Source organism: Lissotriton helveticus, chromosome 3_1 (genome assembly GCF_964261635.1).
Source record: "Lissotriton helveticus chromosome 3_1, aLisHel1.1, whole genome shotgun sequence".
In the NCBI taxonomy this organism is placed as follows: domain Eukaryota; kingdom Metazoa; phylum Chordata; class Amphibia; order Caudata; family Salamandridae; genus Lissotriton; species Lissotriton helveticus.
The window spans coordinates 1,808,241,065-1,808,385,243 of NC_136061.1; the positions used below are offsets into that span (position 1 = coordinate 1,808,241,065).

General features: G+C 45.0%; 1 long non-coding RNA gene across 1 annotated transcript; it reads left to right on the forward strand.

Moving 5' to 3' along the window:
* The first annotated feature begins 9,619 nt into the window (after positions 1 to 9,619).
* On the forward strand, positions 9,620 to 79,676 carry LOC144823837 (uncharacterized). The gene is made up of 4 exons (XR_013608840.1): positions 9,620 to 10,452; positions 36,226 to 36,367; positions 76,254 to 76,346; positions 77,289 to 79,676. It is a non-coding gene; the product is annotated as an uncharacterized LOC144823837 (long non-coding RNA).
* Positions 79,677 to 144,179: the final 64,503 nt, after the last annotated feature.

The window sequence follows — 144,179 nt, forward strand, 5'->3', positions numbered from 1 at the left end:
ACAAATGCATAGTGCAACTACACCTGAAGAACAAAATCAGGCAGGATTTTACTCCTGTTGCTTTCATGGTTCTAAGAAGACTGTTTTTCATCCCATCCTTGTTTCACATGTCTTGAATGCCTTCCTCTACAAATTCAGTAGGTCCTTGCACAGTTTGGTGGCTCTTGAGCTGGGAGACTGGATATTGTCCCACAACTTGCAGGACTCTAATTTTCACATATCAGTGTTGCGGTCAGTGCATTTAGTGATGAGATTCACCCACTACCAGTTTGCAGTCCTTCTGTTCAGATTGACATCAGCACCTCGATTCTCCTCCTGTATTCCCATAACTTGATGACTGATTATCGAGGCTGACTTGCCACAGCTGATGTTGGAATACCTGGATTACACATTATCCCTGCTGTTCAACTTGATTATTCTCTGGACCTCCTGTTCATATGGATAGAATTGGATACAATATATCTCATGGCTTTCCTACTACCCCAGAGGATTCTGGATGTTCAGAATGAGAGTAGGGTTATTTCAGGAAGGGGCTGTTCTTCAAGCTCTCCTGGTTCTGCACCGCCTTCCATCGAGAATCCTCCTCACTCACTCTCCATCACATGCGGGCCCTTAAAGGTTGTCTTTGTTTCCAGTAGGCTCAACACGCGGTTGTGCTGGCAGACGCCATCCTGAGTTCATCTGAGACTACATTGAAACTTTGATGGTGGCCAGAAATGGGAAACCTCGCTTGTGGGATATCTGGAAGAATGCATCCACTGTCTAATGGGTAGCTCATATAGAAGCCCTGGAGATCAGAGAATTTAGGTAACCAGTGGAGAGGCAGTGTCCACCTGCTCTTAAGGTGATCTGCCTGGTGCTGTAGCTAATTTTGCCCTCTTATCTGCTGTCTAACAAAGCAGTTGCAACATGCAGGGCAGAATGGGATTACTTCCGGTGTCATGAAGTGTTGAAATTGCTGGATTTGGTTTAGGCTCACACTATCTGGTTGGTCAACAACCATTTGACAGGTTCCTCCAATGTGATGGCAGACTTCAGTGGGAGCCAATTAGCAGACCATGAGTGGGAGAGAGGAGTTGGCCTAACGGCTAGGGCGGTCGACCTCGGACCTGGGGATCTGGGTTCGAGTCTCGGTAACGACGCCAAAACCTCCTGTGATTCTGGGCAAATCACTTAATCTCCCCGTGCCTAAAATGAATGTGTGTCCGTCCTCATGTAACGTAACTGGTGCTATGTAAAGCGCTCTGATACCTGATTCGGTTCGGGTCTAGTTCGCGCTATATAAAACTCTGCAAAAAAATAAAAAAATCTAGAGGGGATGCAGGGCATTTTTGCCCTATGTGGAACACGTCCAGTGGACATTCTCAGCACTTGCGAGAACAAGCATTGCTGCCTGTTCTTTCCCCTCCATTTTGTTGCTGGTTGACTTATTTCATCTGAGGTGGGAATTTCCCTTGCATTATGCATTTCATCACACCCCTCTTATTCCTAAAGTGTTAAGGAAGTTGCAGCAGGAGCTTGCACGGATGATTTTGGATGCACCAGACTAGCCAAGGAGGGTTTGATTCACAGATCTGATTCACTTGTCCTTATGGCATCCTGTCCTTGTCAGTGTAAGCCTATCCTTGCAGTCGGGGGTAGGGGTGCATCTTCAGCATCACAATCCTCGGAGCCTTCAACGTCTTACGTGGAGATTGGGTGTAGCAATTTCTTGATTTACCTGAAGAGGTTGTGGGTGACCTCTCTCCACCAAAATTGTTTACTCTGGATGTCGGTCCAATTTTGTGTTTGTTCACTCCAGAATAGGTTGATCTTCTTAAACCCCCTCATAGTGCCACCGTGGATCCTTAAATTGGTGCTTACCTTTTCAGTGGAGTTTCCGTTGATGCACCTACAAAACTGCTCCGTTGTGGCTGTTGATAAACCAAGCATGTTTTTCTGATTACTGATAGCAAACTTCAGGATTTATGTGTCTGTCTTCCACTTACTACTTTCTTTCCAAACAGAACGGTTTTGAGAACATAAGCCTCATTGCTTTCCAAAGTGGTGTCCCCTTAAAGGTAGATTGGCTATCCCCCTACCTTCATTTTACCCGCCTCTTCATCCCACCAAAGGGGAGGAAAGGCTCCACAGGTTAGATCGTGCAAGGGCAATGCGCCTCTCTGTGGGCAGCATCCAGGGATACTGGATTCATGATTAACTGTTCAATGACTGTTGTTGCTTAGGAGGACGGGGTCAACCCGAAGAGAACTGCATGTATTTTATATTAAGGTCTGCTAAGCTGGCTGAACGCTCTGATTCATTGTCTGGACCAAATGACCACATATGCCAAGTTGTTGTCTCAAGATCGTGCCCCAGAGATATATGGGACCCATTAGAGACCTACCTATTAACTCAAATACGAGACACCACAAATGAGGATGAGATCACAGTCACAACAAACTACACTGCCCAGTTAATATACTTACCAGTAACATCTGCCCTATTTTTTGTGCACAATAATGCATGTCCATCTTGCGAACTCCAAAGCTGCGGGAGGAAGATGGCCAACGATCACACACACTTATGTTCTTTTACGGCTGTAAAGTGATACGAGATGGGGCATATGTACGTGCATGCTGTACTGATTATATATGATACTTCACTACAATCACGTCTATAGCTGTGAAATAGGTATTGGCAAGATGCACCGGATTAGTCTACCAACCAGATACTGCACAGTTGGTTATATTCGACGCGTTTTGTTCAATTGCTACATGTGTGGCATCTTATCAGAAAACTTCAATGAAGAAATTTCACACAAAAAAAGAATTAAGGTTTGTAACACCCTTGCCAATAGGTTGCGGCCAGAGGGCATCAGTACCCATTCCACCACTGCGAAGTCAGCTTCTGTATTGTCTGGGCATGTTCCTATCTTTGACATCTTTTAGGGTGTACGTGAGCTTCAGTCCACCCCTTCACTAAGCATTACTGCTTAGATTCTGAAATCTGTTTGGATGGCCACTTTGGCAGACTTGTTCTGGATGACTCCTTGTTTTGATCATATTTTCTGCCCCATCACCATGGAGGTACTACTCTGGTATGGATTCAAAAGGTTAAGATTCTGCTGGTAGAAGTATCCATCAGCATAACAAGTTACTTATCTTAGTTAATGTTCTTTCCAGAGGATTCCTAATAACCCCGAAGAATCTTTACCAATCTCACCCGCCTCTCTATTCTGAGGGATAGTTTTAGGTCCGTAAATACGGCATACATTAGTTTTGGAGTACTGTATGATTGTCACTCTACTTACCTCTATCACATGGTGTGAACTCTGGTAATGTCATGTATCCAGTGTGGAGACAGAGTTGAGCACCACCTGTTGGTGAGTCGTTTCAACTTCTCAAGATCCAGTCTGACACCTGGTTAGGAATCTGCAGGTAGATCGAGTATCAACCAGAAAGATTGTGACTGAAGGTATGTTACATGTTTATCTGTGACAGGAAGTTTCTAGATTTAAACATTTTATTATAAATGTAATCTGAAAATGTAAATTGTAAAAAAGTATCATAGATGTAGTTTTCTACTGGGTTAACTTGGGTGAGTGCATGACAAATAGCCACTAACCTATTACTTAGTAGTGGCATATTGGACACAGAGGTGCCAGTATATATAGTTTTTATTTTTTAAACTACAAAGCAAAAACTATTTTGAAATCTCAGTTTGAGAAAGTGAAAAACCTTAATGTATTAGTTAATATGCAAGTTTTAAAACTTCTAGTATATTAAAATGTTAGTTTTTTTTTTACTAGATAGCATGTTACTGTTTGATTTATCAAATTCTATTTACAGCAGTTATCAAACTTGATTGTCCCTCAGTCATGTAGGTGGGAGACAGTTAGTTGGAAGTATTTATTGGGACTAAAGCTCATTCTATGAAAGTCACACTGTTATTCTAACTATGTGTGTAAATATATATATATATATATATATATATATATATATATATATATATATTTATATATATATGCAGTTGCGAGAGTGTCAGATGCTGTTTATTACCATTGTTGTGTGGGCAGGGGTCATGACTCACAAGAGGCGAACCCTCGTTGGAGACATGATGCCCCTTCCCTTCACATGATGTACAGCAGCAGGAACAGTTCTTTGCTAACTGGTGCATTTTCAGCCCTACTAAGATGCTCTATGGGTTCCTCCAATCTCGTACATTCCTCATAGGAAACTTCATCATGTGTTTATTGAGGTGGCAGACTGCTTTCTCTCCAAACTATTGTGGAAGCATACAACTCGCACCTCAACCAGGTATCTCACTCTGTCAGCTCTATACACCGAGTCCATGAGCTTGGGAGACATTCTTATGAAAAAACAAGTCAACCTTGCAGAAAGTCCTTTGCTTGCAGCACTACAAAATGCTAGTCACAAAATACCATGTAGCAGTTTTCATTGAAAATTAATACAATTCTGCTTAAAGAATCTCCTAGGGAAGAACTCCCTCGAGCTGTTCAAAATGATATGCCTAGATTTGTCGCCTGTGTATTCCTGTCATGTCTAACTGCACATTGTGGCCTCCACCCCAGATAGTCCAAGGCAGATGTAAATGTAAATGTGGGTGTACTTGTAAAGCGCACTGCGACTCCATGGAGTATCCTGGCGCTGAAGACCGCTGGGGAACTCGTCCTGGTTTTCCCTGTGAGATGGTCCCTTTCTGGGTATCTCCAAGGTGAAACCAAGCATCCCCGGCGTCTGTGGGGGGCCGTTGTAGAGAGGAGGCAAGCTTAATGCCCAGAGTTGCCGAGTGTGTTCCCTGGTTAGAGTATGCACCGAGGCGAGAATTATCTAGTCCGTTTTGACCCTGGTCCACGACCCTGCCGCGTCGGGAATTGAACCCTGGTCCCGGGCCATTCACTGCTTACAGGTCTGCCGCCTCTAACCAGTGAGCCACACCACTCCCCCATGAGTCAACTGATTATCTGAACCATGACTTCATAAGCTACTCAAGCCACACTTCTAAGCCTTCATGAAAAGCCTTTGTCACCATCTTTTCAAGAAAGCCACCATCTTCTTGTTATATACCTGCCCTTCTTCACTTGAAAATCAATAAAAAGTTAATATCAAAAAAATAAAGCCACCCTCAATCTAATAAGTGACTACTACCCACCTCTTACTATCCTCCTAATAACTTGAAATTCCTAGAGCAAACTGTAGGCACCAAACTACAAATACACTTCGACACTTTCAAATCTAGCTTCTTCCTTAAAGAACCTGGAATGCCTCCGGTAAAGCATGCTGTAGAGTTGCATGCTTTGTGGTAATCTTTGACCTACATTCTCCATTTGACAGTGAACGTACTGCACCACCTATAAGAGGTATCCAGCACTTTAACACATATTTTACATGTCTCTTGCGTAGGTGGGCCACCACCTTATTGGCAATTGCTTATAACAAAATCTTCGATCCATTTTGCTAACTTCCATAGTTAGAATTAGGATCCCTAAGCATATATGTTCCGTGTTCGTAACCTCCATCTGCATTTTCTAAAGTCACTGGCAACAACAATCTCTTATCTAATAAAGATCTTGTATACCTGCAATTCACCTACCAATCTAATTAATACCAAGGTCTGGAAAACTGCTTGTACTTTTCCAAAACTCCGAATGTCACACAGTTCCTCAAACTCCATTATAGAGTTTAACTCAAAAATAATCCCCTAAAACTAACCTAATAAAAACCACATCCCATCCTCAATTACAGAACAAGCCACCACACAATCTCAAAATCCAAATCATACAAAGCACTTTTAACTAAGTCATTGCATTTAACACCGAGGAGTAGTCTGATGTAAAACGCTCCCAATACACTCCCATCTCCTGGTTGTGTTTATCCCTGTGGATGGTAGTCCTGTATTAATAAGAACCACCTAAAATGCTCTGCTTCGCTATGCAAGCTTCCCCCTTCAGGGGCTTTCCTAAATACTAAAACTGGTCTCCAAGATCAAAACCTGAGATTAGATCACACTTATGGCGAGAGCGCTGCACTAGCTTCGTGCGTATGCTCAAGTTACTTTTTGGACCCTTTAACTCATCCAGTAATGTATCCAACCAGTCAAGACACATATGCATAGTTACAATAAAATGACTGCTGCTCAGTAGCTTCCTCTCTTTAGCCTTCAAATATCAAGCCCAACATCCTATGACAATCTAATTCAAAATGAGAGATATGGATGGCAAACCCGGTCAACAGCTGTTCAAGGCAAACCCTGTGCCTTTTAGGAAAAAAGATTGTAAAGAACACTGCATGCCAAAACTCTATGGTATGCTTAGTCTCCAAGCATATAGAAAGAGGAGGGGTACTCTACCACAGGGTATCTAGGCCACATCATTGGGTAGGACTGGCATCTGAAGGGTCAAGTATCCTACTAAGTGACTAATCACTGGGGCAAATTACATGACATTCAAGTCTGACTAAAGTTCACACCTGATGCATTGAATATGTTAGGAGGCCAGATTAAAGTAACCAGAAAGCTCCTTCTCTCAATTCTTAACAATATTTTATATTCAGTTTTTAAGCAGTGCACAAGTAATAAGATATCCAGATGCTTCAGTGACAGAGTAAGCACCAGAAACCCATTCATAATACCAGATTGCTTTATGAAAGATACTACATGTACATCTAGAGAAGGAATAGTTTACACAATTTGGCCGCTGTGATATAAATAAGGTATTGATAATGTATCTTTAAACAAGGAAAAATTAAAGGGTAGGAAATTGCCCATTTAAACAAGAACAAGCTTCTTACTAACTGATGGTAACCACCATTTACTGGGACTGCCTCCTTTGTTGTTAAGAAGTACCACATTTGTATCCCAAGGCAAGTACAGTCGTCCCCCACAACCCTCCATGTGCAACTATTTATCCATCCTTGTTTCACACCATGTTCGGTTGACTTGCTGATGCTTCAAGTTTGCATGGGTTGTCAGTTTGCTTAGTTTTCCCACACCTCCTCCCCCCCTTTTCATTCTTTTCTGTTTTTCTTTGCTATGACAGCTTATGAGAATACAGTAAGAATTCAAAAAGTGTATCCAATAGACAGTTCTCAACAGCCATTTCTCACAATGCTCGTCACATCATATGTCAGACAACCATCCCTTTGTGCTGAAATGGCACTTTGGTTCTTAGATTTAGACATTGGGTATGAGGCTCCAGGCTTATTGAATTGTTGGGAAAAAGCAATAAGGTTAGTGTGATGCATAATGGATGGTGTGGCATTGTAACCCCCCACACCTCTTTAACATTTAGGTAGCCTTACCCGGTGCTTTTGATCAGCTATCCCAAGGTGAAATCATTTTGCATGCAAGCTGTAGGCGAAAAGAAAGAAAGAGAAACAATATACAACATTAACTAGAAAAGCAAAATACAGTAGGATCAAAATGACAAAGTGGCAGTAACAAATGCTTTGTGACAATAATGGGAGCTAGTTTCTTCAAAAGCTATAATATGCAAGTTTTCTAGCAGGTATCACTGAAAATCATAATTCATTATCTGTGCAATGCCATAAATGTATTGTTCAGTGTAATTAGTCAAAAAGGAAGATATGACAAAAAGAATGTGTATTTATGTGCGGCATACACATTCATTAAACCAAGTGCAACTGAGTGCTAAGTGTATTGTGAACACACTGCTTAATAATTTGTGTAGGGTGATCACAATAAAACAGAGTAAAGAACCAAAGAACGTATTTATTCTGCAATACTGGAGAAATCAAAGTCCAAGATTAAAAAGGAAGGTTTCTACATATAGTGGCCAATTAATGAAAGTCTGTGTTAGCCAAATAGTGATCTACATCCTTTCAACCCATACCCCATTAAAGGGTCATCGTCAGGACAAAGGTGGACTTAACGTAAGCACTCTAAATCAAAGGTGCTTAAAGTGTACTTCACGAGTACTTCTTGGTCTGTAGGAGAACAAATTAACCAAGTAAAGGTCCTTTGTAAAATTTCATCTGTATCTTCCTAAACTAGATAAACATTGGTATCTCTAGTAAAAGGACACTTAATTAATCTAGCCATGGATAAGAAAGTGAGGTGTGTAGGTAATACCCTTCATCCGCCATGTGGGTTCCGCGAAGGGATATGTATCAAGCTTAATGCGTCCATAGAAACAAGCAGCTCGAGGAATAGACCCAGCAGCTACTCATAGAAGGTTTCTGACTGAATGGCTTGCTCTACTGTGCACATCCTTGGAAAAGTTTGCACTTCCTGTTTCTGGAACCCTTCACTTTGGCTTGCTCTATTCCTCAAGTGTATATAAATCTCAACTTCAGACCTGGCATGGTCGTCAAGCTTCTTTTATTACCAGTACTGGGCAGGACCTTCCCTTATATAAGAGAGCTCCATTAGAAGCGCAAAATCCCTTAATTTTTACCCAGTCCTGTCCTCCTCCTCCTCCTCCTCCTCCTCCTTATAATGTTAGGAGTGCAGGGCCCCAGGCATGTTTATTCAGCCATCTCTTGGGTTTGTGTAATCTGCCCCCAAAGAATATGCCTGTTTCACAGGAATGACACAAGTACACCACTCCTTCAATCCTAAACAGTGCTGAGAACTATCTGCTTAGTCTGGCCTCTGCTTCATGTGGTGTATAAACAATTCATAAAGGTCTTTCTACCTCTGCAGCAGAGTGCTGTCATATAGTACAAATATACTTATGTAATCCTACCCACCCAAGTATGTTAAGGAAAGACCTTATTACATAAAGTGCACAATACAAGTGATAACTGAAAACATGGTCTCTGCCACAGTTTTGGCCAGACTGGTGTCTTAAATACTTGAAAAGCAGGGACAGTGTTATTTTGCCACCTTAGACCGTGCTAAAAGGATACTTGTTACAAAAATGAAAACAATTGCTTTTGCCTGGAAATGTAGCAGTGTTTGTTACATTATCTAGAGTAAACAGCACAACAAACGCTGTACACATCACCTTACAGTATTTCAGTGCAACTACATAACAGAAAAAACAAAACACATTACCACCATATAATTCTCATGGATAAGATTCTCTGCCATTTGATTTTCAGTATTGTGTATTTAAGTTCTACTTTAATGGGACATATCCCAACTTATCCCTACCCCATCCACTTATTTAGCATCAAGTCGGCCCTAAAAGGGACCTTTACCAGGTAGTCTCCTTTATTTGCTGTAGGTTTCACAGCTCTATACTCACAGGAGGATAAGTGCACCACACTGAATATTTGGGGCCATCTGCTTTTTAGGTTATGTGGCTACACAGCCTTGCTGTAACAACTAAGCAATATTATTCAAGGGGACAGCCACACCCAGGTAGTTATTAATAGAGGTCCCTGTGTGAAGCAAGCAAATCTTGATTTTCCTGCAAAAACTATCTTTTCACACAGTGCTCAACATTTTGTTAATATAATTATTCAAACAAACGAAAGAAGTTTATTTTAGTGTGTTCCATGGGTATGCACACAGTGCATGCATTAGAGCACCAGTCTCGCATTTATCTTCCCTTCATGCACTATAAAATAATGTGTATGATCTGCCCCACAATGCATTCTCAAGTAATTAAGTTGTTAATGGCATACTTTTTCCATCAAATAGGTGGGTTTTAATAAATGATCAGCTCTTCAGGGTCCAATACCCTCTAGATTGTGATATATTTGCTTGGCATATAGTGGTAGAGTTGGTCATGGGTCACCACCAGGAGGTTCTTTAATTTCACTTCTCTGAGAAAGTGTGATTTATCCCACTTATAGATTCACTGTACTTACAAAAGATGCAGATTTTTCACTATTTATATGTCGGCTGCTTTTTGTGAGTAGAACCTCTGCCCTTTTAAAAATACTACTCCACAACTCTATGTAATCTAGCTGAACTGGTGCTTTGTCAGCGGAAGTTATTCCTTTCCTTATAGTTCCCATAAAGTCTTAAGATTCAGTATCCTACTTTAAAAAGTAGTTTAAAAATCTGATCATTATGAGGAGGCGAAATTAAGGGGATTTTCTTTCCAGTCTCTAAAAGTATGCATATTGAAGAGAAGTACCAAGCCGCAAAGTGTAACTGGCACAAGCTGCCCTCACATGTTACATTATTGCTTAAGAGTAATCTTAGGGAGAAGGATTTGTATTGGATGTATTGCTTTGCAACTAATTCAGATTCTAGCTGAAGCCACAACGTGTAAGGACCGAAAGAGGGTTCAAAGTAGAGTAGTCCAGTTCATTTTCATGGTCTAAGCAGCGTGTGAAGCCTATTTTGAACAACCCTTTTGCATGTTTATTTCTCCAAGCTAATGGTTGTGTTCCCTTATTTATTTATCTGCTTATTACCCACTCACAGGTCACATCTACCGTGTCCGGGGGTGTGGCTAGAAGACCAGAACCATACGTCTCTGCAGCGTCCTACTCTTTGCATCTTCTACGTACTGATGCGGGTTGTCCAGAAAAGGTAAGTAAAAATGACTTATGCTCACATTACAAAGAGACTACATTGAGCACCATTCTCCTCTCTTAGGGTTTCCAAGATTTTCTCCCTTGCTCCTTTGTCCACAAGCTTCTCATCCATACTTTACAGACTTCAATTGTTGAGAAAATGAACACTGGTTTCATTCATATCCTTATCCTGTGGTTTCAAAAAAATTTGGTTAAAGGCAGATTTTAGTTTCACTAAAGATTCAGATAAACTATGTTGCTCCTTGACCCTCAACTTAAATTGTATATTTTCTGCGTTTAGCATAATGCTAACATGCTCTTGGGACGACAACTTCAGAGTGCCTTTAAGTTATATCAGGGATGTTAAATTAGGATCTGACGGAGTAAGCATGAGTTTTGTTGAACTGTCTTCAATTGTTGCCAGAATAGTAACAAGGCAGGGATATTCTGTTGACCTGAAGGGCAAGTGATCCATAACTGGGCTCGTTTGACTGTGACTGATGTTTTAAATGATGTTGCAAAAATAAATTTGGGCCTTGCTGAACTCAAAGCACCTATAAGCAGATTTTACCCGCAGATGTAATTGTGGGGCCTACAGGAATTCTGTGGTGGACCTTCACAATTTGGAAATAGTGCAGATTTTTAGCAGCAGTCCTAATGAGACTGCACCTGTGTGAGCCAAGAATATTGTAGGATCACGTAAAGTAATTTGTGGTTTCGTTTCTCAGATGTTTAAAAGGAAGACCACCTTTCATTCATTGACGCTTCATTGCTGCTGTTGGCTTCACTGTGAAGCGTATTTTATCTTTTCCATTACAATGTCAGACCATTCACACGTAGCTGTCTCAATTGCACTGCCAGCTGCTTTTACAAACCCTCAGTCTCATACACTTTGGCATTGTGCCCAATTCTATTGGTCTCATTCAAAAAGATTCAAATATTTCCACTGTCAAAGAATCTCAATTTGTGCATCATGTTGCCCTCCAGCATTCTCTATACTCCAAACCAGTAGTCTTGCCAAATGCTTACTGACCTTACTGTATGTGAGTAGAACGAAAGTATTCTTGATTCCACAAGTGTTCATTGGTTTTTTCCAGGTTGTATTTGCCTTCTTATGTGGGGAGAGGTCCAGTTCAGTCATATTACTGGGAAATCTATCAGATTCCCCGATCTATAAAATTCCTATTTGTGAGATGCATCATTTGCCACTTCGGAGGGTACGTTTGCTGCTAGTTTGACCCAAGTACATATCAATCAACTTTACAACTCTGCCCTAACATTGTTCTCTTTTCTTCAAAGACCTTGTTGACTTTGGTACTGAACACAACCCTGGTTTGTTTCTTTCCATGCTGACATAAGAGAACGCAGATGGTAGCTTGTTTATAAAGGCCTCCGCAGGGCTGAATACAAATAAGCGGCACGGACCTGAGATAACTGTACTAGGCATACGCAAGTACTCAGTGATACAAATGAATGAACAATGCAAAGACTACAGAGGTTGCAGTTGTTGTCAGTGACTGAGTGGGGACCCAGGTGTTTAGTAAAAGGAAATGGTCAAAATTACATTTTATAGAAGCATTTTCTTAAAACTTGTTACCCTTTACAATATTTCGAACTTTTGGTTGAATTGTTTTGTTTGACAACATTTAATTCTAAATTTAGCTAATCTTTCCCAAATTGTATTTTTTGCCAAAGATGAATTATTACTAACATGAAAGGAAGCAAGAGGCAACTATTCATTAATCATCCTCCCTATCTTCGATATTTCGCACATAAAGATTGGAGGAGAAAATCACAGCATTGGGCCCTTGATGAATGCGTGGACACAGGGCAATACTTTTGCTCCTGTCCCAGATTAGGAGTTGCTAACAAGGCAAATTAAGAAAAGCTCCATCAATTGTTTGGACCAAGAGTAAGGTATTTTCATGGTGTATGACTAACACACTTTTTCACAGAATAGATGACTGACTGACTAAGACAGTAGTTAGGTAGAGGGATCTTAAGGCCTAACAAAGGCCCTTGACCCTGAGTGGTGTATCGAGGGGAGCCAAAACAAGTTTACAGAAATTGGACTTCTGGTAGGGTGAAAAAGCCCAAAGACCACCACCGGTCTTGTGAAATCAGAAATAAATGACCAGAATTGATTGATAATCCCCATGACAATTTTACCTCAAAACTATTGAAAATCTGATGCCGTTTCAAAACTGAGAGCAAAAAAGACTTTGCCAAGCTCCACCCCTGTTGATAGAACAGAGAAACACGCCTGGTGATTAAGCATGCCACAAATAGTGGGTGAGAGCATTTATTTCCTTAATGAAGGGATTTCCTTAGAGGTTAGTTGGGATTTTCTTAATCAATGTTTCTGTAATGTTCTTTTCACTATACATTATTATATTTCACTTTCGATTTATTACAACTATTTTAGTTTTAATATAGATTAAACTCGTTTTTTTCCTCTGGAACGAACCAATTGGTTTTCAACCACTTGTTTGTATTCAGTTTAATTTTCTACCTGTAATTTGTGAAACAGTGCATATGTTTCTGTACCACAATAAAACCTTGTTTAAAAAAAGCAAGAATTCGATTTAGCAGATCAGTTTTGCCCCAACTAAGTCTTGCCTACTTTACCTTGATGCTGCAAGATTAAAACTTCATTGCAGCTTCTACGTAACCTAAATGACAATGAGCACACACTTGAACTCTGGATTTCTGTATCCAACCACATTGTCACTCCTTAAATGTAATTTAAGCAAACAAAGAAAACAAAATAAACCTTGGTATTTAACCGGTGCAATCAGCAGAGAAGAAGAAAAATAACATCTATATTTTTATTCGATAGAAAAGTATGACTTTGTATCCTTTGAAAGACCTTGCTAGCAGCAGATTCTATCTTCCTAATGTTTTAAGTCTCAAAAAGCAGCAGTTTTCTCAAGTTCTGAAGGCTTGTCCTAATTTCAGGGGGCCAGCTATCATATACAAAATCACTGACATAAGTCTGACCTCCTGGTGCTGGGAGCCCTTCCAGTGAGGGAGGCTTGGACAATAGGTTTCCTGTCACAGGGAGGTGCTAGCACCACCCCAGACTGGATATAGTGGATTGGGGCTGGGAGGGCTGAATGAAACGAGACACTGCCTGGGGCACGCAAGGTGTCCCATGCGTAGGCCAGTTCAAACCGGTGCTGGGACACTCCAGCCCGAGCTCTGGCGTGAAACTGGACAAAGGGTCCATAGCAATAACATTGATTATCTCATGTGCTGCTGCACCAGATTAAAGCAGAACTCTGACCCTGCTGCCAAAACTAGACAGCCTTACAAGCGCTCAATTCAAATAAAACTACTGGAGCCCAACTTCTCAGCAAATCATGTGATTGATCATAATGTTGAAATACAAAATTCAATCATCCTAATGTTGAAGCATATTGAGAATATTCTCTTTGATACACCTATATCAAATATATTTATTTTTATAATTGACATCAAAATCGTCAGGATATTTAGCATATTTGTTTGCTCTGTTTAAATAATCTAAGTTTCAAAGTCTTTCCTAATTTCATGTTCTCTTTGTATCTGTTTTACCCACTAGTCTGATTTGATTCATTTTTTTAAACTTTCTCTGGTATAAGGCTAGGCAGAGTGTACAGGCACAGTAACTTCACGTCCGTCATATGCCCCAGACCTTAGTTAATTTGATTTCTTTCCTCTGATCTGGAAATATGTTGACCTGACCTGCAGCTTTAAAAAAAAATATATATATATATATATATATATATGCAAATTGACTCTAGTTTTCTCCTCTAATTGAACAATTGTGTTTGGCCTAAATTTTGTTTTTCTTGCTGGTTACATGAAACTGCCAAAACAAAATCTAACGGAAGTAAATATGTTGACGAAGCTATAAAAAAAGACCAATCTGTACCTCTATCAGTAGAATGCACTGTGGGTCCCTTTTTGTCGGATAAAATCTTTCAGTGCATTTGAATGATCACAAGCTCTCAACTTCCTCCAAAAAAATGGTAAACGTGTACACCATGGTTGCTCACAAAAATCTAGAAAATGCATTTGAAAATAGGTTTCTACTTAGCAATTGTACAGAACGTTACTCAGACTGTAAAAGCAGAGCTAATTAAACATGAAACCATGGTCATCGTGTTTGCTGATCTTTACTCTGGAAAATGTAACATATAGGAAGAACTCCATGAATTAGGGAAAATCTCGGCTGTGATTTGGAATGCTGTACAGATAACTAGAAGAACATTTCTTTAGGAAACCCCAAACACTGAGGTAGGCTCTAGGACACCAAATATCTTTCTCAGTCTATTGTTTGTCATATTATGCATTTACTACTTGCAGAATATGATGTATGAAAATGAAGTACATTTTGGAAGAGAAGATAGTCTATTGCAAATGGTACATCTCTGCTCTATTCTTTCACCACTCTCAACTCTTCTAAACCATATTTAAAAATTGGTGCATTTTACTTTATGGGAATGCCAAACCTTTAAATCCATTCCTGTATAAAACAAATTAAAATATCTTTCTGTATGTATACATGCAATATAACTGAATTCAGTAATTAATAAGGTTAAACACCTTATGAAAGCTATGCTTATGATTGAGGAAGAATCCCTTTGATGGTCACACATTTTGCACAAATGCAAACCTAATTCACACAATCGAGCAGACATTTTTGTTCTACTATTAAACGATAAACCTGATGTGGTCTTCCTCACAGAGACCTGGCTCCACGAGTGTTCAGGTCCAGATATTGCTGCGGCATTACCTGTAAATTACGCTATAGTGGGGAAAGATCGCAATTTGAAAATGGGTGGTGGGATAGCTGTTATCTTTAAGAAAGATTTTAAATGCGACTTTGAACATCTCCCTTTTCCAAATTGTGAGGCTGCTTTTTTCAAGTTGACTCTGTCCCCTTAATTTACTTTCTCAGGTATACTCATTTACCGCCCCCCTACCCTCCTCCTCATCATCTTGGACCACAACCTTTGCTGAACTCTTAGCAAAGGTCGTGGTTTTCATAGCCCCTTTAGCTATGAAAACAGCCAATTTCTCCCTTCTAGGAGACCTAAATCTCCATTTAGAAAATACAGCATGTAAAAACCGCTTAAATCTTATTTCAGATTTGGCTTCCTTGAATATTCACTTACTAAATTCTGGACCTACTCATGTAGCAGGGCATTTCCTGGACCCCAATTTCTCCAACCTAACAGAGATCTCTTGCTCTCCAGCCCTTCCGACAAGCTGGTCCGCTCATTATCTTATTAAATTCAACTTAACACTCCCAGCATACCTCATCTATTTCCAGAACGCCAGTTTAACCAATTCGAAATAGGAAAAAGTTAGATATCATTGCCCTCAATACTTTTTTGGACTCCCGCAGACCTTGTTCCTCACAACAAGTAAACCAGCTATCATCTTCAGTGCAAAACTGGCTTTTAGACACCTTAAGCACTTGTTTACCCCTTACAAACAAAAAAACTGATAACCATCGACCACCAGCTCCATGGTTCATTGAGTCACTGAAAATTGAAAAAGCAAACTGTAAAGATTTGGAGAGAAAGTGGAGAAAGAATTACTTCCATATCTAAATCTGTTTACAAAAATGCATTAAAAAAACTATCATAAACTCTGCAAATTAGCTCGAGCAGACTTTTCCACTGCCATTGTAAATGCTGTTAACTGCTCCAAGACTCTTTTTAATACAGTCAAGGAACTCGCGGGTTCTAAAACTCAAGCGCAGTCTTCTGCACTAACTAAACCAAGATGTGAGGGCTTGGCCTCTTTTTTTGTTTAAAAAGTAGAAAGATATGCCAAGACATTGTGCTGGATCATGCAAGAAATTCCTCTGCTGCTCCTTCACCTCAACTTTCTCTTGGTATTATTGGCTCACTCCTAAATCATGCAGCGCAACTGGATCTCCCTGGCCATTCTCTTGCGACTTGGCCTCTACTTACTACGGAAAGCTTAACTAAATTTTTAAACCATATTAAATCCGGATCTCCTAATGATCCATTACCTGCTTCAGTATTAAAGCAGCTGAGCTCATCTTTACTATCTGTGATAATGGGTCTCCTTAATGCGTAACTGCAGGATGCAGTCATTCCATCAACATGGAAACATGTTATGATCCATCCCCTTCTCGAAAAGGCAAATGCTGACCCTGATGTGTCTAGTAATTACCGTCCTATATCTCTACTTCCGGTGTTTTCAAAGATTTTGGAAAGACACATCCACTCACACCTAACTCAGTTTGTGACAACACACAGACTTCTTCATCCTTCTCAGTCAGGTTTCAGAGCAGGTTTTTCCACCGAAACCACCTTACTTGGGGTCAAGGAAAGTATACGTCACATCTGGACAATGGGGACACCGTTGCGCTCATTTTATTAGATCTGAGCGCCACATTTCTTAAGGTGTCTCATGCTGTGCAAATAAATACACTTAAGTCGCAGGGTATCGGCGGGCCCTACCTAAACTGGCTTATTGCTTTCCTTGCAAATCGCACGTTCCAAGTATTCTCGCAAACAGCCTGCTCTGAAGTCCACTCTTTTGCCCATGGGGTGCCACAGGGATCCATCCTCAGCCCCTTGTTGTTCAATCTTTATGTAAGACCACTGGCTGAGGTTGCTGAGAAATCAGGTTTATCCCTTTTCTCTTATGCCGATGATTCTCAAATCATCTTCTCCCTTTCCTTGCACAATACAAATGCCCCTTCTATTCTCAAAATTGGCTTAAACAAAATAGCATTGTGGATGCAGCAACATTTTCTAAAGCAAAATGGAGAGAAAACTGAGATACGAAAAAAAAAGATCTCTGGAACCCCCAACACTGGCCATGTGAAATGGACGATGTTCCGTCCCCACCCCCCCCAAGTTCGAAATCTACGCATCACGATTGGTGATTCACTCAGGATGCACCCCCAATCAGTCAGTCGCAGCGACTTGCTTCACCATTCTCAAATGGTCAAGGAAAATCTGTTGGATGCTACCGGAATCTACCAGAAAAACCGTAGTCAATGCCCTAATTACATCTAGGCTTGACTATGGAAACGTACTTTATCTGGGCTCAAACAAATCTGTAGTCCATAGATTACAGATGGTACAAAACGCTGCTGTCAGACTTCTGTGTGGAGTCCCTAAGACCACCTCCATCTCGACATATTGATGCAAGCTGCATTGGCTTAAAGTTGAAAACCGAATAAAGTTCAAGGCACTAAGTTATATGCACAAAATTAAATCCTGTTGTGCCCCTCGTTATCTTCAGTCCTTACTTTCCTTCCCGAAATCGCCACTTTCCACCCTAGGAAGGTTTGTCATCCCTAAATTCAAATTAGCCTGGATGGGCGTTGGGTCTTTCGCTTACCTTGGTCCCTCGTCTTGGAACTCTTCACCCACAGCACTCCGTAACGAGATAAACTATACTCCGTTTCGCAAGTCTTTAAAAACATGGCTATTCGACAGATAAACTGCCTTTTCCGTTTTCCTCCAAGTCCTAACTTGTCTTTTGGCCGGGAAACCCTTTTTGGGTAGCTGTTGCGCATTATAAATTTAAAAAATACCTAACTAGCAGGTATTTAGAGATTCTAAATTGGATTGTTACATCCTTTGCAGACATGTGCTTACACGATAACTGGTAAAGTGCACTTGATGGGTTCTAAAATAGTTGTTTAAAGGCTCTGTGTGTCAATCCTACGTTTCTGTAAATGCCTTTTATTTTGTATGGGCCTGTATTTTATTTTTGTTTTTTTGTAGTCCTGATTGGTTTTCTAGAGTTGGAAGATTTTTTTAACATTCCCTAACAATCTGATAGAAAGCCATCAACTTACAAGCTTGAATTCTTTGGCCACATGGTGGAATCAGTAAAATAAAGGGGATGTACCCATCTGTTGTCCATTGTCTTACAGATACGTCCGTTATTCTGGTGCCAGTGCTTACTCATCAGCTGTACCTTCCATCCAGTGACCCTCCTGTATCACTGTGCACACACTTATTTGTCTGCTCAAGGAACCCATTAATGTTAATTTTCATTCTGGTTTTCAGTATGGGTGTGGCAATGTTCTCACTATTTCTTGTATACACTTCTGTTATTGTGGACACACCAGTGTTAGTCTCAACACATGGTTATGTATAAACAATTGATACAGGTTTACGTGATTTGCACTGCCCAATTCTCTAGTCTTTGGTCTGGGCAACTGTTCAATATTTGAAGAAGTCATAGATATAACGGTTTTCTTAGTCAATTGTAGTTGGATCATGAATAGGAACCGGAGTGCAGAAAAGAAGAATGCAAGCTAAATGATCTATTTATAACACATTTGAACTAAGGGCTGTTATCACAGAATTGTTTAGAGCATTTCAGATAAGACCAACCAGAATAGTATTACAAAGATTTTTCCAATGTATTGCAAAGATTAATGTGATTATAAAAAAAAAAGCCACACAATTACAAAATCATCTCATAGAGCCATCTAGGCGCAGATTCTTTACCTTTGAATTTACCCTGGCGCCAGACTAGATCCAGAAGATTTTTCATGAGCAGTACCCCTGAGCGGCTCAGTGTGGAGTCCACGCTGGTAGTGACATCCGTGTCACCTATATAGGAGCCACCTCGGTGTGCTGACTACCGTTCTTTCCTTTCCGCACCAGCCAGTGCTGCTCCGCGAGAAGAGCTAACGCTGTCAGTTTTTGCCAGGATTTTTTTTTTTTAACATTTTGGTATTCTTTTTTGAGGTTTCCTCCTGGTGTCGAGGATGTCACTGAGGAAGACTGGTTTTAAAGTCTGTGGCATCTGTCACTGTGGCATATCTGTGACTGAGGCACTCCTCGTGTTAGTGGTTTTTGGAGCGCAACTATGACTCCCAAGTCATAGCCTGACTGCCGGGTCATGACACTGAAGACTTTGAGGGAGCTGTCCCTGAAGCTGCTAGCGACTCTGCTTGTGACTCCACGGAAGTCTCGTCCTGCTTGAGAGGAAGGTATCTGGACCGTTCCAGGAGTCCGAAGTCCTCTTCATCCCACTCCAAATCATCGGGCAAGAGGCACAAGAAATACAAAATATCGAAGCATGCTTCATCTTCTCCTCATCCGTCGGCCAACATGATGAAAAAATATTGGTGTTCGAGGCCTGGTTCTTTGAACTGGGCCACGCAAGCTACCCAGCCTTTGCATGGACGGTGGTATTACTTATGGTCCCGTAAGTCTGAGAACCAATGGTCTGGTCTAACCACCACTCCCCCAAAAGCTGCAGCCTGCAAACCTTTCTAATCAAGTCCTTTTAGATCATGGGTATCCAGTTGGTGGCAGGATCCACCATCAGTGGCAGTCCTTAACATTGGACAGGCGGGTTCTGCAGGTTGTCTGAAGGGGCTACTCCCTCCTCTTTGAAACGACCCCTCCCTCCATGCCTCTATCTTACGACTGGCTGATGAAGGATCTGTTCCTGCTCTGGAAAGAAGTCATGTTTCTCTTGGCCACAGGAGCCATTGAGAGGGTTCTGGTGCCATAGGTAGGCTGTGGTTGCTATTCCCGCTACTTTCTGGTCCTGGAATCGGACAAGGGCCTTCCTCCTAGCCTAGATCTCAGATCCCTCAACTACTTCCTCAAAAAGGAGAAGTTCAACATGCTCACATTGGCTCAGGATTTATCTGCCTTGGACCCAGGATACTTGAATAGCGTTGGACTTGCAGGACTATTTTCACAATACCTCCCTGCTTGCCCATTGGCATTGCCTGTGGTTTACGGTAGGCCACAAGCATATTCAGTTTGCTGTGTTCCCTTTTGACCTTGCCAGCGCCTCTCCGATGTTCACCAAGGTAATGTCGGTGGTTGCAGTTCATCTGCGCAGACTATGGGTGCCAGTCTTCCCCAATGTCGACAACTGGCTGCTGAAAGGCAGGCTCGACCCAGGCTGTCGTATCCCACCTTCAGGCTACAGCAGACCCTTTGCATTCGCTGGGGTTCACTTATCAACATGCCAAAGTCACACCTGTCTCCCGCTCAGACGCTCCCTTTCATTAAAGCTGTTCTTGAGACAGTGCAGTTTTCGGCTTTTCCTCCCGAGCAGTGAGTACAGGATTTTCAGGCTATGATACCGATGTTACAGCCTCTATCCTGGGTTTCAGTGAGACTGACTCCGAAGCTGCTGGCTTTCATGGCTTCCTGCATCTTGCTAGTGACGCATGCCAGAAGGCGTATGTGGGCTCTGTAGTGGTGTCTCCACCTGGAGGCGCAAGATCTTTTTCAATAGTGGGGAGAGCCTTGGTTAGATCTGTTCGCCTCCATCGAGAACACTCAATGTCAGCAGTTTTGTGCTCTGGGATTTCTAAGGCGAGACTCGCTCTGGGACACTTTTCGTCTCAAGTGGCGCTCAGGCCTCCTGTATGCATTTCCGCCCATCCCCCTCATGCCCAGAGTTCTGAAGGATATTAGGAACGACTGGGCCCAAGTAATCCTTGTGGTTCCAGACTGGGCACAGAGTCTGGTATTCTGCGGTTCTGCATATAAGCATCGATCATCCGATCAGGCTGCCTATTCTGGAGGATCTTTTGTCGCAGCAGCAGGGGAGGTTCCTTAACCTGTCCCCTCTTTGCCTTCTTGCGTGGATATTGAGCGGCAGGAGTTGATTGCTATTGACCTTCCTCCCGAAGTTTGCAATGTTATTCTGGCAACCAGGCGTCGCTCCACCAAGAAGGTGTACGCCTGCCGATAGAAAAAGTTTGTATCATATCGTACAGAAAAGACCATTGACCATCTTTCTGCCTTCCATTGTGATATTTTACTTTTTATTTTCACCCTTGCCCAACCGGGATCTTTCTACTCTGGGCACCCTGAAATGGTATCTTTCTGCCTTGTCTTGTACATATGTTCCCACCTTCCCCTTTCATTATGCCTCATTGGGACCTTAATTTGGTTCTCACATTTCTGATGTGTGCACCCTTCCAGACTTTATACAGTTGCCCACTCAGGCTGCTCACCATCAGAACAGCCTGTCTTGTGGCCATTACATTGGCCAGGAGGGTAAGTGAACTGCAGGGTTTATAATCAAAGCCTTCCTTCCTATCAGTTATTCCTGACAAACTGGTGCTTTGCACTAGGGAACCTTTATTGCCAGAAGTGGCAACACAATTTCATGTGGGCCAATCTGTCACCTTGCCCACTTTCTACGCTCCTCCACATCCCTCTAAAGATGAGCGACTCTAACATCTGAACGCAAAAAGAGCATTGTCTTTCTACCTTGACTGCACAAGAGTTACTGGTGGACTACCAACTCTTTGTGGGGTATGTTGGTGCAAAGAAAGGTCCGGCGGTTCAGAAACTGGCCATCTTTTCATGGGTTGTTCTCTGCATCAAGGTCTGCTACACTCTGGCAAAGAAGCAGCCTCCTCAAGACCTAGGAGCTCATTCCTCCTAAGCTGAGGCTCCCTTAGCCAGTGGGGTTCTGGTCCTTGGCATGTCAGGCAGCAACGTGGGCATCCCTGCACATATTTACGATGTGTTACTGCCTGGGCAGCCGGGTCTGCAGGGACGTGCACTTCGCCCATTCAGTCCTGCAGAAATTCTTAGTCTAAATTTGTTCGCAGACCCATCTCCAGGGATGGTATTGCTTGGGTATCCAGTCCAAGATAACAAATCTGCGGCTCGATGTCTCTATCAAATGAACAAGTTTCTTACCTTCTGTAACGTCTTATTAAGTAGAGGCAAAAGCTGCAGATTACTTACTGACCCGCCCATCCACCCCGCCCTGCGGAGAGATTTCTAGTGTCAGGACTAGGGCTGATCCCTTGCAGGGCACTAGTTTGGACACACCAGTGTCAGTGCACGTTACTGGCTCTGTGCTTGTGGCGTGGAAAGTTGCAAAAAGTAACAAACGTCAGCGCGCCAAGGTGGTTCCTATATAGGTGACGCGGATGTCACTTTCAGCATGGATAATGCCACGTACAGCCGGCTGATACCACCTACCGGCTTGCAAGGGTGCTGCTCACAAATAATCTCACAGATCCAGTACGACGCCTGGGGCAATTCAAAGGTATGAAATCTGGGGCTAGATATTGTCTCTGCCAGATAAGACGTTACTGGAGGGTAGTAACCTCATTATTCACTATGCCAATCTAAAAGATACAACCCAAGTAAAGTGGCAATATTTATGGTGCAAAGATACATAATACGCAGGAAAAGATTCATTTTATTTCCTTGTAAAATATGCATGAACAGCAAACGCAGACAAAACGTGTTCCCTCATGCTAGACCTCCTCAGGGCTGTAAGGACATGGAAAAAAAACAGTACTGATAGAAGGTCATCACTATACCAAAGAAATAAGGTATATAAAAAGAAAAATTACCAAGAAAATATAAAGGCAACTACCGCCTAAACCTTGATCTGCAGGGAAAAAAAGAAAGTGCATCATGCATAAAGAAAGTTCTATGGAAACAGCTAACCACAGTGAGGTTAATCAACTGCACTAATCCCATTAAAAAGTCAAAACATGCAGTGTATATACAAAGTTTAAATATAGGGTAAGCTAACCCATGCACCAAAAGATCTAAGATGTGAGTTAAAAAAATAGTAGGCTATCCAGTAAAAACAAGAATAAAGTCATCAAACTCATAATGAATCACCTTAACAAACCTCCAATAGCCATCTCTTCAAAAGGAAGGAAACCAAGCGACTAAGATAGTGTGAACACTAAAGTGTAATGAGATTTTATGATATTTACATGAGTCAGGACACCTTAACGAAAAGGCACAAAACAAACTCAAAAGACAAACCTTAACTCAAATATACATGTCAATCAAAACATAAACTTACAAAAAACCACTAAGTAATAGTTCTGAGTTCACTATAAGGCCGCCAAACAAAGTATAGTCCGTTTCAGTTCGACACTTTATTTGGAAGGTTTTCCATCCATAAAAGTAACATACATAGCACTTAACATTTCATACAATTAAAAACATAGTTAAGTATTTTCAAAGGGGAGATTACAGATAGCAACAAATTATTAAAAGATAAAGTGCCAAGTGTCTTCACAGCATGTCTTAAAAAGATCCTCCATATTAGCATGTTTCATTGTCAAACAATTGAGTAACAAATAAAAACATAACTCTACACTATATATCAGAAGAGGAAATTGCAGCAAATTGCTCAAATAATAAAGTGCCATGTGCCCTCACAGCGTGTCTTAAAAATGAAAATACATTTAAACATGTTTCACTGTCGGATGAAAAACTAGCCCTGAATGCCTATTGTCATGGTATTACCTTTTAAAAAGTGAAATCAAAAATATCCTTGTATAAAATTCATAATATTTACAAGACAATAAAAAGTGTGACATGGTTTGACCTGTCTTATTGTCACACGGGCAGGGAATAGCAGCAAGGTTTGTTTGGTACCCAAGTGGAAAACACAGTAAATATGTGTGTCAGCTCGAAACTTAAATAATGGAGCGTTACCATCTCCCGCAAGGCTGCCCTAAATACACGGAGGTGCCACCGAATTACACAAAAACAGATAAGCAGTAATCCTAAGTTTCCCTTCTCCATTTTTAAAGCATCTTTCCCGTGCTAGTTCATAAATGGCTGTGGCTACTTCCCTTTTATTGAAGCAGGAGATTAATCTGTCTCTATAAAAAACCTAGGCATGCCGATTTTTCCTAATTCAGATTTCATATATGCCAACCACGGAATTCGGAGACCATTATCACAGGAAAGGCAGTCAGTTATTATACCTCTTGTAAATGTTACTTTCTCATTACTCCAGATAACCGGTAAAGTAAGGGCTTCACTCTAATAAAATCAGTTTATGTATGGTAGGTCTAACTCTTTGTGACAAATATCAGAAGACATTGGTACTCCAAGAGTCTCCTACAGAATCTATTTTCTTCAGTTTGTAAAGTTTCACAGTTTGTAACCCCCCAGATTTCAGAACCGTAGGTGGCAATGGAGACACATTGAGATTTATGAATTTGCAACATGGCTTTCAGTTCCCCCCCCACCACGAGGTTGGGGGGAGAGAAAACAATGCGCCGATTGATTTTGAGAACTGCATTCTGCAATGTGCAGTAGTTGGTGACCAGGCTTCAGAGGCACTTGGTGAGTATTTCAGTTGCGACAGGTAACCGTGTTTTGTCTTATATTGGAATGTATGAAGAGTACAAGTTTTCATAACCGATGTATCTTTGGAGTTTAGTATGTGCACAGCATGTAGTTTCAATTGTTTGGATGTCTGAGATACTTCTGGGTAATCCGAGCAGTAAGAGTGTATCAAGTGAGTAATGGTGGATTTGGGAACTTTCAGGCTTAAGGAAGTGGAGTAATGCATCGTAATGATACCAGTTGTAGGTAAAATGTACTTGCGCTTTTAGGCAATAGAGATAGAAATCCGGTATTCTAAAACCACTGCGTCGATAGGGTAAAGTTAGGGTATTCCAGACAATCCTAGGGTGTTTACCCGCCCATATTAGTCGAATGAGTATACTTCGAAGGTTATTAAAAGATGTGCTAGTTAGCGCAATTGCGATGTTTAAAAATAAAAATTAAAAATGGGAAGGACTACCATCTTTATTATCGTGATTCTACCGGCCACGTATAAAGGGAGCTCTATCCATTTTTCAATTAATGCAGTTAATTTATCTACAGCAGGGACGGCGTTCAACATTATCACCTCAGAACTTTGACGATGTAGGTAGACACTGAGATATTTGGGGGGATCGATACACCATTGGAGAGGGAAGTCTAAAGGAGTCTAGACTGTGGCGTCTGTTAGTGGGAAAATCTCAGACTTAGTCCAGTTAATCGTAAGATCAGATAGCGCCTCAAAGTGGATCAGCTCTCTAAGCACAGAGTAAAGGTTGGATTCCGGATTTCTGAGAAACAGCATAATGTCATCTGCATATAGTGATGGTAACAGTGGGCTGCTTTGGAATTTAAGTCCTCCTGCTAAGTGGCTTTCTTGTAATTGTCGGGCAAGTGGTTCAAAGCTATTATAAATAGTAAAGGGAATAGCGGGCATCCCTGCAGCGTACCACGGGACCGTAGGAACTGGTCTGTAATGGTGCCATTTACCTTTAAAGACGCTATAGGATCCGCGTATAATAGTCTGACTAGGTCACAGAGGCCCTTAGGACGATCAAGCTTGCTCAACATTATTAGTAAAAAGGGCCACTCCAGTTAATTGAACGCTCTCATCGTCCAGTAGGACTGCAACTGCGGGTAGTTCAGAGTTGATTTGATTAAGGACTGCGAATATTGTTTGCACGATTACGGACATGGAGCGTTTGGAAACAAAGCCCGATTGTAGTGGGGAGATGATTGTGTTTATTAGGAGAGACCGGCTAGTAGCTAGTACCTTGGCTAAAATTTTGTTGTTGTGATTTAATAATAACAACCAATAGGATGTTTAATGTTCTGGCAGTTTGTCTGATTTTAATAGGAGGGCTATGACTGCTTCTTGCATTGTTTGAGGGAGAATGCCGTTTGACAGGGCCTCTGCTTATACCTCGAGGAGATATGGGGTTAGTTCAGTTTTATATGCTTTATAAAAGGCTCCAGTGAAACAGTCTAGTCCGGGGGCGCGTTTGCCGTTAAGATCTTTATTGCTTGGGGAATCTCATCGCATGTGATAGGTGCAGCCAAGAATTGTTGCTGCCCCGTTTTTAGCCAAACCATGGTAATCTCCGCAAGGTAGTTCGCAATGGTTTCTCAGGTAGCGGTACATTTTGGTGTGTATAATTGTGTGTAGTACTGTGTGAATGTGCGAATTATGTCATCCTCTGCTCTGACTGTGGTTTCGTCTTCTAAGTGGAGGGACAAAATCATTGACACCTGATAAGGAGGGCGTTAAGTATTGGCAAGGGTGCGGCCAGGTCTCTCTCTCTGGCCATAGGCCCGTGCTCGAGCGTGCTTGCTTAAATACTTAGTTGTGCGGTGAAGCAGGTATTTAAATTCCTGCATTAATGAAGCCCTTCTATTTAGAAGTGTAGGGTGATCTCCTGCAAGCATTTCAGTTTTGAGCAGTTTTAGCGCTTGTTCTGCCTGCGTTAGTACTCCACTTACTGATTGCAGCACTCCAGAGCGCTTTGCAATGCATACCCCTCGGATGTAGGCTTTAAATGCGTCCCATCGTGTAGAATAGTGTTGCACTGTACCCTCATTGTGTTGAAAGAATTCAGTGATTGTGTCTCGCACCTCACAACGGAGACCTTGTCCAGCAACACATTTGAAGGGAATCACCAGAGCGCGCGTGGCAATAAACATTCTAACAATTATAAAGTAAATAACACAGGGAGGGGGGGCGTGGCCAAGCGGTCCGACATGGCGGACGGGCCTTAATGGAGCTCCCCGCAGCCGGCCACTACTCCTTCATGAATCCTGCCACAACGCCATGATAAAATTGCTCTGGCCTTCCGTAGGTAGCCCCATCGCTGGTTTGCGCTGATTGATGCCCCGAGGCGACCGCAGTTGGACTTGTGCCCCGAAGATGGTGTGGGCGTTCCATGTGTCCGACGGGGGAGGCCTGCTGCCTGGAGGCTGTGAGTGACCTGGGGCATCGTTGCTGGTATGTTGACTCTCTCGTGGAGGCGTGCGGCCTCCCCCCGGTTTCCACCCCGGGGTGCCTGCATAGAGACTTGGTGAAACTGGCTGTATACGTACGCTGTTCCGGCTCTCACGCTGCACTGGCTACAGATTGGGTGGTGCACCTTTTGGACCTGCGTAACATGGCTAAAGATAAACCTTCCGGCGCCGCTTCTAAGCAATCTACCATGGACAAGTATGCCAGTTCAGGTGCCTAGTCCGCCCCCAAGAGCATGGCGAACGCAAGCCCCGATAACGCTGCTTTGTTGGCGGCTATCACGCAGTCCAGGGATACCCTTGAGGCCAAAATAGGCGCAGTTGGATCGGACGTTATGCTCCTCCGCCAAGACCTGTGTAACGCTGTCCAGAGAATAACCGAAACCGAGTCACAAATGTCTACAGCAGAAGAGGCAGTTAATACTCTTCAAAAGAAGGTGTCCACCCTGGAGTCCCTGGTGCATGGCCTGGCTGCGAGGTTTGAAGATGTGGTGGGTCAACCGCGTAGGAACAATCTTCCCTTTGTGGGGTTTCCCTAGGGCTGTGAGAACAATAACGTAGTGGAATTCCTGACCAAGTGGCTTATAGACTGGTCCCTGTCTCCATGCTTCATCATTGAACAGACACATCGCGCACTGCAGCAGAAACTGCCTCCGGGGCGCGCTCCTGAGCAATAATTGACTGCTTGCTTAATTACATGGACCGAGATGTGATCGTCCAGCGTGCAAGGCTGAAGGGGGTCCTTATATATGCCTCCCAGCCCATTATGATCTTCCCAGACTATACCAAAATTGTCCAACAGCGCAGACCGTCCTTTGCAGAGGCCAAAGCCCGGCTGCGCGGGCAGAAGATTCAGTACTCATTATTTCCAGCCTGCTTGCGTGTCTCCTACAAACCATGGACACATTTCTTCGAGTCACCCGAGGAGGTGTTCAGGTGGACGGATGAATCGGTTAGACTGCGGCCCCATGTTCCCTCCGGAGTGAACTCCAACGCCTCGTCCGGGGGTCTGGCCGGGACCTTCCCAGGACCGGTGGCAAGCAGCACCACCAGCCGAGATCTAGGAAGAGGTCTTGGAATCGCAGCGGTTCTCGCAGGGTGATGACGGAAGATCAGCAACCTCCTGATTTGTTTTATATTAGTGGCCGATACTTCGGGCTGCACGAACCCGTACATTTTGGTGGAACTGTAAACACTTTAATGTACACCACGTTTATTGGGGATCTATTGATTGCCAGCGGATCGTTACCCCCATTGGGGACGGAACGCCTGCCATACCGCAATAGATGCTTCATCACTATTGAGGTAATGGGGGTGACCGTTTTTTTGGGGGGTGGGGGTATGTTGTTTTCCAATGTCACTGTTTTTCTAGACCTGTACAGAGTCCAATACTATCATGCTACCCACAGGTTGGTCAATTTACATACTAGATTCCCGATATGACAGACACCGGCGATTAACTATTGTTAGCTGGAATGTTCGTGTCCTGCTAGATGAGATCAAGAGATGGTCACATTGCGGCAGGCCAAGCGCTAGAACACTGACATACTCATGATACAAGCCCACCTACTGGGCAATAAGACACCTTGTCTTGCGTGCTTTGGTTTTGTCCAGACCTACCACTCTGGATTCACTGGAGGATCCAGGGGTGTAGCGATCTTAATTCACAGTAGGGTGCCGTTTATGCATGATCGGACTTGTTCCGATTTTTAGGGTAGGTATACAGTGGTGACAGGCACAATATATGGTGAACATCTCACTCTGGTCTGTGAATATGCCCCTCCACCCCGGTCACAGAATCTGATGGAACAATTGACCTGGGCCCCGGGCGTATCCCACCCTGTGGCGCCTCTCGTCATGGCCACTGCAGGACGATCAATTTCATTGCCAGATGTATATCGCCATTACTGAATACTTCTTCCACAACATAGGCACCCGGGACTCTCTGGGTGACCATGAAGCTAACACTAAGTGGGGAGGACATTGCCTTTTGTACTGTACGTCAGAGGCAGTGTCTGGAAAAGTTCATCCAGACAGAGGCCCAAATCATTGATTTGGAACGTCGGTTTCCATAACACAACAAATTCATGCCAGCGATTTGCTGGACGAAGCTAAGACATATTGGCTTGCTACGCACAGCCCGATTTATCAGTGGGGAGACAAATCTAGTGCCCGTCTACATCACTTATGCCAACAGACGCTCCGACCCATGATTCTCCACGAAATCCTGTGGCCTGACTGGTGAGGAGCTCGTAAACCCCACTCAGATTGCTACTAGCTACTAGGTATTATTCAGATATTGTCCATGGGCACCATCCACAATTTTTTTTATTAAATATCCTTTTCTTAGGGGTCCTCCTCAGTGGAATTCTCAGATGTCTGTATGTGACCATGGACAATATCTGAATAATACCTCTTATCTGGGCCCATAAAACTCAGTTTCTGTCTGTTGTTTTTTTTTAGATTTTCTCTGTAGAATGTGAGAGGGTGTGCATATGAGTAGACTGTATGGTAAGATTGATATGAGTGAGTGTATAAAGCTTTTTTACCTGGCTTTTTTTTATTCATTGTTTTTGTGGGGGTTGTATATGAACACATGTATATATTCTGTCATGTATACATTTTCTTATTAGTTATTTTCTTTAATATGGAAATGATGAATTGTTAATCACTGTTTTGTATGGTAAAAATTAAAAAATATAAAAATGTTTTTTTGAAAAAATTCATATACCAAAAGAAACAAATGATAAATAAAATGCAACTCAAATGATAATCATTGTTTCTTGTATACAGTGATATGGTTATGCGTTGTCCCTGAAGAAAAACGTTTTTTGAGTTATACCAATCTGTGAAATAATAAGATAGGTCAGTTGAGAGGTTTTTTCATAGTTTATGCCTGGTTGTGCCACCAGACAACATCCGTCGTGCGCACAATGCTATCGCCTCTGTTAACCGACTAAATGCGCAGGCTGCGCACCTTCTTGCCAATTCGACAAGGCCTTTGACTCCCTTAGCTGGACCCATCTCTTTGCTCTCCTACAACGTCTTAATATGGGCCCGACTTCTTCAATATATCCGCCTCTTATACACTGACATCACTGTTTCAGTGCTGATGCGGCCTCGTGGCCGTTTTGTATCGGTAGGGGCACAAGGTAGGGATGCCCCCATCCCCTTAACTTTTTGCACTTGCCATGGAACCACTCGCGGCATGGATATGAATGGAGGCCCGGGTACAAGGTTTCGAGTGGTCGCGGGAAGTCTCTGATCGCATATGTATTTTTTTTTCAAGCCCCAATTGACCCGGCCCGCGCCTGCTCCGCATTATGCAAATCTTCGGTGAGAACTCTGGCCTTTACGCGAACACCCACAAATAGTTTCTTTGGCTTTTGCGCGGAAGTGCAGGCTCGGTACTTGGACAAGCGCTGTTACGGTGGTCCCGGATGGTTTTAAATATCTCGGGGTGTTTTTGTCCGACTCCCAACCTACCTCCTGGAATAAAAACTTGGCCCTTTATTGGCTTCTAGGCCATATCCCTAAGTACCCCCAGCTAATTGACCCGCATTGCTTGCCGACCGTGATGCGCATTATATTTAAGACTCTCTTCTTTGCTTACAGCGAGCTGTCATTATCAAAGGCACCTAGTTATTCTCTACTGCCCTTCTAAAATCCCTTCACTCTGCCAATCTCAGTCTGATTTAGGGACCTCTTGTACACAGTGCCCGACATGGCGGAAATTCCTTTGGTCACCTGACACAAACTATGGAACTCCCTTCCCCTGCAACTTTCTCTCAGCCCTACTGAGGAACTATTTTGTATGCAACTCAAGACTTGGCTGTACTAACTGGCCGTGATTGTTCTGGTTGCTGATATATTTAATTTCCCTGTAGCAATGGGAAATCTTATTTGGGTAGCCAATGCTTAGTACAAATCACTAAAATAGAAATTGAGTAAATGCACCTTTCCCATTGTTTGTGCAATAGGTAATATTCCCTTCACCCATTTTAGATAATTAAAATTGTAGTTAAAATCTGTAAATGAGTAATTCTCTTTAGCAGAGAAAGATATTAATGGTCCACAAAAATCTGTACAAGTGCAATCTCAATCGAGTTTCATCAATTCTAATGCACAGCCTTCGCACCCAAAGGCTGACTGTATTGTGGTGACCAGGTTAGTCAGAGAACTCGATAAGCGTGAGGCACTCCTTGAGTCATAAACATCTAAAGAGATTAGGTAAAATGGGCACAATGAAAGCTATGTATTATTATGTGTCCTTTATATGGTTGTATGACGTTACAACGCATGCCATTACCCCACATGCCGTTACAATGCATACCTTTACCCCAACTTGCTGTTGTGGGTGCGCTGGAAGTTGGAATAGTATAATTTACTATTCCAACTCCAGTGTGTGCAACAGTAGGGAAGATGTTGGCGTTAAATCCAACACCTTCTACCCCCTGCAAGCCTTTCCCGTTGTAACGAAATGTGGGGTAATGGCATGTGTTGTAACGGTTATTTCCCCCTTTATACTCTCGTTGATTGTAGCGGTTATTTCTGAAAAGTTTAATTTTATCCCAGATTACTGTGAAAAGATTTACTTGAAAACCCGTTTCAGTGAAGAAACAAAAGAAATACACATCAGATTATACATGTAATTGAAATTAGGAAACCATGAAGGAGATCGACAGAATCAAGATGAGGGACAGTTAGGCTTGGTTTTAGAGTTACAGTTAGGATACAAGTTATAGTCATGCCTAGGGTTAGGGTCAGGGACAGGATTTAGATAACAGTACAGGCTAATATAAGAATGTGGGTTAGTCAAGGTAATGCAAGGAAAAACACCAAGGATACAGCTAAATTCAGGCAAATGTGAGGGTATTGATTAGGATCGAGTTCAGATTAGGTTGGGGACAGAATAAGGACTATGTACAAGGCCTGAGAAAATTAAGGTTTGTATTATGGTCAGTTGTATGATGCATGTTGAGGTTGGGTTATTTTTCAAAACATTTCTAAATAAAATGTTTGGAAAATATATGAATAAAATGTTGTAAATAGGGACCATTCCATTGAAATTATTTTTGCAATGATAGATATTTTCAACAAGTCTTTATGCAGTTGTCCATTTCAGTGCGAAGTACAGACACAATTTACTTTTTCTTTAAAATTGTTTTCAGCTAAAGGTCTTTTTTTCATGATTAAATACCATACTGAATAGGTTGTATAAGAAATGTGCCATCCAGTCTGTATGTTCCCCAAGTTCCTGAGAGGTTCCCTGGAGAGATCATTCCCAACATTGATACCAATGCTGACAGGACAAAGCGCATAAGACTTTTTCTACACTTTTATTTAGAGTAAAAATGTGTGAAAGCACTTAGTTGTAGTTTGTTTCCTGTGCTACTAGCTATCATTAACTCATTGTTATGTTAGTTTCTTATAAAGAGCTAGGAGGGGCATGAAAGAAGGTATCGGAGGAGGGAATGAAGGATTTGAGTTTGTGTGTCTCGATTTCTCACTTTTACATAGTGAAGACAACATCTATAGCTTTCAGCAAAGCATTTCACCATTAGGAAAATGAGTTGGACAGCTACATGGGCTGATTCCTATGCATTCCATAGAAAGTACTTGGTGGTTACTTCACTTGGGAGTGAGGTTAATTGGTCCCATATAAACAGGTTTGTTTCATGCCTGTCTCTCCCTTTAAATTCTTCTCTTGTACTTTGTGTGTGGTGGACTACCTTCATATGCTACCTGTACTTGGAGATGGCTGCTTCTGGGATTTGGGCGAAAAGGAGAATGGGAAGAAGGGTGAAGTTGGGTCGTACTTTGAGTTTTTGGCAAAATTGACAAAAATATGTCTGTGAGCAAGTCCCACATAGGTGGAAAATGAGATCAAGCTAGATATATAGACAAATTACTTTTGTTGTGACTTGGCTACATGCTAGTTTTAAAGTTCTCTCCTGTTTCCAAAACTACTTATTTGTAGTCTCTTGGAGAGTGTAATTTTGATAATTGCAGCTCCAACTAAGTGGAGAACGCATAATTCAGGATAGTTATTCACTGGAAGTGGTTGCCATGGCACTATTTAAGAAGTAGAACTTTTGTGTAGACCACCATAATTGCAAACTTGTGAACCGTGACTTTTTCCTTTTATTACCCGTCTATCCGGGGATTGTGGATAAGGCTGTCCTAATCCTACGTAATGCTGTCAACTCACTTTGGAGAGAATATTTCCATCACTGGCTGGTATTATTATCTGTGATTCTCTCTTATTAGTTAGTAAATAAAGCAGCAGCATAGCAATATGTAGAAAACTAACATTTGTTTGTTAGGTACACTACTAGTTATTTGCTAGCACCTGCAATTCAGCTTCATAAATTGTACTGCTAAATCCAGATTTTCATGGATACCCTGTATTTTAAAGTTTCAGATGGAACTAGTAGAAGTGAGCACAATTTCTTATGTTTCTTATTTATTTTGGAAGATCTGCTTCGGGAACCTTAAATCCTCAAAATATGTTTACAATTGAGTTGCTAGAAGCTAATTTGCATAATACATAACAGATTATTATAACTGAAAGCAGGCAGTGAATGCGATTGTTTACCTTCAAATATAAATCTTTTAAGTCCTCCAAAATCATTATCACAGTGAAGGGAAAGAGAACTGGATAAGGAGTTAACAGTATCTGTACAATATTATCTTACAATGACCGAATCCCTCACCTCAGAGAATATCAAAATATTGTAAATTTGATACGGGAGGGGGAAGGAAAGACTGCCAAGGAGAAGTGATGTTTAGGAACTGGGACAGGCCAGGAGTAACCTAGGAGAGAAAGGAGGAAAGAACTGTAGTAGTCTGAGGTTAAACACTTGGGAGCTCGAAAATGGTAATTTAGACGAAATTACTGAAGGACAGGAAAGATAGGTAGAAGAATAATAACACTATGTTTTTGTAAGGGTGATCAAAACAAAGGCAGTAAAGGAAAAGATATGCACCCTACAAGTAACAAAATATTAAGTGGAAGAAAGCAAAATAGTAGATGGAAACTTACTTTGGTAGGAGGCAGCTGTGTTATGTTTGTTTAATAGAATAGATATTTTAAGATGCATCAATGATTTAAAGGATGTTTCCTAGTTGGAGGGCATGAGGTGAGATCTCAGACATTTCTGTTGAAAATGAGGGAAAAACAGAGTAATCAACGGAGGAAAAGGAGATGCCCATGTATAAATTTCAAGTCAAAACTCGATTTGTTTATAGGTTCTGACCTGGATTTACAAGTGTGACTGAAGACGAGAGAGATTCTGATCTCCTCAAATGTAGCAGGGCAGGAGCGACACACAGGGTTTTACAGGTTTTAGAGTTTTTAAGAGCTAAACGTTTTTAGAGTAAACCATGGGAGTGGCAGGCATGAAGCTTTTGTCTTTCCTTGCAGAGGTCTGTGGAAAATGTGCAAACTTAACAAAGTTGCAAAGTTCTATGCTTTTCCCACACCGGTCACTATAAAGTCACTTTTTTATCAAAGCTATTTGGAGGCTGGCCCTATATGCAGTATGACTGGTCAGCCAGAGCGCCTCTCACAACTGCAGAGAGAGCCTGCCCTGTACTTGCAAATTGACTCAAACGAAAGAAGGACATTTTTGCTGACAAGTTTACATTTAAAAACTGTACTTTTTTTGTCGCTTTTCCTATCCGAGGCACGTGGTTTGCCTCACTCCCTGTTTGTCCGTGTGACAATTGTTCACCTCAAAGCACTCTGCACTTTATTCTCTTTTGTAGACTTTACACGCCCCAGAGGAAACAGTTTATTCGTCCTTTATTACTTGCTGCAGGGATTATGAATTACAAATTGGCAATGGAGTTTTTACTCTCCCTAGGAACAGTTGAGCTCATATATTTTTTAAATTACCTTTTTAACGCTGTTAAGATTCGTAGTAGATACTGATCATTTTAAATCTGTAAATTGTGTATATGTGGATGTGCTGTTTTCAAATGAAATTGTGTTTGTACAACTTTTTATGGCTCTTTTAAAGTCGAAATAAAGTATTTCTGACTGACTGGCTTTTCCCACATTGGTGACATTTGCATCAGTGTTTAACAGAGAAGCTAAACTTGCAGAGAAATAGTCTGTTACATTTGTGATGGGTAAAGGTTTCAGGCATTACAACAATGTGTGATTGCCTTATTGATTTGTGCTTAGGCAAAAGCATGTAAGTGGACAGTGTAATTAATATTTTATGCAAATACATTAACAAGCTGCTGAAATTAAATTGTAGTGAATTGAATTGATGCTTTTTAGTATCTAGAATGAGATTTTAACATGCATATTAAATGGTGCTTTTTGTAAACATCAATGTATTTGATTTCATACATATAAACAGAATTTTGATTCATTTGAGTGATGCACATCGTGTTAAGGTGGAATTACCTGAGGAATTTGTAGCACTAGCAAAATGTACATTTTTATTAGTTTTCTAGAAACGACCTTTCTATGAGCTTCACTCACATTCATTGAGATTGTTTCAATAGGTGTCAAATATCTCGTAATAATAGTTGGGATAAAGAGAACAGGCAAATGTCACCAATTCATAAAAATAAAACAATTAACAACATTTGTTAAACTTTAAATATTTCACCTGAAAGATCAAATTAAACTACAACAAAAAAGTAGATTAATAATGCTTTCCAATCTGTAAATCTCCGCTCTATGATCTTAGGTTGTATCTAAAAACGTAAGTGGTAAATTGCAATTTCTGGTGTCTAGTTACTCAGGCCTGTGCAACATCTAGCAACTTAAGGTTTTGCTTTTATCGTGCATAACTTTACCGTATCAACCAACTGATACTTATACTTTTCTCTTAGCAAAATAGGAGCTAGTACAAAGGTCTTGTTTTAAAGTCAAAAGTGCACGTTTTATAGAGTGTGACATATTACACTAGAAGTTTTTATTGGTGCTTAACAGTGAAAAAGGAGCATTTGTTCAAAATTATTAAACCGCATCGCTTATTGAAAAGCCACAGTTTACGTACGTGGTATTTTTCTTTTTAGAAAGTTTCGATATGGCGGAAAGTTTGTGAGTTCTTTATTTGATTGCACATACAAACAAATCATAAAAATGCCAAGCCTTCCAGACCCATAAAGTAATTCAACAATACAACATACAATATATCAAAACACGAATTGACTCAGAGACAGTAAAAAGATGGGTTTTTAATTTGTAGGTCTTATTCGGAGGTACACTAAACACCGGGAGGAAAACAGGATTTCGACTTGAAGAATTTACTGGCATCTGGAAGTTCGAGCCTCTCCAGAATACTGATGTCTGGAAGTTTGAGCCTCTCCAGAATTCCAGGTGACCATGAGGTAAGGATGTTGCTTTAGATGGCTAGTTTTGTGTTCCAAAGAGCCAACGTGAAGGGGCTGATCTTCAGAAGCAAATAATGGACGGTGGCAAGAATCTGGCAATGTCACCATTTTTGTGGACGTCCATCCAGAAAAATCTGAGGACTCTGGAACACCTCCCCCAAAGTTACATTTCCCCACCCACCCACGATGAACCCGGTGCCTAAGTGGAGATTCTAGGGTCCTCAGTAAGGATGCACTTTTTAATCTTTCAGGCATGTGAAACCAAACAAGAATTTTTTTTGACGAAGTTTATTAAATGGGCTTCCATATTTAACCATTTCTCACGAAAAAAGCCAGGGGAGCATCTGGCAAATATATCAACTATAAATTCAGCACGTGTAGAAAGCAGGCTGAATTGGAAAACTGGAAAAATACAGCCTTTTAGGGGTACAGTTTTAAGAAATGTTTGGCCACCTAATCCTTCAAAGGCTTTCAAGTAACCACTGGGTCAACTAGGATGCAAATGGGAGGCATGCATGACCTCAGACACCTAGTATTTCGGAAAAATCACGTGGGTAGAGCAGACCTGATTTCACACACCCTTTGACATTCCTTAAGACACCAGACGCAGTGTACTAGACCACCTTTACCTCATGGAATACTGGCCAATATGCTCTTCTCCCAAACAATTAGCATTTTAACACACAGTGATGTAGAACAAGTTCCCACTGTTGAGTCATAAATCTGAAGCATACTAACCTTTAAGAGATTAGTATTACACATTGTGTAAATTGCAGTATCACATTTTGTAAATCGCTGGGGTTGCAAAGCAGTCCAACGGGGCTGTGGCAGAAACAATAAGGCAGCGACATCTATATATCTAAATGAATATCATCACTAGCACTGAAAAGCTTGTTCAGCCTTCTAAAAAGATCAATGTAAAACACTGGACTAATGATATAGCAATAACCAATCGATGGAGCAACAGAATTGTGAGGTACGTAGTTTGAAGACAGTGGAATAAGTATCCTCCAGCTAATTGACGCTGCTTTGAATTTGATTTGTTTTTCTTTTTTTAATTTTACAAACATATAACATCAGCGCATAGTCGTTACAAGGTTGCAGCCCACAATGGCTATGTTAATGGTTGTACAGTTACACAATATATAAGCTTGGCTGGCACCCTATTCACTGTCGTAAGAGGATAGTAGTGTAAGAAAAGGGGAAAGGATAGGAATTAAGGTAGGGAGAAAAGGAGATAGCATACAGAAATTTACTTTCTTCACGTCAGAGTCTTGAAACCTGTGGGGATGTGGTGTAGAGCCCCTTGTTAGATTTGTTAGTATTTATTCATGGCGGGCCATATGGATTTAGGAGCTCATCCAAGGCCGCCCACACCCCCCTGTTGGGATGTCTCAATGGTGCGTTTCTCAGGGCGGTGTTGTCAGCTCCTCGAAGGTACGTCACCCAGTTAAGCCAACCCTTGAAAGTTGCCTTGGAGGTGTCTTTCCAATTGGTGAGTACTATTTTGACTGCCGCTGTTAGTAGGAGATCCAGCAGGTCGCTGTCTTGCTGTGAGTCTAGCTCGGTTGTCATGAATGCAGTGGCGAGAGTAGCAAAGTCCGCTATTAGTGTGCATCCTAATGTTTTATTTATGAAGGTGAATATTTTTTCCTAATATTTTTTTAACTTTGGGGCAGTGATAGATAAGGTGTGCTAGGTCCCCCTTATCCTTGTCGCAATTCCAGCACTGGTAATTTTCGCTCAGGCCCAGAGTCGCCAGGCGTGCTGGGGTCCAGTATGTTTTGTGTAGGGGCCAGAATTTAGTCTGCGCTAAAGCCAGTGAGATTTTGTTTTGCCTGGGGGAGGCCCAGAGGAGGTGGCGTTCCTTCTTGCTGAGTGTGGTGCCGAGTTTTTTCTCCCAGTAAGTAATAGTTTTGTCTTTAAGTTTGGAGGAGCTGGGTCGTAGTAATTTGTATAGGTGTGATACCTGGTGTCCTATTCTGTTGACATTCGTCATGTATTGGATGATTGAGGGCTTGTGCTTTGATAGTTGCGCTTTGGACAGGGCTGTTTTGAATTTAAGGACGTTGTACAGTTCTATGTCTGGCAGATTGTGCTTTGTTTTTAGCATGCTGAAGGAGGAGGGGCTCCCACCCTCTTCCAGCTGCGCTGGGTATGAGATACCTAGTCTTTTCCATGTGTCTATAGAGAGCGGTTTTCCCCTATATATTTTTTTGTGTTTGCCCATAGTGATTCCCACATTGAGTTCTTCACGCTGTGTTCCATATTTTGACCACTTTAAGCAGGGCATTCCTAGTGTTTTTGAGTATTGGGTTTGCTTCTAGTGCCTGTTTGTTGGCAGTAAGGAGCGCTATTGGCTCCAGGTTGCCTAGTATGGCTTTCTCAATATTGAGCCAGACCGGCATATACTCCTGGCTAGGCAGGGCCCCGTAGGCCCCCTGTTTCGCTAGAAAAGCAGTTTGGAATGTTCTAAAGTCTGCCACATTTACTCCCCCCAGTTTTTTGTTTAGTCTTAGTTTTTTAAGGCTTATTCTTGCCTTTTTCCCCCGCCAAAGGAATTTATTTATCATTTTGTCCATTTTACGGTGGAACTCGACCGTGAGTACGAGCGGTAGCTTACCCGACAGGTAGTTGACCATTGGGGTGATCATCATCTTTATTGTCTCTACTCTCCCCCACCATGTCAGGAATTTAGGTGACCTGGCCTCCAACAGAGTCTTTGTCTTTTCTAGTAGTAGTTTTTCGTTTTTGTCGAGTGTTGCTTTGAGGTCTTTGCTGAAATGTATGCCCAGATATTTGATGAACCCAGTTTGCCAGGCAAGGCCTGAATTCCCCAATATCTCTCTAGTGGTGTGGATGTTTAGTGGCTTACTCTCCAACTTATCTTTGTTCAGCTTGTAGCCAGAGTGGGTTGAGTACTTCCCTATGGTGTCCATGAGGGCCGTGATGTAGCAGTTGGGTCTCTCTGTGACTATGAGGATGTCATCCACGTACGCGGCTAGTTTAACTGTGGCCTCTTCGATGGTCATCCCCCTCATGTCCTTATTGGACCCGATGTCCCTGATCAACGGTTCTAGGGCCAGCAGAAACAGCGAGGGGGACAGGGGGACATCCCTGTCTTGTCCCCCGTTGTAGGGTGAAGGGTTCTGAGACCACCCCATTGACTACTATTCGAGCTTTGGGGTTTTCGTACAGAGCCATTACTTTCCGTGTATAAAATTCTCCCATGTTGTATGACCGCATACATTGCTCGAGGAAGTGCCAGGATACCCTATCAAACGCATTCTCGGCGTCTAGTGTGATCATCACTGCTGGTTTCTCCGTCTTGGTGGCCCATTCCAGTACGTGGCACAGGAGTCTGGTGTTATCATGTGACATGCTCGTCTTTAGGAATCCCACCTGAGAGTTGCTTATCAAACGTGGGAGAACAGTGTTTAGCCTTGAGGCTAGTATTTTGGTGTAAACCTTGCAGTCTACATTGATTAGTGAGATGGGCCTGTAGTTTTGGGGCAACTGTGTCCTTGCCTTCCTTCGAGATAACTATTATTTTAGCCTCTGTCATGGTATGTGAGACAGCTCCTGTTCCATCGCAGTGGTTGAACACTTTTTTCATGGTAGGGTGCAGGTGTGTAAGGAACGTTTTATAGAAGGTGGCCGTGTAACCGTCTGGCCTCGGCCCCTTATTGTCTTTGAGAGACTTCACCGCCATCTCAATTTCTGTTGAGCTAATTTCTCGTCCAAGTGTCTGCGCTTCTTCGTTCGTTATCTTTGGGAGATTTAGTCTGTCTAGGTAGGCTGTGCAGCCTGCCTGGTCTAGTGATTGATCATTTTTGTATAGTTCGACATAGAACTCTCTAAATGTTCTTAGTATCTCCTTGTGTGTGTGTTGTTGCATGAGTCAGTGATTGATGAGATGGTGTGCTGTCTTTGTTTGTGTTTAAGATAGGAGGCTACGATTTTCCCTGCATTGTTAGTCTCGCCGAGGTTAATTGCCCTATATTTGTTCACCCACAGTCCGGCCCTCTGGCTTAGGATTTTGTTGTATTCATATTTTTATTGTTTGTAAGCTCTGTTAGGGCGGTACTGTTCCTTGTGTCCGAGATGTGGGTTGCCTCTAACCTTTGGATGTCCTCTTCTAACTGGGTCACCTGGAGATTACCTTTTCTGTTCATTTGGCCTTTATTCCTAATATTGTGCCCCTGACTGTTGCCTTGAGAGCTTCCCACATGATCTTGTGGTCAGTGTCTATTGTGTCAATGTCTAATTTATTCTTTAATGGCTTTTTCTTTTTCTATTTTGTTTTTGTTTGCCTAGTCTGTCAAGACGTCACTATTGAACCTCCACCTGCGTGGAAGGTCCTCGTTGTGTAGCCCACTAATCTGAAGACTGATGCACGAATGGTCTGAGATGGTTCTGGTTGCGATGTCTGTGTGATCTATTAAGTGAGTGTGTGTGCCTGTGATAAGTATGTAGTCTATCCTGCTGTATGAGTTGTGTGGATTGGAGTAGAAGGTGTAATCTCTAGTGTGCTGTAGCCGCCAAGGATCCTTGAGATTGAATATAGTACATATGTTCTTTAGAGTGTTGTGTGCGTTTGGTAGGAGTGAGTGGCACTGTGATTGTCTGTCAAGTGTGTGGTCTAGCGCTATATTGAAGTCTCCTGCCATGACTGTACGGTCGTTCTGGGGAATTGATTCCAGTCTTTTTGAGATACCCTCCCAGAATTCTGTCAGTGTTGGGACCGTAAATGTTCACTACATGTATGGTTTCCTCTCCCCTGTCAGTTGTGTTATTAGTATCCTCCCTGCTTCATCGGTATGTTGATCCTCTACTGTTATCTTTGAGTTTTTGTTTAACAGAGTGATCACCCCTCGTATTTTCCCCACTGCCGGTGAGCAGGCCATCTAGCCGATCCACCTCGCTCCGAGTCGTTTTGCATCTTCCAGGGACAGTCTGGTCTCCTGCAGCAGGAAAACGTCTGCTTTGGTCTTTGCTAGGTAGTCTAGAATTTCTTTTCTCTTGACTGGGTGATTCAGGCCTTTGACATTTAGGGAGACTATCTTTAGGTTAGATGCCAGGGAGTTTGTGTTATTTTGTGCCATTGGTTGATCGCCGTTGCTTGCCGTTCACCCTTACTCCCCCTCGTGGTATGTTCTTACCCCTCTTTTCTGTTTGATTTTTTCGGCTAATTGGTGAGTAGCGACTATGCCCCCCCCCCTCCCCTGACCCCCCCTGTTTGTCCCTCTGTTCTCTCCAACAGGTCCTGGTCTCATGTCCCTTCCTGTATGCGGGAATGTAGCTAAAGAGATTAAGATAGGATGGAGGACAGTGGATAGAATTAAGGTGTGTATAGAAGACCGACATAACAGACCTTCTCCCCCATCCGCCCGTCCCCCTGTACTAAAACATTGTATTCCGGACGTGCGATGGCAAGATCCCCAATCAGTCTTCCCTGGGAGCCCATTACCCCTGTATTCTGATGTTACTACTTCTGCTGTTAAACTGTTACACCTCCTCCCCTTCCTTCTTCGCTATACAATGAAACTACATAGCTTATATGCTTATATGCCTTTTGTCTTGTCCTTCCTTTCACAAATTCTGTCCCCGTTTGCCCTTCCCCCCCCCGTGCCCTCCCACCAGATGGCCAGATCTATGACAGTCAAAACAAAAGGATATACTGTTGTCATAACTCCTCTGCAAGGTTCCTTTTCTTTTTCTTCTTCCCCTCGTATGGTGGTCTGCTCGCCTTGTCGTGTTTTACTCACAGCCTCCTGAGGTAGATAGGGTTTGGTTGTCTTCATTACACAAAATTCAATGGTTGGCAGTGAGTCCGATTGAGGTAGATATTGGTCCTGAGGTAGCCACATGTGCTCTGAGGTAGATACAGTTACTGTGTTTGTGCATTTTGTATTTTGATTCTTTGTTTTCCTCGCTCACTCTCCTATTGGCTCAAGTGATGCTCTTCTCTTGGTCGATCCTGCCTGCGAGGTTTCCATTTCCTGATCTAACTGACCTCTTAGGGATCTGAACTACTCTGAGGGGTCTTCGAAGACATGCGTTCTTCCTTTATCATTAAATCTAAATCTTGTGGGGCCCACGGATGAGAACATGATGTTCTCCTTCCTTAGGTTGTCTCTCAGAGCCAGGAATCCTTTTCTTATGTCGACTGTGGGCTTTGAGTAATCCTGTGTGAGGATTATCCTGTGACTGTTCCATTTCATGCTTTGGCTTTTTCTTGCTACCCCAAATATGGCTTCTGTATGGTGTGATCAGAGTGGCTTGCAAATTATTTGTCGCGGGCCGGCCCTGTTTGTAGTTTTGAAGGTCGGCACTCTGTACGCTTTGTCTAGCTCAAAAGGGTTGTCGAATTTGATGTTCGTGACTTTGGGGGTCAGTTCTTCTATAAGGGCCATGCAAGAACCTGTTTTGTCGTCCTCTCCTTACGGAACACCTAGAATTCTTTTGTTTCCCTTTCTGTTACGGTCATCTAGTTCCGCCGTCTGCCTTTGGAGTATCGCCGTTGTCTTGGTTAGTGCCATGAGCGCTTTGTCTGTTGATCTCAGTCTTCTATGTCGCTAACCCTCTGCTCCACCACCGACTGTTGTTTGCCATGTGGATGTCCGCTCTGACGGCGGCTAGTTCTAGTTGTATTGCATCTGTAGTTTTTGTTGATTTGGCTAGATCATGCACCTCGGCCAGTTTTTTCAGGATCATGTCCAGTGTGCTATTGATATCTGGCTTGTGTTTGATGGGTGAGTCAGTTAGTGTCACCTCTGTTCTTCTTTGACTGTTGCGTAATATTGCCATCGTTCCCCGCCATGGTTAGTAGGCCTCTATTCGCTTGATGAAGCTCAAATCTTCTGTCTCCTTTCCGCTCTATGGGCTGGTAGGTCTGCACTTGTGAAAGGTCGCTTTGCGCTTTTTTGGGTTTCAGTGATGCTTGTTGTGTGGCTTTGTCTTGCTGCTTTGCGGGCCCCTCCCCTCGTCCCGAACTCTTGGGTCGGTGCTGGTGTGCTGATGTCCTTCTCTTTTTAGGTCTCGCCTGTCAATGCGCTTGCGCATTGAGCTTGCGAGAATATAGGGGCTTAACCAGAGCTATACCATCGGGCGATTTGATGCTGTGCCCGTGAAAAGCAAGCTCAATGCGCAAGCGCATTGACCTAAAAAGCGCGTGCACTTCAAAGCCACCAGCCTCCCTCCCACAGGCATCCCCCAGCGTGCGCTGTGCCTCAGGCATTTCTCCTCCCCTAATTTATTCACTGCCCACGACTTTCACTTTCACTCTCGCCTCACGCTTATCACACTCCCCCTTCTCTCTAGCTTCTCACTTCTCAATCACACCCCATATGGTCGTTCCCTCCCACTCACTCACTCGCACATCAAAGTCTGCTTTTAACCAGCGTGTGGTCCGTAATTGTGCAATGCGTCTATTATGCACTCTGTGCTAAACTTGGTCTTCCCAGGGCAAGGCTTCTTCTTCCAATAGTTGAATTAATTCACATTTAAAAAAAAAATCCTTGCACTGGGCTCTCACGAGAGGGCTGCAATTAGATGCATACTGTAGTGAATATTTCTTACTTTGGCGTAGGAAAACTGTGGCGCTTTGGTCAGCCTATGTCTTGAACTGTTCAGGATCACTTGCCTTAGTGGTGATAAGTGCCACATTCACCAAAATTCACAAGGAAGGAATTAAAATGTTGGCAAAGTTAGAATACTCGTTCCAAAAGGAACGGAATGTCTTGGGTATTTAAACGAATACATAATTGAGAGGTTATAACAAAACGATGTGGGATGGAAAGCAAATGGAATACTGTAGATGTCACCTGGATAGCGAAACGTTTGTAGCAACAGTGTTTCTCAAACACTAACGGTACATCACGTGACACTTGTCGAACGGCCGCGTGCACTCTGGGATGCAATGCAGATCTACTCTGCACCTGGCAACTCAAGCAATCCACGAAGCTCGTGAGCCTCACTAGACATCTGCAAGGCTAAGCAAGCTCTGACTCACATGGCAGTGGGATCGCTTACAATATTTCTGAATTATTCAAACTGAAGATATAGTTGCCTTTCATATGTTGATTCACTTAACTCTAGCGCTAAAAGACAGTTTTCGGGATTAGATAGATCTCCAGCAAAATGACCTTGCCAACCCCTCTTGTCCTCAGAGCCCTGGGCCTGCGAGCAGCCGCCCTGACACGGAAGCACCTTTCCCAGCCCTGCACCCATGCAGCCCTCCCCCACCGTTGTTTTTGCATTTGTCTCCCCCACCGCGGCGGCATCCGTGCCAGCCACGCCCCTGCAGAAAAGCACTTGGCACGTAATTAGCACACACATCCTAATGGTGCTGCCTATCTCTGGGCTTTTGTCTGGCCTTTCCTGGGGCTGTCAGGGTGTGAGACGCCAGGGACTTAAAGGAAATGTCTGGAGCTGGGCGGCATTGACGAGCAAACTCTGGATGTCACTGCAGTTTCAAAGTTCCTCTTAATTCAAGACGCGGCTCACAGGTTTGCTAAGCTGTAGGATTTCGAACTGGTAGTGCATTTTGTTAGTGATGCATGCAGTGGCGTGTGATAGTGCATAGGCCCTACTTCAAGAAAGGTGAATGAGTTTAGTGCACCCCTGCTGGTAAACGAGAAAAGAGCCCATTGGGCACTGAGGCCACTGCAGATTTCTTACCACCTTTCAGGCACAAACACGTATTTATAAATTTGTGCGCCTCTATCTGTCTCTTTCTTGCTCCATTCCACAGCCTCTGAATTATTCACCACTTTCCTTCTTGCTCTCGCAGCCCACTCTCACTTTATCTCTCTTCTCTCACTGCCCCCCTTTTCTGTCACTTCTTCACTCAGCCTTAGAAGTTGGCCTAACGGCTAGGGCGCTCGACCTCGGACCTGGGGATCTGGGTTTGAGTCTCGGTAACGACGCCAAAACCTCCTGTGATTCTGGGCAAATCACTTAATCTCCCCGTGCCTAAAATGAAAGTGTGTCCTCATGTAACGTAACTGGGAAATATGTAAAGCGCTCTGATACCTGATTCGGTTCGGGTCTAGTTCGCGCTATATAAAACTCTGCCAAAAAAACAAAAACAAAAAAAAACAAATTCCATAGTTTTCACTTTTACCCTGTCTCCCTCTCACATTTTCTTTCTTTCTCTCATTTACTCTCCTCTCTCCCTCTCTCTCTCCCTCTCTCTCTCTCTCTCTCTCTCTCTCTCTCTCTCTCTCTCTCCTATCTCTCTTTCTCTCTCATGTTCTCCATCTCATTCTCCCAAGCTTTCTCTCCCCCTCCGTCTCTCCAGCTTTCTCTCTCGCTCTCTTCTCTCCCACTCTCTCAGGGGCATCGCCACATCACTCAGGGGGCACCACCACATCACTCAGGGGCACCAACAGCACCACCACATCACTCGGGGGCACCACCACATCACTCGGGGGCACCACCACATCACTCGGGGGCACCACCACATCACTCGGGGGCACCACCACATCACTCGGGGGCACCACCACATCACTCGGGGGCACCACCACATCACTCGGGGGCACCACCACATCACTCAGGGGCACCACTTGGGGGCACCACCACATCACTCAGGGACACCACCACATCACTCAGGGGCACCACCACATCACTCAGGGGCACCACCACATCACTCAGGGACACCACCACATCACTCAGGGACACCGCCACATCACTCAGGGACACCACCACATCACTCAGGGACACCACCACATCACTCTGGGACACCCATACTCTGGGACACCCATATCACTCTGGGGCACCACCACATCACTCTGGGAAACCACCACACCACTCTGGGACACCACCACATCACTCTGGGACACCACCACATCACTCTGGGACACCACCACATCACTCTGGGACACCACCACATCACTCTGGGACACCACCACATCACTCTGGGACACCACCACATCACTCTGGGACACCACCACATCACTCTGGGACACCACCACATCACTCTGGGACACCACCACATCACTCTGGGACACCACCACATCACTCTGGGACACCACCACATCACTCTAATACACCACCACATCACTCTAATACACCACCACATCACTCTAATACACCACCACATCATCACTCGGGGGACCACCACATCACTCAGGGGCACCACTCAGGGGCACCACCACATCACTCAGGGGCACCACTCAGGGGCACCACCACATCACTCAGGGACACCACCACATCACTCAGGGACACCACCACATCACTCAGGGACACCACCACATCACTCAGGGACACCACCACATCACTCAGGGACACCACCACATCACTCAGGGACACCACCACATCACTCAGGGGCACCACCACATCACTCAGGGGCACCACCACATCACCACCACATCACCCCCACATCATTCAGGGACACCACCACATCATTCAGGGACACCACCACATCATTCAGGGACACCACCACATCATTCAGGGACACCACCACATCATTCAGGGACACCACCACATCATTCAGGGACACCACCACATCATTCAGGGACACCACCACATCACTCTGGGACACCACCACATCACTCTGGGACACCACCACATCACTCTGGGACACCACCACATCACTCTGGGACACCACCACATCACTCTGGGACACCACCACATCACTCTGGGACACCACCACATCACTCTGGGACACCACCACATCACTCTGGGACACCACCACATCACTCTGGGACACCACCACATCACTGTGGGACACCACCACATCACTGTGGGACACCACCACATCACTCGGGGACACCACCACATCACTCGGGGACACCACCACATCACTCGGGGACACCACCACATCACTCGGGGACACCACCACATCACTCGGGGACACCACCACATCACTCGGGGACACCACCACATCACTCGGGGACACCACCACATCACTCGGGGACACCATCACATCACTCGGGGCACCATCACATCACTCTAATACACCATCACATCACTCTAATACACCACCACATCACTCTAATACACCACCACATCACTCTAATACACCACCACATCACTCTTAATACACCACCACATCACTCAGCCCAACCACATCATCACTCTTAATACACCACCACATCACTCTAATACACCACCACATCACTCTAATACACCACCACATCACTCTAATACACCACCACATCACTCAGCCCAACCACATCATCACTCAGCCCAACCACATCATCACTCAGCACCACAACAGCATCACTCAGCACCACAACAGCAGTGTCCTTGCTTGCTACCAACAAGCATTGCCATAGCCAATAGGACTCGCATTAGGAAAGAGTAAGCTATTGGCTTTGTGAATAACAATGCTATTAATTTTTATATTTTCAAAGCTAACACATAGTTAAAAAAAAGTTGTCATTTACAATACCAATAGCTCACACTTTCCTAATGCGAGACCTATTGCATTGCAAATGCTTGTTCCTGTTGTCTTCGTGACACTCTTGTTGACGCCACCCCTCCTGATAATGGTACCTGACTGCTGTCCTTTTGTTGGTGTATTTTGGCCTGTGTAGAGGTGCCTTGTGGCATCTGCTTTGGTCGACCGCTGCCTTGGGTACCGCTTGTTGCTCTTGTCGTACGCCGTCACACGTGGCGGGCGGTTGGATTGGACTCAGTTCGCTCGTGTTTTGTAGTGGCTGTCTTCAGATGTGGCGCCCGCTGTGTTCCCCCCTACTTCTATGGGATTGGAAAGCTGTTGTTTGGCTTGCCCTGTGTCCTGATTACAGCTGAGCTGCCTCTCCTGTGCTCTTTCTAGAATTAGCGCTTTACTTTAGACTTGAGGGGTGAGTGAACAAGAGTGTTGGTATTCTCCTGGGCTCATGCTGGCTTTCCGTGTGCTCCCTTGTCTGGTCTGTGCTTCTTCCGCGTATCAGTTTCGCAGGTTTGTGTTTGGTTTGTGCTGTTTTGTGCTCAGATTATGGTGATTTGCTGTTTTCCCCCCCCTGCTAATGGGCCTTGTGCTGACCCCCCTGCAGCCGCTTGTCTTGAACACTGGCCCTCTGCAGTTGGTCCCCCTGCCACTCGTTCGAGTGTCCCTCGAGTACTGCTTGCCCTCTGTTTTTGTTAGCTTCCTTTTGGTTCCTTTCTATTGTGAACATCCGTGTTTCGCTATATTCAAATCTGCCCCTCCCAGCGCTGGGATGGTTTGTTGTCACCTTTCCTTTCGCTTTTCTTTGTCTTTTGTTTTTGCAGGGATCGCGCTCTTGACGTTCCTTTTACCCGCGTTTTTTTTTTTTTTTTTGCAAAATGGTAGCCACCTTTTGTTGGTTTCGTTTCCTTAACCTCTTCGGCTCTGGTGTGATGTTAGGGATTGCTTGGCTACTTTCCCGCTGAGCATACCATGTCCCTTTTTATTAGGTCTCGCCCTGGAATTAGCATCCAAAGGATGCTTCCAGGGTTGGAGACGTATAGTTAGCTGTCTCGAGGGAAGGACGGACGAGAAGGTGCACGAGTTTGTCCAGGCTGGATTGGTGTGCGCGAACGCGCACGTTCCGTCCTGCGCCGCCCTCCCAGCCTACCGCGCATGCATGCATGCACACAGACACAGACACAGACACAGACACAGACACAGACACACTCACACTCAGGCACCCAGACCGGCAACCCCCTCCTCCTCCTCCCCCACAGTCAGACACGCATACACACAGACTCCAAGACACACGCACGCTCACACACATACACAGGCCGCCGCGCGCGCGCGCCCACACATGCCCCCCTCCCGCCCTCGCAGGCCAGCCACAAAGCGAAGCCCCACTCACCGGCAGCAGGACTCTTCCTCCCTTCTTCGGCACCGGGGCGCAGGGTAGGCTCCTGCCTGCTCCGGTGCTGCAACCAATCGCGGCTCTTCCGGCTCTTCCGTGGGAGGCGGGGTAGGCTCCCGCCCTCCTACTTCCTGTTTCCTGTTGTCGCGCCGGCCTGCCTGACTTCCTGCTCGCAGGCCGGCAAAGTGACGGCGGTGATTTGCTTTATTTACATTTTCTTCCTAGCGGACATCTCAAATGTGCCTTCTTAAGTGATGGAGTTCTTACACCTTCTAAGAAGAGAAGCAGACGTTTCCTTATTGCTGTACCCCATGGCCCGCGAGGCCAGCACAGGCATGTGTTCTTTGGCCATTCAGCCCATGTCTGTAGGTTGGTCAAAAAACAAGTTTAAAAAAAGAAAATCTGAAGAAAAAAAAAAAAGCTGGCAGGCCTGGGCATTTAAGCACGACGGAGGGAGATGCCTGGAAAGATGCAGTGCGTGCAGCTCTCAGTGTGCATCACTCCTTCATGGGAAGGTAAGAAGGGAGTTCGGTTTCCTTGCCCATTCAGTCCCAACTCGTTCTGCCCTGACTGTCAAGTGGTGCCAGTATTTTACTTTCGGAAGTTTTAGACCCGGAAGTAAATAGCCATTATCCCACTGACCAGTATGGATAATACTGCATCAAAAGTATGCCGACCTTGCAGAGAAGTGCCCCTGTTGTCTCACTCTAAGTATAGCCAATCCCATAAGAGACGTAGGTACCATTTCAGTGTATTGCAGCAGCCTACCTGCGATACGTGGATCTTGTTTATTGAAAGCATAGCAGCCATGATGAAAAGGCCTCTTCACCTCTGTCAGTGTTTAAACACGTGATCTGAATACTCGCGAAATGTATTACTAGAATTGCAAATTGTGATTGGTCGGATTACACGCTCTCCAGCAGGTGCATTGCCCCATCCAGTACCTTAACCAGGACTGGCAGCCAGGACCTTCTGGTTAGCTTCGTAAAGACATTTTAACCCACAAAGGTACTTACCAGGTTTGTAACCCGAGACCTGCAGGAAAGAGACTCATGTGCAATAGCTGCATTATCCCACGCGGCTGCATTTCACCGCAGACTCGTGCCTATGACAGGCCAGTAGGGCTAAAGCCGTGACATCCATCACTTCCAGGAGGGCGTTCGATCCATGCAGCTCATTTCCAAGACCCCTCCAGGGATTATTTGCTTCGCATAGAGCTCAGCCCTGTGCAAAATACCCATTCTGGACGAGGTGCCTAGGATTCACGTCTTCATTTTGTTCCACTAGAAAAAGTTTATGAAGAATTTACGAACAAAATAAAGGTGTGTGATTATAGCTCCTGCTACAGTTGGCACCGCCCTCGTACTACTTGAGAATGTTACCTTTCGTAGCATGGTGAGGCATGTCTTTGCTTTTCATCCTGTTCTTTTGAATAGGCGCCTGGCTGTGGCATGCAGGAGCGCTCGTGCATATGTAAGCTAGATAAACGACCCTCATTGTCCCGAGTAATCGCATTAATGATTCATCACACGTTTATATTTGTAGGTTTTTTAAAGGCTAAAGCGCCTCGTGTGCTTTTCGATAAATGTTACCCATGTCTTTATCTCCGAGTTGTTGAAAAACTCGAAAAGGGGGGTGCGTGACTTATATAACCTGATTTTGGCTTCGGATTGTGATGTAGGCTTGGAAGTCTGTGCATGCCAGCTCTCCAGCTGCCTTGCCCTTTGCTAAGCCACCAGGATTTGAAGAGGCACTCCTTTTACCAGACTGTCCTCTTTTTAAAGCTGGATCCAGAAGGTTACTAATGCTTATGCATGAGCTACAGGCAGATCACTGCTGACAAAGCTCCAATCACACGCGCCCCTATGAAATGTGCAAACCTATAGCGGAATGTAGTTCCAAAGATGCACAGCCATTTTTGGGTCTCGCTGGCAATGCATCCGTAAGGATGCATTTGTCCAGCTGGAGACCAATAGCGATCAGTCTGGGGGGAAGGAGGACAAGAGGGTGTTACGAGCTTGAAAGCCGGATTTGGGTGCGCGCACGCCCAGCCCGGCGCTGTGCACGTCCCCTCAACACACACATACACACATGCACACGCAGGCAGGAAGGCACACACACAAACCCCGCCTACTTCCCCCCACTCACCGGCACCCTCCCCCCCCCCCTCGCGAATTCATTCCACACTGCAACAAACACCACAGATAATTTCGAAAACCAAACTTGATGAACTTCGGGGGGGGGGGGCGGGCGGGCGGTGCTGAGGTACCGGCTCGCGTGCCGTCACCACTCTCTTCCGCGCGGGCCGCACCCGGCACACGCGGTGCCCCCAGGCACTCAGGATGCGCCAACGACCATATTTACAAATACCCAGCTCTGGCCCATCAATTACGAAACCCAAGACAAAAGGAAGCGACCACGCAGCGAAGATTCACGGCTCATACAGAGCTCCGCCCCCGCCGCAGCAGCCGCCGCCGCCGCCGCATACATACAAGCGCCCAGCCCCACTTACCGCCATTCTAAACTCTTGTGCTTTATTCCCCTCATTTTACCGTGTGCTGCTCTCAGTCGCAAAGTTGTCCATCATTTATTTCGACCGCCCTTTCTCCGCTGCTCGTCACGAACACCTCCCACTTCCGGTCCTGCTCTCCCTCCCCCGCCTTTCCTTGCACTGGACGCTGATCTTCTTCCTTCTTTGTCTTATTGTGCGGGTCGCGTGCGGCTGGGAAGCCGTGACAGCACCCGGGCTACGGCAGCGAAGCACAGGGGGCGAGCGTCGCAGTTCACGGATTGTGGTTTGTGGAGACAGCCAGTTGTCGTTGTTTGCACTGCTTGTATACATACTGATTACACACGCGTGTCTTTGAATGGTATCCGTGTGAAGTAGTCGGTCTGGTTCAACTCTTGTTCTTTTAAGGCAATGAACGGCAAAATAGCATGTGTTACAGTGCAGTAGAGCCAACTGAGGAAGTGACTAGCAAACCATGTTCTTCTGGTCCGACCCAACATCTGACTGATCCGCATATTGAAAATCGGTGTAGCAAGGCAAGAGAAAAGATGCTTTAAATAATTGCAGAGGTGTTTGTGCTGATTTGGTTATTTACCTTGACGTTAAACCCTTCTGCTTCCCCTCTTTAAATGGTCGTTTGACCAGATCGGAGCAAATCCATTTGTTCAGCATCTTTTGGCGCTTCATTTACATTTAATGTCCTTTCGGCGCGCAGTTGCAGGTGTGGAAGAACTCACCTTCCCAGACCTGCAGTCTAGCTTCACAGGCGGGTTAGTTCTTGCCTTTCAGTTCCCCTACTCTGCACGCCTTTATCAAGTCTCTTTTGTGCTGCTTCTTTCTAATGTTTTCGACATCCCCTTTCTGCTATGAACTTTCAGCGCTTCTCGTTTGCTGGTGTCACTCATTTTACCCCACCGTAGAGTTGCTTCTTCCCTTTACATGTAAAGTAGGGCTCTTCACCTGGTATCATTAGCTGCCACTTTAACAGATTTTTACACGGAAATGGATTTTAAGTGAACTTTTCGTTTTTTAAATGTATTTTTTGGTTTCAGAACGCATGAATAAATGTGTTTTGGAAATCTTTATAGTGCACGCTGTGTACCTGTTTTAAAAGTGCGCTGGGTAGCTGGGGTTATAGTAACGCGAGTGATGCTCACACTCAGGTGCAGTTTCCAGTAAAACGGCGGACCCGCAGCAACTCTGAAGATCGCACTGTAGCAGCCCACAGGTGAAGTCCCACATCGCCACTGTGGTTAGGACATCCCTGATCTCTATTTTGTTTTCTAGAAAGATGCCTCCCCTGTTAATAGCAGGCAAATATTGCTAATTATTTTACCCAGTTGCTATCACAATAGACATTAACAGCAGGAAACCACATCCAGCGTTATAAAAACAAAACGTAACTACTGCAAAAAAAAATAGCCAATGCCATTTACAATACTAAAAGCTCAAACTTTTCCTAATGCGAGACCTATTGCATTGCAAATGCTTGTTTGTACATCTTCAGCTGGATCCCTGTGCTTCTCATTGCCTTCGGGTCTCGTCCCACACTGTGCTATGCTCCCCCCCTCGCTTTGTTCTCCTGCGTTTTGCGGCATCTTATGTTCTCTTAAGATGGTGGGTCCCCTGGTACGTGCTTTCGGTTTCATTAGCGCCGTCGTGGAGTCGGGGTCTGCTTCTCTCTTCTACCCGTTCACTGGGCGGGGTGGACTGCCGGTGGGGGTTGTGGTGGTTGTCTGCTACACTGACTTCGTAGCAGCCTCTATCAGGTGGTCCGGTGCTCCGACTTTCATGCCTGTCCCCCACAGGGTCTCCTCAGTTTCCGGTTGCCATCTGCACTTCCCGGTGGATCTCTTGGGGGATTTAACGGGGTTTGGTTGGACTTCCCTCGCTGTACGATCTCCGCGCTCGGCCCCTCTGCTATGCTGATCTCGCTGGATGCTTTTACCAGGAGACTGGGGGCTCTGATGTTCTTGTTTGTGTAACTTTGTTCTCCTACGAAGGCGGTCCCCTGATGTTGGCTTTTGGTTTCGTTAGCACCCTCGTGGGGGTAGGGGCTGCTTCTTCTCCTCTCCCCCGTTTACTGGGGGGCTGCCGGTGGGGGTCGCAGTGGTAGCCTGCTTCACTGGCCTCGTAGCAACTTTTATCAGGATGTCCAGTGTTCCGGCATTCTTGTTGCCACTGCAGGATCCCTTCAGTTCCTGGTTGCCATCTTGGGCTCTCAGCTCTTGGATCTCGGAGTTTTTTTACAGGTTTAGGATGGATTTCCTTGCTGTACAACCCCCGCACCTGGCCCCTCAGCTCCCTGAGCTCTTCCGACGTAGTTGGAGGTGGTTTCTTCTTCTCTTAGCGTGCCATAGGTTCGATAATTTCTTGCTTGCTCCCAGGGTTTAACGGGGCGTCGGATTCAGGCAACTATCCCCATTGCCTTCCAAGCCACGCCCCCATTTGATTTGTTTTTGAACCTATGATCCGTGTCCTCTTCAGAAAGCAGGAGGAGTCAACAGGAGCATTGACAAGTCCTTATAATGGGTATAGCCAGTGTATCATCAAAGGAAACCAGGATGTGTGGAGTTGGTTTGTGTAACGATGTTTGCGAAATGTGCCACACGGAGTCAGAGTGCCACAGAAACCTCCTTCTTTCACATTCAGTTTGATATCTGTAAGAGCATACAGGGACAAGTGTTAAAGCACTGCAAGGTGCAGTTCCAAATGTATAACACATATAATAACATTCACGGTTGACAATCATCTCAAAATGGCTAGATCATATCTACTGCTGGGTGAAAGGTTGTTAACTTAGTTCGGATGGAACCAGAACAGATTTTCATGGTGCAAGGACAATACTAAACAAAAAAAATCACATTTGCCCCACCATCGACCTTTCACAGACGTATTCTAAAAATAAGAAAAAAATGTTCTGGTAAAGAGCATCAATTTCAAGCACTTCATGATCTGGTGAATTATCTTGCTTCTTCAACCCAGGTGGAGCTCACAAGAGGACTTGGGATGACTGATCTTCTCTGCAGCAGTGCTCTATACACTGGGTTCCCTAGACTGTGTGACCTCTGTTTCTGTGCCCGACTACTAGCACTCCCACTGTACCTCCCATCTCCCATCTCCCGACTATCCGACGCTCATCTTTCGGTTTTCGCGGAACAAGCAAGAACGCCAAGCCGCATCTACGGCCGCCGCCACCAAAGCAAAAACGGACTCTCATTTAGCCCGGAAAAGCTCTAAGCGGCAAACACAGAAGGCACGAACTGTTGTGCGGTAGGGTTTAGAGGGGGCGCTTGCGCCCGCACCCCCGCGGGGGGCCCATAGACCCACTGACCCAGCATCCAGCGCACTGACCCAGCGGACTGACCCAGAGTATAGCACGTGAAGCGCTAAGAAGATCTTCAGGGCTGAATAAAACCGTGGCAGCCAGAAAAGGACCGCATGGAGAGGAGTCCATCAAGTGTACATAATGGAAAGGCGGTTGGCGGCAGAAGAATAAGCATTTATGCCCAGGAGAGGAGAACACAGCCACTGAAGTTTGTAGTGGTGCCTGGAATTTGAGTGGTGAGGTGAGGAATGAGTGCGGGCTTATAGAAACAGAGGTAAGTGAAAGGGGCAATTCTTAACCCGATTGTTTTTCTTTAATTAAACAATCAAGTGAAGTTAATCGGGGGCGAGGGAAGTTGCACACCCATTAAGCGGCAGAAGTCTCCCAGGGAAAAGAAAACTCCCTTGCATCCCTTACGCAGCGAAGAAGAATTCAAAGTAAAGGCAATGGCCTTAGGGAAAACCAAACCTTGTAAGGTCCTGAAAAAGTCTAAAAAAAATCGGGAAATAAATCCGGAACGGTAGATGTAATTGACGTATCGAAAAGCCTGGACGACGCAAACAAAGATATGGCAACACCAACCGGTAGTAGAGTAATGGCTAATGGAGCAATTTCACCCCCGAACTCAACTCCACAGCCAGCGCCTGCATCTTCTAAGTCAGCTGGCGCAAAAGGGGGGTCGGCGGTATCAAAATTCATTAAGGACTTCATCAGCAAACATTTTAAAGGGAAAGAGACAGCAAGTAAGGACACAAGTGTATTAGAGACTCCGCAAACCATCGAAGACTCAGCAGCTTCTAGTACGGAAGCTTTGAACCAGTCTGACTTCAATATCGCTGAGATACCATTGGAACCCCGACTGTCTTCCTCGCCAAGGATGTGTCAGTCGCTATTCACCCAGGACATAGGAGAAGATGCGGTGAATGAAGACAAAATAGACAGTAGCAACCCCTTGGGTGAAGGGAACTCTGCTGAGAGGGAATCCAGTTTTAATGGACACCAAAGAGTAGTGAACTCAAATGTTGTCGGACTCGATGTATCAGGAGTGCCTCTATGCAGTTTGGGGGTGACTGAATCCACCAGCCTATCCATGCTTGAGGTTATGCTAATGCTCCAGAAAACCCTGCAGGGCATTTTAGAGGTTTCAGTCCTAAATAATGACATTATAAAAAGACAAGGTGACCAATTTAAGGATATAATTGGAGAGTTGGTACAGATTAAAAACTTGATGCCCGCATTAGTGAGACCAGTAGAAGCCCAGGAAGAGAATTTAGCGGATAGGGGGGGGAAGTAGCGAGAAGGGCGAGTAGTCATTCAGAGGATGTACCCACAGAATACATATCCTACTGCCCAATGATAAAAAAAAGGTATGGGGGAAGGAGGTATAGAATGCAAAAAACAACAAAGCGAAGGAAGGGGAAAAAGGTCCCAGTTAAGTGCCACCCCACGAAGCAACGGGAGTATGGGTTGGGGGCCACCCCAGCTCATAAGACAACGGATAAGGAGCTAAGGCAAGGAATTAAAAAACTAAACTTTGCAGAAATAGGAGCTAGTAGCTATATACCCGACGATCAAAACAGGAGGATAACAAGGAATAGATTGGGAAAAGGTGAAAAGGCTATCAGGAGCACTCAACCTGGGGAAAAGGAGAGCATAGCAGTAGAATGGGGGTTGGACACGTCTCCAGGTGTGGGGCCTACTAACCCAAACCAGGTGAAGGGGGTTAGAGCCGGAGGCAGAGAAGATGCACATAAGGGGAGAGATGCCAGATAGAACATCACAACATCGGCAGCCAGAACTGCTTACAGATAATTGGGTATTCGTAGAGCCATTAGGACAGGAAAAGAGGGGGAAAATAACTAGGAAATTAAACCCCTTAAATCGCTCCCAGCTCCTATCGTCTTTTGCAATGTGTCCCAGCCTAAGATATGTTAGTACTGCTGATCTAAAAGAAGTTGGGTTTATGGAGAATAGCAAGGGGGAGGAAATAACTAAGGTCCTACTCCACTCAGCCTTAATAAAAGACGCAATAGAAAAGGCAGAGTCCGAGATGCTTTGGGAAGGAATTAGAATAGTAAAAAGGGAGGAGGTGTTACTGAACAAAACAGGGAACTCTTTCCTTAGGAACCATGCAGCCCTGGGTGAAAGACAAATAAAAATGATTAGCCTGGGAAGAGGAAAGAAAGACGCCCTCGAAATTACCAAATGATCAGAGGTGGGAAGTTGAAGATGCCCTTGCTGGGAATAGATATAGAGAACTGGCATACATGAACGGTGAGGAAGATGGTTATATGAGCAACATTGATTAGGAAGAAGGGCCGTCGCACAGCCTATCCATTCTGTCCTGGAATGTAAACGGATACAATAGAATAATGTCACAGGAAGATTTCAAAAACATCTTGAAGGAAAATGATATTGTATGCTTTCAGGAATCTTGGCTGTGCGACGAAACCCCTGTAACAGAAGGCTTCACTCACCACGTAAAACCTGCAAAAAAGAACCAATCAGGCAGACATTCTGGCGGCCAGATGACGCTGGCCTCAACAAGGATAGCCAAAGACATGGAACGCCTCGAACTTAAGTGTAATTGGGCTTTGGGTAGTAGAGTGCGAACCCTAAATATTATGTCGGGGGTCGAAAACCTATGTATTATAAATGTGTATATACAGAAAGGGAAAACACACGAGTATAAGATTGACCTGGAACGTTTAAAATCAGACCTGGAATACCTATGTGATTGTTATCCAAGAGATGTGCTCATGATACTGGGGGACTTTAATCACAGATTAAATCCCAATAAAACGGACCCCTGGCTGAGGGATCTGCTAGGAGTATATAAAATAGAGCCTGCACAATTTCCCCGTTGTGACATCTCAACTCAAGATGATGAACTTGGGCAACTGTTGGGGGCCATGTGTCTGGTCTGCGTGAATGGAAGAAAGGAAGCAGACCGGCCCGCGAACCGTACTTTTAAAGTAGGGCAACAAATGTGCCCAATAGATTACGCATTCATACAGGCCTGGAATTTTTATCTAATTAAAGAATTTGAAATTCTCAGGGTGGAGGGTAGTGATCATTACCCACTGCAGGTAGAACTCCAGGTAAATAGCGCCCCACATAGACAAAAAGTGCTACCAGTAGAGGTGGAATACCTCAGGCGACTCACTACGAGAATTACCGATGAATACATAAAAAAACTGAGTGCACGCCAGTTAACCGTGAATTTAGATAACCTAGCACCAGAGGAGGGCATAACCTGGTATGAGGATACAATAAGGGATCTGGTGGAATGCCTCAGGATAAAATTAAAGCACGGTAAACATAAATCAGTAAATAATGTGAAACCATACCCCAGTAATACCAACCATTGGTTTGATGACGAATGCCGGAAAGTAAAGGTCGGTATCAGAAAACAGGAGAGACGCCTAAGAGGTAATTATAGTGATGAAGCGGTAATAGAACTTAGGAAATTAAAAATAAAATATAAGGCCACTATTAGAGATAAAAAAAGGATTTATAAGGATAAATGTTGGGGGAATTTACTTGAGACAATTGAAGAAAAAAATGTGAGAGGCTTTTGGAAGTTAATACAGGAATGCACGGGGAAAGTCTTAGGAACTCTACACTGCTCGGTGCCAGAGGACAAGTGGGTGACCTATCTGGAAGAAATCTACGGTAAATGGCCAAACAGGGAGGGAAGAACAGCCAATGTCTGGCCTGGAATAAGGGAAGAAACAAAAGTACACTTCTCCCCAGATGCCATTAGAGGTATAATAAACAAATTAAACCCAACACGGGCTGCAGGCCCTGATAATTTACCAGCTATTATAATAAAAACGAACATAGAATGGTGGGCGGAGTTTTTTCTAATATGTTCCAAGGAATTTTAAACACAGGCAATTTCCCAGATAATTGGAAAGGGGCTATTGTTAGGCCAATACATAAAAAAGGTGATGTAAACTCCCCAAAAAACTACCGCCTAATAAACCTTTTGGATATAGGCGAAAAGGTTTTCTCTAAAGCAATTTTGGGTTTACTAAAGGAATGGGTGGATGACAAACAGATAGTACCACCAGAACAGGGGGGGTTCAAAGAAGGCCACTCAACGGTTGACCACTGCTTTGCTCTTTGGTCCATTGCACGAAAGTCATCGATCAGGGGGGTAAATTATTCTGCTGTTTCGTGGACTTCCGTGCAGCTTTCGATCTGGTGGACAGGGAGCAACTGTGGTCAACATTGGTAGGGTATGAAATACAGGGTGACCTGCTGGCCCTAATCCAAGCACTGCATACAGAAAATTGGGCACAGATAATTCTGGATAAGGAGTGAGGATTGACGAAGAGAATCCCAATCGGGAACGGTTTAAGGCAGGGGTGTGTACTCGCCCCCCTACTATTCTCTCTGTTCTTAGCAGACCTACCCCAAAAATTAAGAGGTCAGAGGGGCGAACCCAAAACTGGGAGGAAACCAGATATCGTGCCTCCTCTATGCTGATGATCTGGTAATCAAGGAGCAGACGGAGATAGGCCTCCAAAGAAAATTAAATCGATTCAAAGAATACTGTACAAGCAAAAAACTAGTAGTAAACATGGAGAAAACAAATTGTTTGCTTCGGTAGGAGGAAAACAAAGTTTTCTTGGTACCTGGGCACTGTATTGCTTGAGAGGGTAGCTGATTATAGATATTTGGGAATGTGGTTTTCTGGTACCCTAAAATGGTATACTCATTTACAAGCATTAAAAATGAGGGGACTGTGAAAGGCTTAAAAAGATTCAATAATACCTATGGAGAAATGTCGGATAGACCGGTCCTAAAAGCCTACCAAGCAATGGTGCCCCCTCAATTCTTGTATGGAGCCGAAGTCATTTACTTAAGTGGTAAGACCTCCTGGGATAGAGAGGAGGGAAATATATTAAAAAGCGTATTCATGCTGCCTAAATCATCTATGGTACAGGCGGCAAGACTTGAGCTGGGAATTACCTCGTGGGCAATAACTGCCTGTATGGCCCTTGTACGATTCTGGCAGCGATTGGGAGCAGAGGAGCTTTTCAAATTCTCTCAGTGGGCCAAAGAGGAAATTGCCACGAGCGAGTTACCCTGGGCAAAAGAGACCAGAGCATCAATAAGTAATGCATATAGGGTGCTCGAACTGAAGGTTTGCCCTCTGCTAGACCACATAATAATAGGTAAGAAAGAAATAAGGCTCCAAGGGACTGATATGTCCCGTACTTATGATCGGGAGTACCTATTACAAAAAAGCTCGGTAGCAGACATGACATCGGCCTGGGAGCTTGACCAACATTTTCCCAATGTGGACCGGCTACCAAGTCATAGCTTAAGGAGGGAAGTCCTAAAAATGAGAATTGGAATAAACCCATGTTACGCTAATAATGGAGCTTGAAATCAAATGATAGGATGTAATGGTGATTGCACTTGCACTTTAGGTACTACCTGCAATATTATACATATTTTACTAGATTGTATGTGGGTATTAGATATACGAAAGGAGTTTTTATGTCCGATTTTTAAATTTTATAATATTACGAACAGGATGCAAGCCGCTAATCTGTTGGTGGAAATGGGGAATTTAGATATAGCCTGTGCCCTGGGGAAATATATGAATAAAGTTAAGGTGTTCCTTAAATGCACAGAGTAAGAATTAATAATGCAAGTCCTCGACATTAAATAAGGGTGAAACAATTAGTGTTTACAGTAGTAAGTGCTGCATGATTAAGGAGGTGTTGTATAAGCATCAATTAAGTGATTTTATTAATTTAACTGTTATAATACTCCGATTTTAAAAATGATAGTCAATTATATGTATATCGAGAAGTAGTATGTTTTTTGATACCGCCGTGTTATGTATCTGTTTTAAATGTTTCTCTTTTTAGTAGGATAAGAGGTAAATTGTACTTTTATGGTTGTAACAAACCAAATAAAGTTTGTTTTGACTGACTGACTGGGTTCCCCGAGAAATCATGAATAAACTGCAGAAGATTCAGAACCTGGTGATCAGATTGTGTTTGACACCTGTTGGAAAGCACGCCATTAGAGTCAGGTGGAGTCCAGGAACAAAGTCAAGGTAGTACAAGGCTTACTTCAGCAAAGGACCAGGATACTTGCAAAAACTTCCCAACGTATATTTAATGTCTCATCCACTGTACCGACTGTGTCAGCCTGCCTGTCTGCCACCTTCTGGGGCGTGTTCGTAGGCCAGTAAGTTCCACAGTTTGGAGTTTTGGAAAACCACAATAGTTCGTTTTGAGCTTTACATGTTCCCTCATGGGACATTGGTGTGTGCTCTTCCCAGCTTCAGCAAGCATTTAATCCTACATAAATGAATCTCTCTAGGTAAATCTAAAGTGCCCGAATGTCCAAAGTACAGCTAATTTTTCCTGCTCACTGACAGAGTGGCGTTTTTAGGTGTTTCACTTCATTCGGAAGAAGCATATAAGATTACGTCCATCATGCATCAGACTCGTACCTTTCCTATAACATTGGCAGTTACATTTGTTGACACTATGGTGTGTCTCTTTACTTTAAACATTTATAGCGTGTACATTCTTAATCTCATCCTTCATGTTTTCAAATTCATCTCAACATACTCTAACCCATGTGGATTTCTTTAGTTTTTTTATTTTAAACGATTATAGCATCTTATTAGTTTTTATTCTAGGTAAAAAAAACCTCTTCGAATTCTGAATAGAATTTCAACATTCCCACGTCAAGCGTAAGTTGAGCTTGCCCACCTGGTACTATAACTTTTGAACAATAGCTACCTATTTGTCCCTTAGTTTCACACAATAATTATTTGAACATGTTTTATTGGTGTTTTATTTCTGTAAAATAGAGAAGTTTCATTTGTGTACATTAAAAATGTTCATCTCAGTTTGTAGATTGCTTGTATATTAGCAAAATGCTATGTGTTTGCAGCCAGTAAAGGAACTAATAACCAAAAGAAGAATAGAGTCCAGTGTCTCATTATGTATGTATGAAGATGGTATTTCTATAGTCTAAATCTATCCAAAAAGGCAGAGGAGCACTGTACAGGGTCTAAGCTAAGGCAAGCGTACAATTAACAAGTGGTATGAGAGGTAGCTGGTTATTGCATTGTGATGTAGTGTTCTTTAAGAGGAACTATTTCGTAAATTGGAGCAGCGTTGGGGAGATCCTTATCGGTAATGTGATGTATTTGCAGGTCCTGAGAGCATAGATAGAAAAGTCCTGCCGCCTTTCTTCTTGTCTGTCTCCTCTGTCTCTATGATACAGTGTAGGCATATTCAATTTTAATTTAGTCTGCTGGTATCTGCAGTCATGTTTGAAAATAGAATGCCAGCTATTCCGTCACTTCATCCCTCTTGTGGAGGCTTAGCAGGACTGAGGCATAGCTGTCCTTGGTAGTAATTCAGTGAATCATACTTTTCCAATTAGTTTGACTGGGGAGGGCCTATCAGATATGTCTAATTTACATCAACCAGTGGCTATGTTATGTATGCCAATGCAGGGCGGTTTGTCCTCTTTTTTTTTTTTTCTTCAAATCTTTCCCTGTGTAATAGTTGGTCTTCCTCTCACACTAGTTTCTGCTAATTGAACATCTGATAGCTAAGTCCCTTATCAATTAAAATGCTCAGAGACGCATCTGGCTTCCTTACATGTGTCACCAACGAGCTATTTCTACACGCCCTAAACATCTGTCGACCCTTGGGTTCCAGGCGAAGACCTCAGTTAATCTCAGTTTAGGAAACCACTTTTATCAGCTGCTGGTGAAATCCCACTTAGATGCTTCACCAACTCCTTTACACATGACATTTCTGGGGTACATGGAAGGCTGTAATAGTGAAATCTCTGCTAAAGTAACTTTTTCTTAGCCCCCAAAAGAAGACACAAAGTTTATCTTCAGTCTGCTCTCTGCAAAGCTCAAAGGCCCCTACAGCCGTGATTAGAACACCTTAGCGGAAGTCCTCAATGATTTATTTAAGAGGTGCTTCAATGCTTTATTTATTCATGATTCGAAACTCCAATAAGAGCCACATGAAGAGACAAAGGTCCGATATATAAAGGGACAAAGTAGTGGTGCTAACGAACACCCTTGTTTCAAACGGTTTTATGTGGGGATAACTGTAGATTGTCCCCGATCCCCGCCTAACAGTATCTGGCATCAGGTGGAGGAATGGAGGCTTATTATTATTTAATTTTTTTTAAACTTTATTTTTCAAGTTTTATATTATTACAGTTACAAAAAAAAAAAACAATTGGCATCAAAAACAATACACGTACACAGATCGACTGACTCATTATGGCACTTATGCTGGATATAGACATTACCCGGAGACACGCAAACCCATGAGGCATAGGAAAGCATCATATAGACAAGAGGCAACATCGTGAGTAAACAACCAGGCCCTGCACTATACATTGTACAATCTACAACCTAGGAGTCTCCCCTAGCCTCCTCACCCGACTCTGATCCTTGCGGCGAACATAACTTGCCGCTCGTCCCCTCTGAATCACTGTGGGAAGATTGACCCCTCCCTCCCAATCCCGCGATACACATAGCACACCAGGCAAGTAGGTCTTCTTGTAATTTCTCATCTCTCCTACTGCGCTGCATATGCGTTTCTTCGGCTAGGGACCATTCTCTCACATCCTTGAGCCATGTGTGTATTTCTGGGGCTCTTTGTCCCATCCAAGTGATAGCCGCCCTGCGCCTAGCCAGCTCTAACATCAATTGCAATAATCTGTAGGACTAGGACAGCTTACGTTTCTTCTGCCTAGTAACCAGCGCCAACAAGCAGTGCTAAGGTGTCAAAAGGATGCGGAGGCCCGTAACGGCATAAATGGAATCTACAACACTCGCCCAAAAGCACTTAATTAACGGGCAGTCCCAGGCCAAGTGCAGGAAACCCGCCCTCTCTGCGCTGCATCTGGGGCAACTATCCCCCCTGTCTGCGGAATAACGCTTCAATATGACTGGCGTATGGTAGGTGCGGTGTAGGAAATTAAAATGTATCAATTTAACCCCTTGCATGCGTCGGACGGCCGGCAGCCGTCCGACATCACAGTGGGTGTGTGCGGAGGACGGCCGGGGGGCCGTTCGAACCACGCCATAAATCACCCGCACCGTCAAGGGGTTAAAGCATGCGTTACATGAGACCTTCTGTGTTAGAAATCCTCTGCGCTTACGCTGCCCTTGGTCCAGCGGCGTGCCCAAATCTGCTTCCCAAGCCACCCAGGCCGGAAGCACCGTCGGTGCAGAGTCCCTACGCATGGCTGCATATAGCAGGGAAATGAGCCTGCGTCCTCTGCCGCAAGATAGAAGAACATTTAAGGTGTGGGTCATTGGGGTTGCCTCCGGGTACTGAGCCCAAATTGACTGCACTACAGCGCACAGACCCTGATAATGTAGATACTGCCCACTCCCAAGGCCGAAGGTCTCTTCCGCTTGTTCATAAGTTAGAAAAGTCTCGGTGGGGTATAGGTCAGCCAGGGATTCACAGCCCCCTTCGCGCCAGGCACGGAAGGACATATGTTGTTCCAGTGTCACCATAGGAGCTAGGATCCAGAGCGCGAAGTCCCTGTGAAAGGGCGCTGTTCGCAAAACACTCTCTATAAATCGGTGCCAAACGCTCGCCGTGTGCCATACTACGTAGGGCAACGTCTCATTCGTTCCCCTGCCTCGCATCAAAGCCACCCGTAACTCCTGTACCGTTGCGGTACCTGCCAATAGTTGCGTCTCCCAAACGTCTGCATCCGCAAACCATCTGCAGCCGGTTGCAGCTGCGCAGCATAATAATATAAGTCAAAGCGCGGGGCCTCTAGGCCTCCCTCCTCATAGGAGCGCACCACTGTTTGGAGAGTTACTCTACTGCGACAGCCCGCCCAAAGTAGTGACATAAGTAACGTGTTCAGGGTCCGGAAGACCCTAGGGGGAGAGGACACAGCGTATTCTGGAGGACGTAAAGTGTCCTAGACAGCATTACCATCTTAGTGATGGCCAGCCGACCCATGAGAGATAGCGGCAGGTTATTCCAGAAGGAAACTGCAGGGACTTTATCTCCCGATCGATATTGCGGGCTAATAGTTGTATATCCGTGGAAGCCACTTGAATACCTAAATAACGAAAGCTCTCCCTTTCCCATCGCAGCCAGAGCTCAGGCAAGTTCTCCTGGGGCACCAACGTAAAACCCGACAACGGAAAGATGAGGGACTTGTTTCTGTTGAGCCTTAAACCCGACGCCTCGCCAAACCTATCTAGATGGTATAGCAATAATGGGAGAGCCTCCCTCGGGGCTCTCAAATAAAACAAGGCATCATCTGCGTATGAGATATTACAAGTATCCGCCCGACTTGTCTCCCTCCCTATGAAGACGCTGCCTATATTGGCCTAAGGTATATTTATCGAGCCGGTCAAGAATATCATGCAGCCGCACTCGGGCAGTCTGCTCCTCCTCCCTCTGCATATCATATGGGGACGCCGCAACCTAGACGTTTAAAAGGTTATGCTCTGCCATCTGGAGCTCCTGTAGAAGCTGCTTTCGGACCCCATAAGTAAGTCCCATGCAGGCTCCCCTCACTACCGCCTTTAGGGCCTTCCATTTAGTGGCCAGCGAAAGGTCCCCCTCTTCCCAGTTAAGGTCTATAAAATCCCAGAGAGCCGTCTCTACATGTGCCCTCCCTACCTGGTCATGGAGGATATCCACCGGAAGCCTCCACGTCTGAGGACTGGCAACTGGGACACCCCAGCTCACCATGCATGCCACCGGGGAGTGATCGGATAAAAAGCGAGCTTGGTGGGTAACCTCTATGGGCAGCAACCTTAAGCTCAGCATTTGCTACCAGGATCCTATCAAGGCGGCTATATGTGTTATGAGTAGGGGAAAAACAGGTATAGACTTTCTGCGTCGGGTTTGTCTCACGCCAAATATCCACTGCCCCTATGTTTTCCATAACCTCCCTAAGCTGCGCAGTCATACGGGGTTTTGTACCATCTCGGGGTGGGGACCTATGTAGGACCGGGTCAAGAACACAATTAAAATCCCCGACCCACAGGACTGGGGCCCCCAAATCATGACTCAGGACATCTTGGAGGGCCTTGAAGAAACCCGGGTCGTCCACGTTGGGCGCATATGTATTCAAAATGATAATGTTCCTACCATCTAATTTTGCCCTGAGGAGCAGGTATCTGCCCTGTATGTCTGCTTCTACATATTGGATTGCGAACGGGACCCCTGGCGCCACCCAAACTAACACCCCTCTAGCATACGTAGAAAAGGAGAAGTGGAACACCTGACCCAGCCACTTTTTTCCCAGCTTCTGCGCTCCCTCATCTGTAAGATGGGTCTCTTGGAGGCATGCAATTGAGACCCCGTGCTTACGGAGAAAAGAAAGAGCTCTGTACCTTTTAGTGCATGTGCCCAGTCCCCTCACGTTCCAGCTCATAACCTTGTATCCCATGGCTGTTGGTGTAGCACATATCCCCACAGTACGTTACCTCCGGTGTCCCTCCAATCCAGTGCCCGAAATGTAATACATGCGATGCCTAAAACATTCCCTTTCAACAACCCCTTCCAGAACCTCTCCCCACCCACGAGCAATATACTTGCAACAACACAACTTGCCAACTTGCCGATATGCCCTTCCCATGCTGGTGACAGGACGTGCACAGCCACCGCATCCGCCCAACAGGGCTAAACCTCCCCAAAAATAAAGGGGCAACACTCCCACACCCCCACCCAGCTACCCGCAAGGCTGCCTTCACAGCTTTAATACAGGTCTAGGGCCATTACAGTTGAGGATCCCATACTTTGTCCAACCCTTTGCTTCCTACATGAGCGGCCCGGTTCCTTCAAGCACTATACTGAGTGCGGTCCCCCTTTTGGGAGCGGCCCCAGCTCGGCCAGCCACCAGGCCCAGAGTCCAACAAACCACACAGGACCACTTCCACTCCTCAGCACAGGGCTTCCGATATCGGGCCCTGAGCCCCTGCCGTCTCTGGAATCGTAGCACTGGTAGGTGAAATAATATCCGTGGTGGGCTGCAGCGTATCTGGAACAAGTACTTCTCCCAACAGGCGAGTCTTTGATGTCGTTGGCAAGAGTTCAGACTCTGTCAATTCCAGGCGGTGGGCTCCATCCTCTCCCACTGTGACTCGCCGTCCCTCCTCTCTCTCATCCATGTGGGACCTACGTCGTCGCCTGTTGGTGCGCCTCCCCGCGGTCGTGTCCCCCACGTGCTGCGGTTTCCTCCCCGCTCTCCTGGAGGAAGGGCATCCCCCCTAATCTCAAGCCACTCCCAGACTTCCTCCGGCGCTTCGAAGAAGTGCGCCTTTCCCTGGGAGATAACCTTAAGTTTAGCCGGGTAGAGCAGCATATACTGTAGGTGCAACTCCCGGAGCTTTTGTTTAACTGCCAGGAAGGACTTCCGCTGTTCCTGGACCAATTGGGTGTAGTCCGGAAAGATGGAGACCCTTGCATTTTCAAACGTTAGATCCGCAGACTCCCTCGCCGCTCTAATGATGCAGTCTCTATCGGGATAGTTGAGGATCTTGGCAATGAGGGCCCGTGGTGGAGCTCCGGGGCTCGGTGGCGGAACCAACTCTCTATGGGCTCGTTCAATCACAAATACGTCCGACAGACCTGCAGGACACAATGCAGTACGGATCCAGTGCTCCAGGAAGTGTTCTGGGCCGCCTGCCTCCGCCCGTTCTGGAATACCCAATACCCTTATGTTACTGCGGCGTGCTCTCCCTTCCGCATCCTCTTCTCTCCGTCCCAGCGCCTCTGTCGTGGCAGGAAGTTGCAAGACTGTTTTTTTGAGGACGCCACCTCCCCTTGCAATTGGGCGATATTCCCCTCCGCATCCGTAACCTTGTCGGCCACTTTGCGCAGGTCAGTCCTTAATAAATTCACGTCGATGGATACCGTCTCAATTTGACGCTCCAGGGCAGAATGGGACCCCTGAATCGCCTTTAACAGCTCCGCCCGGGAGGGCTCTTCGGTAGTTGGATCCCCCTCATCCTGTCCCGACTGGCGCGTGATCCTCTGCGAGGGGAGCCGCTGTATAGTATATTGCGTTATGGTGTTGGGCTGCGAAGCCCAGGGCGTTCTATATTTACGCATTGCGGACATCAGAAAAGAGTCCCCTCAGGGCTCCCCTGATAGCAAAGGAAGTCCCACGAGCCCCACGCTACAACCCGTGCGGATGAAGGTGATGCACGAGCTATTCGCCAACGTCTGACTCACACACTGTCCGCATCAACTCACCACCATGGTTCTCTCACGCTACTTGGGCCCCTCACGGAGTGTCCACGGTGGCGGGGCTCAACACCAACACCGCGTCTGGGGCCAGACCCAACATACCACGGCAGATCACACAGGTGAGTGGGGGCCGCACCTACTGCTCAGGACGTTCTTACCAGGGCCTGCAGCTAAGACAAAGGCCACCGTCACTCCCCAGCAGCTCAGACCATAGGGCGCTCAGTCGAAGGTGTCCCTATAGTTCGGTCCACAAGGGCTGGCGCACACACCTCCTCCAAAGCCCTTCAGGAGTCACACCCCGCAGCCCAGCCTCAGTCTCCCATGCCCCGAATCAGTAGCCTCAGTCGCGGTGTCGCCAAGCCGGGCAGTCCCACTCCACATGCGCGTCGTTCAACAAGAGGGCCCAGCGGACCCCCCGGCGATCCACAGATGTCTGCAGGAGCTCCTTCACCGTCCCTGCAGCCCTCCCGGTAGGCCGGCTCTCAGGATCTCCCCAGCCGCACCAACACCAGCAGCCGCCTCATTCCAGGGCACCTGGGGCGCCAATCTACGACGGACCGCAGTCTCACCCACAGGATTGCAGGTCCTCAGAGTCCCGATGCCATGGGGTGCCCCCTCCGTCCAACCACCACTCCACCAATCCAGGACAGGAGGGTCAGAGGGCACCCCTATCGTCCATCTACTGGGCTCACCTGCCTCGGAACTCGGTCCCGACGTCAGGCTCCCCGCAGCCCGCCGAGGCGGCAGACGTCAACAGGCGTCTCTCAGGTTGGATTACCTCTCCAGGGGGAAGGCCCGCGGGGCTCCAGCCACGCTCCCCGGGCCCTCCACTCCCCGGTGCAGCCCGGCACCGATGGTATCTCCGGGTCCCGCCGCAGAGATCAGGCGGCCTCAGGCGACTCACTCCACCTTGGGGCCCCAGCTGGCAGCGGGCCCCGGTCCGTCGGCGTCACTCCTCTCGCCGCGGGAGTCCCCGATGACAGTGGGCCCCCCGGTGTCAGGTTACCCCCGTCTCGCGGGGGCACAGGCTGCAGACCCCGACGTCAAGCTATATCGACTCTGCCGCTGCTCAGTCCGGGCCGATCCCTCCGCCGAAAGCGGGCGTGCACAGGCGATTCTCTCCACGTCGGGGCCCCAGCCAGCAGCGGGCCCCGGTCGGTCGCCGTCTCACTTATCGCCGCGGGAGGCCCCGATGGGCAGTGACCCCCCCCCCCCCGACTTCCGGTCGCCTCCGTCTCGCGGATGTAAGCCGTAGACCCCGACCTCATTTTGCGTCAGCCCCGCCTCCGGACAGTCCGGGCAGATCCTTCTGCAGCAACCAGGAGGCCACAGGCTACTCTCTCCACATCGGGGCCCCAGCTGGCAGCGGGCCCAGGTCCATCACTGTCGCTCCTCTTGCTGTGGGAGGCCCCGATGGCAGTGGGCCCTCCGGCGTCAGGTCGCCACTATCTCTCGGAGGTAGGCCGCAGACCGCGGCCTCGATTTAAGTCTGCCCCGCCTCTGGACCGTCAGGGCCGTTTCCTCCGCTCCTCTGCCTGCCAGCAGCCCAAAGTGGGTCAGGATATGCCCCACAGCAGACTGGGCTCGTGGACCCCTTTATTCCCTGGCCATGAGCCCTGGAAAGTACATTTACTACAGGATTTGTGTGGCGACCAGCCGGGAGCCGACGAGGCTCAAGTCCTGTCGGCCATGTTGCTTGGCCACGCCCCCATGGAGGCTTATTAATAAACATAATAAAATGATGTGCATTCCAAGATTAGACCGTTTTTTCCACAAAGTTGGCCAATTAAGTTTATCAAAGGCTGTGGAAAAGTTGATGAATGCAGCGTAGACTGGGAATTTCTGAATGGTCACATATATTTCTCTGTGATAACTTGCAGAGCCGCAATATGGTCCAGGGTGCAATGATTTTCCATACAATCAGATTGCTCTAGTGAGATAATCGTGTTAGCCTCGACCAAAGAGTTTAGGTGCTCCAAAGGGCCACTGTTCAGTGGTGAATGGCAAATAATGTTGTGAGATAGAACACCGCAAAACCAGAAATCTTAATTACATCGGTCATTGGGTAAGTCAAATGGAATAAGTCACTCTGACCAGATGTAATGGCTTTCACCGCGACTCAAACACATTAGACATCCTAGGGGTCCTTCTCGATAACACACTTTTGCTTGAGCCACAATCTATCAGTGTTGTTCTTACTTGCGTTTTCAAATATGCACTCTTAATAAGATCCTCCCAGTAATTGACTTCACTTTTCATATTACACAATTGATGCCCTTATTCAATCAAGGCTAGACTATACCAACTCTGTTTACCTGTCCATATAAAAACTACTTTAGCTTGTCATGGTACAACTATCTGACTGGGGATGGGACAACATGAAATGCACATATCACTAAGGTGCTTAGGTCACCACACTGGCTACTGATTAGTGGTCATATCTTTCAAGGCTCTGATGATCGTATATAAAGCCATATAACAGAACCTCCAGACCTTTCTGCTAACAAATTCTCATTTGACCGACCTTATTGCTCTTTGAGATCTTTCATCCTCTCACTACTTTCGATTCTGAGAATTTAAATGGCCACTTCTGGGGACCAGTAATTTTTTATTGTAGCAGCAAAACTATGAAATCAACCACAAATACATCTTCGAGAAGAAACAGACTTCCTTCACCTCAGGCCTTCACTGAAAACCTGGCTTTTTTAGGTTTAGTCTGCACAGCGCTAGCAAAATCTATTGTAATTTATAAAAATCTTAAAAGGGGCTTACATCCTGCCCTCACTTTTCATTGGATGGTGTGCTTCACACTTTCATTTCCTCCATTTCGGTTGGCTGTAGCATACTATTTCCTTTTGTTCTTCTAATCAGTTTCCCATGGCCGAAGTACTGTTTTCATCAACTTTGTGGGACTTTTGTTTTTTTAAAGCTTTTGCCTGACTGGTTTGGCATTTTACAAGCATACACAGCTTTAAGTATTCAGCTGAGAAAATCTGCTGGAAATTAGAGCATCGGTGCTTGCAGAGCTCTGGGTGATTTGACCTCCCAAGGGGTTCCCCATCTAGCCCCTGGATCGCCATGCCATGAATACATTTCCATCCATCTCCAGCCCCCGTTGCCTAGGCAGCTAATTCTTTTGAACCCACTTCTGCCATATCAATGGCACAGGTCATCACTTTACTAAGCACTCTTTCGCAGGGATGCAAATGCCGTCACATCTGCTGCAAAAACCAGCTTCTAAAGGTGGCAGCATCTCTGCCCGTACTAGAGGTGATTGCTGGCAGAACGATATGGGAGTAGGTGCTCCGGCTGAGAGGTGCGATATACATGTGTTTTTGTTTCAGGAACGAGCTATTCTGGCATCTCTTTTGCTTCCCCTGTTTATGAAATATGGATGGTACCAGTTTTGCGTTTGGAGACTAACTGGCAGAGCCGAGCATCTCCACAGACACACCTTGTGCATGCATCTTAACACTTCACTGGATAATCAGTCAACATGTCAGCAACACCTGTTTTGTAAAAAGCTTCCAGTGAGAGTAATGGCTCCCACCAAGGCTATGAAAATGCTTTGAATTCAGCAGATTTCTTTTGCAGGCATCCCATGGGCACCTTTTAAATTGGCTAAGTTTCAGAAATTTGAGCCAGAGACCCCTGGGGTCTTCTTTTCATTATGCCTAAAAATATAGGGTTATATTGTTGAGTCTTGATTAATATCTGAATTCTGAGGAACTGGAAATTACACAGGACACTGCTGGGGCCTGGATCCACACCAGGAAGAGGAGTAAAACTCTGTTGGAAGATTTTCGTTCCCTTCATTTGAGAGTGAAAGAGAAGAATTTTCCAAAGGCCAAAACTGAGAAGTCACTTTCACATCCAGATACGTTCACACACCTTAGATATCGGCTCTAGTTTAACACCTTTATCATATGATCTAAACTAAATACATTTAACATTTTTGTGCTTTGACATTCAACCTTGAGTGCTTCATTCAAGCGGACACCATGTTCCATTTGGGTGGACTTCTCAACTATTATGTTATCCTAAAAGTGATTTACATCCAACATCTTCTAAAAAAATATGCAGAAGTCCTATTATCCTGGAATTCTTCTTTGGGTACAATTGTATAACTTGCTCCAGAATCTGCTACCTCTTTAACATCCTTGCTGTTTATATTTACAATTGTTTAGGGTTTTTGATTTCAGTCTAATGTTTTTCACTTACCATGTTAAGAACATATTCAGTACTGTCCTCCTCACTTAACTTACTCCCTATTGCACTTCTAGTACTTCTCTTTGCATCACTCTTGTATACTCTTGCATAATGCCCTATCCTCTTACACTTTATGCCAATAACTTTGTGAGCAAGGCATTCTTTTGTATCTGCGCTGTGATTGTAACTGTCACCACTCATGCACGTTTTATTTTCTTAGCTATTATGTTTTTTCCATACCGTTTTCGCCGTTTACTTTGTCTTCTTCCTTTGACACTTTCACCTAATTCACATTTTTGTAGACTTGACCTTTATTTTCCGCTACACTAATATAATCTTGTTTTTTCATTTACATACTTCACACACTTAGATGCTAATTGAGGTGCTATGTCTTTACCTCTGCCTGTTATGCAATGCTTCCAGTAACTTTGGGATTGATGCTCATCATAACTTTTCGTGGATTGATTTGTCAACTTCTGGATGCAACCTGCACACAGTATTCTGTTGTCAAGAATAACAGAACTATGGGGATGTTTTCTTTTAGTCAATGTGTTTAACATTTCTGAATATTACATAGACCCATCGGGTGCCTTTCTGAAGGGCTGCTAAATGGAGATAAAGAAAAGAGTCATAAAAATTCTCCAGGCAGGAGAAATAAGTTTACAAATATTAGAAGAACACTGCATTCACAAGCCCCAGATTGAAGTAGATGAGGACCAAAGCCAATGGAGCAGGATTCCAGGAAATGTAGCAGAAGGAATTCCCTTCTAAGTACCAGAGTAATAAGAGCTTAAAAAACAGAACCAGTACCAAAGTGACTAGGAGTTAAACAACTGCTTTGACTTTTGCTGGAGCATTTTTTGTGGAGCACGATACTGATGGTTCCAGCTCCTTTTGAAGAGAAAAATATAAAGTTCGAGGATAATAAAAAGTGATATGCAGGAAGTTAATCAACCAGAATTGAGTGGAAAATTAACAGATGGATATAGGCAGAATTAGTCCATGTTGGATTGGGAAATACATTGTCATTTCCTGTTTCTTGGACAGAGCAGTCCCCAAAAGAGGCTTCCAAGGTAAGGGTGTTTAGTGTATAAAAAAGATTTGTCCCTGCACATTCTTTTAACAGAGTGTGGTGAGCAATAGATGCACATACACTTTAAGACACTGCCCATTTGCCAGTGCACAGAAAGAAAGATAGGCACCTGGCTCTCCAGCATCTGTGCAGCCTGTGGACTTGCAGGTTAAAATTAAACCACATGTACATGTTCCAACTTCAGAGCAACAAGACCAAGAGGCAGACATGCCCAAGGCCCCGCGGATTTCGCAGCATGACACTTGTTTGATATGTGCACCATGAAGTGGTCCCTAAAACATTCCTTATGTTGGCCTGTAAATTTGCTTTCACCCATAATCCTTCAGGCAAGCCATTAAGTTATCAAACACCCTGCTAACATAATAGGAGTTTTTGTTTTAGGTTTAAATCGTTTTAGAAGAAATGGAAAAGGTTCCATAACAATCAATGCAGTGGCTCAGGGGCAGAACTCCTAATGTACTTAGCTGCAGAAATAAAATATATCACGAAAAAAAAAATTGTGTGTTCTATGTATCGGTGTTCCCTACCTGAAAACTCTGTCCACCCTAGCTATTATTCAGGGCGTAAAAAGAGGGTAAGAAAGAGTAGGTAACATTCAAAATGTCAATGCTGGTGAAATATTGACCTCATTAAAACTAGGAATCTGCACATCACATCTTGCCCATTTAGGCCATGTAATGGATGAAAAATTCAGGCAGCACCACTGGATGTTTCTTCCTCTGTAGTTCTCAGGATAATCATGTAACAGACAGCTTATTCAGGAGGGATTCTGCCTTTCCTCATCAACCGGTATATTCTATAGCAGCCTGTGGATGAAGAAACTGGAAACTTGCCTTCCCATCCTTGACCAGGTTGATAACCGCAACGTTGGCTGAATGCCCAGAGTCGGGTGTCAAGGCTGAGATCTGAAAAGATGTGAAAGTTGTGGAGTCTTTCACTGTCTTATTACACTTCTTTAGCCATAGCTTGAGGGATTCTTTGTTTTGAAGAAGCTAGTTCTGCCTGAAAGTGCATCGGCCCCATTCTTTCTAGCTGAATTTCCGTTGGGAAATGTATATCCTACAGGGCCAAATGCGGATTAGTTGTCACCATCAAGGACTACATGGCAGAAAAACTCCATCTCCTTTTTGGTCCAGTCTTCCTCCTGGAAAGAGTACATGCCCAAGGTACAGATTTTCATTTCTCTAGGTTCAACTTTTTGTCACTAATTTAGTGATTTTAGAACACCTATCGCACTGACCGTATTTCTGGTTTATGTGTTTTTGTGCTGCATTGTACTTTCAACAGTTGCCATTCGAAGGTTAAGGCCTTTACCCCTCTTCAGGTTTTGTAATTCAATTTTTTAGGTCCACTCTCCGTTCTCCAGAGGCTGAAATTTTGTTTTAAATGTGGCGTGTGTCCACCTTGAAGCGTCTTCTAAATCAACAAAGTCCACAAAGAGGGATGCTGTTATTGTCCCAACTTTATCAGGTAGTTCGGGGGTTTTCTCCTGACTCTCTTTAGAAGCCAGAGCTCTTGAGTTGAAGAAACGTTTTTGGCTTCACACCTTGCCTCTTTTCTTTCCCTAGGGTTATCCTACACGGGTTCATATATGGGAGCCGATCTCTGTAGCTGTCCCTCTTGGGTGGTGGTTTCATGCAGTGAGGGGCAGGGGTCGAGAGCTGACCATGTGCCTCCCTTGATCCACCTTTCACTCTCCTCTCCCCCACACCTTTGTGTCACACTGCCTCCACCTACCATATATGCCAGGCTCCAGTTGTACCAAGGAGGATCCCTTATGCCCCACAAACCTCATCCTAGTCTCAGTATCCCGCCACTACCAGGGTGCTGATACTGTTCCGCTGTCCTCCATTGCCACAATGTTCCTCATTGTGAGCGTCTGTGTACTCAGATTTTTCACTGGGTCCGGCTTTGGAGACTAAGGTTGTGCCAGAGCTAATCAAAAACATAGCCAACTTGAAGCTCAGCGAGGCTCATCCTTAATAGTGGTTTACAAAATGTAATTGGGTTTTTCTTCATTTCTACAGAGCTTCATTGTCTTAGCTTACCTAACGTTGTAATTCTGTTAGTGTGAAATATTCATAAACCCTTTTTGCCCAAACTGCTTATATATTAGCCTCAGTGAGTGAAAATTTAATGGATAGTTAAATGCATCCGTCCATTCTTCCCACAGTGTTTCTACTTCCCCCGAGCATGGTAAGAAATTAGGGGGTGGAGTCATTTTTGGCACAGTGAGTTTCCAGTTGTTCAAGCCATGCATTACAGCCATGTAAGCAATCTTTTGATCTCCAAAGTAGAATGTCCTGCATGGATGCTACCTACATATTACTTGTCACCTGGAATTGTCATTTTGCACCACACCATATGCATGAATCTCATTTGTTGTAGTACTTCGTTGTCTGTATTCTCAATGGTATAACAAATTGTTCTTTGTAACATAGAATGGCTGTTAGCTGTGTCAGTTGAAGAGAGCTTAAAAATGTTGTACATAGCAGTAACTTTTATTTAACTGGCTAACTTAGTGCATTGTGTTATAGTGCAAGCATTTTCGAGGCCGACCACATCTCTTCACATCCAAAGAAAGGAACTTGTGTGTTCTGGAAAGCTGTTGCTGTCTACAGTTGTTTTTCTCAGTTTGTCAATCAAAGAAGACATATCCATGTGACATATTCTGATTATGAACTGATTTTTTTGTAGGGTGACCAAGAATTAGAATTTTATGTTTAAGCAAGTGTACAGAGAAGGAAGAACCAGCCACCAGAAGGACAACATGGTAGTCCATCTTCCAGTGTAAGTGAAGATATTTCACATCATGATGCTGCTTACAGGTTACAGTTTACATTTGTCTTGATGCTTGAGTCGACCATTGTTGTTGCAGTGAGTTTCTTTCTTGTGAGTGGTACTTGAAAGAATAAGCTGGCTGCGGATTGGTCACATGAATACCAGGCTTCAGACTAGCCGATCTTCAACCCATTGGCCTGAATATTCTAATGATATTGATTAATGAACTGTCAGTACTCAACTGTCCTTCACCTGAAACGATGGAGAGACCAAATCCTGGTTCTGTAGAGCCCTTAAAAATTTCTTAAACTACAATTGTGATCAGTGAACATCTACATGAAGTTCGGAAAACCTCTAATATTCAAAGCGTTTAGTAAGCCTACTGGTAATTGGAAGATGAAACATGATAGCTAAGTGAACCTAGAACCTGCACACCGTGGCCAAACTATTAACTGCCCTCGGCAGATAGCCTGCCTCTATCTTTCCCTTCACTAACTTCTTCTGCCTGGCCTTCTCCACCTTGCCTCAGGATCAGAACTAGCGTTCTGCTACCTCAACAGTCAACACACCGGGCTGCTCCATCTTACCCAGCAAACTTACCTCTTCATGTAGGGCTGGACTCTACCCACACCAGCCTGTGCCCCGATCCTATGGGTGCACTTACCCAGTGTATGGGTATCTGGTTTACATGTAAAAAAAGCGCTCTGAAGGTAACACTTGAGTGTTTTGTAAAACATCTGAGTAATAAGCATATCTAATTGTTAGATTGCAAACCTATGTACTTGAGCTGAATGGAAATCTGCAAACTGCACTGTCTTTTCAATTAAGAAGGTTGTAATAATAACCATGCAATTGGCCCTTGCATTGCCCGTGCGATCAATTACTTACTCAGTTATGTTATTTATTTCATGTGATACTGATTAGTATTGTATATATGCTTCTTTCTTTTAGATTACAGCACCTGATACCATACCATTTTTACACCTGGCCGACATAGTATGATCTGGTATAGAACACTGAGAAAAAGATACCTTCAAGCGGCGTTTATTACATTGTGAAGAATTCTCAGACAAGCGTTGACTAGTCTGGTTTCCAAACTTTTCCAAAACATGTACAGTGTAAAAATGTTGTACTCTCTATGCCAAATACATCTGCTATTAAATCTACCTTTGAATTTACAGCGAAGTTCATGTTTAGTACTGTTAATAAAAACTTGTTTACTCCAGATACAGAAAACATTGTTTAAGTTCTTCAACAGTGTATGTGCAGAACAAACTGTAAACACCCTCATCACTTTAAGAAGGATGCATGTAGGTCAGCAAATTTGCAGCTGTGAAAGATACACCTTAAAATTATTGGGCATATTTTTTCCATGCCTGCATCTGTATTTCTGTACTACGCATCAACTTACAACTTTTGACCTCCGAAACAGACCTGTAACTGTTTAGTGTTAGCAGTGCATTGTGTGACTGTGCTACAACAATGGCAGTGGTTGGAAACTCAGTTTTCTCATGTTAAAAGATGTTTGACATTTATTTCAAACAATGGCCGGCTTTTTTTCTTCAGGAAGACCTGCATCTGTAAAGGGTTGTTTCATGGGGACGTCAGAGACTGGAGCTTTAAAACGGCTATTTTAGCACAGGACCACTAACCAAGGACCACACTTACATGATCCTTTTTAGTTAGTAGCATCATTGTAACAAGCCTCATACCGACTCTTCTTGACCCGGATATGGTTTTCTCAGACACCTAACCAGAGCTTACTTCTCTGCCTCTCTTGATCTGATGCAGCATAGGTTTGTGTATTGCAACCGTGTACAGCGGGATCCATGAGAGCTACCAGTTCTATGACTACTAGACACTATTGAATTGGATAATTCAAAGGGTTTAGGGAGGTATTTCTTCCAAAATATTTAAAACTAATGAATATGCATCTCTTGTGCTAATTAATAAACAGCGTGTAGGCTCCCCTCATGGCACCGCAAGAGGGAGTCCATGTGAGCTGATTCTGCCATTATTGACTCCACCAACTAGAGGTGAATAAAGGCGTAGTGAGAGCTACAACTCTCCAAAAGAGATTCTACATTAACTTTGTACAACGTGTGTTCATCAGGGTCGAAGCCATGCCAGATTTTTAGGATAATCACAGACTATGTAAATGAGGTCACTAAGAATTTATTGCTGATACATTTATATCATAAACTCTGGCTCGTCTCCATCCCTTAGAACATTAGTTAAGGAGAAGTGGACATGAAAGCGGACAATGTGCAAGACTCCACTTGACAGATGCAATTATTGACATTTATTAACTTGTTCTTGAGCAGTGGCACTGGTTTAGGAATCTGAAATCCAGGACAATTCTGGTGATTATGGAAGATTTTTACTGAAGGTTATTTCAGTTTGTGCAATTAGGGAGAGTGGTGAGAGCATATGGGAGAACTACCTGTTCACCAGAAAGGGCACTATGCAACACCAAATCGCTGAGAATCTCAGGCAAAATACGGAACAGAATATGTTACGCCCCAAAAACAAGTTACCACCTGCGCAGAACTTACCAGCCTTTCAATGGTATTGCTTAAAACAAATCGGAGATGCTTTGGAGGGGTACATTAGTTGCATAAACTTTAAGAATGACTTGATTCATATGATATGGGAATGGTGACACGCATCTTTTGGGAAGGACTGTAGTCATGACCACAAAGTTGAGCAGTAGATGTGCTCTGAGGACAATTTGGAGATCTTTTTCTTTTATAGTAGTTGCCTGGGACGACTGGTAAAAATGCATATTCCCTGCCTGCCTAAGAGTAAAATAACAATGGTCTGGAAAACCGTAAATGGCCCCTTGGATGTTTGGCATTGGAAATGGGCTAGTAGCAGAAAAGCCTGACTATTGATATGAGAATCGCCAGAAAAGTGCTATAGGACTTTGAAAACGCTCTGCTGTAGCCACCAGATGATTCGCTGATTAGTAGAGTGCACTATCACCCGGGAGGGTATCCTGGTGCTGAGCATGTTTACGTCTTAGCCACACCTAGTGGTACTACTCGAAAAGCTAGGTCTTCAGCTTCTTGCGAAATTCAATAAGTGAGAAAGAGGTTCTTGAGAAGAGATGCTGTCGTATGTTGCTATGCTACAAAGTAAATATGTGGAGGTGTGCTTGGGAGGAAAGGTGAGAATGAGAACCAGAAATATACAGCATAAGGAGACAATGTTAATATTGCTATGCAAGGCATGGTATTGAGAAATTGCAATGATAATGTTTGTACCAGTGTCTGAAATTGGAATTTGGCCAAATTGTCTTTCATTCTGTACTGTTCATGAAAAACAATAAAAATATTAAAACAGTTGACCAGTGATATCTTTTTTAGTACACATGTAGCAAAAATAATTTAAAAAGAACCAAGAAATTGTTGAGTTTTCTGTAGTATGCATTGGCAAGTTCCTTTTCAATGTTTGCATTGTGTGTCAATACAACCAATTTAGCAAGTGGTGTTGCGTTGATTTTTGGAAAATGGTTTTGTTACCGAAGTGGCAGGCTTTGAGGAATATCCCATTATACCAATGACAAAAAAAAGCTAACTTTCTCTTGTGGCCATTCTACCAGCAAGCAATCCATCATATCCATCTTATTCAAAGAACAAGTGAGTGACATTGGAGGAAACTATTTGCTGTGCAAAACTATGGAATAATAGGTGGTGTTTGTCAGAGTTGCATGCTATACGGCAATGGGTATCCATACCAACCAAGAAAATATGCAAGCAATTTGGTACTGCCCCCTTGTCTCAGTCCTCAACAAAATCTCAACTTGTTAAAACTGTTGTATTCAACTTACTGGTGGTATATCTACAAAACCAAGCCCAACTCCAGTATGCAAAGGAAATTTATGGAAAGTCATACCTTGAACTACCAAATTGCATTACAATGCCTTGCTAATGGTAGATTATATGCTATACAAATTAGTAACAATAAAAGTGAATCAATAAAAATGTGAATTTGACAAAACTCTGCAAGCCAGTCTAGTTAGTTCTGGTGGATCTCAGTAGTTTTAATGATCCCGAAACTAGCGGAGGGTTGACTGCCCCCTCTTTTAGAGAACTTCTACTTCTTTTCATACTCAAGCCTTGCAGGGATGCTTTATATTTCATTTTGTATTCTACTTTTAATGCATTACTCAGTTTTTAGTTTTATTGTGTAAGAATGTGGATTCTGTGTTTCTCCTGAGACTTTTGAGCCAAGGTTTGGGGCTCCTCCGCCTTGCTGTTTTGCATTGCTTATTGTTGATTTTTAATTGATCATAACCTTTTTTATACATGTGTCTGCATGAGAATATTTGAACTATTACGGCAATGATTTTTTTATTAATAGCGACAAATAAAATCTTTCCTCTTACAGGCCATTAGCGATTGATTCTCAATCCTGGCTATAAGATACAAAGCAAAATCATGACTGACAGTATATTAGTGTTATTTTCTCACCTCATACACCCCGACCAAAGTGCCTTTGTGACTGGGAGGTGCACTTCACTTAACATCTGCAGGTTCTTAAGAATCATGGAGCCTGATCCCAGGTCCCTGCCCAGTGCTGCATGAATAGTATTGGACCTGAAAAAAGCATACAGCTCCCTGAACAGGAACAACCAGTTTGTGCTGTTGGTAAAGTTCGGATTCGGCAGACTCATAACTAAGCTGCTCTATACTGACCTTAAAGCAAGAGTTAGGGTTGGTCAGCGCAATAATTTAGTACTCAATCAAAGCAGAACTTCCCATCAAGAGAGATTCAAGAAACTCAGAGTCTCAAAGCAGCGAGGAAAAGGGAGAGTGAATGAGGAATGAATAAGTCTGGGTCTGCTCTAGGAACACGCACTATTATAGACAAACAAAATATTGTTGCAATTTTCATGTTGCTTATTCTCACCTCGGTTGACCAATCAGCTTCTGATACACTCATGAGAACAGGATCACTCTTCGTCTTCTCACCAAGAATACAGTAGTCCACAGACAGCCATTTCAAGTGAAACAGTTATTATCAAATACAATGTTAACTCGCTTAAACTTTCACATCATTCAATCCCTTTAGAAATGCAGCATCTTCAAATGTGAACTTCTTCATTACCTCACCAAATGACAAATCCCTAATACTTAGTTAACAGGGATCTTTGTCTAAAGTAGAAAAGTTGCAATTAGATAAACATTTATGCAACTATTATTCATTATGAAAAACGTCTATGAGAAGTTCAAGAAATAAACATTTTATGCACATTAAGCATTTTTTTTATGTCAGCTTGTCAGACCATATTGCTCCAGCTGTCTGAGGCCTAGTACATGTAAATATGGTTGCCTACTATAATTTTTGCATGTAAACACATTTTTATTTTCATTAAAGCTTACACATTAATTCTGCACATTTATTATAAAATATAGTATTTTCTTGATATTATTAAACACAACTTCACTGTTATTCAATACATACACGCAAAGGCTGGTCGGTGTCTGCAGACTCATTAGCTGGCTTGCCAAGGTGCTTGCCGAACACATGCAGATCTCCGATCTTCAGAACAAAGGGGAAATGGACCTTGGGGAAGCCTTTCATGATGAGGAATAGATCAGAATATTGGCGGACCCGTCCCTGGAATACTAAATTCAAACTTGTACGGTTTAATGTTCTCCATAAAGCATACTTTATCCAAGAAAAAAATAAATGATTATCTCCCTGGAGCAAAGGCTTGCTGCCCTCTTTGTAGGACTCCATGGGCAGATCTGTTGCATCTGTTTGAGAACAGCCCATCCTTGGTTCCGTTTTTTTTTTTTTTTATTTGTTTTTATTAACCATGAATGGTACAGTTATATCAACAGTTACACGTAGAGCACTGTGCACTCATTCAATACAGTACAAATCTGTTGCCTTCATTATCGTAGTATAGATCATGTTATTGCTTCGCGAGTTCATATCATTACATACATTAGTGTCTAGTACAAATTAACTTATTTCTGTTTTGTGGGTTACCGTTGGTAATGCACATATCCCCCCCCTTGTAGGTGTTCCAACCTCCCCATAATCGTACCCACTTTTTAGAACAACCTCGGCACACATACACTGTTTTTTCCACCACCATTGCCATGTTCATATCTTTACACCATTCCGTGATCGTGGGGGTGTCGACTGCACCCCAATGTTTAGCAATGTTTCTTTTTGCCAACATTATTCCCAGTGTCGCCCAAGTCTGTGCTATGGAATTAAGGTCCGTTGCTTCCCAAATATTCAAAAGGCAGCGTTTGGGCTCCGGAGGAACTGGGCTCCCACTTACTCTTGTGATGATGGACATGACCAATTTCCAATATAATACAATTGCGTGACAGGCCCAGAGTGTATGGAAGAAGGTACCAGGCGCCCCACATTGCCACAGGCAGAGGTGGTTGTCGATTTTCCCCATCTTATAAAGCATGTTTCTGGTGTAGTAGATTCTATGGAGGATCTTAAGCTTTACGAGGCGTAGTTTGGATGTGATCGCTACTTCCCTGGGTGATGCCAGTGCCTCCTGCCAATCAGTACTTGATTCAGTTTTGTTCACCTGTTGTATCATAGCTTTCTCACACCACTGGCTACTCAGATTTGCATAACGGGGAGATTTGAGCCTTGGCTCATTTATACACCACAAAAATATTCGTCATCCAACTTCCTAGATGTTTCACTTACTAGCAGAGCGTGCTATGACACAACTTGAAGCTAGTCTACCCCCATTCTTCTCTGCCTAGTGTCAGTAGGTGTGTATATGAGCTGAAGCTGTAAGTATGGGCTGCAAAGGGAGGACACTCGAGGCCTCAGAAAATACCAACTGTAGCATGGTTGTGATACACTTTTATTCAGTTTCTAAGTCAATGCTATAGTTGATGGCATTCCACCATAGGCATATGGTTAGTTGGAAGATTTACTTTTGTAAATCTTATTAAACACTGCTTGACCTTGAGTACGCATAACCACAATGCTTAAACTCGATGCTTATCCTCTGCAATCTTGACAACACAACACCAAGCTATTCGCTGCCACTATTTTGCTCCCCGCTCCCTTTTGTTTTTGTGAGAAATGAGGTTTGCGTGCCATGTTAGTACACTATTTGTTAACCACCACACAATGTCAGCTTACGCTAGATAATCCCTTGGCTCTGGTTGCAAATACCCTGGTTCATGTTTCCCACCCGTTTAGGTCACAGTTTTCCCAATCTTTCTTTCACGTAGTTTGATGTTAAAATTGATCTAAATGCAAGAAAAATGAACTTAGTTTAATTGTAGCTACACTTCATTAGGACATTTAAAACTCGTGTTTATATCTATACTCGCTGCATTTTAATACTTAATGTCACAATGCCTTTCTTGCTGTAGTTCTATATCATGTTATTGATAATAACCCAACGCAAAAAAGATTGAAAAAAAAACAACAGGAGAAACAGTATGGAAAAATTATACCACCCTGTACAGATCTATTAAAGTAGATTTGCAAAGCTAGTGAACACTCACAATGTCATGGATAAGGTCACTGCACATCCCAAAATAATTAATATATGTGAAGCCCTGACCTTGTGGATGGGAGAAATTAGGCTTGTTCAAGTCCAGCAGCTGTTGAGAGGGCATATCAGTATAGGAGGCAAACCAAGAATAAAGACAGCACAACACACTACAGGCCAGAGAATGCAGATTCCCGAATATGATCCACTATTTGCCAAGAGATTCCTAGTTGAATGAAGGAGAAGACGGAGAAAGGGTGGTTTATACTAGACCACAGCCTAGCAGGCAGGTCACTATGGGAGGTCCCCTGGGACTCAAAACAACAACAAAGTAGTAATCTACAAAAATCGCCAGTGTTATTTATATACGATGAAGAAGATGCCGGATAACCTGGGTAGAAACCAAGGATGGACTACATACCCTTCTCCATTTATCCCTTTATAGGGGAATTAAGACTTCACCACAGCGTGGAAGAGACAAGCTTTTGGGGAATGAGAAGTGATGGGATGCTTCAGGATGGTGGCATGTACTGTAATGGGTAGTTAAAAGGATTTGAGGGCCTCCAACAAAAATTTGGGATAATAAAAGGTAAGCATTTTAACTATACGAAAGTAAGCCACTGAGTTGAATTGTGGAGGTATCGGATCACTAGATGTAAAAGTGTCGGAGATCAGGGGGCACGGTGCATGCTTTCTCCAGACTAAATAGAATATTAAAGGCAAAAAACAAGATTGCAATTCAACCTTCCAAGACTTAAGAGAGAAAGGGGATTCTTGTTATGGACACTAATTATGCTAGACATGCACACGTCCGAAATATACTGTGTGAAAGGCTATATAAGTTGCCTCTCATACCTGCCAAGTTGCGTGAAATAGACCCCCAAATGTCAAGGCACTCTTGGAGAGGTTGGAGGAAAAATGTTGCAATAAAACACATGCCCCAAAATCAGGGCTTCTTTGAAGACATTCAAAACAATAACGCTGGGAGCCAGATAGTCAGAGGTGAATTTACTGGGGAGCCTGTCGGAAGTAATTTACCGTCTACAGTCCAAAAAGGGTACACTCATAGCAGCAAAACAGAGGTTAGTGAGGTATCGAGGATGCATATGGTAACCTGGCTTACCAAAACCCTAAACACCCTGCATTGAGAAATAAAATTATATCATCAATGTACGTAGATGTGGAAATAGGAATAGTAAATCTGGTTTAACTCCTTTTTATTGGATTTACAAAGGGTCTCTGATTCAAAAGTGTACAATGCAGAGGAGGCGGGACTGGCTACAACTCAAAATGGTGGCACTCCATGCCAGATCTAAGGTCTTTCGCCCACTGCAGCGCGACAGATAGGCTGAGATGTCAAATGGGCTGTGGAGTCTTTGTTGTGTTTCCTTTAGGAATTATCAGCATGGGCAAGATGGCGGGTTGAGGACGCCGCCGTGCAGTCGCAGCTGTGAGAAGCTCCCCACTCCCTGCTGATCCAGCGCGCAATGGCTACTGAATTTTGCGCTTGAAGGGACTGCTAACTACAGATACGCCTGCGGAAAACGCCAAAGTAACCTCGAAGCAGTTAAAGCACGCAGACCGTTTGTTGCATGCTAAGGAGGAGGTAGCGACTGAGACGGAGAGATTGCGGTGCTATGATTATAAATTGTATGCTGTGAAAGTGCATGAGGAGCGAGATAAAGTGGGCACGCTCCTTGCGAAGCTGGCGGATCCGAACCCTAGGGGGTGCCCGGTTATGAGTGTGCGACGGGAGGATGGGGAGGTGGTCTATTCGCAGTCAGCGGTCCTGGAGCGCTTTCAGTCCTACTACACGGGACTGTACACCAGCCACCTCGAGGCGACGGCCACGGACATTGGTAATTACTTAGACCAGATCCCTTTGCCGGTACTGGATGGGGAGGATGCCCGGGATCTAGGGGGCCCAGTCACCCTAGCGGAAATCAGAGGGGCGATTAATCATATGGCTCGGAACAAAACTCCTGGGGTAGATGGATTGCCGATAGAGTTCTACGCCAAATTTATGGAAGTGTTGGCACCCAGACTGCAGGTTGTGTATGCGGAGGCGAGACAATTGGGGCGGCTGCCTGAATCTATGACAGAGGCGCTAGTAGTGCCGCTGCTGAAGCCGGGCAGGGATGCATTGGATGTCTCTTCTTATCGTCCGTTGTCTATGCTAACCGTCGATTACAAGATCTTGAGCCGAATCCTGGCTACCAGGCTCCTACCGCTGATGACCTCTTTAGTGCATAGGGATCAAGCGGGATTCATCCCCTCTAGGAGCACTTCGATGAATATCCGTCGGCTGATCGGGGTCATTGATAGTGCTGCTACAGCGGAACCGGGCCCGGTTGTGCTGACGGTTGATATTGAAAAGGCGTTTGATAGCCTGGAATGGGATTTTTTAGATAGCGTGCTGCTGAAGTTCGGGGTCGGGGAAGGGTTCCGGGGTTGGACGAGAGTGCTCTATTCCTCGGCTAAGGCGCGGGTGCGGCTGGGGACCTTGGTCTCCTCGGTTTATCCGGTCTGTAGGGGCACGAGGCAGGGCTGCTCGCTATCCCCTCTGCTCTTTGCCCTAGCGATGGAACCACTAGCGGCGCAGGCAAGATCGGGAGTTGTCTTCGACGGGATTGCGCAGGGACCTGACTCGCATTATATATCATTATATGCCGACGACCTGTTACTGTACCTAGCGGACTCTGGGAGGGCACTGGAAGGCGCGGTGGACATGTTGGGCAGGTTCGGGTGGCTCTCAGGCCTCAGGGTGAACTGGAATAAGACCTGTGTGTTTCCGTTGCGGAAGACCACGCTCTGCCCGCAGCTCCCGAGACCGGTAATGTGGGAACCCTCTTGTTTTGTTTACCTGGGGGTGCGCATCTACCATGACGCAGCGGACCTCCTTGAGGGAATGTGGGGCGCTGCATCCGAGCACTGAGGGGCAGTATGGACTTCTGGGCCTCTCTCCCGCTGTCTGTGCTGGGTCGTGTTGCGCTGTTGAAAATGGTTGCACTCCCGAGGCTCCTTTATTACTTTAGAACGTTGCCGGTATGGATCCAGCAGGGTATCTTTAGAGAGCTGAAGACGTTGGTGACTGGCTTTCTCTGGGGCCACGGTCGCCGCCGGGTGGCATTGACCACCTTGACGAGACCCAAGTGTGAGGGAGGGATGGCTGTCCCCGACTATGAGTTGTACTATTTGGCAGCGCAGCTCCAGGTCCTGACGCAGAAGGTGGCCAGAGAATTCAGGGGGCCTGATGACGGCCGGGGGGTCGGCATTCAGAGGCATGTCTTGTCGTCTATCGTGATGCAACAGACTGGCTGGTAGGGACCTCACGATGGAGGAAAGGACACTTAGATTATCTTGGAATAGGAACCTGAAGAGGGCTGGGAAGCGCCGGCCATACGCACCGGAGATTCCGCTGGGAATGCTCACTGCCTTACCGCACGGAGGTGACTGGTCCCGATTATTGGAGTGGGAAGACCTGGGTCTGCAGATGGTAGGAGACCTCTATGTGGACGGGACACTGGCCTCATTCCAGACTTTACAAGAGCAATTCGGCCTGCCGAGTGGCACCTTCCTGTTGCATGCGGCGGTTGTCACGGCGATGCAGAGGCACTGGGGGGGTGGACTGGCGGAACCGGAGGTGACAATGGTGTGCCAGTATGTGGTGATGGCAGCGGGCACCGTCAAGGCGGTGACCTGCCTCCACAATAGAATGTTGAATGAAGGTCTAGCCCCGTTAGTTGAGTTGAAGTCGCGTTGGGAGGCCAGCGTCGGTAAACAAATCCCGGACTCTGTATGGGGTCAGGTGTTGCACAGGACCTGGAAAGGGACGAGGAATGCGAGATTCCAGCAGGTGCATTTTTTCGTGCTCCATCGGGCATATTTGCCCCTGGAGAGGTTACGTCGACACTTCCAGGTGCTTGATGCCATGTGCCCACGTTGTCTAGAGCCGGAGGTGGATCTGGACCACATGCTGTGGGGATGCCCGAAGTTAGGGGACTACTGGTCTGAGGTAGGGGACCTCCTGAATGCTGTCACGGATCGGGAGGTAGACTTTGACATGGCCGCATGCCTGCTTCTTTGGTTCCCGCACACCAAAAAGACCAAGGTGACGAGCAAATTCATTGGGTTGGGCTTGATACTGGCACAGCGCGAGATCACTTGGCATTGGAAATCTAAGGAGGGGCCGTCTGTGCGGAGGTGGAGGAATGAATTGGTGAAGTGGTCTGGCTGTGAGAGTGTGCTGAGGATGCGCCAAGCGACTAGAACTGGTAACGAGAAGAGTTTGGAACTGGCGCGGTCCTGGGAGCTGGTAGTGCAGGCGTTAAGAGACTACTTAACTGAAGGCGAAGAGACGGATCAGTTATAGGAAGGGATTCCGTGGGACTACTTGATTGTCAGAACTTCCTGATAGTTGTCTCCATGGAGCAGGAGGGGGATGGTGGAACCCGCATTAGCAGCAGTTGGGGGGGGGGAGGGTATTGGAAGGGAGTCGTAGGAGGGGGTGGTTTGCCGGCCAGCGGCAGCCTCCCGGAACGGGATGGCCCTGGGTGGTAGTCGTGCTGATTTAGTGAAGTGACATTGGAGTGGCCTAGGACTTGATGGAGAGGCTGGGTTGGTTGTTTTGGGATAAAAGCAGAAACGAAGTGTTACACCTGACCTGTGACCCGCATAGGGCGCGCACCGAGGTACCTCCAGTGAACTGACTCATTGAAGCGCCGCCCAGCCTCCGGGATGTGGGCTAATCGGCTGTGTATTGTATTGCCATCACACTGTATGCTGGGTGCCGTTGGTGTATAGGTTGGCCTGTTGGATGTGTTTATTCCTGATTCTGCAATAAAAATATATTTACAAAAAAAGAAGCAGTTAAAGCACGCAAGGCATGGAATTCCTTGAACTGCTGAGGAGAGATATTATCTGCTGGCATACCCATAGCGAACTTACCGATTTCACCGTGAGCACCGCTTGGTGGATGGACGGAAACAAACTGGCAAGATAGAAAACAAGACACGGAACGAAAACTGAGCCGGAGTCGGAGGCTCATGCGGGTGCAGGCAGTGGCTGTCACGGATCTATCTCCCGCTTGCCTGGTGATTCATTTTGGGACCTTTTAATGAAGTAGAGACCGAGGCATTTTCGGATACATGCACCGGCTGCTCCAGACATACCTTCTGCTGGCGCGGCGTCTCATCCTGCGGCTTGTTGGAGGAACAACACACGGCTGGTCTGGTCAGGATCTATGACGCTGGTTAGAGGCGCGGTTTAACAATGCCCAGGCGAACTCGGACCTGTTACTAAGTAAGTGCTCACAGATGGCCCCTAAGATCTATCGGAGGGACACTAGAGCTAATACAACTGTCATGGAGGAAACTGATGCTTCAGGGGTTACAGATACGGCTTTGACGTTGAACACTTTGAAATTAAGCACAGTGACACCAATGCCTAAAGCTGTCAAAACAACCTCTGCTGCCTCTGCAGCAAGTACAGAAGCAGTTAACATCACTACAGCCCCACTGGCACTGGGTAAACAAGTACTTCGACCCCCCTTTTTAGTTATACCGGTTCTTGGGTCTGCGAACGTACTCATTGAAGAAGTAGCCGAAAGCTCTATTAACACGTGTCCCACAAACGGTGCTAATAAGGGTGATGGGGCTTTAGTTACGTCCTCGCATGTCCATGAGGGGGCAGCTCCAGTGGGAAATATGGATGGAGAAAGAGTCGGGGAAGAAGCCAATGGCCCGGCGAAGGCTCCTTCTATCTGCCCAACGGAAGCTCCTTCTCCTGCTGAAGAGACTGTTGCAGATCTTCCAGATTCTGGCATATGTGAAATTAACCCCCCCCCCAAGGAAAACTCACATGTGGAAGAGAACGGAGATTTAGAGGGCGAAGTCTCGAATGAGGAATATGAGGAGATGACTGAAACTGTCTCTTCATTAGACAATACTGAATACCTTACCGGTAGAAGAGATAAGGCTAAATCTAAACCTAAGAATAAAACGAGGACCAAAAAAAAAGGGAAAGTACTGGGTTTATTGAGCACATCTGTACCAATTTTAGTGCCAGCAGTAAAGAAACCGCTTATTTGTTGAGAAAAGTACACATAGGAAGTGGATTCAAACCAAGGGCTTGGTAAAGAGCATGACGCTGCAGCTCTCTGGGGTAAGCTCTCCTGAACAAGATATTATCCAAGTTTCCGTTACGCCTACAGAAGACACTCCATCTGTAAAGGATATTTTTATGGTGCCCGTACACGATATGAATACCACAGTACTGCAGAAACCTGCAGGATCCAACCACCTGGCTAATACCCCGAAAGCCTCAGAAGCCCCAGAAAATGCTGACATTCAGATGGATTCATTTACTAAGAAATGTCCCCCTAATAGTCCAACGGTGCTGGAGGATGTGGCTGATATTACTTCTTCTGCTAGTGCAAGGCCGCTAACTTTACCTGCTTTATTAATTGATGATTCACTCAAAGGAGTGGACAATACTAGCACTGGTAGAATACTGGAAGAAGAGATGGGAAATACGAACTCTCCATTTGATATTATCCTACAGTCTTTGACTAACAATAGGAAGGAGGCACAAGAGCATTTCTTACAATTGAGAGAGGATAACTCTAAACTGCAGAATTCGTTACAGGATATTGATGTAAAGATTGGCGGGATGTCACAGGAAATTGGGGATCTACAGCAACAAGTGGTTAAGATAGAGGAAGGGGCTGCAGGAATGAGTACTGTGGTTAACCAACATGATAAGCTTTTAGCATTGCAGTTAAAAGTTGAGGACCTTGAAAACCACCAAAGGCGGTCCAATCTTAGGCTTTTTGGCATCCCGGAGGGGGTTGAGGGGGGGGACCCAAGGGCATTTATGGTAGGGTTACTACAGAAGGCTTTCACAGATCTCTCAGATTGGGATTGGGACTCTGTTACAGAGAGTCCATAGGTTACCAATAACCCAGAGAAATAAACAAAATAAATTCCCTCGCCCATTTATAATTCATTTCGGGAATCACTTGTTACGGCAGGCCGTTTCTTTAAAAGCAAGGCCCAATCTACCAGTTACGGTAGGTGAAATGTCCTTTTTCGTCAAATTGGACCTTAGTAAGGCCACAATGGACAGACAGTGGCAATTACGCAAGCTAATTGACCCATTCAAGGCTCGAGGGGGGACAAGCATACCTGCAGGAACCGGCTAGGCTAAAAGTTATTAAGGGAGGGCACACCTACTTTTTCACAGATGTAAGGGAAGCCGAGGATGTATTAGCCTCATTCTCGTAACTGAGAGCGATATTATTTGATGCAAAATATTTGTTTTTTTCTGGTTGGGCAGGGAGTGGGTGAAGCCACAGGCTGCTTCTTGGGGTAGCTGCCACAACAGCGGCAGAAAGCTGTATTTGGGGGGTGTGCCCTCTCGTTGGAGGAGGGAGGGGGCAGGAGGGTTGGGGGTGACTAGGGAGGGGGGGTTGGTGGACGGGGGGTATGTTTGAAAAAAGCATCAAAGGAAAATGAAAATTCAGAGCAGCCTGAGAGAAGTGTACTATACATTATAATGTCACAGATTGATAGGATTGACAGGATGCATGTCATTTTCTCTTTTATTAAATCTCTCGAATAAAATGTCTGGCTTGGAACGTTGCTGGTTTGAATAGTAAAAGGAAAAGACGTTTGGTTCAGGAAGAAATAGCTCTGTATAAGCCCAATTTTGTTTTTTTATCTGGGACACGTTGCATATGCAGATAGGAACATCTTGGTCACCTGGGGTATGAGGTGATAACCTGCTCGACATTTAATGCATCAATAAGGGGGGTTGCTATCCTAAAAGATAAACGTTTTAAGGTAGAAGTTGGAAAGAGAACTTGTGATAAGAAAGGGAGGTGGGCAATTGTCCAATTATTGATTGAAAAAGTTAAATATGTCTTTTGTATAGTTTACGGGTCAAATTTCGATGATGCCTATATTTTTGATCAGTTGAATGTAGAACTGCTGCAGTGGGTAGGCGAATTAATTATAATGGGTGATTTCAACTGCATAATGGACTATAAGATTGACACCACAAGGGGCAATGCCCTTCATCGAATGCGGAAAACCCGGGCAGCTATTTTAGAGTTAGGGCGTATTCACAACATTAAAGATGTCTGGCGATGCGTTTTTCCAACTACGCCTGGTTACACATTAATCTGCCCTTCATAGGCTGTGTTCTCGTATTGACATAGTCTGGGCGTCGGACAGAGTAACAAGCACTAGTACTATCGAACTTTGCCCTAGAATTAACTCTGATCATAATCCTATTTTATTAACTTTTGACACTGAAAAGAACCACACAATACATTGTGCATTTATTTATCAATACCTTTTTTATTTCACAACTTAAGTTACATATTATAGACTTTATTAAGCTTAATCTTAACTCTACGACATGCCTTATGGTATGGGACTTCTGCAAAGCAAGTATTCAGGGTTTTACTCAGCAATTTCTTTATCACCAAAATTTTGAGCGCCGTAAAAAGGATAAAGCTTTGGTTAATGATATAGTCTCTGTCGAATTGCTACTGGCGGAGGCTCTTTGCCGACATGCCACGAATATAACAGAATTGGAATTACACCTAGACCGGCTGAAGTCTGCCCTAAAAACTATTTTCTGGGATAAGAGCAGCATAAAATTACATAAATTTCAAGTGACACATTATGAGAGCGGAGTCAAAGTTGGAAAGTTGTTCGCTTACAAAATAGCTGGCGAGCGAGCTAATACTTTGACTAAAAATCTAAGGGGTCCTAATAATACTATAATTGACCAACCATCCCAAATTTTAGAACATTTTGCCACATTCTATAAAAAACTATATACTCCAGACAATTATCCGACAGTAGCGGCTATCCAAAACTATCTGGATTACTCTCTAGAAAACCCTGACTCTCTTGAGCTGGAACAACTATCCAACTCTATTAGTGTACTTGAAATTAGAAATGCGATTTCTCTTTTGCCATCTGGGAAAGCATCAGGAGAAGATACGATTCCACTGGAAATATACAAGTTATGTGTTGAGGAGCTCATTCCTCTCCTTTATCAAGTCATTAACTTTATCGGGGAAAGCAGGGAAGCCCCGAAGTCTTGGAATAAGGTAAAATTGTTTTTTTTTCTTAAAAAAGGGGAAACCACCAGATGAGTGCGGTTCCTACCGCCCCATCTCGTTAATGCGGATGCTAAAATATTTGCAAAAGTGTTAGCCATCCGTTTAGCACCTTTTATACCGAAAATAGTTAGCCCAAATCAACATGGGTTTGTAATGGGTAGGGATACCACAGCACATATTAACATGGCTGTGACAGCCTTTGACATAGCTGAAAAGGAATCCACCCCACTCGGTATGATTATGCTTGATGCAGAAAAGGCTTTTGACCGAGTGGGGTGGGATTACTTGTGGCTAGTCATGACTGGCCTTGGCTTCTGGGGTAAATTTTTAAATTGGATACAGTCACTATATAACAATCCCATGGCCAAAATTAGTTATGCTGGTCTATTATCAGCCTCTTTCACTATTGCCCGGGGAACCCGCCAGGGGTGTCCCCTGTCACCGCTTTTATTTGCATTATCAATAGAACCATTTCTTCATGCATTACAATTACAACCTGTCATTACTCCTTTTAAGTTTGGCCCTCATTTACTGAAGCTCACAGCTTATGCTGATGACATCGCCATTTATTCAACTGATATTGTAAAGGCGATGCAGGGCATCACAGTAGAAGCTAGTAGATTCGGGGTTGTATCATAAATAAGGGGCCCCAACTACTGGACTATGTCAGAGGGCAACATATCTAGGGGTTAAGCTATCTGCAAATATTAAGGATATAATTAAATTAAACTACGATGATTTAGTCAAAAACACTATAATTCTGTTAAAAAAAGTGGCACAAACTTCCCTTCAATATTATTGGTAGAATTAATTTGATCTGTATGATAATTTTACCCAAATTTCTCTATCTTTTCCGTTCTATCCCTTTGGCATTATGCAATTCTTTTTTTTAAAAATTGGATGGGGTCTTCAGTAGTTTTATTTGGGGGTATCGCAAAATTCGTAGATCTATAACTCTTTTAAAAGGGGCTTCTGATGCAGGAGGGCTGAACTTCCCGGACTTAGTTATACTTTTGGGCAGCATTGGTAGGACGCTTACGACATTTAATTAATTCTGAGGGCGTAGATAATCGACCTTACTTTATTACATTTATGTTTAATTTGGATGTAGAAATGTTTTTGTGGAGGATCAATGATCCCAATTACTACAAAAGGGTGTGTTTTAAGACAGCTAGAGATTCAGTCAAAATTTGGCGTAATATTCAGGCCTTCTGCAAGGTGACCTTTTTTCATCCTAAATTGATTTTGTGGGAAAATCCTGTCTTACCGGGAATATTTAGTGATGGATTAACTAATATATGGTTGGTGCATGGAATAAAAAGTTTTGGGGATCTGTATGGCGCACAAGGGCTCCTGAGCTTTGAAACACTTAGGACACTTTATAATATCCCTGACTCTACGAGGTTTAAGTATATGCAGATATACGATTTTTTTTATTCATAAAATGAAACTACAGAATATTTTTGACTCTAGCATATGGGATAGCCTCTACTCGCAGGAAAATAAGTCATTAATTAGTGGCTTCTATAAGTGTTTCAATACTTACAGAAACACGGACTGCAGTACTCTAGCAGAGAAGTGGAGTCAGATGCTAGGGAGTAATATTACTCCGGCTGCGATCAATCATCCATACGTAATATCAATAATGTGGTTTCTTCGTCAAGCTTAAGATTGCTACAATTTAAAACAATGTGTATGCTTTACCACACTCCAGATAGAATATCTAAATGGGCTTCGAATAGCATATACAGTGAACAAACTAAATGCCCTAAGTGCGCGTTAGCTGCAGCAGATCTGGTGCATATGCTGTACGCCTGTCCCAAGATATCAGAATTTTGGACATCTCTCGAGAACATAATGACATTGAAGCTAGGGGGCTTATTCTCTTTAGATTCAGCGCTAGTTCGGTTAGATACTAATGCTAGGAGCACCCCCACAAAGATCCCTAATCACCATTATGGTATCATGCGCCAAACGTACAATAGCGCGCGCCTGGATTTCTCCTAACTCTCCACACATAATGAAATGGTGGTCACTGCTTAACGAAATTCATAGTATGGAACTAGCGCTGGCTAGGATTAGGAGTACTAAATCTCTAGCTAAATTGGATAAGAACTCTCTTACTTTAGGTGAAAATTATTTATTATTTAGATAATTGTTGATTTATGCCGTATACCAGCAACGATACACGTATTTATTTTGCTTGGATTTAATTAGAACTTGTCAAATGATTTAATGTCAATTCTGTATATGTCTCTCTCCTCATGTTGCTTGCTTTGCTTTGTTTGTATTCTTTTGTTTCCTGTATTGCTAATAAAAAAAAAAATGGGCTGTGGAACGGAGTGGTGCGTCAATCTGTGATGGAATTGGCAGCAGTATACCGTGGACGCCTCCTTTCCCCACCTCAGATCTGAAGATCCGATGAAGTAGGTTTGCAAGCAGAGAGCCCGCAGTAGAGTTTACAGGCTGGTGCTCCGGTGAATAGTGGCAAACAGTGGAGAGATCCTGAAGCTCACAGGGGATTGCTGATCCGCTGAGAGTACGGGGGGGGGGGCGGCAGGTGAAAGGTGCGAACCTCATATGTATCGCAGCTTAACCAGAACTGTGAAGAAAACAAGATGGTGCAGAGTGGAGGGATGGGGAGGACCATACCAGGGCATCTGTTGGTCATTGAAATCACAAGGGACTCCTAAGTATGACATGCACCCCAGAGCATGTGTTGAGGAGTGATTGTACAGTGTCCGGTCCACTTGTTGCAATGAGGGATTGCAGGGGATCCTACAGACCTTTAAGTGTCCCTCCTGAGTTAAGTACTACAGGTAGGAGGCACCTCAAAACAAACGTTTTCCGAATAAGGGATGAGTACTCAGAAAAAATAAAGGTGGTCGACGGCAAGTTCTACGGGCGAGCTTGAGCTCACAGTGGTAGAGAGGTGCTTATTGGGGTACAGAAGAGATCTGACTTGACTGAAAAGCAAGGCAGAATTTCGAAGGCAGTCCGAGTAGAGTAAGGAAAGCTGGAGGGCTTACTTGGAGAGTGGCGGACGACGAGACTTGTCAGGAGAAGTCGGTAAATAGGCTTCAGGTATGGAAGTGCCAATCGAGGGAGTCCAGTGCAAGGCTTGGTGTCTTTCAAAAAGGATGGGATTGAGGGCTTTTCAATAGTGTATGCCAAAATCGAGTTCCTGGAGAATTTGAGGCCTGGAATCCCACAAGAAAAAAACTGCAGAGGCCTTCCTGTAGGAAATGTGGAGCATAATTAGTAACTTGCTGAAACTACGTGGCCTGTAAAGCGCAGGACTCTCTGCTTTTTTTAGACCATCCAGGTCTCCGTGATCTTTGTTATATGTTATTAGCACTTGTAGAGCGCGCGATTACCCTTGGGTGTCCTGGCGCTAAGTATTGGTCCTCCTGGGAAACAGAGAGAGTGTCACTGTGAGAAAAGCCATGTCTTCAAGCTCTTCCGAAACGTAAGGAGATTTGGAGCATTTTTGAGAAACGAGGGGAGCTCGTTCCAGGCTCTCGAGGCACGGTAAGTAAAATTCCTGCCTCCCCAATTTGCTTTTTTCAGCCTGGGAACTTGCATTAATTTAGCACTGGTAGATCTCAGTGCACATACCATTGGAACTTTTGCCTGAGAAATTCCGTACCGATACCGTTAATAGCTTCAAAGACTACACAAAGAGCTTTAAAGCGGGATCTTTGTTTTATAGGTAGCCAATGAAACTTCATGAGCTCGCCTTTGACAGAAACAAATTTAGGAGTTCCAGACAGCAACCTGGCTGCTGCGTTCTGGACTAATTGAAGCCTATTCATCTGTTTTTGCATGTTCAAATATAGACTATTACAATTGTCCAACCGCGATGTTATCAGGGCCATGACCACTGTCTTAAGATTACTTTCTGTCAGGAAAAACTTTATTTTCCTTATGATTCTAAGAATCATAAAGCAGGCTGAGGTCACCAAGCTAACTTGGTCCCCCATGACAAGTTTGTTGTCCACAACTACCCCCACGTTTTTGGCCTTGGTGGGTGTAGGGCAGGGACCCAATTCTTCAGGCCACCATTCTGGTGTCCACACCAGTGGATTGTTCCCGAACTTTAAAACTTCGGTCTTATTAGAGTTAAGTTTTAAGCAGTTGGAGGACATCCAACCGGATATTGCACTCATGGAAACGCTCCCCAGTCTTTCTCACCTCCTTTACTTATCGACAACACAATTTGTGTGTTGTCAGCATAGGAGGTGGGATGGAAGCCAAAGGACCTAATAACTCCCGCTAGAGGTGCCACGTATATGTTAAAAAGCGCAGGGCTCAAAGAAGAGCCCTGTGGCACTCCGCACGGGAGTGTAAATGGCTTAGATGAATTGCCATCCTGATCCACAGTATGGGACCTGTCAGCTAGAAAAGACTGTATGAGTTTCCACGCGAGTCCTTCCACACCAATCCCGGACAACCAGTCCATCAACAACTTGTGATGGACCGTGTCAAAGGCCGCAGACAAGTCCAGTAGAATCAGGACGGCACTACCTACTCCGTCTACGGCTTCTCTGATTTCCTCCGTGGACTTCAACAGAGCCAACTCAGTGCTGTGATCAGCCCTGAACCCGTATTGTGAAGGGTCCAGAGAGTTGTTACGATGGAGAAATGCACTGAGTTGGATATTCATCACCTTCTCCAGAATCTTAGCAGGGAGTGGGAGCTGCGAAATAGGCCTATAGTTGTTAGGATATTTAGGATCTAGATTCTGCTTTTTCAAAAGCGGAAGAACAGAGGCTTGTTTCCAGATTTTAGGAATTTATTTGAGCAGGTTGCATAGAAGTTCAAATCTTCAGGATTGTCATGTCCATTTTATGGCTATTGTATGATAGCTTCTGTATTCACAAGAAAAGTGAAATGCATACTTACCGGTATATAGTTACCTTGACGATATAGTAGGGTGACCAACCGTCTGTAAATTTCATGGACCGTCCGTAATTTTAGGCATTGCAGGGAACAGCCCTGTTCCCTGCATGAAGCCTCAACTCCCTGATGGGGCCGCCTTGCACTCTTCCTTGGAGCACAAGAGCATCCCCACCCGCCCATTGTCATTCTGTATGCGGCTGGATTGCCACATACAGAATGACGATGGGCCCGTCGGGTGTTACAGCTTGTGGTGGTTGGCCTCCTACAACCTCTGTCCAGGGCAGGGCATTCTGTCCGACAGAAGACTGCCTGAGGGGAGGGGGAGTTGTTTCTTGGCGTTTCCAGAAGAACTTTGTTTCTACTCAGGAGGCCTCTTAGGCTGCCAGCTAGTTTGAGAAGACTAGAGAGGTAAATCAGAGAGTTAGTTTGGATTGTGTTGTAGGCAGGAGCTCTGTTTCAATTGTATTCTAGACAGAAGACAATGTAACTAAATGAGGCTTGCATTGACATTAATAAATTTAATTGAAAATGGGATAATTGGAGTGTAGAGCAGTTTTGAGTGGGAGGAGTTTTGATTGGGTGATGCCCAATAGAGTGCCCCCTTAATTATATAAATGCACAAATTGCTGAACAAACTTGTAATCATTATTGCCATCTCGGGTCTAACCCCTCCCGTGTGCTCATGACGAGAGAACGCTCACACGCGGGTCTAATTCCCCTGCTGTGCGAGCGTTCTACAGAAACTGGTGTGGCCGTGACAAGCTCAGCTTGTCATGAGCACACGACCACCGTGGCTCATGACGAGCTGAGCTCATCACGAGCACAGGGGCGCTGTGCGCCACCCTCCTCCCCCAGCACAGCGAGGGAATCAGCCCCGCAGGCAAGGGGTTAATCCTTTGCAGTGAATGCATCTAATCCAGCGGTTCATGCACTTGTGCTCACCTCTAGAAAAACGACAGATTCTGATGGGACTGTTTTTTGCCCTTCGACGATAGATTTTACCATGATAGTTTCTGTAAGGAACAGGCTAATTCTTTTTTTTTTATTAAATATATTGAGTCTATCGAATAAAGCATTATACTATTGAATGAAGATTGGTTTCGCCATAATGTGTGAATCCAAGGAGAGTTATGGATTCCTCTCATCTCTGTTAGCATTTCACTGAATGCGGAGGACTTGTAGTACATTGTGAAGTTTTGAGTATGCCACCCTACTAGAATATTTTATTCTGAGCCTTCCAGGTTTGAATGTTTACAAGTATTGAATGGAGCCAGGTTAGCAGTGATGAGGTTTTTACGGTGTATTTAGGTTGCTCTGGAAATCGTCTAGCTCCTTGGAACGATAGTCCATGTATTGGCCAGTTCTGTTACCAGCATTTACACGTCAACCATTTGTGGTGCACTGTACTTCTTTTGGATCGCACTTTTCTTTCAATACGGTTGTGGAATTTTCACCGATGCGTTGTGTTAGTAAAGCTTTGTTTGTCCCGTCTCTTGTGTAATCATTTTTTATATTGGTTAGCTTGAAAAATAAAAGGTGAGACGGATGCACTGTGTGCATGGTTGCATGTGCCAAAGGATCAGGTTATTTCAAAGGCTGTTAGGGTGACAGTCTCGCCATTTTAGAACTGATGCATTTTCAATATTAATAGGACGACATAATTGCTGCTTTTTTATTTTATGCAACTAACAATCATTGACAAAGCCAACAGTTCTGGCTTGTTGCAGGTGTAAGGTTACTTGTTGTGTTATATGGATACAATGACAGAAGACTCAAAATACCAGTCAGGCGGTACACTATACTAAGTACTGATTTTTAGCTTAGGTGATTAAAGCCGCGCCCTTAATTACATCAAACATCCACTTTGGAGAAACTCCCCCGTTCATCCCACTTAAAGCCCTGGAAACAACATCATGTCACAGTCACCTCATGGCCTGGCACTGTGCATCATGCGCGACTCATGACTCGGATTGTCTATGTGCAAGGGCATAGTGAACCCTTCCCTGACCCACCCCTTGCTTTAGGAACTAGAGCAAGGGTGACGTCCTTAATGGGCCTCTTCTGTCTGCAACTCTGCAGACAAAGGCTCAGTTCATAATTAAAATGAAAAGGTGTACACTGATTGGTGGTTTTAGCTTGTGTTTCTATTGGGTTAGGGTTAATGTCCTCATTGGTTGGGTATTTGAGGGTTCTGATTGGTTTCTCGGTCTGTTATTCAATCATTGCAGGGTTGGGACTAGGGCTAGGGTTATGATTTCTATTGAAAGTAGGGACTAGGGCTTCCTATGTTATTGGTTGTTGGGATAGGGTGGGACTAGGGCTAGGGTTAGACCTTTAATTGGAAGTAGCTATTTAGGGCTTCTGGTGTGATTGGTTGTTGGACCAGTTGTGGGACTAAGAGTAGGGTTAGGGTTTTGATTGAAAGTAGGGACTAGGGCTACCTGTACCATTGGCTGCTTGGACTTGGGTTGGGACTAGTTGTAGGGCTAAGGCCTTTATTGGACGTAGAGATCAGGGTTTTTGAACTGATTGGGTGCTTGGACTAGGGTTAAGATTGGCTGCAAGGTCCTGGTCTCCTATTGGTTCTAGATGTTGGGGCTAGTGTTGTGATTGGATAGTGTTAGGGCTAGGGTTCCCATTGGCTGAAGGGGTCACCTGATTACTAGGGCTACAAAAAAGGCCAGGCTTAGGGCGTCTCAGCCCAGGCGTCGAGGCTAAGGGTGGAGAAGACAAGGGTAGTTGCCTGTTTGGGCCTGTTAAGGGTGGAGAGGACAAGGATAGTTGCCTGTTTGGGCCTGTTAAGGGTGGAGAGGACAAGGGTAGTTGCCTGTTTGGGCCTGTTTGAGACTGGTCAGGACTAGGACCAGAAATGCTGCCCTTTTTCTCATTTAACAATACCCAACCCACACCATCCACAACCACAAACAGAGCAACACACTCACACCAAATATACACCACGCACAACACTATGCACAGATTAATGTACCAGCATGCACCACCAACCCAACCAAACCACATCTACACACCCTACTATCCCAACTACCACACATATCCTCCATCACCCACAAACAGTACAAAACTCTATCCTATACCACTAACACAACGCCAATCAACCCCATAAATAACTACATCCCACTCAGACACACTCTCCCTGCTGTAATTACACCTAACAGTCCACCTTTTATCACTAACGAATATATAATGATCCTTCCATCAGTTGACTAAAAAAGAAAAAAAAATCTTTCACTCTTTTATCCCTCCACTATCCTTTTTCAATCAAAATTAACAGACTAACATGTTCACTTCTGAAATTCCATATTCAACTATACTAATATATTGCCCAAATAACTGAATAACATATCTACTACTCAAATTACTTCATATTTATACTATACTAATTTTCAACACTAATCCTTTATGGGTTCCGGAGTGGCGTGCTACTCGCCAAAAAAGCGCTTCAACACCCATCAGGGGTAACAAGTGCTATATGAATGCAAATCTTTCTTCCCCTTTTATCCATCCACTATCCTTCTCACTCCAAGTAACAGACTAATATCCACCACTGAAATTACCTCATATTTCACCATATTAATTCACCACTAATCCTTTATAGGCTCCCTGAATAGCATGCGTCAACAAGCGAGCGATAAATAAATACAAACCTTTGTCCTACTCTATCCTTCTGCTATCATTCCAAATCCAAATAACTGACTAACCTATACACCACTTAAAATGTACTTGCATGTTTCACTATACTAATTCAACACTAATCCTCTGTGGGTCCCGGAGTAGGGTGCTACCCGCCGAAAAAGCGCTTCGACGCCTCGTCAGGGGTAGTAAGCGCTATTTAAATGCAATTACAATACAATACAATTATATACTATTGCGCTACCTCCTCTGATGTGTCTGTAAAACTTACCTTTTGTGTCCCGAAGTTTTGTCCTGAATGTTGACCTGTCCTGAATTTTGACCCTTTGTCTTGAATTTTTACACTCATCGGCCTGAATTTGGACCCATGCCAGTTGGTCACCCTACGATATAGGGATAATCGGTATTCTGGGGACGATGTGCTCTTAAATCGATATTTGTGTCATCAATAGTCTGACATAAATTAACGCGAACAAATTAATTTCTCGTGCCGTCCTTATTCGCCTGATGTTCAAATAAAGCGTTTTCTCCCGTTTATTCGCGTTAACAGGAAGCTATCGTGATGTGCAATTGTATACTAGCGCCTCTAGATGTCCCACACTGCATTATGGAACCCTGAGCACTAAATAACAAACCGTCAGCCTAGCACCAAGGCGCACACAACAGATGAACACATAAAACGTGCTTTAATGACGTGTCCCATGCCCAAAGCAAACCACACCCTGCATGTGCACGCCCGCGACACCTCCCCAGGAAGGTATGTCACGCATCTTTCAGCCCTAAAGCGTGTCCTGTGTTCAGGCTCTCCTCTCTCAGCTGGGCCCTGCCCCCACCCACTGAGAGCTTGCTCATAAACAAAGATACAGCTTCATTTTCTAATTTGACGGTGGAGCATGTTTAACAGAAACTCACGAACACTTAATAAATGTGGCCGTCAGGACAAAGCCACACAAAACAATAAAAACGATTGCAAGGACACTTACAATTCAGTACAAAAATTATTTTTGCTCTGCAAGGAACTCTTTTTTCAGTGTGAACAGCGTTGAGTGCGGCATTCCACCACTTTGCGTCAAGACAGTAATACTTGGCTGGAATTTGGGCCTATTAGAGTTCGGACCCATCATTTTCCACGCAAGGCCGATCTGCTAAGCTAGCCATACCAGGCTCTGCGTAAAAAATACTACCTCCTTGAAAAGGAAGCTAACAGGGCTCAGCGCAGCAACTTTGGTAGTGCCCTGCATTGCTAAAACAAATCTTCCCCATAACGAGCTTGTGTGGCCTATCCTGTGTTAACCCTTGCACCCTCGTGCAGTTAGTAGCAATTACATTGAAAAACAACCTTTCAGTGTAATTTCTCTCTCCTTCTTCACCTCACTTCTTCGACCTACTCTCTATGTTAACCTCTCTCTAGCTCTACTTCTCTGTGCACCTTCATCCTCTCTGTCTCAGCCTCATCTTTGTTCACCTGTAGCTTTATATACCTCAGCGACTACATCTCTCGCTACCTCTCATGACCTAGTGCCTCTTTCTATCACTCTCTGTGGGTATTTCTATATCTGTCAATCTCTACTCCTGCTCTCTACCTCGAATTTCTCTCTAGCACATCCTCTTCTCTCTACCTTACTGCGCTTTTTCCATTTGATCTACCTGTATCTCTCTTCCATCTACTCCACTCCTCACATCTCTCCTCTATCTTTGACTTACCTCTCTATCTCACTCTTCATGTCACTACTACCTTACCTTTCTCTACCTCTTTCAGCCCTTCTCAACCTCACCTCTCTCCCTTACCTCCCAATCTCATTTCTCACTCTACCTCATTATCTCTTTCTCTATACCCAACCTTTCAATTGACCTCACCATTAGTTCACTACCTCACTTCCTCTTTCCATTCTTCCTGTTACATTTTCTTCATCTCTTTAAATATCCTACTAATTTCTACCTGTCTCTATTTCTCAACTTCTTTTCTCTATCATCAACTACTTGGCCCTTCTCTATCTCTTTCTCTGTCTCTCTCTGACACACAAACATACATCTCTGGGCTGCATCTATTTCAACCCACCTCCTTCAACTCAACTGCTTCTCTCAATCTTTCTTTATAGATACCTCATCATCCGGTTCTCTTTTTCTATCTCACAACTTGCTCCCTCTGCATCAACCTTGCCTCTCTTTTTTTGTCATGTATGTCTCTCGATGTCCTCTTTCCACTCTACAGCATGTTTCTTTTTATACCCTTCACCTCTCTCTCTCTACCGATCTCTCTTCTTCACTGCTTTTTTTGCCTAACTCGTGTTTCTCTTCCAATTTTCATTTTTCTTTCTCTCTCTACCTTGAATATCTGTTTTATCTCATGCCTCTCTTCTACATCTACCTCTCGCTGCCTTTACCTATCTCTTATTCACAGCTTTTTCTTTACCTCGCTCTCTCTACCTTGACTCTTGAAGTAATGTATTTTGCTTCTCTCTCTCCATTTCCATATCTCTATCTATTCCTCAACCACATTCTAAAACCTAACCTATTTCTCTGCCTCTTTCTGTACCTACATCTTTCTCTGTCTGCCTCCTCTTCTCTTTCTTTCTGGCTACTTCACCTTCCTTTATTTACTTTACTTCTCCCCCTACCTTGCATATCTTTGTACAAGATCTCTATCTCTAACCTCTTCTCCGTCAGCTTCACGTCTCTAGCTATAATGTTCTCCTTATGTCTCTCTCCATCCCCTCGCTGCTGCCGCACCCCACTTCTGTTACTCAGAAGGGTCACAGGTAACTGTTTCGCCAGAGAAGTGTGCACATATGCAGAGGAGGACGGTTGCAAGGCAAGGGAGAAGAAATTAGGAGAAGGTATTCGATTTTTACCAATGGAATGGTGAAAATCCTCAGAGCAGTACTTTGATTTTCACTGTTGCAGCACAACTACTGTAACACTGTTGCAGTTGTGAAGAGGGATATATTTATGACTACAAATATTGTGCAAGCAAAGGTACAATTTGTGCATATGTCTTATTTTAATATTATGCACCAGTCCACTAAACATCTAACTAGTCACCCTTAGCAAGTTTTTTCTACAATGGGAGTAGCAGGCTCATTAGACACTGAATTCCACATAAATTGTGGAAGCAAGTACAAAATCTAGATCCAAACTCAAAAAGAAATGTCTATCAATGCTTGTTCAATTTTCTTTTGATACCATTGGGATGCTGGACATGAGGCAGCTTGAGCCTTTGGTTGTTTTTTGTTTACTCCGGTTTCTGAAGGTTTAACATATCATTCGATAGTGCTTGGCATCGCAAGGGCGTGAATGAGCTGGAAAGGGGGTAATACATTCAAAGTTGTTCTGAGCAGGAGGCCCCAAAATATATCTTGCCCAGGGCCCCACAAATCCATAAGATGTCACTACCCATTTATTGCTAGTTGCAGTAAAGTTTCCATGCAAGGTAAGGGCATCTCTTTCTTAATTGGTGCGATGCCTATCGAGGTTATGGATATTACTTGTTTTTATGTAGGTTTTTATAATTATTGATATATATAAGAGGAAGATTAGGAATACTCCTGGGGTGGGGCAGTGGAATCAGTTCATGAGTCCGTGGAAGGGTGAGCTCGATTGGTGGGAAACTCAGTTCATGAATGCCGATGTATGATGCATTCAGTAGCTGCCGCTACTAAGAGTGGGTGGTGGGGCGGGGAGGGGCCACCGGGGGAAAGCGGGTCAGTGTAATGCAAAAATAAAATTAAACAGACTTACCTGGGTATTGCCGGGTGCTGCCACCTCTGCTCCTTCTCCGTGCTGCAACAGGAAGCTCCCAGCATCCCCTGTCCAATCGCAACGCTGCTTTAAGCGTTGTGATTGGTCTGAGCGCCATGGATTGGCGCTCAGACAGGGGCTTGAAGGCTTTGCATGTTCCTCACCAGCTGTGCAATGCAGCTAGGTGGGGAAGATGCAAAGTGTGCATGATGGTTTGACCAACCCTCTTGGCCCGGCCAAACTGTCATGCCCACTTTAAAGTGTGCTTCACAATCCCCCCCCCCCCCCCCCCCAACCCCCTGCACTGGCCAGCCCGGCCCACATGCCCTGAGCTGCACTGCACCTGAGCAGGAAGAAAAACTTAAACGATAATAATGTTAGTTATTATCGTTTTGGTTTTCCTTTTTACACTGCTTGCAGAGAAGTGTGGCGATGCTCCTCTGCCCTAGCAGAGGAGCCGCAGATGGATGCCTCCTTGGAGTAGATGCAACAATGTAACATAATCTTTAGGAAGTAGGCCAACTCTCCATTTTAATCCAGGCTTGCATCCATTCCTGAAGGGGTGGTTGTAAAGGCTTTCATAGCAAGTCCGTCCCAGATAGAGTATCTCTAGTTTTTGGTGGTCCTATGTCAGAATATTGAGCACAAAATTATTGTACTGCCAAAATATCGCTCCAAGAACCTCAACTTAAAAAATATCATGAAGGTAAGTATCTGTAGGTAATTATGGATTTGCTATTTTTTAATATGTTTTATTGCTTTTCTTCAATACAGTGCCATAGACAAAGTTGCATTACACAGAGATCCACGTGACCTGTCCGCTATCATAGAAAAGCACACAACTGTGAGACCTGACAACCCTTAGGTTGGTCTTCCACCAAACAGCCTACTCGCCTCATGTTGCTGAAATATGTTCTTGTTGGCGTTATAACTCTGTGCATGGTACCACTGCTAACCAGTACTAAAGTGCTTGTGCTTACTCCTTAAAACACAGTGAAATTGACCTAATCCAGATTTGGCACATTTAATTTACTTATAATTAAGTTCCTGGTAAAGTGGTACAACACACCCAGGGCCTGTAAATTAAATGCTACTAGTGAACCTCCAGTATGTATTGTACTACCCACTTACGTAGCCCTTTAAAACATGTATCAGCCCTGCCTTTGCAGGCTAGGTGCAGTTTTTAACTGCCAATTCGACCTGGCAATACACCTTTTCCAGACCTAAACCACCCTTTTTTATTACACATAAGTCACCCCTAAGGTAGGCCCTCATAGCCCATAGGGCAAGATGCAGTGTATTTAAAGAGTTGGACACAACCTTTAACGTTTTACATTAAAAACTCCAAAATTCTTATTTCACTACTATGAGGCCTGCTTCTCCTACAGGATAGCATTGGGGTCCCATATTACATTTATGAAGTGATAACTTTTGTTTAAGAACAGGCAGAAATGTAATTTGTGGTCTCAAAAAATTCTAAGTTAAAATCTTTAATGGTAAAGTCAGATTTGAAGTCAGAATTCTGAAAATGGCACCTTTAAAAAGATGGCATTTTCCTGTCTTAACCATTTGGAGCCTGCAGCCTGTATCGTGGGTCACATGACTATGAATAGAATGGCAGTTGGTCTTTGTGTATTACTCCCTAACATTGAGATAATGGGAGACTATGTGGTGTCATGATGAGCCCTCCCGCCATGATGGCAGGGGTGGAGCTGTTCCCTGCTCCACTTACATTACAAAGGAGCTGCCTCAGCACACTCACAAAGAACTAGACGCCAACCCTTTGTCACTCTAAACCTCTAGGAGCCTGGGCAGAAGAGGAAGGAAATTCCAGAACCACATGAAGCCTTTCTCCCACTTCAAAAACTGCCTTGTTCTTCAGAGGACTGCCCTACTGCCAGAGGTCTGCTATGCTGCTATCAGAGGACTGTTCTCCTTTTTTAATCCCGCCTGTACCCTCAGAGGATGGCCTGCTCCTCGTGGCCTGCTTTGCTACTTGATCACAGGACTGCCAGAATGGCTCTGTGGGGCTAGTTGGTTAGCCATTTGTTCTGAACTACTGGGACACAAAAAGCTTCAACAACTTGAACCCTGCACCTGAGACCTGCATTAATTGAGTCCTGCCCTCTAAGTGGTGCCCACCAAGTTCTGAACCCATGGAAGTGGTGCTAGAAGTGCCCAAACAACCAAAACAGACACTTAAGACTGGAGACAGGAACCTATGTGCTTGCCAGTCCACCAAAGGTGCATTGCCACGGGGCCTAACTTCATGGTAGCACCCGCTACATTCTTCTCATTATCAGTAATTCCTGTTCAAAGGCTCATCTTCAGAAGGGTGTCAGGCCTCCTGGTGCGCTCGTCGGTTACAGCCTGCAGCTTCATCCTGCTGGAGATTTTCAGCTTACAAAAAGGTGACTACGTCCTAACATAGAGATTTTCATCACAACTTTGTTCAGCAGCTCCCCGATGATGACGCCTCCTTCTCGGATACACCAGCTGCATTTCCCAGCTGAATTTTACCTGCAGCCAAAAACCCAATTTCTTACAGAACTTTAATATGCATAAACAAGTTGTGCATCTCATGGTTAGTGGATTCGGGGGCATAGCTTTGGCGGCGGGGGGGTTGGAATGTGACACCCACCAAATAAATGCATTCTTGGCTTGGTAGTTGGGTCTGTGGGCCCTGAGTCGGGTTTGCCATCTCGGTGTTGATTTTTCTCGTGAGCCAAGAATGAAAGTCAAACTGGACCTTTCATGTAAAGGACAGATGGACCGAGATGCCCATCTTGAGGGTGGACTTCAAAATGTGAAACCTGGTTACATGGAATCAATACAGACTTCGCTGCTTAGCCAAACCTTGTGATTCTAAGCAAATATTGGATTTACAGAGACTACTTTTTTTTATTATTACATATGAGTCCACTTTTAAATTCTTGTCAGAATTTGCGCTGTACAAGCACATCTCATATTTGATTTAATAGACTGTAATTTATCTGTATCTATAATAAGAATCTATCAAGAATTTAGGCTACGCAGAATGGGAGGCTGATTTGGACTGGTGCCAGAGGGCGGAAGAGGTGATCTACAAAAGCAGAGGGTGCCCTAGAAAATGGGAGAAGATATGGACCCCCTGGCGGGACTATAGGGGTACATCATTGGGATCATGACTCACATGTGTGCTGTAACGATTACTGTGCTGTGATGGTGTAGAAAGTGAACAGCTCATGCCCCACACTAAACGGAGTATTGCTATACGGTCCCGGAGCCGTTCACAATGTGATACACCTGCTGAACTGTGACTATGTGCTCGCAATGAAACTTCAGACTTTCTATTGTATGATGAGCTTGTTTAATAAAAACAATTTTTTGAAAGAAAATTTAGGCCACATTTAGGGTTTACATGACTACTGACTTGCCTCTTAGTTTACTAATGCCATTTTTGTTGGGGGTCGAGCTAGGAATGTTTTTAAATTCATCACTTTTAATAAATGTCTGTCTATGCAGTGGTATAACCTGATGTAAGGTGAAACGCGTCTGTTAAAAAATATATACTTTTTATTTCGAAGAGGCTGTGTGATATTTCTATTATTGTTTGTTGCACAATATACATGGCAATGTTTTCATGGCTCAGTTTGTGCACGGAACCTTGGAGCCAACCTAGATTCATGGCCAGGCTCTAGCTCGGACCGCCCTAATTAAGTTACCTGTGCTTCTTCCTCTATTTGTGACCCTGGCTTAGTAAATGAGGCCGTCAGTCACCTGATAAAATGATTTGTAAAAGAAGAGGTCTAGAAACATGAATTTATTTGGCAACTCTATCATCAAGGCATCTGGTAGCAGAGACGAAGAAGGGTGCATGCAGTGAGAACACATTTAAAATAAGTAGCCCAGGGCAGGGACTCCAGGCCGTTGTGTTGTACATGCCCATAGTCATGAGTTCCTAGAGAGAACTATAAGGCCCAGGTGGGATGGGCAGGGTCGTATCTTCAGCTGGGGTGTTTGGAGTGCGACACCCATCAATGCATTCTTAGTCTAGTGGGTGTGTCTGGGGGCCCTGAGTCAGGTCTTCTATGTCTGTCAGTTTTTCTTATCATTCTCATTTCACTAAGAGGTTTTAACTTGTTTATTTATCACAATCTTAAACATATGCACCTATAGAAGTACTCTTTGAATGGGTGCAATATACTACTTTCTGGAACTCAGAAAAATTGGCAGTAATAAGCTTGGAAAGCTGCGCCAATCTCAACTTTCCAGGCATACTACTGGCAATCAGACAACCAAAAGGTGAGGGGATGAATGCTTGAAAATAGTTCAACCAGTGGCAATTGTGCAGAGTAGCATTTCAACGCACAGTTTATCGCCCACTCTAGACAAAGGCCCACATAATGCAAATCAGTACTGACCCTGTCCCTCATGGAAACAGTCCATCATGAACCTAGGTCATTTCACCCCTCCATCCTGCAGCCCACTGCATTTTTAGTTGGGAAATTTGAGATTTATGCCCCGGAATCTCACTGACTAAGCTACGCCCTTGATGGATTATGGGAATGTTAGGTGGTAAAGGGTGTCAACCAGCTCCGTGGGGTAGTTGGGGTTGGAGTCCGTCATTAACCTCGCACTTCAGTTGACCCCTTTAACATCTTCCATGCTGGTGACGGAACCGCTCCGTCACCAGCCTCGGTCGTGCTGTGCTGGTGACGGAGCGGTTCCGTCATGGCCCGTTCGGCGTGCCTGTGCAGCGCGTTCTATTGAGTGGGCGGGGCCGTGACGGAACCACTCCGTCACAGGCACAGCGCGCCCGAGGCTCGTGCCGGAGCGGTTCCGTCACGAGCATGGGAGCGCCGCGCGGCCTCCCTCCTCCCTAGCGCTGCGGCGGAATTGCCGCCGCAGCGAAGGTGTTAAAAGAGTTATCTCCTTCTTAAGTTTTATATAAAACAATCAGAAAGCAGATATTTTGATCCTAAATCAGAAAGGATGATGCCTCTGTATGTAGGCGAGCTGCCAGTACCTGGACACAAAAGGGTAAACGTGTCAAGTAATGGCAGTTCCTGGGTATGTGGGGACAACCATGGCAAGCAAAGGCAGTACATGGCATATGATAAGAGAATATCAGCATGTGCTGTGGAATGTGATGGCTACTCCTTATTATTGGTGGTTGGACTTGGCCGTAACTATATAACGCCTGTAGTTGAGCACATATTGCTGGACTTGACTAATTGTGCCTGACCATAAGAGGTTGCATCTGGACATATCACTGTACCTCACGTGATGTTTGCACCCGGGCACATAAGCTGTTACTGTTCACGATTGAATCTTAGAATAGGACACTTAACCAGGTATTTGAAGTTGTGCCCAGGCATGTACTCTAGCACAAGCATATGAGAGTGTACCTGAGCATATGATGACAGTATATTTTCTGAGGATTACAATACCTGAGAATGTAGGGCTATACCTAGAAAATGGTTGCTGCACCTAGCCATATGAGGCTCTCCCTGGGAATGTGGTAGTAGGGCCAATGACACAAATGTGGCAGAAGATGGCTATACTTGATGTCGTTTGAGATGTCATAAGTGATCTCATCAATGAAGTAACTAAACATGTCACCGAACCATAACAGCACTTTAACCTTTGATTTTGTTCATTGCGATTTTGCCACACTGCACAGATTTAATCCCTTGCATCCTATCTTTGGTTGAATATAATTTGTTGAAATAAGTACATGTGAAGAAATATCATGGCGTAAACCATATATGCAGATGTTTAGAGAATACTATTTCCTGCCATTGCTGAAGGAGAATCGTGACACATTTGAGGTTTTCCTTTTTGTGATTGTGACCCCTTTTCTACACTCAACATTACAGGCCTGTATTCAAGGATGTAGTGGTACAAAAGGGGGTGGTGATGGACGGAGCCCAGACGTGGGTCCCTTGCTCTCATTGCCACTGGATTCAAGCTAGCCTGGCTGATGAGGGGTGTTACCCCAAAACCGGTCCCAGGATACTTGTATCCGGTCCAGGGAAGACATGGCTTGGCAGTTCGGGCTGGACTGTTCCCATGAGGCACAGGGTCAGACTGATTTGCCTATGGCCATGTCTGAACTGGGGTGGCAGAGTGGGCTAAAGAACGGTGATGGATTTAACCCAGATCTTTTGACTGGGTGTGAGTGTTTGATTGGTTAAGATGCTCCGTCCATCACCACCCCCTTTTGTACCGCTTTCTTCGCCATAAGTTGGCAGGGTATGCTCAGACGTGAGTCCCTTGCTCACTTTGCCACTGGATTCAAGCAAGCCTGGCTGAAGATAGCTGAAATGCCAGAAACCGGTCCTAGGAAGCTTGTGAAGGCATGGCTTGGCAGTTTGGGCTGGACTGTTCCCATGAGGTACAGGGTCAGACTGATTTGCATATGGCCATGTCTGAACTGGGGTGGCAGAGTGGGCTAAAGAACGGTGATGGATTAAACCCAGATCTTTTGACTGGGTGTGAGTGTTTGATTGGTTCAGATGCTCCGTTCATCACCACCCCCTTTTGTACCGCTTTCTTCGCCATAAGTTGGCAGGGTATGCTCAGACGTGAGTCCCTTGCTCACTTTGCCACTGGATTCAAGCAAGCCTGGCTGAAGATAGCTGAAATGCCAGAAACCGGTCCTAGGAAGCTTGTTTCCGGTCCAGGGAAGACATGGCTTGGCAGTTTGGGCTGGACTGTTCCCATGAGGTACAGGGTCAGACTGATTTGCATATGGCCATGTCTGAACTGGGGTGGCAGAGTGGGCTAAAGAATGGTGATGGATTAAACCCAGATCATTTGACTGGGTGTGAGTGTTTGATTGGTTCAGATGCTCCGTTCATCACCACCCCCTTTTGTACCGCTGTATTCAAGGATGACATCTCGCTCAATAGGGAATGCCTTTTTTTGCACCCTTAATAAGTTTGTCCACCCATGACCAATTTGCAGACAATGGTGAAGTTAAACTTCCAGTTAGTCCTAGGACAAGGTGGGGATAGTTTAAAAACGTACCCCACCCTGGGGTTAAGAGTGCTGAAGAATACCTTGGGTAAGGTGGGGGTGAGGACACATTCTGAATATGCCCACACCTTTGCAAGGCAGGAGAGGGAAATACACACCACCACCACCACCTTGGGTAAGGCAGGGGACAAATAACAGGAAATGCACCCTGTTTCTCTGCCATGTGCGTGGCAGGAAGTGAACGCTCTTCCCTGAGAGATTTTAACAAAAAAAGGATTTACAGATAACATACTCTTTGAAAATGTATGGAAATTTGTATATATTTTTATTGTTTTTCCAGTATTTTAAAACACTAGGAGAACTACTCACTAATACACACACTGATCAAGCATGCATGAACATGATCACAGATTGCACATAATTCCAGACATCTGTGAACACCATCAGAAACCGTAGCACTTATCAGCAAACATTCCAAAACCCACCATCAAACACCCACATACAACAATCAGACTGGAGGTATGCAATTTTAAAAATTCCAGGTAAGGATAGCTCCTAAAAGCAGAAAGTGACACTTGCGGTTATCTGGTGGTGCATCACATGTTTAGGCCGACCTGATACAAGGACCAGGTTAGCCCTGCTGAAAGAGTTACCTTTTGAAGTCCAACCCAGGCTTCACGGATGGTCGCCGCTGTAGTGCGAGGATTTTGTTGGGCATCGTGTACACTCATTTCTGGCAATTTGCTTTCATCGTAGGCTGTCGATGCTGTAGTGCAAAGTGCAAATATTGCGTCGCTGGTTGTGGCTGGCAGTTGCTGTAGCTCGAAGACTCTGGTTCACTGGAGCTTCGCGTTGGCGGTCGGTATGGGCAGTAAGATCTTGCTTCGAACTGGCCAGTTCGATGTCACAAAGTGCTCAGAAGTTCAGGATTTCTCCTTTTCTTTAAGCAGGGGCTCAAATGATGCAACACCAAGGATCCAGGACCTATGAGGCACCCCTAGGGGATAAGGAACTCACTACCGCAGAGGCTAGCAGGGCACAGGCAGGTCCAGGCAGCAGGTCATCTGGGCAGATGCAGTGAGGCCTCTGGAGCTTGTATGTTCCTGTAGCTCAAAACAAGAGGCCAGTCAGCTAAACATTTACGAGTCACTTCATCTTGGGATGAAGGGTGCCGGTCCAGAAAGGCAGCACAGTAGCAGTCCTCCTTGCAGCAAAGCAGCATAGTAGTCCTAAGACTTCCACAGGTCAAAAGGTGTACTGAAAAGTTAGGTCTGAGGGCCCAGTATTCATACTTGGTGCCAGCTTTGAAGTAGGGGAAGGTTCTGGAGGTTTCGTCCCCAGAGGTGATTAAAGCTGCCTGCCTTGGTCCCAGCTTATCTGGAGGTACACAAGACTAGGTTCAAACCCTTTTGAGTGGGCTGAGGCAGAGTTTTTATGTTATGTTTGGTAGGCAAAAGATCCTCCTCCCTATTAAGTCAGAGATGGCTCATCCTACCAACACCTATTCCCCCTAATCTCACTGTTTGGGAGCAATACACAAAGACCAACTTCTAACTACACCTAGTCATGTGACCAGGATGCAGGCTGCAGGCACTAAATGATCAGGGCAGGAAAATGCCAACTTTCTAAAAGTCATCAAGAAATGCACTCCAGTCTACAATGTTTCTTTTGCTGCTCAAAAGCAAATACATTGGGCGTGCTTCCCTGGGACGCACTCTGTCCGTGCACATTAGATATATGAAAATATTCTCAAGCCCCATTAGGCTCCTTAAGCACCAGGATGCACAACAAAGAGATTGTCAGTCAATCAAATTTAATCAGCTTCTTCCTTTTCAATCATGTTGGATCCATTGGTACTGCAGTTTCATCCATATTTCGTAAATGTAGTTTGGCCGGAGTCTTTGGCACAAAACATGTTTTTTTAGTTGGCAGTAGTACAAGCAGTAGTACAAGCACAATGATAAATATTGTTGTTCGGTAGTTTTTCATTTGTTTAAAAAAATTATTTTATTGGCGTTTAGGAATTACACAGACACCATGTCACAGGGATACACTGAAGTGAAATCAGGCTCCCCCTCCTCTCAACAGAGAGAAGGGATGGAAAGCGATCCATCTATCCCATATACAGAAGCATTCCATTTCTCGGTTGAGTATATTAAAAGAGGAAGAAACAACGTTACATGTGATTTCTTGTAATGGTGATACATAGGCTTACATAATCCACCTCTTCATTCTGTCCACGGGGAACCATACCAACTTTCACCATAGTGACTCTCTCTCTCCCTCCCCCCTCCCACCCCCCCCTCCCTAATCCCATGTCAGGTCATCAAGCCAGCAAAGGCGTTAAAATATACATGGCTGTCTTGAGCCACACATTGCGATTTTAGCTATCAATTCTTGGCTATCACTGCCCATGTTTCTCCGGCACCAGTTGTGTTTCCCTCTCACCTGCAAGGCAAGTGGGTCTCTTAGTTCTGATAACATATAAGACAATGCCTGGAGATCGTCAGCGAGATTTTCGTCCTTCAGGACAAATTTCATTCGTAGCATTTCCTCAGTCGCCCAGTCACACTGTGCTTCCTCTTTCTCCCCCTTCTTTTCTCCAAATCATGCCTCCACTCACTCTTCCACCATCAATCTCAACCCCACACATCTCTAAACTCGGCCCTAACTCTTTGACCATCCTCTACCCTCCCCATCTCTCTAAACATGGTAAAAAAAATTAAAACACAAACTTCTCCGTCTCCACCCAGAAACATTATTTGCTGATCACCATAACAGCCTTAACTCCCCAATTATCACCAACTTCATCTTCTTCACCAAACGACCATCTAAATGGAAAAGCTTATTTCTACGTCACCTCCTGATCTCCAATTCACGCAACATCCCATATGGTCTAAAACTCTCCACTACACCATCTTCTTCCTTTCCAGGCAAAATAGATATCTCCATCTTCAAATTTGGAACTATACTCATCCAAGCGTCTGAAAAGCACCTCGACATCTTTGAACAACACTTTAACGCTATATCCCAAACTCTCACAATATCTTCGAATCCTGCCCTCTCACCCCCTCTACCCCTAGACTCATCACCCCCCTCTCATCCCCGATTTATTGCCTTCCTCTCCCTTCTCCTTTCCCTCCCCCTATCGCCTCTTCCTGATTTTCCCCCTCCCTCTCCTACTCCCAATGAACAACACTTTAGCACTTTATCCCAAACCCTCGCACAATCCCCGAACCCTGACCTCTCACCCCCTCTACCTGTTGATTCATCACCCCCCATATCATCCCCGTCCCCTTACCTCGTCTCTCTGACCTTCCCCAATTCTTATTGTCTTCATCTCCCTTCACTTCTCCCCCCTCCCTATGGCCTCTTCCTAATCTAATATGCTCTGGTACACACGCCTCTCCTTTCAACCTCCTCTCCAACATCCGCCCTCCTTGCACCACATCATTCATCCACACAACGATACCAGCTGCATCCCCCAATTACCATATGATCTCCCCAGATTCCAAAAACACACTCTACTCAACGCTCCTCCCTCCACTCTACTCACTTCCCGCTTCACCCTCTGCCTCTTACCTCCTGGGACCCCCATGTCCCATTAATACACTCTCTTCTATGCCCCTCCGTCCCCATGACTCCCACATCCCTTACCCCTCTGCCACTTATCCTCAGATTCCACCCTGTTCTAATAATACACTCTCTTATATACTCTTCCCTCCCCCTGACTCCCTTATCAATTCTCCCTCTGCCACTTACCCCATAGTACCCCCCCTTTACAACTACACACTCATCTATCCTCCTCCCTCCCCTTGACTCCCTTACCACAACTATCTCTGACTCAGTTCCCCACTCCACCTTAACGGCCCCCACATATCCCCCACAATCACACTCCAACACCTCCATACTTTCTTCAACAACTCACAATCCAACAATTACAACACCACCTCCTACTTCCTCTATGCCACTTTCACCTAGCTGTCTGTCCGAAATGAATACCTTTCCTACATCCTCCTCTTGTTCACCCCCGCTCTCCAAATATGATCCTCCCCGTCATTATTATCTCACCCCCCCTCCAGACTTTCCTCCTCATCATCCACAAGTTATCCCCCTCCTAAACAACCCTAACTCGACCAACAGCCCAACAAATACGGATCCACAGCACTCATCAACACACACACTGGCTTCCCCTACCATTGAACTTGTCCTTATGTCCCTCATCTTAGAACTCTCCTCACTCAGAAGCGATATCTCATTCCTTACTAAAACCATCTCCTCGCACAACAACACTCTCCTCAACACACCCACATATTGTCCGCCAAACTCTATCCCCAACAGAAACACTCCTCCTTCTAGCTACTACACAACCAGCACCTTACCCACTCAACCTTCCTCAATCGTACCTCCCTACAATACTTACATACCCACACCGCCACAACTTGGTACTCACCCAATACCCTGTGAAGCTGACAGTTCCACTAACTTAACTTCTAGCAACTACACAACCAGCACCTTACCCACTCAACCTTCCTTAATCGTTCCTCCCCACACTACCAACATACCCTCACCGCCACAACTTGGTATTCGCCCGATAACCCCTGAAGCTAACAGTTCCACTAACTTAACTACCTCTCCCTCACCACCCTCGTCCACTATCCCCTCTAATCAACAATCTACCATCCCAGTTCTCTTAGGGACTAGCAGACTCACCCTTCCTCCTACCTCCCCTAGACCACCCCAACAACTTAGACCTATCCCCCATTGTCCCCCCACTACTCGCCCAATAACCTCTGTAGCTAACAGTTCCACTAACTTAATTTCTAGCAACTACACAACCAGCACCTTACCCACTCAACCCTCCTTAATCGTCACTCCCTACAATACCAACCTACCCACACCGCCACAACTTGGTAATCGCCCAAAAACCTCTGAAGCCAACAGTTCCACTAACTTAACTACCACTCCCTCACCACCTTCGTCCACTATCCCCCCTACCCAATTGTCTACCATTCCAAGTCTCTTAGGATTAAGCAGACTTCCCCTTCCTCCGACTTCCCCTAGACCACCCCAACAACTTAGACCTATCCCCCCTCCAAATCGCCTGACCCCACTCCCCTCTGTTGCATGCTGATTAATTGCAGATCCACCTCCTGCCATGCTACTGAGATTGCTGAAACCATTCTTAGTGAAAATATTGACATTGCATTCCTAACTGAAACCTGGCTCACAGCCCACTCCACTCCCATCCTCGACTTGCTTATCCCCCTGGTTACTCTATCATTAGAAATAATAGAATCGAACAAACAGGAGGAGGACTCGCCATAATTTTCAAAATTGAACTTAACATCTCGCTCGTTCATCTGCAAGACCCTTCATCCTTTGAATACCTTTGCACTGATCTCATTATGCCTGACTCCCCCACCACCCGGTTGCACACTATCTATCATCCCCCTGGAAATAACATCCCCTTTACGGAAGAGTTGACTGATCTTATCGTACAATCATCGCTCTCACATTCTAAAAATCTCTTCCTCTGTGACTACAACATCCATTGGAACAAAAGTGATGATCCTACTGTCATCCTATTTAATGATACCATGGACATCACCAATATGACCCAACTCTGCCATTCTCCCACCCATAACAAAGGTGCCACCCTTGATGCTATTATGACTAACAACGACCTGGCCTCCCTCTCAAATATACTTCCAGTAGACTGGTCTGACCACTACCTTATCCTCTTCACCATAAATAGATCCATGACTCACCCCGCCCCATCAGCTCTTTACCTAAGAAATCCATACGCAACCTTCACCTTATTCCTCCTGGCGAATTGGAAGCCACAATTAAGGCCCATTTACTTCTACCCCCTCTCTCTGACAGCACCACTGACCTAACTAACCATTATAACAATTCTATTCTTGATGCCCTCGACCTAATTGCTCCAATCAAACTCAAACAACAAAAAAGCAACCCTCCTAAGTCTTGGTTCAATTCTGAACTTAATAACGAAAGATGGACTCTTAGACATTCTGAACGGGTTTGGAGGAATCATCCAACCGTTGACAATATGGCCAGAGCCCAGTACAAAAAACATATCTTCAATGAGAAAGCCTCCTTTCTACGATCACAAATTGATCAAGCCAGAAACCGCCCTAGAGAACTCTTTAACATTGTTAAAAAACAAACCTCCACTGGCCCTCCTAAAATATTAGCCTCTATTGACAGATGCGAAGAAATTGCCAGTTTCTTTACGAACAAAATCAACAAGATCAAACTATCCTTCTCTTCCCTCCCACTCTCACTACAACCTACCCCTACCCTATACACCCTCCCCAACACTCCTAACTCTCCTCCGTCTACTTTTTCCACACCTCTCGATCCCTCTCATCCCCTCCCTGCTCTCCCCCAACAAGATACCTTTCCAAAAATAAGCCCCCCTGCTAAAAACAATGCCTCATTTTTTTTTGTAATGTATTTTATTGATTTTGATCATCAGACAAACCACAACAGCATATACTTCCCTTAGCATCGTCAAATACATCTTCAGCTTTACTTCCAACTAAACCCCCGGATCCCTCCCCCCCATGCGGCAATTGGTGTGGGTATACTTCAGACATATATATCGTATCGTAACACCGGCTACATGGACAACAGTCGGAGCACAATGGACTGTTCCTACAAACCACATGGATGTTCTTTACTTCTCAATCCTCCTCTCCCCTCAGCAGTCCCTGTAGAGCTTGCACCAACGCGTCCCAGGCCCTGGCCAGTTCTAGAGCTTTTTCGTTGGCTGTGCGCTTGGCCTGTCGTAGCCTAATGGAACTCTCACTACTAGCCCATTTACATAACTCTGACCTCCATCTCTTGATCGATGGCCCTTCTCTCGATTTCCAATGCCAGGTAATTTCCCTTTTTGCTAAGAATAAGCCTAAATCGATAAATTTACTAGTAACTTTGGTTTTGGCCGTGTGTGGAAACCAATGCAGCAGGCTCACTGCCATGTCAAAGTTCAGATGTCCATCCGTGACCTCATTAAGGAGTTCCCCTACCTCCACCCAATATCTACCCAAGGCCGAACAGTTCCAGAGCATATGTTCCAACTCTACGCCCTGCTCCAGGCATCTAGGACATGCCGCATCTTGGACCTGAAAATATTTCTTAACCTTCCCAGGTGTCAGATACGCACGGTGTAATATAAAAAATTGCACTTGTTGAAAGCGTGCATTCCTACTACCCTTCCACGTCCTCCGCATAATGTGGCCCCATGCCGTGTCAGGTATCGGCCTGCCTATGCTCACTTCCCATTTCTGTTTTAAACCAGCTAGTGAGCGGAGTCCTTCATGTAACATCCTAGATTGAAGGCAAGTCACTGCTTTAAAGGTTTCCGCTGCCATCACAACATATTGGCAAGCCATGGTAGTTACCGGTTCTGTCTGCCCTCCCTTCCAATGTTTCCGAAGTGCTGCAGTTACTGCCGTATGCAGCAGGAAACTGCCATCTGGGAGACCATACCCCTCCTGCAGGGCCTGAAAAGGAATCAGCCCCCCATCCTCAAACAGGTCTCCCACCACTTGGAGCCCTAGCTGTTCCCACTCTATGATGGGGGACCAGTGTCCACCGTGTGGCAGAGCCGTCAGCATCCCCAACGGGATTTCCAGAGCATATGGGTGTGATACCCCGGCTCTACACTGGCTCCTGTCCCAACAGAGCCTCAGGGTTTTTCCTCCAACGTCAAGTCTCTTAAATTAAGTTTTTGTTGTAAGACTATGTACGAGAGGATATGTCTCTGTATCCCTGTGCCTCGCATTTGCTCTGGACCTCTGAACTCCATTGCAACATTTTGTGTAAGTACCTGCAGCTGGGCCGCCAAATAGTAAAGCTCGAGGTCAGGAACCGCCATCCCGCCCTCAGCCTTGGGACGCATTAATGTCGTCAGCGCTACCCTCCTCCGTCCACTTCCCCACAAAAAGCCAACTATCAGTGAACGCAGCTCCTTGAACATGCATGGGGGGACCCAGAGTGCCAGAGTCCGGAAATAATAAAGCAATCTAGGCAAGGCCACCATTTTAAGGAGGGCAACCCTCCCCACAACCGAGAGAGGGAGTGTTGACCAGAACGCCATGCTTCCTTTCATGGCACCAATACAACGTCCCACATTGCCTTCCAGCATGTCTGTGGCGTCATGATAGATTCGGACCCCCAGATATGTGAGACAGGCCGGTTCCCACTCTATCATTCCAGGCATCAGCGGAGGTCGTGCACACGGTTGCAACGGGAAAAGGCACGTCTTTCGCCAATTCACCCTCAGGCCCGATAGTGCACCAAACCGCGACAGCAGGGACACTGCATCCTGCAGCGTGTCGTCCGCGTTGTCCAAAAACAATAGCAGGTCATCTGCATATAGGGATATGTAGTGGGGCGTGTTCTGCAACCATAGTCCCCGGTAGACCAGCCCTGACCTTGCCTGCACCGCGAGGGGTTCTATCGCCAGGGCGAACAATTGAGGGGACAACAAGCATCCCTGTCTCGTCCCCCTCAGGACCGGATACTGGGCGGATATAACTGCTCCCAGCCATACCCTAGCCTTTGCCGAGGAATACAACACCCTCGTCCAGGCTCCAAAGCGTTCCCCAACGCCAAACCGTTCCAGCACTCTGTAGAGGAAGTCCCATTCCAAACTATCAAAAGCTTTCTCTATATCTACCGACAGAGCAGCTGGCAACCGCGCCTCCGGGTGATCCCCTCCCATAATCCGCACCATTCGCCGAATATTCAAAGAAGTATTACGGGTCGGAATAAACCCCGCCTGGTCAGCGTGAACCAACTTGGTCATATAGGGCAGTAGCCGGGTTGCCAAGATGCGGCTCAGGATCTTATAGTCCACCGTCAGCATAGACAACGGCCTATAGGAGGTCGCATCTGCATCATTCCTGCCAGGTTTCAAAAGAGGGATAATCAACACTTCACGCATTGATGCGGGCAATTGGCCCCGCGTCCTTGCCTCCATATACACCTCCAGCAGACGGGGCGCCAAGATGTCTATATACTGTGCATAGAACTCTATTGGGAGCCCGTCAGCGCCAGGCGTCTTATTCCGGGCCATGCCCTTGATCGCACATCGAATCTCCGACAGTGTCACATCCCTTCCCAACATCTCAGCCTGCTCTTCATCTAGTCTCGGAAGAGGGATCCCGGCTAAGTATTTGTCTATCTCCGTCCCCACCTCTCCCAGCTTGCACTGATATAGCGCTTCGTAATACGTAAAGAACCGTGACAGCACCTCTCTCTGTGAGTGAACCAAATCCCCCGTCTCAGTTTCTATTCTCATAATCGGAGTTCCCCTCTGTACAGGGTTCGCCAATCGTGCAAGCAGCGTGCCCACTTTATCTCGCTCCGCATGTGTTATTATCATGTAATTTTTATAGTCAAAACAGCGCAAGCGCTCTACTTCAGCCGCCGCTGCTTCTTTTGCCTCCAAGAGCCGCTCCTGCAGAGTCGGCTGCTCCGGTCTCTGCCTTTCCACTTCCCTCAGGTGTTCTTCCGCCTTTGTCACATCATTCATAATCACTTTCCGCACCCCCGAGTATTTGCTAATGCAGAGCCCCCGTATCACCACCTTGAAGGCGTCCCACTCTCCTGCTCTTGTGGAGGCCGTTCCCTGATTATCCTCAAAATAATGTTCAATGCCCTTCTTAACCTCTGTCTGGAAGACAGGGTCTTCCAGGGTGTCTGGTCGAAGCCGCCAAGTAGGTATGGCGGAGCTCTCCTGCAACCAATTAAGATAGCAACAGCGGATTGTGGTTGGATATGGTCCTAGCTAAATATTCAGAACGTGCAGCCATATGGGCTATGGGCCAGGAGCATAGTATAGTGTCTAATCTAACGTGCAACTCATGTAAGGCTGAAAAAAAGGAGTAATCCCTGTCCCGAGGGTGGTGTGCACGCCATGTATCCACCAGGCCCCACCTATCCTGCCAGTCTGAACGTCTCCCAGCTACTCTACGCACTGGCGAGTCAACCAAGGGTGGATGCAATCTATTAAGAACTATGTCCGTTATTGAATTGAAGTCCCCCCCCCACAATCGCCGGACCGGCTAAGTAATGTGCTAGTGCCCCCGATAATCTGTCCAGGAATCTCGCCTGATCCACGTTGGGAGCATAGATACTACAAAGTACAACATCCCTACCATATAGCTTCCCCTCCACTGCTACGTATCTACCTTCCGGGTCCAGGACGTGGTTTGTTGCCTGGAATGGAATACCCGCCCGCACCCAAATCAGCGCCCCTCTGGCAAACGCCGAGTACGACGTGCTGAAGACCTGGCCTCTCCACCTGCGCTGCAATGCCTGACCCTCTGCCCTGGTAAGATGGGTCTCCTGAAGCAGGGCTAACTGGACCCCCCTCCGCACTAGATAGTCATGGACCTTATTCCTCCTTGCCATCGAATTCAGGCCGCGAACATTCCATGTGATACAACGCAGCTCAGGTAACGCTCCCATCAAGCCTGTCCCACCACCGCCTGGCCTCCTTCAGTTGTCCACCCACACCACGTTTGCCACCCCAAACAACAACTATGCCGCCAACAACCCCCTCCCCGCCCCCAGAACAGGACCTAAGATGAAAATATCAGCCCCCATCCAAACCATACCACTGCACACACACCTATACCCTGTAGTAGCCACTACAGGTTGCCTTAAGGGCAATTGGGGGTCACTCGGCCCCGACAGGCAGCAGTGCCAGCTACACACCCCGCCACCTTAAGATCCCACATGGAAGTCACAAGATCGATAGCCCCCTTCTCCATTGTCAGTCACAGTTGTATGGGCCATAAATCTGAGTCCATGCTGCCGTCTTCAGCCGCCCCTCCACGCAATTATTCATCCAGCATGCCCTCTGCCGTTCTGGGCATGACGTCTGGGCCCCTATTGCTGTCCGTTTCTGAGTGCTCAGCCTCCGACCGCAGCCGTTACTCCTCTGTGTCTGTCCCTGCCACTGAATCAGCTCTCTGCGAACCAGTGATTGCCGCCGCTGCTTCCAGCGCCCCTTGTCGCTCCGCCACTGCTTGCGACAGCAGCTGTGCCCGCAGGTTCCTGTTCCGTTTCCTCAGTCTCTGGGACTGTCGAACTTGCAGAGCCCTGGACAATTCTGAGTGCCGGCGATCCTTTCGATCTGTTCCCGCTCTGTACGTTTCGAGCCATGTCCATGTCTCCTCCGGTGTTAGAAAGAACTGCGTCATGCCATCCACTATGATTCTCAGCTTCGCAGGGAAGATCAACGAATACTGGATCCCTTTCTCCCTGAGCTCTTTCTTGACCGCCAGGAATGACGCACGGCGCCTTTGGATGTCCTTTGTGCAATCTGGAAATATTGTTACTTTACTGTTCTCTACCGCAAAGGGACCGACTGTGCGAGCTCTCTGGATCAGCAGATCCCTGTCTTTATAGTGAAGCAGCCTCGCCACCACCGGCCTAGGAGGACAGCCCTGCAGCGGAGGCCTCGCTGGTACCCTATGCGCTCTTTCAAGTGTAAAGAAGGTGGACAATCCCTCCGGCGCCACCGTCGTCCTGAGCCAATTCTCTAGATAGGCAACCATATCAGTCCCCTCTATTTTTTCGGGAAGACCAACTACGCGTATGTTATTACGCCTGTTGCGGCTCTCGGCATCTTCCGCTTTCTTCTCCAAGGCCCCTATGCGATCCAGAGCATCTCCCAATTTCGCTGCCAGGGCAGTCTGCGCCGGTGCCAAGTCCCCGAGGGCGTCCTCGTTAGTTTTTACTCTGTTCGCTAGTTTTGCGTGGTCCGCCTGCAAAAGCCCCAGCCCAGTCGCCACTTGTGCAATATCTTGTTGCAGGGCTTCCTTTGATACTGCTATGGCATCCAAGATCCTGTCGAACTGTTGTTGGAGCCCTGGGTCGGACATCGCCTCCCCCGCCCCGTGCTCTGCACCGGCTGCGCCACCTGGGTCTGCAGTCTCATCCTTCTTGCCTTTGGGTTACATCGTGGCTACCGAACACCCCTCCAAGTCCCATTAGGTATGCGTCACCCCAGGGCCTCCCGGCAGCTCCCCTCATCACCACCACCTTTCTAGTATCATAAGCGCCGCGTGATGTATGGACAGTAGCCTGCCAAGATCCTACCAAGCTCGTGGCACAGTTCTGATCGTTCATGAAGTCATCCCCAGCTTGTCCACTACACCGGCATGTCAACTGTGCTACCAGTGTCTGCGGCAAGCACTGTCCCAAGTCCTCCCAAATGCAGGCTAGCTGGCGGGGTAAGCCCCAATTCTGTCTGTGCCCTAAGCCAAAGTCAGCTCCTGCCAGGTGTAGGTACCACCCACACGCTGATCATATATGTGCTCTGCCCTATATCCAGGGCAATGTCCGCCCAGGCTCAGCGATGTTGCTGCGCTGTGTACTCGGTGAGAGCCCCAGGGCACCCGCACGCCGCCCACAGACTCACAGGAGGCTGCCTCTTCCACCCGATCAATGTTGCGTGAATCCACTGGGTGCCTCTCTTCTTTCGCTGCATCCGTTGCCCGGGGGAAACCCCAGACACCCCCAGCTCTGTCCTCTTCTCTGCTCGGGTGAACCGCCGCCCTGCGCCTGGGTCTCGCACCACGCCACCGGCTGCCTCTACCTCAGCGAGCACAGCGCCACACGCCTGATGCCCGCCCCACCTCCGCAGCGCGGAGCACAGGCCCGCAATACCGCACCCACCTCTGTTCCACCGCCGGGGCTGCTCCGCAGCTGCTCCTCCCGTCTGGCGCGTTCCGTTGGTTCCTGTGCTGCTCTGCGGCTCCTCCGGTGTCTCCTATCACCACCTCCGCTCACAGGACACCTGCAGCACGCCACCGCTGATCTCCGTGGGCGCGAGCCAGCTCACGCAGGTGCCCTTCCACCGCAATCGCCCGCTGGTGCCGGTTCCAAGCGCTCCCCTCGCCACTGCGCTCTTCAGTATTGCCACCAAGTATAGTCATCGGACAGCTGCTCCGCCATCTGTTTTAGGGCCCGAGCCCAACCACTACAGGATCCGCAGCGCGGGCATCAGAACCCGCTAATTGACCAAGCCGCAGTGCCAATCAGCCAATGCAGACTCCCGGCGGCACTCGTTCAAGCCCGTGAGCTCCGTTGCAGGTCTCTCCCACAACCCGGCGCAGCGAGCCGACTCAGCACCAGTGCTCCACCGCCATTTTTTTATTGTCCCGCTGTCCGGATTCGCTCAGCTCACCGCGCCACAGGCCGCGCAGACGGACCCCACTGCTCCGTTGCTTGCTGTCCGCTTGTCTTGGGCCCTCCCGGGACCCAGCCCGTGCTGATTTGTCACCGGAGAAAGGGAATTTCAGCATATCTGCCGGGACCAGGCGCAGAGCTCCGAGCTCACACTGCCATTCCCATCGGCGTCCAAGCCACGCCCCCCCTAAAAACAATGCCTCATGGAAAGATTTTAGTACAGTTACTGAATCTACGATCACTAATATCATTGCCAAACTAAAACCCTCCTCCCACTCCAAAGATCCTCTTCCCGCCCTTTCGGTTCAAGAACTTAAATTTATCATTGGCCCAATATAGACCAAAATCATCAACTCCTCTCTTTCCACTGGCTGTGTCCCCACCTCCCTTCAGCTTGGTCAAATCTCACCCATTCTCAAAAACACCACTGCTGACCCCAATGACCTTAACAACCTTCGCCCTATCTCTAACCTTCCATTCCTCTCTAAAGCCCTCGAAAAATGTGTCCTACTGCAATTAGAGAAACATATCGCCTCCTTCAACTTCCTTGATGTTTTTCAATCCGGCTTTAGAAAGGGATGCAGTACAGAAACTGCTATGCTAAATATCACTGACGACATTCATCGCTCCTTAAACAAAGGGGAATCCTCATTACTAATCCTCCTCGACCTATCAGCTGCATTTGATACCGTCCACCACCCCACCCTTCTCAACACTCTCAAAGACCGGTTCGGATTAGATGGCAATGTATTCAAATGGTTCTCCTCATTCCTTCAAAACAGATCACAGCAAATCAAGCTCAGCCACTTTCTATCTAAACCTCAAACTGTCTCACTCGGCGTCCCTCAAGGATCCATCCTCTCCCCAACCCTATTCAATCTGTTCATGGAACCACTCACCCTCATCCTCAAACAAGCTAATATCAATTACCACCTCTATGCCGATGACACCCAATTATATTACAAGATCAAATCCCACAAAGACATTCTCCACCTCAATGAGACCTTGACCAGAATTAAAACCTGGTTCCATCGGAACCATCTCAAACTGAACCTAAATAAAACTGAAATCATCCTTTTCTCCCCCAAAAACAACTCCCTTCCCATTCAACTCTGGATAAAGGACATCAAAGCTCTTAACTGCCCACACTCCACCTCTAATTCTGTCAAATCCCTAGGCATCAGTATCGACCAGAATCTAAATCTCATCCCCCACATTAAAAATGCATCCAAAAGTGCGCTTTTGACCCTTCTCCACCTCAAGAAACTTAAACCATTTATTCCAGCAGACGATTTCAAACTTGTTGTCCAATCGCTTGTCCTTTCCAGGATTGACTATGGCAACGCCACTTTGGCTGGCACCCCTAAAATCCATCTTGCACCGATTAAATCTGTCCTCAATCTAGCTGCGAGACTCATCTCTGATTGTAAAAAAATTGATCACATCTCCCCTGTCCTCAAAAATCTCAATTGGCTCCCAATAGAAGGAAGATCCACCTACAAGATTGCCTGCATCACTCACAAAGCTCTTCACCAAAACACCCCTTCTTACCTTACAACGAAACTACACGAAGCAGGTTGCTCCAGGTCCCTGAGGAGCACAAACTCCCTTGTCTTGATCCCACCCAGACTCAAATGTCAAAAGACCCAATCCTGTGCGTTCTCTGGTAACGCTCCTACAATTTGGAACTCTCTCCCTAAGGATCTTCGCTGCAACCCCTCTTACCCTCTCTTAAAAAAGGAACTCAAAGTACTCCGTCTCAACAAATACTGGGGTATCTAATGTTACTGACTCTGAACATGTCCACTCCTCTCTCTTCCCTTGTCCGCTCCTCTTCCCACCCCCTCTCAATCCCTTCATTTTTCTCACTCCCCCTCTCTTCACCCCCCTCTCTCTCCTAACTTTTAATATTCACTTTCCACTTAATGTTATCTCTCTGTTTCTTTGCCCCCTTAGCCCTGTTGAATGCATTATCATACTGTAACTCTTTTTCGCTTAATTGTTAATTTGATCTAATTATGTTCACCATCCTTGTAAAGCGCTCTGATACTCTTGGGTCCAGTAGCGCTATATAAAACCTTTGAAATAAATAAATAAATAAAAATAAATCCCATAGCAATGTGTCTCTTTGCTAATACTAACCCCTGGAGAACAAAATGTCTACTTAGCTTCTAGTGTTTTGGTGTAGGTAACAAACCCAGCAACAGTTGTCTGATCTCCCTAGGGATCACCCAACCCCTGGCCCTCCGAAGGTGTGCAAGTACATTTTCACAATAAAAGAGAGTAGTGTCAGACAAGCCCAAATCATATGGGAAAAGTCTGCTGCTCATGATCTACACCTTGGACATTCATCTGTGCAAGCCGGATTGATTATATGCAATGTTCGTGGGGTGAGGTATACCTAATGAACAAGGTTGTTCTTCAAGGAGCTTAAACCATGCATTGCAACTCACCTTCTGAACCCCTTCATTAACACTTAACCATTCTCCATCTGACAGTGGCGCCTCAACCAGCGCATCCCATTTCGACCATACAGGCAGAGCCCCACATGGTGCATCATTTCGTAAGGTTCGATAAAGATGGGACACCAATCGCCTACCTTGCACCATATATAGCATCACTTTTAGTGCATTAGTACTGGGGTGCTCCTCCAGGAACGATGGACAAATCTCCCATGCTACTATAGACTGGTAGTTGGTTATCAAGCCTATTATTAATATAGGAATTTGGTTGAACATTATTTACTTGATTAGTTGACTGTATAAGATTAACATTTTAATTCAAGATATTATATTTCAACTTTATATTGCTTACTGTTCACAATGATGGGATGTTTTTTACTGTTGATATTGTTGGGATGTTTTTGATTGTAGTTACCCCTAAGAAAGGGCATTTTTGCCCTAAATGCATTGGGTTTCCATCTCCCATCCTGCATTATGAAGAATAGTGTACTGATGCTTGTTTTAAGGAAAACCAGATCGGCACCTGTTGAAACAGTTGTTGAACTACATGAACTAAATGAGGATGACACTGGAGTACCAATGGATTAAACATGATTGAATAGGAAGAAGCTGAATACATTCGAGTGACTGACAATGTCTTGGTTGTGCATCCTGATGCTTAAGGAGCCTGACAATGCTTGAGCAGATTTTCAACTTTCTAAAAGTGCCATTTTCAGAATTGTGTCTTAAAACCTGACTTTAGCATTAAAGAGGGTTTTAAATACAATTCTGTGTACATCCAACTCGATATTCCTACTTGCTCCCAATTGAACGTTTTCACTTATTAAATGTAATAAGGTCCTGCCTTGATGCAGAAGCCTCCCTGGGAGCCAGGCCTCAACCAGTTATAGCCCGCTTCCTCAACTTTCACGACCGTGATGCGATCCTCGCACAGGCTCGATTGGCAGGCAAACTCTATCATGGCTTACAACAATTTCTTATCTTTTTGGATTATACCCAATTGATGCAACAACGGTGGCAATCATTCACGACTGCCAAAGCCTGCCTGCGGGACCTAAAACTTCAGTCTGCATTGCTCTTACCAGCTCTACAGAGGGTGATCTATGAATCACACACCCTCTTCTTTGATACTCCTGAAGAGGTCTTCGCCTGGACAGATGAACAACGGAAGGTCAAGCCTCACACCCGCCTCGTTTTGACTCAGTCGTCCTCCAGTGAGGCCGCGCAGCGGCCTTCTAAAATCAAGGGAAAAAACACTCGCAGATCACGCTCGAGGTGTTGCTCGAAATCTCAAGGTGCCTCCCGCTCCAGAGGCGATGGGGGCTTGTGTGACTCGTCGCCGGCACACTGTGAGGACTGAGACCTGTGGGACACGCCTATATGCAGACCGGACTGACTGGTGAAATCTATTTCCTTGGCTTTGTTGCTTTTTATTTTTATATTTCTCGACCTTTCTCTCTTGTATATGCAACACCGGTATGGGGATCTGAAAATTCTGCAATGTTTGTCTATCATGCCAATGGTATTGAACATGGGCCTAAGCGAGGTTCTCTCCCCCCCCCCCCCCTTTTTCAGTTGAACACTTAACTTTTCTTTGGGGCTAGTTCTATGGGGAACCTTTGGTATGGGACCATGCCCTGCACCAGGGTGGTGGTATGATGCTCACTGCAACAGATACTTCTACTGTTTTTGAGGTATTGGGTGGGCTGGGGAAGAGTGGGGTTTTTTCTTTTGATTATTGTTGTTTGTTATTGCCACTATTTATCTTTCTATTTACACTTTGATATTGCCACTGTCATTCACTGTATTAGCTGCTATATTGTTTCGTGCCAGTACCTATGTCATGGGACGTAGCCAGGAGTAGAGAACTCCGAGTTCTCAGCTGGAATGTTAATGGGTTGCTGGATACAATTAAGCGAGGTGCTTTTTTGCGTCAGGCCAAGCCACAAGGGGCGGGTGTGCGCTTCTTGCAGGAGACCCATCTGTCAGGTACGAAGACTCCTTGCTTGGGACAATTTGGTTTTGCACACGCCTACCATGCTGGTTTCTTTCACTAGAGGTTCTCGGGGGTGGCCATACTCATCCATCGCAGTATCCCTTTCATTCATAGCTGACCATGGAGCAATCCACAGGGCAGGTTTATCATGATTTAAGGGACGCTTTATGGGGAACCCATTGTTCTGGGCAGTGTCTACGTCCCCCCTCACTCTCGTGGTCCCTTATAGGGAAATTGACCATGCTGTGGACTGACCTTCCATCCGTATAGATGGTAGTCGGAGGTGGCTGGAATGATGTCATATCCACAACACGAGACAGATGGCGTGCCACAGCCCGAGTTGTAGAGGCACCGGATTCAAAATGTTCCCCTGTGGTCCACAGCTTGGGTTGGGTAGATACATGGAGGACTTTACACCTGGACACAAATGCCTACACCTATTTCTCTAGTGCTCATGACTCCTTCTGTCGTCTGGATTATATCTTCCTCATGGCGGCACATACCTACAGACAGGCGAAGGCCGCCCAGGTGGCTGTCCGATCATTTGCCGATCTCTATCCTCCTCTCTCTTGACCCCAGGTGTTCCCGATTCCGATGGCGTCTGTTGCCGTGGCTGTTACGGGACGAGAAGTATAGGGCACACATGCATACCTCTCTAACGGATTATTTATCACTCAACACGGGTACAGTGGCTTTGCCGGCCACCTTATGGGAGGCTATGAAGCCTACTCTCTGGGGGCGGATATTGCCTTCTGCACTTCTCTTCGCAGGCAGCGGCATGTTAAGCTGCTCGAGGTTCAACTTCTGGAATTGGAACGTGTCCATAGAGGTGCAGCAGACCAGGCTGCATGCAGACAACTGCTGGCATTGCAGCAGTGATACTCTAGCGAGCTCCTTAACGAAGCACAACTCTATTGGCTTGCCACCCGTAGTCGTATTTATCAATGGGGGGATAAATCTAGTGCTCTACTGCACCATTTGTGTCCAACGACATTACGACCCCAGGTACTCCCAGGTGTAAGTGGCCCCGATGGGACTGTACGTACTTACGACCCGTTCTTCGCGGATCTTTATGCCCCTTATGAAGTCCTACCTGCTGACCTTAAACAGAAGTTTATCAATGACTTTCCTTCCCGCGCATTGTATGACACGATGCGAGAAGGATGCTCCCATATCGATAGATGAACCTTTGCATGCATTGTTGGAAACACTTCTCGTCCTATCGCCCGATCTCCCTACTGAATGTAGAGACCAAGCTTTTGGCTAAAGTGATAGCCAACTGATTAGTTCCGCATATTACAGACTTGATAAATCCGGATCAAGCAGGATTCATGCCAAACCACGCTACACGGCACAATATTAGGCGTGTGCTTAATGCCATCGCTGCAGTTGATAAGCTCAACACCCCTGCTGTGCTTCTTTTGGCAGACATGAATAAGGCATTTGACTCTCTAAGCTGGACTTATCTCTTTGCCCTGCTTACTCGCCTCAATATCAGTCCCCGATTACTCAGTCTTATTCGCCTGTTATATACAGAAATTACTGCCTCAGTCCACGTGGCTGATTCGGCTTCTAAATAATTTCCTGTTGGGCGGGGGACACGTCAAGGCTGCCTGCTTTCCCCCTATCTTTTTGCTCTGGCCATGGAACCGCTTGCAGCCTGGGTGAGGGTAGACGCGCAGCTGTGTGGCTTCGTGTGGGCGCCTGGTCTTTCCGACCGTAAGGCGCTCTATGCGGATGATGTTCTCTTTTTCCTCACTGATCTTAACCGGACCGGCAAACATCTTCGTATTATGCAGATCTTTGGGGAAACCTCTGGTCTATATATCAATTGAGGCAAATCCTTTCTGTGGCTGTTGCGGGGTGGAGATGTACTTGGTGCCCGGCTGTGGACGCAAGTGGGAGACCAGACACCTGTATGGTCTCACCTTCCCCTGTCTCTCTTTGGTATGTCTGCTATTTTTAAAATGATTTCCTTGCCACCTATCCTTTACCAGTTTCAGAACCATCCATATCCTATCAAACCTTCGTGGTTTCGCCAATTAAATCCTATGCTCGCCCAGTGCATGTGGGGGGGGGGGGGTGCTATATGGGTAGCGCTGAGGGCCAGCTTCCAATCTACATACTCCGGTGGAGTCGCCACCCCGCATGTCCATGCTTGTTATATGGCTTATCATATACTTGTCCGCAATGACTGGTGGTACGGTGACGGTTAACCAAGGGAAGCTTGGTACAAACAATGGTTCCCGAGGTCAAACAACCCATTTGCGAAACCACCACGCAATCCGCTGGGAGACCAACCTTAGCCAAAACACTGCAAGTGGTGAGGGGGAAGGTGATGAGAGCAGGGAATCTGATCCGAATACAGGGAAAGGTGCAGAAAAGGGTGACATTTTAATTACACAAATCAGCCCTGTCCCCAGCAGTGCAGTAGTCTCGCCCACATCAGTAAAATCGCAATGGCACAAGACTCATAGTCCGGTTGAGACACCAAGGCAAGAGCATTCAGTGACTGCTCCGCTGAGACACAGATTGAGCCTACCACCTTATGCTCTCAAGACGTCGCCTGCATCAGTGGCACGAGAAAAGAAACAAAAATCCAGGCTACTATTTCTGGCAGGTTTAGACAGGAAGGGTTAGTATGTATGCAGCCACCCAGTGGCACATTTGTACAATGGGAAGCTGCCTAACATGTTAGCGTTGGACCTCATTTCATTTTCTTTTATGGAAGGAGTGGGTTTTCTAGAATTTGTGGAGGCCATCTGTCTGAAATGGAAGGTTCCCAGCCAGACCTATTTTGCCAGAGTTGCTTTTCCAGCGCTACATCCAAATGTGCTGGAATTTGTTGGACAAGCTTTGCAGAGAGTGCTGTTCACACTCTCCACCTGACAACAGACTTGTCAACCAGTTGCCAAGCCACTGATTACATGTGCATCACTGCACACTGGATCTCCTTAGTGGGGGTTAGAGAAATTACATCTGCTTGTGCTGACACTGCTGAAATTTAAAATTTCGCTCTGAAGCATGTAACAGTAGCCATGTCGGGCACACGTTATTATAGATGGAGTTATGGCAAAGCACAAATAAATAGGAGCCTACCATGTGGAACGTGGGAACTGCATACCACACCATCCCAACACAAAATAAAAAGTTCTAATACACTAACCGAAGCCGAGCATTATACAATTAGGACATGGGATTATCAATACTTTGCCATACACAGAGATAAGCGCAGCCAGCACAGAAAGGACACCACTTCATATATTGGGATTATTTACAACATACAGGCATCCATAAAAGGAATAAGGACAAACTAAAGACGTGGAACATCAAAACCACTACAATGCTTTAGCAAGAAGTGTGGAAGATTAACCTTCCCCCTTTTTCCACACTTTCTTTGGCATCTGGTCCTAAAACCAAAGGCCCAAGTGAATTTCTCGATCGAATAAACAGGAACTCTAGAAGACAAAAATATTATTACCCATTGCTAATACATCCAGAATAGATAAAGAAATAGAGAAAGTTGAGACGGTTTCCTGACGAAGGCATCCAGCCGAAACGCGCGTAGCTCCCATCTACCACCAGCCTTCCTCCCCTTTTTTGTCCATGAACCACCTGGATTGTTCTTCTGTATATAAATATGTATTGAAACAAATTGCCTAATAAATTGCATAACTCAATTGTATTGCTCTTCCTCTGAATATATGAGCATGTTGTATATGTATATATATATATATCGTTGTCTTTACGCATTGATGATTTTAACCATAAATTGAGAATGTTTTGATACTTAAAAATAATAAACAAAATAAAAATAAAAAGTTTTTGGACAAAAAAGAATTGAACATTGTTATGGCCATTAACAATAATAATGCACAATGTTTTTAGAATAAGCATTATTATGTTGTCCTGGAATTTATAAGTTCTTTGATTATTACACACTTGTCTCTAGCCTCTTTTCCCCATCATGTTATTTTTCCTACAGCTAGCAAGTACATTATTTGATTGTAGTGGTCCCTACTCTTCCCAAACCACAGTAGCCATGTTCGCCATGGAGAAATCCCATACAGCTGCAAACATCTTGGATGACTTTAACAACAAGGTCTCTGGCTATGACCCAGAGAGCTTAAGATTGGATTTGTTGCTATGGACAATGGTAGTAATATACTTAAACCCATGTAAGATGGTGGCTATTTCAGAGTCCTGTGTTTGGTGCTCTGCATTACGATCATTGTACAGGATTTTCTCAAAACAAAAGGGTTCGTCCGTAAATTACTGTCCAACTGCAGAAGAATCTGCACTCATTTCAGTCATCCTTTTAATGCCTGGAAGCAGTTGAGGATCATTCAGCGTGGTAATAGAATGCCAGTTAAGGCACTCATACAATAGGTGCCAACACGTTGGAACTCAACTTATTACATGTTGCAACGTCTGTTTGACCAGTACAGATTGATCATTGAAATGGACCAAGAGGGCCTAGTCATATGCCTGACAGAGATGCTGCTTACTTTTGAGGTTTTCACACTGGAAGTCAGCAAGGAGGGCAGTACCATGGACCATGCTATGTTGTTGTTGCACATGCTACAGGAACAGCTTAAGGAGGTGTCTGAAATGTACGCAAGTGTGGACAAAAAAACAGATGCATATGAGTTGATGGAGCGCTTAATCCTTTGCTTATCTTTTAATACAAGGCTGCAACCAGGCATTGTGTCATCCAAACATTACATCTGTGACACAATTCTTGATCCACAGTACAAACAATTAATGGCCACTTTAATTCCTTTTTCTGACAGGGATGTTTTAAACTACAGGACGTGGATTGGTGAGCAAGCCTTTGACCTAGAAAAAGAAGCCCACTCACGAGAGGAAGCTCTGTTGAGCAGCCTTCTACTTCCATAAAGCCCAATGGCAGTACTTGTGGCTCACAGCAGTCAAAACCAACAACAGAACACAAGCAACAACAGGCACAGAAGCGTCAACCCCAAAATCTGCATTTGATTAGTTTCTAAAGGCAAGGATTAAGTCCAGTGCAGAGGCAAAGGCAAAAGGGGTCAAGCTGTTGTGAATCTATCTAGGACCCTAATTAAATATCACCGATTCATGCCCTTATGTGGTTATAATTAAACATATCCTTATAAAGCATAAGAATCATGTCCATATTTAGTCATAGCCCATGCAGTCCAAATACGGCAAGGCTACTCCCGTAGACTCCTAAAAAAGTACAACGCGTTCTTTAAACAAACCAAGCCTCCAGCAGCCCGGGAATTCCCCCTGCTTTTGTTTTGATTTGCACAAGAACTCCTGGAGTCCAGAAAGAACTGTTAGTTCTTAGTGATGTCTTATGTCCAACCTTACGTCAAACCCGGCACCTTCCAGGTATAAATATACCAATGTTGCCTTAAGCAAACACACGGTGGTTTGGAGCAGAGCGGCTATCTACTTGCCCGAAGCCCAGCTGATGCGAGTGCTGAAGGAAGCCGACCCTCCCATTTGACGCACTGAGAGAGACGCTGTCTTTTCTCCTGCCGAGAAATTCCAGCTCCGGTGTTTCCAGTCACCTTTGCGGGTTGCTGGGAGATCGAGCCCTGAGAGAGAGATACAAGACCTCCTACATTCTAGAACCAAGGTACGGAGCTGACTAAATCCTTAAGAGAATTCTTGATTCAGATTCTTGGCAAAAAACCAACTTAACTTAAACTGCAACTTACTTACTCCTTCCCACGTATTAGGCTTAGGTCAGGTACACCGGGGTAGGCGTATGTTAGAAGTACCAGTTGAGTACGTTAGTCAATGTTTTTATGTATGTATATATTTTATCCATTTTAAAGTATCATATGGCTAAGAAACCATATCAATGCTTTTACAGCATTATTTCATAATACTACTTTTACTGTACGCACTTTACTTCATGATAAGTATTGCAATTGTGGCAACTCACTTCTCTTGCATGAGAAAGAAGACTGCTCAATAAATAACACCTTTTATTGAAAACGCCTGTCTCTCTATTTCTCTGCACTCTGGTGAAACTAAGCATCCACGATTGACTGAGTGAAATAACTGTCTATTGTTTTTACACGACTCTAGAGATATACTCTTTATTCTGAGGGAGCAAAGTTGTCATGTTTATGCGGTTGTCAGAAACTAATCCCTTCTTGTCTAAATCAGGAAAGTTAACTCCTTCTTGAACATTCGAGAAAGTTTCTAGTGACCTCTGAGCTAGCTGGCAAAACTAATTAAGTCTAATATAGTCAGTAGAGACCTAGATGACCTCAGTCCTACGTCTACACTGCTGTTTATATTATTCCAATGCGCAGAGCCTATTGGGAATATAGGAACTTGTAACGGGGCGGACGCCGGTCCACCAGGCTTACCTGTCTCACCTCTCTTTAAACAGTCTGCAGGGACATGGAGAGACACAGACAACCAGGAAGAAACAGAACCGGAGGAAAACAGCGAGCCCTGCTTCTTTAATTGGGCGGAGTTCGAAGAGGACAACGTCACTGGACACACCCCCTTCTTCCAGGTAAAGCCGGAACAGGAAGCATCCCAGGTGTGTTTTACACCCGGAGGGGAGCAGAGTTGGAAAGAGGACGAGTACGGAGGAGAGCGGAATCGGAAGGAGAAGGACGAGTGCGGAGGAGAGTGGAGCGGGAGAGCGACGGCGGAGGAGAGGCGGGAGCAGAGGGGAGCTATCGAAGGAGGAGCGGAGCCGAGTCAGGACGAGGAGGAGAGAGAACAGCGGAGGAAGGGGACGGAGACCAGAGTCGAGGAGAAAGGACGGAGGAGAACCGGGGCGGCGGACAGAGACGAGGACGGCGAGAAGAGCTCCAGCAAGCCAGGTGGCCAACCGGACAACGCTTCGCCCAGCCACACTTCATCCAGGGAAGTGTGGCTACCAGAGGTACGGTCACGGCTTTCGGGCTGGGCGGGCTTTAAGTGGGTCAAACCACCTTAAATCGGTCCTCACAACCATCCAGTGCACTTCCCTCCCTCACTACCCCTGCACTGCGAGGCGTAGCCTGTTCTTTGTCCACGTGTGACCCCTCACTCCCTCCCCTGTGAGACCAGACAGGACACATTCTAACACAGCGTTGTTTGTTTTACTTTTATGCCCGGACGAGACGCCTCGTCAACGTGGAGGAAGCGGGGAGAACTACCAGTCCCAGAAGGCCTCGGGACGAACGGCGAAACACCTTAGATAAACGCCAACAAAGACTGTCAGAGGAATCAGAGACTCCCCTGCCCTACTACAGAAAGACAATTCATAGGAAACGCATCTTTAAAGCAATAAAGCCTGCCTTGCCCAGAGTACCGGTGTCTGTTAGCCTTTTTGAGGGGACAATTCCCCCGGTTAGTCCAGCTACTACCCTTCAGGGACACCCCGAGGCGCCACAGAACTACACTACATGGCGCCCAACGTTTGGTAAGGCGATAATCTAATGCAAGACATTAGAGTAACTCAGTCGTGCTTTTTCACACAGACCCCTTTTCCCGTAAAAACTCCAAAAGACGTCTGGAGTGGGTAAAAGGTTAATATCCGCCGGAACTTAGTAGGAAGAGATTCCTATGTATTAGTTTTTGGTTTAGTCAACGTTGAAGGATACAGTGTTCCAAAATATTGTGCACCTAATCTTTGTTTCCATTGAAACTTGCTCTGCAACAAAACTTTCTGTCAGTAAAATGCCGGAAGGTGACGAAGAAAGAGATGTTTTAGCGTCTCAACTGTTGTTAGATGACACAACTCTCCAACAGAATGACCCGAATGCTATAATCATTCCGGTCAATGTAAGAAGAACTATAATTCTTAAACTTATAGAAAATGGACTATCACCGAGAGGTGGTATAGTCATATTCGTGGTAGAGGCCCATGAATATCGGCAGACAGAGGTATTCTATTCATGGATACATTTTCCAGCAGCAAACGCTGTAACACAAGATTTCCACTATTACAAAATAGAGGAATCTCCAGAGGAATACGCTCCTTTCGAGGACATTGAAATCCCACTAACTTACCAAGAGCGCCTGCTCTGGTTTAATGGCGCCCTAAAACATCAAAATCACATCACCAGGCTCGGTCCACTAGGTAGACCAGGAGCCACATGGCCGGTTCTAGCCAGCTACACACCACATCCCGACATTAACAAAATGTCAAGCGAAGAACTCTTAGATAAACTAAAAGAATTAACAAAGGCATATAGAGAATTAGTTCAATTGGCAATTGACGATATAAAATACATCTAGAAATTGAAAGAAACAGATATAGCAGATCAACCTTTTGAACTTGCCAGAATCATAGAAAAATGCTATGAAGAACTAGGTAGAGATAGTTTGGGTGGGAAACCGGTAAAACCCCAACTAACTGAAAATCCTGAAAAAACATTTATTAAAAATAATCTAAACAATCCACTCCCAGAGAAAAACGTTTTCAGTTCAGAGGAAGGTCTCCTCAAAGGAGAGATAGATCTCCAGAAAGAGGAGGCAAGTCTCCCCAGAGGGAGCCCTCTGAGAAAAGATACAACCTTAGAGATAGGGAAAAATTGAGAAAACCTGACAGATATCAAGATATTGATACACGTCCCTCTCGATCTTTTCAGACTTCCTCACAGAAATCGGAAAGAAGAGGACGGTCAGAACACAAGGAAGAGCACGTCAAGTCCAAAGACAAGGAAACCTGCTCATCAAAGCAAAAAATTACAATTTCCAAGAAAGAAGGTAGCCAGAATTTAAAAAAAAACATGCCGGGGATACTGAGGACACAACTGAAAAACAGAGAGTGGGCCCAGACAATGCTAGACAGCGCAGCAGAAGTAACAATAGCTCGCAAGATCCTGATGAATCTTCTGGAGACAGTGGACACGAATGAATACATTCAAGTGGAAACTGCAGACACCAGAGTTAGCAAACCCCATAAATTATATGAAATAACATAGCGTATAGAGGGGGACAAAACTAGGAAAGTAAGGGGTCTCTTTTGGGACAACTTATCTAAAGGCTATGACATCCTGTTAGCTGAGAAAGACTGGCCACCACAGTTTGTCAGAGAGTGCCCTCATGGCGAAGAAATGATTATGCCTGCCTTCTCAAATCATATTCCAATTAATAAAAAATACACATTTACAAGAAAATGGGCAGTGGCCCAAGCCCCTGCATTATATAAAAATCATGTAGGATGGGATGAGGATTATCCTCACCATAAAATCCAGTAAAAAAATCAACCTACTGCACAAAGGCAGTATCCTGTTAAGCAAGAAGCTAAAAAGCAAGTCAGGGAGATCTTAGATCAACTTGAATATCAGGGGGTGATTGAAACATGCACCTCACAAATGAACAATCCTTTGTTTCCTGTCTCCAAGCCAGACGATTAATATTGTCTAGTTTTGGACTACAGACACCTAAACTCCTGCTGCAAAACATTTGCAGTACAAAACTCACACAGTGCAGCACTAATGAATACCATCGTGCGCAAAAAATATAAAACAACATTAGATATCTCAAATGGTTTCTTTTGTCAAAATATTGCACCTGAAAGCAGGTATTTGACCGCTTTCTCAACAATGGGGTCGCAAAAACAAATCTGTCGACTCCCACAGGGATTCAAGAATAGCCCAGGATTATTCTCAGCAAGTGTAACAGAGTTACTACAAATATATGATGATGAAGCATTATCTTATGTTGATGACATCTATCTTACAGATGATGACCTGGAGACACACGTGAAAAGAGTGAACATCATAATACTTGGGTTCGCAGCTGAAGGGTATAAATTCAACTTTAAAAAGTCACGAATTGCTCACCTAACTGTCCTGTTTTTAGGATATGAATTATCAAGTGAAGGCAAAAGCCTAGCAGACAACTTCTTAGAGAAGTGTGCAGTACTCCAAGCTCCAAAAACGCTGAAGAACTTACAATCAATACTAGGTTTCCTGAATTTCGGAAGAACATACATTCTAAATTATGCAGAGAGGGTTAAACCTCTCTATGAATTAATAAAACCTGATTTCAAACCAATCAATTGGACTCAGAAACACACAGAAATTTTAAGATCATTGCAAACAGACATGTTAACTAAAATAAAACTGCAAACACGCGCAAATGAACGCAACCTTGTAATCCGAGTCATCCCAGGAAGATGCGGATTCATGTACCTGACCTCTAATGAGGGAGAAACAGTACCAATAGCTTACAAATCACACTTGTACACACAAGCTGAAATGAAATTCAGTTCTACTGAAAAAATTCTAACCGCGGTTCAAACTGCTGTAGCAAAAGAAAGAGCCCTAGCCCAAGGCAAGAGCATATCTGTTTTAACAGCAGTATCAGCCCTTGAGACCACGCATTCCAAATGTAGTGGCATTAGATCCAAAATGGATACAATGGGAAGATTCTCTTGCTGCAGAAGACGTGAAACACGCATTTGATCCGAAAATGAAAAAACTAGAAGATTTAGAATATGAACAAGAATATCCTCTGCCAATCGAAATTCTGCCTCTAGAACAGTATATCTGTGTAATCTACACAGACAGATTTGCACAACAGTACGTTGTGGGAAAACAAACTTACAATGCAGTGTGCGCGATTGTTAAAGGTCGCTGGCGCTTAGGTAAATTCAGACCGATAATTACAAAAACTGAATCACTCAGAAACTGTACAGCTCAGCGAGCTGAAATAAGATCTTTAAAGATGGCGCTTGAAAATGCCGATCGCGAATTCCCCACACTAATAGTGTGCGATTCGCATTACTGCGTCAGGTCTTACAATAGTGGCATGCAGACATGGATCAAAAACGGTTACAAAGATGACACAGGTGCCACAATAAAGCATAAAAAGCTTTGGGAACAAGTAGTTCTTTTACAGAAAGAACTACGAAAGACTCACGTGATCCATACACTGAGTCATCAACGTGATGGCGTTCACGTTGCAGGGAATTCATTTGCTAACAAGGCCACAGCGGCAGCAGTTCAACCGGCTTACGTAGCCACAAGAAAGCGCTCTAAAAAACACATAGATGGAGAAACCATGCTGGCGGTAAAAGCCTCATTAAAAGGCGACTATGCAGCATTACCTCTCGACTATCCACTCAATAATACATACATAATTGATGCAAACTCCGTTCCTTTTGCTCAAGTCCCTGGAGTGGGGGATAGAGTAATTCCAAACATGAACCGGAGGGCTTACTTGATTCAAGAAGCACACATGGGACAGGGTCTAAGGCACCAAGAGATCGTGACATCTCTAAAAGAATTACAATCAGAATACTGGTGGCCGGGGATGAGCCTGCAAAATTACAAATTTGTCCAGACTGCAACAGAGATCGCAGTTGTGAACTGGACCAGACTACTGCCAGGATTCCTTTATTAGAAAGCATCAGGCTATCTATACGCAGAAATCCAGCCGGAGAAATGCGTTCCCATAAATATTAAGACTAGATTCACTTAAAATGTAGGCCCCAGCGCTCGGCTGCCGCCAGAACTGTTATACAAAGATTTGCGAGTCTTTATCGGCACATACGCAATTGGCATGCTACATTCTGATCAGGGTCTCGCGTTTAGCTCTCAAGCTTACAAAGAGGCCATGACTAGCATGGGCATTGCATTGCGGTACTCTTCTCCCTTCCATCCTGAGGGTAATGCGGTAGTGGAAAGAAAAAACCGTGACATAAAGCAATCTATAACGGCGAGGGTATTAGGTTCGGGTGATGGGTGGGTCAAACATTTAACAAGTGTCCAACATAGTCTTAACAATCTGCCAAGAAATTCTCTAAAAGGTATCACTCCATACGAACTATTGTTGGGTACTAAAATGCACATCCAGGACTTAGATTGTCAGACTTCAGTGGTAGAAGAAAAAGCCTTTGATATTAAAGATCGTTTGGCTGTTTTACAGGTCTTAAATGAAACAAGAAGAAGTCTGAGTAATATAAAGTTAAAGCCAACAGCCTCTGAAGAGAAACCACCTGTCCCAGCAAGACCTGTCTGGATTCCAAAGATTGGGGATCTAGTCAGAGAAAAGATCGCGGTGAAGAAGGAATTTGGGCCTTCTTACAGAAAAGCAGTACCTGTCTTAGCTGTCAGCGGAAAAAGATCAGTAGTACTACCACCCCTTGCTGGTAAAAAGGAGAACAGAGTTGTATCCATCAACCTGGTAAAACCACAATCATGTGGCCAATAATAAGTAGTAGGCCCAGTGGACTTCCAAGAAGTAGCAGTAGACCAAATCTTGCTACAATCCAAGAGGTTCAAACTGAGAGACTAATCACTTTTGATAAACCTGCAGTGAACAAAAAAGGACTATGCAACAAAACCATGGAACTTGTGGCTCTTGAAACCCAAATTGCAACAGTTCGTCAAGAAACACCTGTCTACAATGATGTAGCATCGGACTATACTAATGTACCAAAGAAAGATCCAAAGACCAAAGAAAATCTGGAAGCAATTCCAACAATTGACAGAACTGCATCTGGCTACTTCATCAATTTCGATGACTTTTCTGATGATCCAAGTGAACATGAAGAAACGCCAGCAACAAAAACTTTCAAAGACAAAGTAACTGAACTCTTTCATCAAATCAAAGAAACATATCTGATTTCTCCATGGATTGAATTTTTGATTGTGTTAGGTGTACTTTTCCACCTGCTTTGGCTCATCATGGTTTTATGTTTGGGTAGATTTATTGATGGAAAATATAGTACAATGGACACAGCAAGCCAGAACATCAACTTGGTCCAAAAGCCTCACACATCCTCACACATCGAAAAAAGAGAACTGTCATCAGTGAACATCACAGCCAATCCAATACCCGGTGGGGTAGCATGGGACAAAACGGAATATGAAATGTATGGCCGGATTGAGCTCTTGAAATATTCACACCAGTTCAAGGTTTCCTTAAGTGACTTTGTAAAACCAAGTACTTTCTCTGATGATTGGGACTTTGAAAATATTAATAATATGATGTCAGATTTAGTAATGTCAGCAAAATTCACAGAACATGATTACTTGCAGGGTTCATCAAATTATGAAGAAATGTACTGTTATAATCATTATGGTCATCACTATTTGCATAAATCTGCTCAACCTAGAAATGTTTTTTAATTATAACCAATGAGAACATTGTGCAACACCGCCAAAAGGCAGCTTGAAAACATTTTATGAGAAATTCCCATACTTCTCAGGGTTTAACCGAACTGATCCAGAAACGTTTTATTTTAAAATGTTAAATAAGACAGGAATGAAAACAATGTTGACAAATACTAAATTAATTTATTCTGAAACATTTTATGAAAAAATGGTTACATTTGGTTTTGAATTTTGGAAAAAGAACATTGAAACAAAAACCATCTGGGGTACTAAAGACTGGCAGATACAAGGTTTAGAAGCATTATTTAGAGCCTGCATGATCCCAGAACAGATAATATTCCTGGATGACACCATTCAGCAAACAACATGTCTTGGTTTAGCCAAGATAAAAGACTTAAACAAATCGTCTATTCCGAAGGCCATACCTGATAGTAATAGCACTACAGATGTGGAGATAGACGTATCCCATATTTTACACCAAAACAGAACAAAACCTGATTGGAAAAAATGGTTGATCTGGCCCACAGACACAAATAACTGTCAAGATAGATTCCTGAACAAAACACAGGGGTTAAAACAGAACAGGCCAGACCCAAGATATTCCCTTTGACAACATCCAGGGATAGTTACAACATACAGTGTAGGGAACTATGCCTCGAGTGGCTACAGAAATCCACACTGGCTGAAATTAAGCAACACTTGACTTTACTTAAAGAAGGTGCTGACTTGCGTGATTTCATACTGGGACAACACAAACAGCGTCAAAAACGTTTCAAATACGCCGGTATATACGCTGCTTACAACGAAGCTTGGAAAGTGACACAAATTGAAACTGCAGAAAAAATACGAGAAATTGATTGTATAAATTTGGAAAAATCCCTTTCTGTAGTGGACAATGGGTTAACGACTGTCCTCCAGAATATATTCACTGGACAGCATTGTATCATCTGCTATTGATATAATAGAGCAGGACTTGCTAATGCTACAACATGGTCAGTCCCAATTACGTTCTATTGTACAGCTAGGCTGGACGTTACAAAACTTGCGTTCAGGCTACGTGCCATGGCGTTTAATCAACACAACGTCATTATTCTCTATCTTTAACCTTACTGATAAACAAATCAGTTTGGCACAAAAACTAGCAGACTATTCGATTCTGAGCATTGAAAAACTTGAGAGATTACCATTGA